We start from the raw sequence: 143,620 nt of genomic DNA on the forward strand, positions 1-143,620 counted from the left end.
CTAATTAGGGTGGAGAGATCGTAAGTTATCAAGTTGATGGTGTCAAAACAGGACTGTAAGGAAGGTTTTACAGATACAGAACAGTGTAGTGGGTCACATGCAGCGCGACATGAACAGAAGATCAGGGTTGAGGCCATTTTCATGGGTACAGAACTTGGCGATTCTGCATTGTTGTGCATGTTGAAGTCCGCCTTGGAGGACGCTCACCTGAAGATCAGAGGCTGCATGTCCCTGACCGCTGAAGTGTTCCCTGACTGGGAGGGAACATTCCTGTCTGGTTATTGTTGTGCAGTATCCATTCATTCGTTGTCATAGCATCTGCATGGTCTTGCCAATATACCATGCCTCAGGGCATCCTTGCCTACAGCGTAGGAGATTGGCCAAGTCATGAGTCTCTGCTGTTTACATGGTGGGTGGTGTTCCCACATATGATGGTAGTATCCGTATCGATGATCTGACATCTCTTGCAGATGTTGCCATGGCAAGGTTGTGTCGTGTTGTGTTCGATGTTGTCCTGAAGGCTGGGTAGTTTGCTGCAAACAATGGTTTGTTTAAAGGTTTGGCAGTTGTTTGAAGGCAAGAAGTGGAGGCGTAGGGTTGATCTTGGCAAGATGCTTGTTGTCGTCGATGACATGTTGAAGGTTGTGAAGAACATGGTGTACTCTCTCCACTCCAGGGAAGTACTCGATGATGACGGAAAAGCTATCATTTGTATGCTGTGTCTGTCTTCGGAGGAGGTTGTTGTGGTTTCTTGCTATGGCATGTCACTGGTGATTCATGAGTTGTGCACCATATCCTGTTCTTAGGAGGGCAGCCTCCAAAATGGTCAGGTGTCCGTTGTGTTCCTCCTCATCTGAGCAGATCCTGTGTATGCACAGGGTTTGTCTGTAGGGGATGGTTTTTTGAACACGTGTAGGGTGAAAGCTAGAGAAAGGCAGCATTGTGAGGTTATCCGTGGCTTGTGGTAGAATAAGGTACTGAGGTACCCGTCCTTGACAGAGAAGCACGCGTCCAAGAATGAGACTGATTCTGAAGAGTGGCCCACAGTAATGATGAGATATGATGATATAATGATGATGAGATAAAACTTGGTGATATCACTATGTCGCTGCTTCAGTGATTCCTCGCCATGAGTCCAAAGGAAGAAAATGTCAATGTATCTGGTGTATAGTGTTGGTCAGAAATCCTGCACAGCAAAGAAGTCTTGTTCAAACTTGTGCATGAGAATGTTGGTATATTGCGGTGCAAGTTTGGTCCCATGCGTCTGGAAGAACTGGTTGTCGAGATACACAACGCAGAATTGCCGAGCAGAAATGATACCCAAGTTCCTTACCCATGAAGGGACAAAAAAACCTGCAGATGCTGGAATCCAAGGTAGACAAATAGGAGGCTGGAAGTCCTGAAGAAGGGTAATATCCAAAACACTGACTTCTTCTTTCCTCCAGATGCTGCCTGGTTTGCTGAGTGTGTCTACCTCCATATCCATGAAGACGGCCTCAACCGGGATCTTGGGTTTATGTCGCACTACATGTGACACCCACCTCACTGTTCTGTATCTGTAAAATCTTCCTTACTGTTCTGTTTTGACACCATCACCTTGATAACTTGTTATGATCTCTCCACCTTAATTAGTTTGTACAGTTTTGAATTACATATTATTTTGGTTAGTCCCTCGACGTGCAATCCATATACCCATCGTGTTATTCCAGTCATTTTAGTTTGTCTTCAGCACTACCTTACTTTTAATATTTTGTAATTATCTCTCTGCCTTATTTAATCAGATTATTTGTCATCCCTTTGCTTGTTATTCAGCTGCTGACACTCTCCTCACACCATCTGACACTCTTGGTCACCTGTAGAGACCAGCTGTATGATCTTTTGATCTCTCTGCCTATAAATTCTGTGTCTGAGTGCTCTGTTCTCTCACTTCACCTGACCAAGAGCCTGTGCTTCGAAAGCTTGTGATAAACCTGTTGGGACTATGACCTGGTGTCTTTGCCCACAATCTGGCAAAATATGAAGCTCTAAAAGCTGGTGAGGACAGCTATGTGCAAAGTTTTGCATTAGCACATTAGAAAACATGCCTGAGAATTGAATAGCTTCAATCTATATCTAGTATCCAGTGTTATTTCTTCTGGGCCAACATTTTTTCAAATGTGGGAAGATTTCTGGCTGCTGGTTTGCCCTGGCCTTAAAATTACATAGTCCTTTCTCAAATAATACTTATTGTGTTAACTAGTTGAGTAGCGAATATTTCACATTTCTGCAATGATTTTGTACTTAAGTGCAATACTTAGATGAGAAGAATAAAACAGTTTTAAACAGTATAACAGATACTGCACTTCAAAAAGTCTTTTACTGGCTGTAAAGCACTTTGGGATATCCTGCAGAATCACAGAATAGTTACATCACAGGATTCAGTCATTTGGTTTATCATGTGCGTGAGAACTTTCCAGGAAAAACTCAGCTGGACCCACTCCCTTGCCCTTTCTGTATACGTCCACAGAATTTCTCTCTTCGGACAATGTTCAAATTCTCCATCATGTTCTCAGGCAGTACATTCCAGACTCTAACCCCACACTGCATGAAAAAAAGACTTTTGTTCATGTTGTCATTAATTCCTTTCCCATCCAGCTCAATTGGAGTTTCCCCTTGTTTCTCAACCATTCTGCCAATGGGGTCAGCTTCTTCTCATCTACTACTAACTGTTAGTCCATTCTCACACTTTCTAGAGTCAGAGTCAGAGAGATGTTCAGGATGGAAACAGACCCTTCAGTCCAACTAGGCCATACCGACTAGATATCCTAAATTAATCTAGTCCTATTTGCCAGCATTCGTCCTATATCTTTCTAAACATTCCTATTCATATACCTATCCAGATGCCTTTTAAATGTTCTAATTGTACCAGCCTCCACGCTTCCTCTGGCAGCTCATTCCATACATGCACCATCCTCAGCAAGAAAAAAAAAACTGACCCTTAGGTCCCTTTTAAATCTTTCCCTCTCACCTTAAACCTATGCCTTCTAGGTTTTGACTCCCCCATCCCAGGGAAAAAGACCCTTTTCTATTTATCTTATCCATGCTCATGACTTTTACAAACCTCTAAAAAGTCACCCCTCACCCTCCAATGCTCTAGGGAAAATAGCCCCAGTCTTTTAAGCCTCTCCCCATAACTCAAAACCTCCAGCCCTGGCCCTTTCAAGTTTCATAACATCCTTCCTATAGCAGGGAGGCCAGAATTGAACACAGTATTCCAAAAGTGGCCTAACCAATGTCCTATACAGCCATAACATGACCTCCCAACTCCTATATTCAATGCATTGACCAATAAAGGCAAGCATACCGAATGCCAACTTCGCTAGCCTATCCACCTGCGACTCCACTTTCAAGTAACTATGCATCTATACTCCAAGTTTTTTTTTTAAAAAAAAAACATTCCCCAGGATCTTACCATTAAGTGTATAAGTCCTACCCTGATTCGCCCTTTCAAAATGCAGCAACTTCATAAGATTCAACCTGACATTTTTTATACACCAATTTTCTGGTTTATCTTACTCTGTTTAGTTATCATGAGTGCTCTGGCTTTGTTTATCCTACTTTCCCACTCATAGGAATGTACCTCAATTGCACCCAAACCAAATCCTTTTTAAAGACAGTTCATTGTTCTGTTACAACACTGCCCATTAATACTTCATTCCAGTTGACCTGGAAGAGTAGCACTAGCAAAGTGCCCGGAGGGACATTGGTCCTAGACCTGTGATGTGCAATCTACACCTTACAGCTTGCCCAGGTCCAAACCTTCTCCACAGGCACCTCAATATCCCAGGAAAATGTGGTCAAAGACGCCATGCAAGTGAATGTCTACCAAGGCGGTGTTTTGCAATAAAAGAGGGGAAAATCCACCTCTAACTGTGAACAACTGCTCACGTTTGGCACAAAAATTCTGAACCTTTTCAAATTAGAAAGAGAATCAGCCAAGAAAGACAACAGAAAAATAATTTAATTTGCAAGGCTTCGAAAATTCAGGAAAGTTATCACAATTGTCAAAACATTATTTTAAACTCCAAAACTGAATCTGTGTTGTTGAGAAGGTATTTACTTTTATGACAACCAAGAACCCATTATTCTTGCATTGAGATCATGCCCAACACAGCTGCAAAGGAAATGACATCACAACAAAAACAGTGCTAGAATTTAAGAATTATTAGCTTCATCCACAGCTGCACACAGCAGTAGGGGAACCAGTACTTTCTCTTTTCGTTTTCATTCTCTGAAAAAATAAACAAGTCTAACTAAAATGTGTGTGATGGAGTAAATAGTCTAACTGACAAAAATGTCAGAATTAGAGACAGACATAAAATGTTGGATTCTAAAACTAAGCAGTTCATTACTGCGTGATGTACTCAATCTTAGTTCAATATTTTGCAAGAAAGGTGTCCATTACAGGACCATCTTGGCGTGGTAACCGCACAAAATAATTACGTGCGTGAATGAATAATGCTAAACGTCTAATGCACTCTTTGCTGTCAAATCTGAAATTGTTTACAAAGTCGGTTAGGTTTTGCGTACTCCTAGGAGATGAGGGTTACTTCAACTCCATGACTATGAAACATTGAACAGAGTGAACATATCAGCGTGTGCTAGAAATCATTCACCAGGCAAACCAAAATTAATCCAATATGCTACGTATCAACATTCTTTTTTAAAAAGTAATTGACATTCCATGACAAAACCTTGCAAGTACCAAGGGCAGAGACCAAATTTTTTTACAGTATTCCTGCATCTTCTGGTGTTCAAAGAAAAAGGCCAGTTTCAACCCTCATGACCATTTTACTTCACTGTAACCACCCTAACTTCCATTCACACCTAACTGCTCAGATCTTCTTTCCCCTTCTAATGGCAGCCAGTATAACTCATTAATTTCAATTTCCTGTTCAGAACTGTCTTGTCAGATTCCATAGCTCACTAGAATGATGAAAATTTGACACCATTGATTGACCAGAAAATTCTACTCTAAGCTTAGTGAAACTTAGAAATAAATTGGGTTATCCTGGATTCACAGGAGAATTTAACAAATGATGATATGACATGTCTACCTTCAGGAATCAAGCAAGGCATGAGCATATCGTCAAGAATTGGCTAACCTGAGATGAAAGCTGTCAGCGAATCATCACAATACTTTAAAATACTTCGTACAGACCTAGAAGTATAACAGGAATATTTTCTGCAAAAGCCCTGAACTAGGAATCTCTCATTTTACTTTTAGCCAAAAATATAAACTGTTGTCATTCCAGAGAGCTAGAGTAGCTTTGGTATTTTGTCACAGTGGTCATGTCCCTACCCCTGGGCCAGGGGGTCCAGGTTCAAGTTCCATATGCTCCAGAGATGTGCAATAACAGCTCTGAACAGTTTTGTTAGAAAGTATCTAGAGGCCTTAAACAGCATTCAGAACAACATAGATAGAACAACCAATAAACCAATGTGACAACTGCAATTTAAGCAAACACGCATCTAGTCTCAGAACATTAATCCCGAAAGATTTATAATAATATCAGTCAAAATTGAAAAGTCACTCACTCACTGCCTACACTAAATCAAGACTGACTAACAAGGGAGACTTTGACTGCAAACACAAATATTTCAATATAGGATACGAGATCTTCTTATCTCATTACAGGGAAGCAAATACACTAAGGAACTGGAGACTCAACATAGCAAATGGTGACAAAAATTGTTTGCAACACTGTAGATAGCATATGAAGAGCTATGTCGTGACAGGACACATGGCAAGCAAGGAGAAACACCACCTGACCACAGACATGGCCTATGTCAAAGATATACTATACTAGAAAATTAACTTCTTTAAGATGTGTCATCTCCCAAATCTAAACCTTAATATTCTTCAATTCCCCATATACACCACCCTTTCTTAACTGAACCGCCAGCTGCAGATGGCAATGGTGAGGAATAGTGCCGAATAACATAAGTCAAGCAGTTATTTTGGCAGCTTCATCAGCAGGTGGTGACAGTGAGGGAGGGTTCCAAGCAGGGCAGCTGAAGCTGTTAAACAAATCCTTTCTGGAAGAAACCACAGCTTTGGGAAAAGGTGGCCTCAGACAGAAAGATCAGATAAAGGATTTCCTCAACCGGTTATAAACCCCAGGCTTATTTCAATTAAACACTGTGCCTTTCCTGTTTAATTTCTATTTATGTTTGTAATGACACAACGCTCGTACACTAAAAAATGCCACTGCTTTATGATCTTCAAGCTCAAAAATTTCATTAGATGTACTCGGCATAGTTGGCAGGATTCCATAGTACAGGCAGCAAATGAGGGCAGATGCAGCTGAAAAGGCTCATGGTCAAGATAGAGTGGATTGTGGAGGAGCTGAAGATGGTAATCTCCACAAGGGAAGAATTTGCTCTAGTATCATTAGAGGCTCAAACATCGTGGTAGAAAATTGGACCTTCAGGCTAAATCCTGACACAATCTCTCCATGTGCATTGCCTTGAGGCTGCAGACGAAAGCAGCAGTGGATAAGCAGGAAGCTGAATAGATGTGGGGGAAGACAGATAAACACAGGTGATTCAGCAACTGAAAATTGGATTGAGATGCACAGCTCGTTATGACCTCAATGTGAGCAAGCAGGCAGCATTCACGATGGAATATCTGTGTAGGAAACCCCACTGGGAAGAAGTCTACAGTGGATCTTTGTGATACTGACAGGGGTTCTGATGACAGCAGTAGGTGTAGCTACAGTGGAGGTTTTATCGTTTTGGGCAAGCCAAAGGGAGGACCTAGTTCCTATATCCCTGGAGTTGAAGTTTTTCAAACACATCGTCGAAACATTGTTCAAATCAACCCAAAACTGACCGCCTATCAGATGCAGTGAGGCATGGGAGCTTCCAAACAGAACAAAGGAGGGTCAGAAATGATAAACCTCAAATTGTCATTCTTTGATGTGTGGTGTGATGGTACTGTGCATTCAACAGAAATGCGTTCAGTGCGGTTTCTCTTGCAGAGAAATGTTGCCACAGTGGTGCTGGAATGTCTGCTTTAGACAGTCTGATGGTAAACAGCTTGTGAATTGTCCCTTGGTGTTTTTTAAAAAAAGACACAAAAGAAGCATGAGTGGGCAGGGTCACGGCTCACACAGACCCAGGAAGGTTTTTAGTTTTGCTTTCAGTTAGTGAGAAGTTGTCTGCTAGCTGGCTGCTGGAGCTAATAGCTACAGCGCTGTCTTTCTACTGCCAGAGTAAAAAAACAGCACATGAAATTAAAACTGTTTTGCTATATTGCCTTGCCAAAGGATGGTAATAGGACGCTGCCTATATTGGAACTATTGATGATTAGTAGTTAAATCATATGTTATCCTGTTAAGTACTTCAAAAGAATCAAGGTTATGCCAATTCTACTTTTTGTATTTTAACTGTGTTGTAAGGATAAATTTTGTTTTGCTTAAAACCTGATGGTGGACCAATCGAATCACATTTGGAACACAAGTGCCTTGCACTTGCCTTTAAATAAACATAAGGGTTACGGTTTAGGCTATTTTCTTATAATACTTTTGTCTGTGGGAAGGGAAAGTTATTATTAAGAGTCCAGTCTGGCACAAAACAGTGGGATCAATTCATGTGGATAAAAAGGGAAACACTGGACTCTTAAGCCCAGGAAACAGGCCACTATCAGGAATGAGACTATTGGTACAGACAGCAATGCAGACGTCAGGCTGAATAAGCAAGTGGAACTGACTGATGCACAGCAAGTACAGGTCCAGTACTTGATGTTCTATCTATCTCCACAGAAAGCCTCATGGCCAACCCCACCCAAGGGATGTTCCAAAAGAAGTCATGGAATTGTGACTCAGCTGGACACTTCAAGTGAGACTGTCCTCAACAACAATGGCCATCAACATCAGGAACAGAGACGACATGCAGCGCCACAGCCTTCCTGTCTCACCAGATATTTAGCAGTTGGGCCTCCAACCGAGAGTTAGACACAGGGATATGGTTCCTTCATGAAGGGGCTCAATAAAACAATAACAATCTGCCCTACGGTGAACAAATTTTACGAGGTAGAAGCATCTTTGCTTAACTGACACCAGGAGAAGAGGTATCAACAATTGCTGTTTCTTTTGAGCATCTTGCTGAAAGGTGTAAGCTAATTAGTGTCTGTTCCCTTGTCCTAGTTTTTGCAGCACAATGGTGGGTCATCGCTTGCTTTTGGCTACATTGAGTTCTGAGCTCTCCCTTTTTGTTTTCAATCACACTTTACATAGCCTGGGGGTTTCTAGTGGCTCATGATTTAATTGATATTTCAGTGGAAGCAAAGAAGTTAAGAATGCCTGTGGTGTTGGGAGTCAAACGTGTTGCTAGAAATCCAGGCATTCTTCGAAAGCATGCAATATAACTGCTGTGAGCAGCACACTATGACAGCAGGTGATGGTGCTCAGGTGCATTTGCCCTTTCTCCACAGAATCACGGTGTGTCAGCCTACATGGGACCCTAGAACTATTCAAATAGCAGGCAATTGGCATGTTCTTTTACCTGCCCATGCCTTCAATATTCTTGAAGGCTCATGCCAATGGGCAACATCAGTGTTTGCTTGAGAGTCGTGTGTCACATGTAGTAATGCTTCCAGTTGGTACAACTTTGGCAGCCACCCATGTCACTGTTGGAGAAAATGGGAGGGTACTCGTGCTCTGATATAGATGGTGAGATTTATGTTTATTTTTAATATCATTTAGACTTTTGAATTAGTGACACATGGGTTTTCCAGTGTATCTGAAAGAATTAACAGTTAACTTGTAGGTATTTATACAAACATGATGATTTCAATTAAAACAATTTGAGGGATCAGCTTTGAAAACTTGTGTTTCTTTTACTTTAGGAGGGTTTATTACCAAACAAGATGAACAATTGTTTCAAGACTTCTGGTTAAAGAAACAATTCCAGAATGTTCTCAACTCAAGGCAAACTCCCTAAAGTTTGGAGCAAGTTTTTTTTATTTTCCTGTTTTGGGGAATCTCACAGGATGTCCCTGCATGAACATGCACGTATAAAGCAATGGTCATAAGAAGGGGAGAGGATAATACAATCACATTACCTTACAGCAAAGAGTTCAGTAATAATGTCAGACCAGAAATGTTTGAACAAAATGCTGAAGAAATTAGTTGAACCGGAGAATGTTTAATCTCATGTGTATGAAAGCTCCAGGAAAAAGCCATGAGATTTTCTGACAGGGTTGAAGTCACAGTTATATTATATCTAACAAGGGATTAGAAAAAGGGATTCTTCTCTTGTGCATATTGTGTACAAGGGGCGCTTTTGGGTATTGTACTGTGAATGTTTTTGGGTTTTTAAAAGAATGTTTTGGGATAAATGAGTTTATACAAACAACACAAGCTAAAGAAGGTAAGCAGATTTAATTTATGCTATTTTGTCTGCATTTGTGAAATAAACTGTTGGTTTATTGTTAAAACCAAACCAGTAATATTGTATGCCTAGGTTTCTGGGAAAGATCACTGTGACTAAAATTAAAATAAAAACAAATTATGATCTTTCAGACCAGATTTCAGATGGCTTCAGAATACAGGTTGCCAATTTCACTGAAAGACACTTCCCTCCAACCAGGAGGGCCACAGGTGTCCTTAAACATGGACAGTGGACCAACTGAAGGATCTCTACTGCTGTTTCAAAGATTGGTACTCACTATTTACCACCCCACCAATTTTCATAGCATCCATGAACCTACTGATGAATATAGGAGGGTTGAAATGCACGAAGTGTACTATAAACAGTAAGGCTCCCAACACGGATTCCTGTGGAACCCTACGAGACACAGGCTTCCGATCAGAAAAACATTCCCCCCACCCCACCAACCCTTACCACTCAAGCAATTCTATAACCATATTTTCCAAAATTCTCACATGCTGTTATCTTATCAAGAACCTTTAAGTCCAAATAGACTACATCGAATGCACTGTTCTCATCTAAACACCTGATCGAATTTTTTGAAAAGGTAATCAAGTTGGTCAGACATGACCTCCCCTTAACAAAACCATGCTGACTATTCTTGATTAATCCTGCCTCTCCAAGTGCAGATTAACCAGAGGGTGGAGAAGCTGTTGGGAATGACTCTGAAGGACAGAATTAGACTCACTGGTCTGTAGTTTCCTGGTTTCCCTCCTGCTCCCTCCTTGAATAATGGTGCCACAGCAGTTGTCCTCCAGTCATACGGTACTTCTCCTGTGGCCTGGGAGGAATAGAAACTTATTGCCAATGTAATAATTGGAGGGTCATGTCAATTGTCAGATATTCAATGGAAAAACTCAGAAGGGCGCTAAACCCTCTATTTAGGTGTGAAGGAAGCATTACTAATGTGTAAAATCGTTCTGCAGTCTTGATATGATGTCGATGCTGAGACAGTTACTGGAAATGGAGACGGAGACAGAGAGGTCCAGGAAGGAGAGGGAGGTGTCGGAGATGGTTCAGATGAATTTGAGGTTGGCGTGAAAGGTGCTAGTAAAGTTGATGAACTGTTCAAGCTCCTCATGGGAGTACAACTAGCCACCCACAAGTTAACAAGACACTGAAAGGATGGTATTCCAAACTGGTGCCAGAGGGCTTATTGGGTGCACAAGAGTGCCATTTAGCATCTGTAATGCCCCTGTAACCTTCATGCACGTGACAATTAAATGCTTTCAGTGACCTTCATTTCCATTTCCTCCTTATGTACCTGGACAATATGGCTCATCATTAGAAGTAACCTTGAAAGACCATGCAGTCTGTGAAATTAAACTGCGACAAGCAAGCAAAGCCTGCTCCTGCTCCACTGAACTCACCTCCACCTATCTTGACTCCGTTCTTTCCCCTGGTCCAGGTACTCCCCACCTATGCTCGGGACACTACCCACACCCTCCAGAACTTTCAATTCCCTGGCCCCCAACACCTCACCTTCACCATGGACATCCAGTCTCCCTACACCAGCATCCCCATGAGAAGGGCCTAAAAAGTTCTCGGCTTCTTCGTCTCTCATAGGCCCAACCAAGCCCTCTCCACCAACACACTCGTCCACTTGATGGAACTTGTCCTTGCCCTCAACAACTTTTCCTTTAATTCCTCCCACTTCCTACAAACTAAAATGATGGTTATAGGCACCCGCACGGGTCTGAGCTATGCCTGCCTCTTTGTAGGATACCTCTTCTGCTGTTACACTGGCAACATCCCTCACCCCTTCCTGCGGTACAGTGACTGTATCAGCGCTGCCTTGTACTCCCATGAGGAGCTTGAACAGTTCATCAACTTTACTAACACCTTTCACACTAACCTCAGATTCATCTGAACCATCTCCGACACCTCCCTCTCCTTCCTGGACCTCTCTGTCTCCGTCTCCATTTCCAGTAACCATCTCAGCATCGACATCTATTTCAAACCCACTGACTCCCATAGCTACATCGACTACAGCTCCTCTCACCCGCTCTCCTGCAAGAATTCAATCCCATACGCCCAATTCCTCTGCCTCCACTGCATCTGCTCCCAAGATGGAGCTTTCCACTCCCAGACATTCCAGATGTCCTGCTATTTCAAGGACCAGAACTTCTCCCCCGCTCCGGTGATTCATAATGCCCTCAACTGCATTGCTTGTTTCTTGCAGTTCTGCCCTCAAAAACCCTCCCCCCAACAAAAATAAGGACAGAATCCCCCTGGTCCTCATACCACCCCACCAACCTCCGCATCCAGTGCATCATTCTCCGCTATCTACAATCCAACCCCACAGCCAAAGAGATATTTCCCACCCCACCCCATCTGTCTTCCGTAGGGACCGCTCACTCAGACTCCCTTGTCCGCTCCGCAGTCCCCACCAACCCCACCACTTTTCCCTGCAACCATGGAAGGTATTACACTTGCCCTTACACCTCCCCACTCACCTCCGTCCAAGGCCCAAAATAATCTTTCCAAATCCAACAGGGATTCATCTGTACGTCCTCCAATCTGGTGTACTGTATCTGTTGCTCCCATTGTGGTCTCCTCTACAAATCGGTGACACCAAGCGCAGACTTGGTGACTGATTTGCAGAGCGTCTGCGCTCTATACATTATAAACTGACAGCAGCTTCTGGTTGCCAACCACTAACTCTCCCTCCCACTCCCTGTGTGATATGTCCATCCTAGGCCTCCTCCAGTGTCACATGACACCACAAGTAAACTGGAGGAACAACACCTCATATTCCGCCTCTCAAGCTTACAGCCCGATGGCCTTAACAAAATTTACCAGTTTCAAAACTGGTAATACCCCCAGCCTTATCCCATGTCAAACCCTCCCTCTCATCCCCACCTCCTTGATCTGGCACAACCTGTCCATCTTATTTCTCACCTATCCGCCCACACTTCCCATGACCTACCTACCCTCACCCAGCTCCAATACCCTCCCTCTATTTATTTGAGCTCCCTTTCCCCCTTCCCAGTCCTGATGAAGGGTGTAAACCCAAAACGTCAACTTTCCTGCTCCTCTGATGCTGCCTGACCTGTTGTGTTCCTATAGCTCCACACTATTGACTCTGACTCCAGCATCTGCAGTTCTTGCTATCTTCAAGTCAAATCAGAGACATGCCAACTTTTCCAGACAAAAGTATGGTTCTTTGGGCACTTTGTTAGCGAGGAAGGCACTGCTCCTTAATTTTTCACTCCTTACGTTTGATAGTCAGAACAATACAGTAGCAATCTCTGTCCAAGATGGGGAGGAAACTGTGTTGATCTAACTGGTTATTATCAGTGGTTTTTGCAAACTATGAACAGTTGACTGCACCACTTCATATTTTGCTGAGGTAATCCTGAAGCAGCATTTAGAAAGTGAAGTATAAGACATGATACCTCAGAGCATCACAGACAGTTGCACTCCAGCATATCAAGAGTGCTCTTGTAGCCTCAAGCAGAAGTTTGTCCAATCATTAGCCTTAGACTACCCAGATTTCCATCTCCCTTTCATACTGGAAACAGATGCAGGTCCCTTAAATCTGTTAACAGCCCTGCTTCAAGGCTAAGGGTAGAAAAAGAATGATTATTGCTTATATCAGTCAGAGCCTCAAAGATGAGCGAGAGGAACATGGACAATTACCTGAGTATGAAATTCAAATTGCTAGCTTTGAAGTGAGCTCTTTGAGAATTCTAAGACATTCCGATTTGTGTAGAATTTAAAGCGTTTCTAGACAACAACCCACTCAGCTATTTTCAAACACGTGCCAACCTCGCGCAATAGAGATCCCACGGGCCACTGAACCTGTGTAGTTTCGATTCCAGCTCCACTGCAGTTTATGCAAATGCAATGGAAACAGTGACGTTCTTGGTTGGAAGCTGACCACAGAAGACAGCCTGTCAGGCTACAGCGTGCTGTGGCTAAGATTTGGACTAGGATTCGAATGGAGCGTCTTGGTTGCATTTACAAGCAAGATCCAAACCAGATCCAGATAAGGACAGCCATTTGTGGTTTCACCTTTGCCATGTATTTTAATAATAGATCCCAGCAGACATCAACAGACTGTGCCATTCCCGGAAGGCTGAACGTACATCAACCCACCATCAGTGAATGAGGGAGTCTAATCAGGGATGGAAACTGTTGATGGGCTGGAAGTGGCCTGGGATGGTGGCTCATATAGATGATTAATGTCCAAACTGACAGAAATACTTTAGCCAAAGCAGGAAAACACATATCCCAGCACAGGACTGCTGGCCACAAAGTAACCTCTAGAAATCGTTGCAACGGATTTTACGATTTTACAAATGAGGAGTGGTTGGGAGACACTACACTTGTACTGTTTTGGGTTTAGCCACCGCCCAAATATATTAGTTCACTTACCTGGCTACCCCTTGGCACGCGCTGTCACCACTCCTGCCGCTGAATTAGAGGCTGATTATTACAGAACATTTTAGAAATGATCATAGGATGCTAGATTGGTGCTTCTTGCAGCTCTTGTTGGGGGGAGAAAAATAATATTCACTTATGCACTGCCTTTCATGGCCTCAGAACCTCACGTAATTTTACAACCACTGAAATACAAAAGTGTCCTTGTTTCAAAAGTAACATGGGAAACTCAGCAGGCAAGCTAGGTTATACAAACAGCAACGTAATAAATAAATGGATTATCTTCTGCTGGTGTAGATGGAGAGATAAGTGTTGGTCATGACATTGGAAAGATTCCCATCATTTTTTGAGCAATGTCATGGGATCTTTATTTTTAGCCATGGGTACATGGAGTCTCAACTAAAAAGACAACAGCCCAACAGTTCAGAACTTTCTCAGTTCTGTGCTTGTAGAGAGGGGATAGTCCATTAATCAGCCAAAGTGCAGCAGAATAGAAACTACTTAATCCTCCTTTTCAGAGACTTTACCACAAATAGTGTGTCTGTGTGTGGAGCAGGGAAGAAGGGAGTCATGGAGACAGCGCTGGAAATTACGAAACTCAGTTTTGCCCCAGGTTTCCTACTTAAAAGGCTAGCTTTATTTTGAAATTTTAAGTGAGAAAACCTGTAACAGAATTTTAAAAAAAAAGTTTATTCATTCACAGGAATTGGGTGTCACTGGCTAGATCAGCATTTATTGTCCATCTCTAATTGCCCAGAGGGCATTTAAGAATCAACCATGTTTGTGTGGGTCTGAAGGCATATGCAGGCCAGACCCAGTAAGGACAACAGTTTCCTTCTTGAAAGGACATTACTGAACCAGATGGGTTTTTTCTGACAGTTGGCAAATGGCTTCATGGTCATCAGACTCATAATTCCAGATTCTTTACTTAATTCAAATTCCACCATCTGTCATGATGGGATTCAAACCTGGCTCCCCAGAACTTTACCTGGGTCTCTAGATTAGTAGTCCAGTTAATACCTCTAGGCCATCATCTTCCCAATTATACAGCAAAGCAACTGATAGGGCAAGACTGCGGTTGCTGAGCTAGTGAGGATGTTGTTAGGGAGGGTGTATGAACGGTTGAGGAGAAAAGCAAGATTGCCAAGGCAGCAAAACAAAAAAAAACACTGGGTTACATCGATGGCATCCAACCAAAGCTGCTGCAAAGGACTTGCATCACTCCAAGACCCGAATACACCCAAGAGAAAAGGTTATTTTGGCCAAATTAAACGGACACAAAACTAAGTCAAGTAGAATGAACAGAACTGATCGATATGCTGCCACGAAGTGTCTGCCAAAATGTCACCCCAAACCTCAAAAACACTTAAGCAAGATACCAGATAACAACTAGAACAATTTTATATCTTTAACGGCAATTAAATTGCTGTACGCTGTGAAAGAAAAACTGCCTTAAAATTTGAAAGAGAGAAATTTCCTAATATTTGCGACCATGAGAACAGACAAAAAAATAAAATCATTGGGAAACATTTTGATTTAGTAATAATAATAACTAAATAAAATCAGATGTTTACTTGTTCATACAAATGCTCCTCATAGGAAAACTCTGTAACACGCACTAGTCATGTTATTTTAAAAATGCAGATTTATTGTTCTTTTCTTTTCATTCCCAACATTGTCCCAGAATCTGTTGTTATTCAGCAACAGATATACATCTTTGTTTTTGTCTGCTTTTTCAAAATTCTCATTTCTCTCTTGAACGAGACACAATTCCCTCACTATTCCCTCTTCAGAGCAAGACACTGGATCCCATTACTGGTTCCCCGCGCACAGGTTTCATGCAGCAAGTTGCAACTCAACGTCTTGCATTTATGTTCTGTGTCAAAGACAACAGAACACTCCAGTAGACTGGTCTCAAAAGATTAAGAAACCCATTTTTGTTTAAGCATGGCTTCCAGACAAACTTTTTTTATGTCCGATGCAATCTTTCGCGATAAATACGAGTGAATAAAATCTAACATGCATCAAATATATATGTTGCCTCAGTTTAAATGCAGATGACACAGTAAAGACAAAAAACAACAAAACTGACTAATTTTGAAGGACGTCTGGGATCTAAGCTCGTCAAACATCTCTCCAATTTGTATATTTTGCCTTTTTTGGTGACACCTTTTCTGATGTTTCTATTGTATTCTGCAGCACATTTGCTGTTATCTCTACACACACTGAAAATTATATATTTTTAATGAGAAGATTTTTTGATTGCTCTCACCTTGGTTTCATCATTGACCTTTTTAAGTTGATCATTCTTATTTAGACAAAGATTAACCAGACTGTTCAACTTCACTTGCATAAATAAGTCATTTGCCTGCATTTAGATCAGTCTACCAACTAGGCACGATCAGGCCTACAAATTGCTACAAGTCAAAAATCTAACCACAACCACCTTTGACTACAATTATTAAACTGAAGGATAAGTAGAGATGGGAAAAGAGATTGTCTGTCTTAGAAAAACAAATCTTATTTTGCTAAAATATTTCATTTCAGATAAGTCGAACATCATAACAATCTAATCACTGAAATATAAACTGGCTTTTAAAGTGAAGAAAAGGCACAACGAATTGCTTTGAAAATAGCTATTCTTTTCAGCACATTAATTTATGGCTGATAAGCACCATAGCAACAGATGCTTCATGACACAAAATTACCCAGAACCTCTTTGCATTGTACTTTCAGCATAGTTAAAGATTTACTTCTGTAAGCAAACATCAACATTTTGAAATCAAGCTAGACAACAAACTGTTTCAAAGTGCATGTTTTAATCAAACTATTTCTTCATTTTGTCCTAACTTTGTATCTGCACTTCAACAGCAACTAAATTTCTTACAATGTCACCACTTAAGTAGACTGAGAGATTCAGAAGATATGAATTTATGTATGTAGCCTGCCGTGCCAGTCCCCAATAATGAATCCCATCTAAAATATTTTAAATAACAAATCTGACCACAATGAACATCATGAAGTAAACAAAATGCGGCTGTTTATATAAAGACAAATGTTCTATTGTTAGAAGATGAGTTTATCTCCAAAGCAAAATACTGCTGTTTCCAATCCTCTCAAGGAGGTTCATATCCACTACTTTATAAAACGTTGAACTTCATCAATAAGACCAAATATTCAGAAAGTGGAATTTATAACTTTTTGCTTTCAATGATCAGATAAGTTACAGATTTTACTTCTCCCCCCAAAATTTCCCAAAGACAAATTCAGAGTTGCACTGGCCTTTTTGACAAAATTGTATGGCACATACACACATGATTTTCTGCCTTCATTATTGATTCTGATTAAAATCTGCACTTGCATGAAGACAATATTCTTTGCTGCGATCACTGAAAGGACAGATGTGATGGCAGCAGAAGGAACGCACCACTTCAGACAACATTTTCACAAATCTTTTTCAGGCAACCAAACTCCTAATCATAAATCACATTTCATAAAAACTAAATAAACAAAAATGTCTCAATTTCGTCCATCTTGAACTGAACAACTCAATGGGTCTACACAAAAGGAAAGAAATCTTAGAGCAGGGTATCCACTCAACTGGGATTGGGATAGGACAAGAATTCACCCTTCCCCAATTTGTGTAAAATCTCAAATCTTCAATAGCACTATTTAACCATATTTCAAAGTATATTTAGCTCTGTGGCCCTGATGATGATGATCCAAGCATTACTCAATAATGCCATGAACAAGAAAATAACTTTAATGAATAAAGGAAACTAGACAAGAGCTGTATGGTGCATTGGAAACTTCAGTGCTGGATCTCTCAAAGTTATTGTAACTACCACAAGCACATAAACAGCTTCCAGCTATATCTCACCATCTCACACTGCTCGTCCAACACCAAGGCAAGGTTGGAAGCAAAAGCTCCCAAACGTTCTAAGATTTCCAATTTCAGAAGATTGTGTAGAGACAGCTTGGAAGAACCTACTCATTCAGTCAGATTACAGCAAGACCCATTAACAGGAAAGTGTCTTTGAAATGAAACTTAGTGGCATAATTGGTTTGGAACACTACAGAGACATCCTGGCGGCTTGGAATAAAGTTTTGGAGATGGGATTAAAATCCAGCAACAAACCTTAATAAATTTGGGCAATTTCAACCTAGTACATAAATATCTGGAAGCACTGAATGAAACAAAAACAAAAGCCATTAGCATTAATGAGCTCTGCTACAGCCAAAAAAGAAAAGCAATGTGATTATTTTCCCACACAAAGTGTGCCAGAGATTTTTTTTTTTTAAGAAGACAACAAAAAAGACTGAATTCAACATTTTCCAATAGGACCATTACATGTGACTTTTGTTTTGCATTTAAAAATGGGGATCTAATGTGCAATTGCTCTCAATGAAGCTCACTATATTTCACAAAATTTGCCAAGTAATTCTAGTGCTCATAAGAGCATTGAAAGAGCGAGAGAGAGAGAGAGAGAGAGAGAGAGAGAGAGAGAGAGAGAGAGAGAGAGAGAGAGAGAGAGAGAGGCGAACGACAACGTGAGCATGGGGGGAGGGAGGGGGAGGAGCAAATGAGAGCATGAGCATAGGAGGGGAGAAGGGATCGAGAGCGCGCGTGTAGGGGTTTGGGAAGACAGCGAGGGGATTTGGAGGTCACTGGGGGGAGTGAGGGAGACGGAATCATAGAATTCAAAATGCAGTTTAAGTACCATCCATGTACAGGAAGGTATTTCCCAAGAGTTATGAATTGCATCGAACAACTTAGAACATTACAGTGCAGTACAGGCCCTTCGGCCCTCGATGTTGCGCCGACCTGTGAAACCAATCTGAAGCCCATCCAACCTAAACTATTCCATTATCATCCATATGTTTATCCAATGACCATTTAAATGCCCTTAAAGTTGGCAAGTCTACTACACTTGCAGGCAGGGCATTCCATGCCCTTACTACTCTCTGAGTAAAGAACCTACCTCTGACATCTGTCCTATATCTATCACCCCTCAATTTAAAGCTATGTCCCCTCGTGCTAGCCATCACCATCCGAGGAAAAAGGCTCCCGCTGTCCACCCTATCTAATCCTCTGATCATCTTGTATGTCTCTATTAAGTCACCTCTTAACCTTCTTCTCTCTAATGAAAACAGCCTCAAGTCCCTCAGCCTTTCCTCATAAGACTTTCCCTCCATACCAGGCAACATCCTGGTAAATCTCCTTTGCACCCTTTCCAATGCTTCCACATCCTTCCTATAATGCGGTGACCAGAACTGTACGCAATACTCCAAGTGCGGCCGCACCAGAGTTTTGTACAGTTGCAACATGACCTCATGGCTCCGAAACTCCATCCCTCTACTAATAAAACCTAACACACCGTACGCCTTCTTAACAATGCTATCAACCTGAGTGGCAACTTTCAGTGATGTATGCACATGGACACCGAGATCTCTCTGCTCATCCACATTACCAAGAATCTTACCATTAGCCCAGTACTCTGTATTCCTGTTACTCCTTCCAAAGTGAATCACCTCACACTTCATTGGAGAACAGTAGCTAATGGATAACCAAATGTGGCTGGCAATACATCAAATGCATATTGTCCATATCGGCCTCTATCTAGACAACCACAAATATCAAAATGTCCCCTCTTGTCAGGGATCCATCTTGACTTTGACAACCTTTTTTTTTCCTTTATTCATTCACCGGATGAGGGTGTCGCTGGCTTGGCAGAATTTACTGCCCATCCCTAATTGCCCAGAGGGTAGTTCAGAGTCAACCATATTGCTGTGGGTCTGGAGTCACATGTAGGCCAGGCCAGGTAAGGACGTTTCCTTCCCTAAAAGGACATGATTGAACCAGATGGGTTTTTCCAACAATCGACAATGGATTCATAGTCATCATTAGATTGTCAATTCCAGATATTTATTGAATTCAAATTCCACCATCTGCCATGGTGGGATTCGAATCCAGGTCCCCAGAACATTATCTGGGTCTTTGGATTAACAGTCCAGCGATAATACCACTAGGCCATTGCCTCGCCTTGTGTCACGGAGGCTATTATACCACTTGATGTAGGATAACTTGCAATTGGAATAGCTCATTGTGGAACTTTAATAATTCTACCACAGTACTGAGGAATTTGAATTCAAAGACATACTAGTATCAAGTAAGTGATAGTGATAGAATCCCTACAGGGTGGAAGCAGGCCATTCAGCCCATCGAGTCCACACCGACCCTCCGTAGGACATCCCACCCAGACCCACTGCCCTACCCTAACCCTGTAACCCTCCATTTCCTATGGCTAATTGGCCTAGCCTACACATCCCCGGACACTACGGGACAATTTAGCATGGTCAATCCACCTAAACTGCACCTCTTTGGACTGTGGGAGGAAACTGGAGCACCTGGCAGAAACCCATGCAGACATGGGGAGAACGTGCAAACTCCACACAGACAGTCACCAGAGGCTGGAATCAAACCTGGGTCCCTGGCGCAGCGAGGCAGTAGTGTTAGATAGAAAGGAGTAACACCTTAATCAATCAATCAATCAATCAATCAATCAATCAATCAATCTCATTATGGAATGTAGTACTAGCTGGACAGATTAAAGCTTTTCCTCCAAGTAGTAGTCTTCCCTAAAAGCAGAATGCTGTTCGTGCCACCATGCTGAGCAACACAGTTGACACAGAAATGGCTCATAGGTAATTCATGTTCAAGACATAACTGGCCACAGAAAAAGGCCAGTATATACTTCAATCACGATCAAGGGAACAGTCATAATACAATGTCACCAATCACTGCGATCCAGTGGCTCCACTGCTAGAAATAGAAAAACAACTGTTAGGATGGAGGAGAAAGGAAAGAAATAGAGAGATTAGGCAAATCTCTGTATGGATACCTACTCAGATCCCTACTCCCAAACTATTACCTCTAACATTCCTCCAAGGAGCTATCCTTAGTCACATCCCATCCCTTGTTGGCATGATTTGAAAATGGTTCATTTTCACGTGTGCACTGATAACACCCGGTTTTTTTTTTTGAGAATTACCTCTTTCAACTCCAATGATGTTACAACTATCAGATACTCTCATCCCTTGTCAAACATTGTACAAGTCTAGCTATTCCTGTAACCTGTTCAAACTGGGTGAGGGACTAGGATCAGCAAACTTTAATGCTAATGTTGTGTGTGCAGGCACAAGCAAATCTGGACAGTGAGTCGGCTGAACCCCATCATCAGAAATTGGGGCCATCTAGTCATCCCACTCTGTCAACCAACAGACACAATGAGCTATGGGCTTCAAAATTATACCAAAGTTCCCGATTCATTTCTTTAAAGGGAGTTTATTCAAAGCAACAATCACAATTCGCTTCATTTGTCTGGAAGCATGGAAAAAGACACAAAGATTTCATTCAATTACCATCTATCATTAATCTGCTGTTAAAGGCAGATCTGTAGTGTCAAAACAGAATTGGGTTTGACTGTGATATTATTGAACTGTGCAAATTCTGTGTTAATTTTAAAACTGACTTTAGATAAGAGTGAATGCAATGAGGAAACCTTGCAAGAAGCTAAACCCATTCTCATCAGTAAACAAAACACACAAATATGTATTACAGTTAAAACATTAATCAAATTTCATACTGACATCTTCCCTTCATGTTGGATGCCTAGTAACTAAAACAGGTTAAGGTAGAAACTTGGTTGTTTGAAGGAGGCGGCTTCGGCCCTCTCCATCTATGTTATATCTCTTTCCAAACCTTTGCGATATCCTGAGTGTCCCCAGTTTTAATTGCTTCATTATTGGTGATAATGCCTTCTATTGCCTACATATAGAACACAGCCCCTTTCTGTAGCTCTCTGCCATTCTAGCTTATTTTCCTTTGCCCAAGTCATTCCATAAAATTTACCTCTTTAACTGAGCTTTTCATTGTCTGACCTGGCATCACATGTGGCTCAGTGTGATGTGTTGTTAATAACATTTAATGATCCAGATGACGGTTCACAAGGCACAATTTCAAAATTTGCAGATATTGCAAAACTCCGGAGCATCATGAACTGTAGTGAGGATAGTGTGGAACTTCAAAAGGAAACAGACACATTGATGAAAAGATGGAACAAGTGGTGAAATGTAATGGAGAAAGTGTGAAGTGATTTCACTTTGGCCTTTAATTTGGACTATTGGAGCATGAACACCAAATGCATGACTTGAGCACACATCCCAGGCTGGCAAAACACTCCCCCGAGTTATCAGCTCTGCCATGCTCTGGATCAAATATGAAGTTGAAATTTCTATTCACCTGTTATGTGAACGTAACAGATTGTATGGATTTTTTACCAAGTAGTGCAGGCAGGTTCCTCCTGGTGTTGTGGCTGATATTTCTAATTCAAAGCTACAAAAATAGATTTAGAAAGCTTACAAAACAGCAGGAGACTGTTTAGGCCATCAAGTCTACAACAGCTCTCTATTGCCAGTTCCACCAACTTTCCTTGTAAGTCTGCAAATTTCTTCAGGTGCTCGTCCAATTCCTGATCAAATACCACAATTAAAATCACCGTCTCAGGCAGTGCATTCCAAGACCAAATCACACTGCATTTAAAAAAATATGTATTTTACTTGTCACCTTTGGAGCTGCCATAGCCTTAAACTGGTCTTCTCTGGTTACTGATCTCTCTACCTCAGAGCTGGTCTCTAGGCCATCAAAACTGGAAAGATCACAAAAAAAAAAAAAAACTTAACTTTTTGAAATATCTATGAAGGATCTTATTGGGAAAACGGTTGAAACCTTAGGCATGTTAATTACATCAAAATCTTCATAAATGGTCTATATACTGTTCTTTTGCATAATAAACTGGTATTCTTTTGTCAAAAGAATTTTGGTAGCTTTGCGTGAATATGTTCGGTGACCACAGTAACCAAACTGCAAAAGTTAGATGCACTTTAGGATCCGATTTGTCCACTACCACCATCAACTGATATCATTACACTCCTCTTTATTCCTTCTATCAGTCACTTTAAACCTATACCCTTTAGTCACTGACTTCTGTGCTCAATTACATAGCTCTTCTTGTTAATCCTATTCAGGCTCCTCACAGTTTTGTACATCTCAAACTAAATCTTCCCTCAGCTTTCTTTATCCAAGGACAAAAATCCCAGCCTATGCGACATTTCTTCATTGCTGCAATTTTCCAGTCATGACAAAGACTCATGTAAGTTATCACTGCACCCACTTTCATGCAATTATACCCCTTCTGTAATGAGACTACTGGAAGAGTACTCAAACTGTGGCCTAATGATTTATAAAGTTTCAATATTACATCCCTGTTCTTAGCTTATGGCACTTCATGAACGTCAGGTTATGAACCAAGTGCTGGACTGTGGGATCAATTTGATTGTGCTTTCTCAATCAGAGACTTGATGGGCTGAATGGCTTTGTTCTATGCTAAAAATATTCTATGAGATTTGCTGCTGCAATATAGCTTCTAGATTGTACATACTGCATATTAAACACTGATGGAAAATGAGCCTGGTGGGAGCTGCCAATCAAATGAACTGCCTTTCCCTTCATATTGTCAATCCTATTGGGGTTGCAGCCATCCGATCATCAACTGTTACATCACTTCACCTTTGTAGCAGCAATGTTCACTCTAAGTTGAGCAAACACACAATACCCTGAAAAGTATTGCAGAATACGTACAAAGTAAAATTAAAGAAAAACATGGCCAGAAATGTCAAGGTGCTGTCTTGTTCTTGCAGTCACTGTGGCAATATGGCCAATCCAGCTAAATGTCTGGTCTACATGTGGAGCTTGGAAAGTTACAGTGAATTGATTAATCTTTCTCTTCTTCGAGATGGTCACCAACTGGTACCATCATGGAGCAAATTTCACGCCAATCTACTGGATCAAGCTTAGCTTTTAATCAGGTTTCTGGAAGCTGGCATGGGAGGCTTTTTATTGGATGAGATACAAATGGAGTATAACAGATTGCCAGCAAATAATCCTATTCTTCACCAATGACAACAGGAAGGCCATTGATAACACAGCTGAAGATTAGGCCAAGGACAATGAGGTCCCAGACACACTACAGCAGCAATTTTCCATGACTAATTCTGCTTTAAGGAAACACAGAAACTTGCTTTTCATTTGCTGCGACTTCTATGAGTGCCACTGCAAAGTGTGTGTATGTGCAAAGAGAATGAAAGTCAAAGTCAATATAGGTTGAAAAAAGCAGCAGCTAGTCTCAAAAATTTGAGCTGCAGGAAATGAAAGTTCTTCATAATTTTAAACTTTATTTTGACAAAAAATATATTCCATTCCAAGTTGCCCTTTTGTCACCAGCAAAATAGAGGCACACTCTCCGATGCCCCAACAACTTTAAAACAACCTCAGGACATTTTGAAGTACTTTATATTTAGTGAGCCTTGCTGTAAAAACAGTCACTGTAGGAAATAAAGCAGCCAGGGAGGGGGGGGTAGGTTGAAAAATTAAATGAATATTTAGCAATTGACTTAACAAAAGGAAGAAGGTGCTGCACAGATCAAAGTGGAAGAGGAGGTAATCATATACTTGAAGAGTTTAAAAATTTAGGTGGTGGTTTAATTAGGCAAACTGTTTGCACGAAGGTGGCACTTGGACTGAACGAAATGCATCCATGGGCACTTCAGAATTAACAGTAGAAATTGCAAAAACACTGGCCAGAATTTTGCAATCTTCTTTAGATTCAGGGGTAGTGCCTGATGACTGCAGAAATGTTGCACCCCTGTCCAAATACAACACTTAACTGCACATTTAAGCTTAATAAGCTAAGTGTACCATCTCAAACTTCAGTGAATGTCACACAATTCTTCTGCAAACAAAGTGTCTAGAATTAACCACGTAAGCAAATAGCAGCTCTCATTCCTAATTATGTGGTGAACTTTGTACATAAATCAACATTAATTAAACTTAAAAGGGTGACAATTTTTCTACCTCTACAGATTCAGATTACGTCACACCTAACATCCATAGAACTGCACTGAAGTTGTAGACTTGCTCACCGAGCCGGTGGGTTTGGTTGCAAACGTTTCATCACCCTGCTAGGTAACATAGTCAGTGCGCTTCTGAAGTGTTGGTGTTCTGTCCCGCTTGTTATTTACATGCCTCGGTTTTCTGGGGTCGTTGGTATTACTTCTGGTTCAGTTTCTCAGTGATTTGTACATGGGGTCTAATTCAATGTGTTTGTCGATGGAGTTCGGTTGGAATAGCAGGCCTCTAGGAATTAATTCCCTAGTGTGTCTCTGTTTGGCTTGAGCAATTAATCGATGCACTGTCATAGAGGCATAGAGTTATACAGCACAGAAACAGACCCTTTGGTCCAACTTGTCCATACTGACTAGATATCCTAAATTAATCTAGTCCCATCTGCCAGATTTTGGCCACATCCCTCCAAATCCTTCCTATTCATGTACCCATCCAGATGCCTTTTAAATGTTGCAATTGTACCAACCTCCACCATTTCCTCGTCAGCTCATTCCATACATGCATCATCGTCCGCATGAAAAGGGTGCCCCTCAGGTCCCTTTTATGTTTCCCCTCTCACCTTAAACCAATGCCCTCTAGTTTTGGATTCCCCTACTGTGTTGATTATTCACATTCTCCATCTCCCTCATCTTCCGACGCTCTGGAAAATAGCCCCAGCCTGCACCCAAAGGTCTCTGTTTGACAACATTCCTGTGACCTTACCATTAACCGTACAAGTCCTGCCTTGATTTGCCTTATCTCATATTTATCTAAATTAAACTCCATCTGCCACTCATATTCCCATCTGATTAAAGTCTTGTGGTACTCTGAGATAACCTTCTTCATTGTCCACTATAACCACCAATTTTGGTGTCATCTGCAAACTCACTAACCATTCCTGCCATATTCACTTCCAAATCATTTACATAAAATGACAAAATGAATGGTGGTATAGGCTGGAGGGGCTAAATGGCCTACTTCTGTTCTTAAGAAAGTGGTAAATGATCATAATTGGCCCCTCTTTCAAAAGTTGGCACAGGAATGATATGCTGAATGTCTCCTCCTGTAGTGTAAAATGTCCCAGTCGAATTAGTGTCCCTTGTTGTCCGCGTGTAGTGAGACAAGTAAGAATTGGTCGTGTCTCTTGGTGGCTAGTTGGTGTTCGTGTATCCGGATTGTCAGATTTCTTCTGGTTTGGCCTATGCAATGGGTTGTTGTTATTGTTATTGTTGGTTATTATTATTATTAATAATAATAATAATGTTATTATTTATTATTATTATTATATCCCAGAAGCAGCAAAACCGGTGTAATATACAAATACCATGCAAGGAATGTGAGAAACACTGCATAGGCCAAACTGGAAGAAATCTGACAATCCGGATACACGAACACCAACTAGCCACCAAGAGACATGACCAATTCTCACTTGTCTCACTACACACGGGCAACAAGGGACACAAATTCAACTGGGACAACACATCCATTATAGCACAAGCCAAACAGAGACACGCCAGGGACTTCCTGGAGGCCTGGTATTCTAACTGGAACTCCATCAACAAACACACTGAGTTAGACCCAGTGTACAAATCACTGAGAAACAGAACCAGAAGTAATACCAATCACTGCAGCAAACCGAGGCATATAAATGACAAACAGGACAGAACACCAACTCTTCACCAGAGGTGCACTGATGATGTTACCTAGCAGGGTGACAAAATGTTTGCAATCAAACCAACAGGTTCGGCGGGCATGTCTACAACCTCATCCACAGCCTGAGCTACAAATCTTCTGGAAAAAAAACTTTAAAGAATGGCACAGTTAAGCAAGAATGTGAAGCAAGACCAGAACAGTCAACTACAGCTTGTTTTTTTGCCCTCCCTAGACAGGGTTTTCAAAAGTGAGATACTTTTCAGAGTAATCAGATGCAAGCAACATAAAAAGAACATCAAACACTAAGACAATCTTCAAAAACAATTTGAAGCATTAAACTCAGTTTCTCCTTACACAGATACTGCCAGCCCTGCTGAATTTCTCCAGCACTGTTTTTATTTCAGATCTCCTGCATCTGCAGTACTTTGCTTTCATCCAAACACTATTATCCTTTTGGAGGTTGGGTTGCGTCATTCTGCTTTGTAAACAAATAAACACATTCTAATAACTCATTAGTTTATCCAGTGCAAATCAAGTCGGTTCCACAAAAATGTACAGCTTCAACTAATTTATGAATGGACATTCTTTGTTAGGTTTGAAACAAGTATTATGATAGCTGCAGAAAAGTAAAACTGATTCTGAATTTTGAAGATATCAAAAGGCCAGAGACTGCTAACTAAATTCAGATGTTGAACTCCTACTATTAAATGAGATCAGCTTAGGTAAATGTGCCAAGTCAGATTCAACAAAAAAAAAAACCATTTGTAAAAGCAATTAAATCAGTCAAAAAAAATTAACTTAAGAATGCTTATCAAAATAAATAATTCCCATTTATAAGCTAACAAAATATTTCCAAAATTGGAGTGTTTTGTTTGATTGTGCATCCAAACATTATGCCACTAACCCATTTCCACAATTGCTGGAAAATTCTGCAAAGCAAATTGGGTAACTGGCTTCACGTATGATAATCAAGAATGACAGTCGAATGCAATGGTTGGAAAAATACCTGCACATTTGTTCTAGCCAACAAGTTACAGACGAGGATATAAACAATGAAGTTGGAGGCAAATCAATTCCAAACTATTACTTTTGTTTTTTAACTATTCGGATGTCAGTTTGATTTGTTAACTACTACTTTTATAGTTATCTTTCATAAAGGAAACACTTTCAACTACATTTTATAGCACAATATATAACAGTTAAACACAGAAACTTTATCCTTTAATTAATGGCAGCAATTAATAACAAAATATATTTCATATTGAATCTATTTGAAATTTGCAGAGCAAACAGCATCAAATTAATCTTAATACAGGTTAAGCAGATACTTTAACAGGGATTTGATTCACTGACAATTGCTTTTGAAAATAGCAAGCTCTTGGTTTTTTAATACTGCTTCAAATTATTGTTTTGCAAGATGAAAAATTTATAAAAGCATTTACTTTTAAGCTCCTCCTTCCAACTGTTTTGCCTGCACAGAGCGTTTGTAAAATTCCAAAGTTGCAGATTTCGATTAGAAGCACAGGAATGCAAACATGTATGGTATGGCATATCCGCATAAATATCAGATTTTCTCTTGTCTAGAGTGCTAAGGGGAAGAGTAGAGTTAATTCATTTGCTCTCTCCAAGCTGCATGTTAAGTAGTTCATGATTTATTATTGGCAAGGATAAAAGTGACTCATCTCATGTTTCTGGAATGTATGAGCTACTCAGCAAAGTATACAGGATAAATCACAATTTTGTTTAAAAGCAAGTATCTGGAATATTTGTTTATATGTTTACAACCAGTTTTACATTAGCCTTGGTTTAATTTCACTAAGTAGCCATTTCAGTTCAGCCAGAATTTACAACATATGAATCAACATCTGAAACTTAACAGATGTCATTGAGGGTTCCTTATTCATGATTTAAGAAAATGTTGTGACATTTACTTTGCATATATAAAGCATTTGTATCAAATATGTGCTGCTCCAGTGCACTGTGGCAAGCCAAATCAACATCCCAACAAAAACAAACTGCGCAGGTGCTGAAATTGGAAACAAAATAGGTATAGCAGAAAAATTCAGTAGGTCTGGTAGCATCCGTCAAGAGAAAGCAGTCGTTTCTTAGTAAGGTATGGACTAGTCACGGACAGTCAGCATAGCTTTGTTAAGAGAAGGTCATGCCTTACAAATCTGATTGAATTCTTTGAGAAATTGATGAGGAGGATCGATGAGGATAGTGCAGTGGATGTTGTATACATGGATTTTAGTCAGGTATGTGACAAGGTCTCACATAGCAGACTGATCAAAAAAGTAAAAGCCCATGGGATACAGGGTAATGTATTGAATTGGATCCAAAGTTGGCTTAGTAACAGGAAACAAAAGGGAACGGTTGATGGTTGCCCTTGCGAATACAAAGCTGTTTCAAGTGATGTACCACAGGGCTCTGTATTGCAACCCCTGCAGTTTGTTTTATACATTAATGATTTGGACTTGAACTTAGGGGCACAATTGGGAAATGGGCAGACAACACAAAAATGGGCCGTGTAGCAGAAAGTGCAGACAACAGCTGTAATCTCCAAAACGATATCGATTGCTTGGTGGAGCAAACAGGAAAGTAGCAGATGGAGTTCAACTCTGATAAGTGTGAGGTAATGCATTTAGGGAGGTCAAACAGTAAAAAGGAAATACACAATAAAATGGAATATACTGAGAAGGGTAGCTGAACTGAGAGATCGTGGAAGGCAAGTGGTCCCTAAAGGTAGCAGTACAGGTTGATAAGGTTTTAAAAGAAAGCATACAAAATGCTCTCCTTCAGTGACAGAAGTATATAGGAGGTGACAGAATGTTGAAACTGTATAAGACAAATCAGTGAGGCCACAACTGGTGTAACGTGTGCAGTTCTGGTCACCGCATAATAAGAAGGACAAATTGCTCGAGTGTGTGAAGAGGAAATTTACTTGAATGTTGCCAGGACTGGAGAACTGTATGAGGGAAGATTAGGGTTGTTTTCTTTCGAACAGAGAAGACTGAAGGGGTCACATGATTAAGGTATACAAAACTGAGAGGGGTGGAGATAGAGTAGACAGGAGGAAATGGTTTTCCCTTAGCAGAGAGTTCAGAAATCAGGGGTCATTGATTGAAGCTAGGTGGCAGAAGGATTAGAGGGACGTGAAGAAAAAGTAACTTTTTTTTTTAAAAATGCAGAGGGTGATGGGTGTCTGAAATCCACTGCTTGAGTCGGTGGTGGAGGCAGTCACCCGAAACACCTTTCAGAATGTACCTGGTTCTGCACCTTAAGCACTGCAAGCTGCAGGGCTATGGGCCACGTGCAGGAAGGTGGGATTAGAAAAGGACATTTAGATATCTTTGCGTCATCATGGACAAGATGAGTCAAATGGCCCCCTTCTTTGCTGTATCATTTCTACAGTTCTATTATTTCAGGTCCAATGACCCTTCTACAGAACATATCCATATCCCATTCTGCTGAGCTCCCCAGCTCAGTCACATTAGAACAAGGAGGTGCTGAACAGAGCACAGGCATCACTCTAATGAGAGAAGGGGCTGAGGGCACTTGTGGCACTGAAATAGTGTCCTGAACTCTGAACCAGAAGGCCTAGGTTCAAGTCCCACCTGCTCCAGAGCTGTGTCTTAATACAACTAAACAGACTGATTAAAAAGCAGACTGAGAACAGAGAAGAACTTAAGGAAGTTGTGACCTAAATTGCTTTACAATTTTTTCGGGGATAAAGTTTAAAGTTATAAATCTGACGCTTAGTGCATCCAATGATTCAATCCACAAACCTGCAAGTTGAAATGAATTTGGTATTTTTAAAAAATATTGATTTTTTAATATTCAATTTTTAATGGCTAGGCCAGCAGTAGTTGACCAGAGACTGCCGCATTTACGTGGGAAGTCCAGGACAGGCTATCGGTTATCACCGAGGAGCTTGATGCTCTCCACCCTCACAACATCAGTTCCATTGGTGTAGACGGGGGTGTGTTCTCCTCCTTTCTTTCTGAAGTCGATAATCAGTTCTTTAGTTTTGCCGACGTTGAGTCAGATTGTTTTCATTGCACCATGTCACCAAATCCTCTCCCTTCTGTATTTTGACTCGTCATTGTTAGATATCCATCTCACTGGGGTGGCGTTCGTTCAGAATTTGACAACACAGTTATAGGTGTACAGGGAGTACAGTGAGGGGCTGAGGACACACATTCTTGGGGGATGGGGGGGCCCTTCAGCATTGAGTGTTATTGTGGAGGAGGTGCAGTACTATCCTTACTAGATGCAGTGACTAGGTTGAATAGATTTTCTCATCACAGCTGTCTTGTGATTTCTAGATCTAAACCAAACAGACCACAAAGTTCAAAACAGTTTCTTTCATTTGGCAAATCTGAGCTAGGTCAGCAGATGGAATATTGCAATTGGCCTTACCACCTCTAGACAAGGTAATGGAAAGGCAGCTATATTCCACCCATCCTCCAACTGTGTTCCAATGAGCCCTCCTGGAAGATATAGGAGGTAGAAAGAAAATTAGGCTTGGCTACATTGTCACCCATAATCACCCGCTGACCCTTACCACTTAAGGTGTGCGCATGAATGAATGTTCTTCGTGAGATAGCCAATAAACAAAAAAAAAAAGAACTATCAGTTTGATATGACTGTCCTGACAGGTGTCTCACACTGTCCAAAGACAAATTTGTTCCATTCCTAATTCACAGGCCTTTGCATCCCTGCTGCCCTTCTTGGGCATCTCTCTCTCAAATTGCAAAGGCCCTACGTTAAAAACATTTTGAAACACACCTAGAAGCAGAATATTGCTAAAATGAGATCGGTTGAAAAAGCTTTTACTCAACAATTCATATTTCATTTCTCGGAGAAAAAAGGTACCAATAGATTGGCATGTCAACACAATGTTTTGCTTGTGCTTTGAGAGATGCAGAAAAAAGTCTGCATTGACAAGTGGACACATCAGTGATGTGGCACAATGCGCATGAGCTTAAAGTGGCACGAACACAACTGGTCTAATCATATAATATAGCACTGAAGAAAACAGGTCTTAAGAATATAGCTAAATTATTCTGAACATGCTGGGAAAAACTGAGCAGGTCTGGCAGCATCTGTGGAGAGAAAGCAGAGTTAGTGTTTTGACTCCAGTGACCCTTCTTCAGAAAGGTTGTTAATGTTATGGGGACATGGGTTCAAATCCCAAAATGACAGCGGGTTAAATCTGCATTAAATTAATACATCTTGAATTATGGAGGCCATGTAACCATTGTTAATTGTCATAAAAAAACCATCTGGATCACAAAATATCCTTCAGGAAAGGACATTCACCATCCTTGCCTAGTCTGACCTGTGACTCCAGACCCACCTCAATGTGGTCGATTCCTAACTGTTCTCCAAAATGGGCTAGAAGACCATTCAATTCAAGGGCAACTAGGGATCAGCAATAAATGTTGGCCTTGCTGGTGACACCCACATTAAATGGAAGAATAATATTCTTAAAATGTCACACAAGACTAATATAACCAAAGGTTTGTTTTCTTAAAGATAAAAATAAAAAATAAATTTTAAAGCTTAATAAGAGTACTAAAGGCACAAATAAACTATGGCAATCACATTTCAAAATCACCCAACTGAAAAGTATATACTTGAGAAAATAACCTAACTTTAACATGATATTAATTGATATGATTTACAGGTCACAAATCAGTAAACAAATATCTGGCTAGAGAGAAAAAGAAGTCAATTACACTTGAATGTTATTTCTTTAATAACCCAAGTATAGAGGCACTTGAAGATATACGTATTGCATTTCCTTTAGATTCAAATTTATTACACCGTACTCTACTACATGCATTTGCAATAGCAGTTATTTAGCAAACTAAGAGGACACTTTAGATCCATTTCCACATGAATTAAACTGAAAGCTACTGGAAGAAATAAAATCATCCAGTACAACAATCAGTGGATTGGAAACCAGTGGAAAATAATCTTGCTTACCTTTAATTTTTCACAATCTTTGCTCACCTGTAATAAAAGCAGTGAATTAGTAATTTTCAAAACACAATTTAAATATTTGTTCATACTGAAGAGTAGCCAGAGGTTTTCCAGGAAGTCACCGTGTGCCAAATATTCCAATTTCTTTTCCTGTATGAAGGGATTGTCAGGGTATTACCAAGGAGCTCTTGGAAAGGGCCTTTCATTTTTTTTTCAGTGTCAGTTTCAGTTGACAATAGCTGTCTAATAGTTTCCTAAGGGGAAACAACTCTGATAAAGCCACTATATCTGCAAAGTAGTATAGTAATGTGAGATAAATTGTGGAGCTGAAGGAACACAGCAGGCCAGGCAGCATCAGAGGAACAGGAAAGCTGATGTATCGGGTCGGGACCCTTTTTCAAAAAAAAAACACAGTAAATTTGGATTTTTTAAAAATTCATTCGCAGGATGAGGGCGTCACCCGCCAGACAGCATTTATTGCCCATCCCTAATTTCCCCAGAGGGCAGTTAATAGTCAACCACAGTGCTGCGGGTCTGGAGTCACATGTAGCCAGACCAGGGTAAGGATGGCCGTTTCCTTCCCCAAGGGAAATTAGTGAACCAGATGGGTTTTTCTGACATTCGGCAATGGATTCATGGTCAGTATTAGACTCCTAATTTAGTTTATTTTTAATTTGTTGAATTCAAATTCCACCATCTGCCTCGGTAGGATTTGAACTCAAGTCCGCAGAACATTCTGTGGATCTGGATTAACAATCCAGCAATAATACCACTAGGCCTTCGCCTTCCCAAGACCTGACCTCCAGACCAAGAGTACAGAAGATGTAAAATACAAATTTGGACACAAATTTCAAAACCTAGGTAAACCTCTGGTGCAGATTTATAAGTAGCATGGATCAAAAATAATTACAACTTGAAGCAATTTCAAAGCATATTCATAAAATCTCAGAATTAGTCCAGCACAGGAGGCAACCATTTGGCCAACTGTATCCTTTCCAGTTCTCCATAAAGCAATTTATCTCATGCCACTTTCTCCTTGTCGCACTGTGTCGCACTGCACACTTTTCCCTTTCATATAATAATCCAATTCCCTGGAATGCTTGGATTGAACTTGCCTTCACCACTCTCAAACAGCATCGATTGTCAAGAAAGTCCACCTGGATCACTAATGTCCTTTAGGGAAAGGAATCTGCCATCCTCACCTGATCTGGCCTACATGATTTCAGACCCGCAGCAACGTGGTTGCCTCTTATCTGCCCTCTGGCTAATTAGGGATAGTAATAAATGCCGACCTGTCAGAAATTGCTGGAAAAACTCAGCAAGTCTGGCAGCATCCGTCTTCTCTGTACAGAGTTAATGTTTTGGGTTCAATGAATCTTCTTCAGAATGCAACAGTTGATCAAACATCACCTCCCCTTCATTAATCCATGCTGACTGTCCTTGATCAATTTTGTGCTTTTCTAAATTACACAATTTGTATCTGCTGTCTTAAAATTATTTTTACAAAGAAAAACTTCCAAGCATTATTATTAGATCTCAAGCACACTTGCTCTATTGAAAAAGGAAGTCACAACTCACCTCCACAAGGACATCAAATCCTGGCCTAGCCAATGATACCAACATCCCACAAAGTGAATAAAAAAGGGACTACATAGCAACAGTAAGCTCAACAGTGCATTCAACTTCAATCAATTTTTTCTAGGGGCTAAAGGTGAATAATCTTAGCAGAATGCACAACTAATAAAAAGATTTGCAAGTGCAGTTGCGCTTCATGTCGATTGAAAGGTAATCAATGCACTGAAGAACAAAAAGAGGAAAGGCATTCACCAGTATCTACTCTCTATGTGGCTCTCCATGACAAACAGCAATACAGCTTAATGTGTGGCTATGCAAGTGGGAAGAAACTAATCCTCACTAATTTTTGTGGCAGTGAGAAATACCTATAATGCATTCTCATAACCAGAAAATGTCTAACTGCTGTCGATCTGACTGTCAGCCAGTTTACAAGTGTTGTCCATTATAAATGTTACACCTTTGGTCAGAACCAACTGTATGCTTGTAATTTACACAGAACAATTTATAATTCTCAAAAAAAATCATGACTAGTGCCAAGCGGTGATAACCAAAAGGAAATATTCACTATTTGTGCTCGCAGTAAATGTTAAATATAAAACAAGGTACACCCATTTTGTTGTTATACCAGGTCATAGCTAGACTAAATTGAGAATATGATACCCAGTTCTGGTGTTCTCATACACAGTCAGTGACAGAGGTTTCGGAATGGGTTCACAGTAGTTATAAAAGAATACATTCAATTTTATAATAGCCGTTTAGAAGATTAAACAGCTAAGCCTATTCACATTACAGGTGATCACATTTAGAGTGATTTGATAACATACACATATAAAATAGTTAAAAGGACTAGATTGTGCTTCTTTGAGTATTTTAAGAGAATGGAAAAGACCAGAGATCATGCTTTAAAGTTACAAAAAAAAAGGCAATGGGCTTGGTTAGATGTAGAGAAGAGAAGTTAACCTATAGTACAAGCTGCTGATTCATATAACCCTTGGGGGAGAAAAAGTATGACCAGTTGCAGGCTGGATGATGATCACTTTTTATTGAAGGCAGATTTAAATACAACTACAGGGTCAGTTCTTGGGCACTGATAAATCTCCAAAGACTTCACAGAGAATTTTGAGGTTGAGTGAGAGCAGGGGGTGTGGTTATTTACAAATCAGACAAGAGTATTCTAACCAAAATGCTCCAAGTATCAGAACTGTGTGGGATTCATGGACTAACTGGTCTGTCCTGGTTTGTTCTTTTCACCTATTTATAACATGCAGTGCAAAACCTGGTTAATGACCCAAATCTTAATAAAAAAAACTTCACTTCTAAGGATTGCTTACAAAAATGCATGTTTAAATTTGCATTGTACATGTCTACCTAAACTGTCTGAGATTTAAACCTATTCGATGCATAGAACAGCTCAGTTTAGGCACTAAAAGGGCAAGGAAAATAGGGGGTCCAGAGAGAAGGGGAAGAGCAAGAGACGAGAATGGGGGTTGGTGGGGGAGGGTCATCAGTAGAGACAGGTACAGCTATGTGCATAACGTCCCAAATCTAGAAGGGATACACAACATGCAGAGTGGAGATGTGAGGGAAGCATCTACTAAAAAGAAGAAGTGTTGAGAAGAGAAACAAGAGAAAGGGCACATTTACACAAGGGAGAGTACAAAATAGGTGTGAACATAAATGCACATTTGCCACGACAAGAGCATAAAGCCAAGATCTCAACAGCACACACAATGCACACATTGTATGAGTGTGGGCCACGCAAACGTTAACTGAGCTGTTGATTTAAAAAAAAAGTGGAGACTGGCAAAGTGGGTAGTACAAGCAAGTAGGAAGTCAGTAGCATAAGAGAGAGAGAGAGAGAGAGAGAGAGAGAGAGAGAGAGAGAGAGAGAGCAAACAATCAAAAAAGGTAATGCTGTTTAACATGGTAGAACTGCATATAAATCGAGATGTTCAGTTACACAACTGCATTATGCATCACGTCAAGAGTTAAGTCTGTTTGCTGTCAAGAGTGCAGAGTGGTTACAAACAGTACTGAGATACTGGTAGCTTGTATTTCTTTGACTGCTTTATTTCAAAACATGGATCATCATATGATTCATATAGACTTATCTGGTTTGGCTGTTTACAATGTTAGCATTTGAAAGCATTAAACAGTAATGAATTAGAATAAAAATAAAGAGGTCTGATATTGTCTCCAGTTAAAGGCAGAACCCATACATGCAATCTTGCAGTTTTCCCTGTTACATGGAAACACAAGAACTAGGAGCAGGAGTAGGCAATTCAGTCCCTTGAGCCTGCTCCACGATTTAATGTGACCATGGCTGATCTCACCTCAGCCTCAACTCGAGTTTCCTGCCCGCTCTCCACAATCCTTCAACCTATTATTAAAGACCTGCATGCGTCCTTCTCAAATTTACATAATTCTTAGGCATCCACGACACTCTGGGGTAGTAAATTCCACAGGTTCATGATTTCCGAACTAACTTAGAACATAGAACAGTACAGGCCCTTTGGCCGACGATGTTGTGCCTAACTTTTACCCTAAACCTAAGGTCTATCTAACCTCCACCGCTATCTTATACTATCATCCATATGCCTATCTAAAAGCCGCTTAAATGCCCCTAATGAGGCCGACTCCACTACCCTCTCCGGCAATGCATTCCACGCCCCTACCACTCTGAGTAAAGAACCTACCTCTGACATCTACCTCCTCTCACTTTAAAACTATGTCCCCTCGTAAAAGCTACCTCCACACTAGGAAAAAGTCTCTGGCTGTCTACTCTATCTATACCTCTGATCATTTTGTACACCTCTATCAAGTCACCTCTCATCCTTCGTCGTTCTAAAGAGAAAAGCCCTAGCTCTCTCAACCTTTCCTCGTAAGACCTTCCCTCCATTCCAGGCAACATCCTGGTAAATCTCCTCTGCACCTTTTCCAACGCTTCCACATCTTTCCTGTAATGAGGTGACCAGAACTGGACACGATACTCCAGATGTGGCCGAACCAGGCTTTTGTATAGCTGGAGCATAACTTCACGGTTCTTGAACTCAATCCCTCTATTAATGAAAGCTAACACACCATATGCCTTCTTAACAACTCTATCCACCTGGGTGGCAGCTTTCAGGGAACTGTGAACATGAACCCCAAGATCCCTCTGCTCTTCCACACTGCCAAGAATCTTTCCGTTAACCCTGTATTCTGCTTTCAAGTTTGTCCTTCCAAAATGAATCACCTCACACTTTTCAGGGTTAAACTCCATCTGCAACTTCTCAGCTCAGCTCTACATTCTATCAATGTCCCTTTGTAACCTAAAACAGCCGTCCGCACTGTCCACAACATGACCCACCTTCGTATCGTCCGCGAACTCGCTAATCCACCCTTCCACTTCTTCATCCAAATCATTTACAAAAAAATCACAAATAGAAGAGGATCCAGAACAGATCCTGGTGGTACACCACTCGTAACCGAACACCATGTTGAATATTTTCTGTCCATTACCACCCTTTGTCTAAGGGTCAGCCAATTCTGAATCCAATCTGCCACATTTCCCCCTCCCATGCCTCCTTACTTTCTGCATGAGCCTACCATGGGGAACCTTATCAAACGCCTTACTTAAATCCATGTATACCACATCCACTGCTCCACCTTCATCCACGTGTTTGGTCACCTCTTCAAAGAATTCAGTAAGGTTTGTGAGGCATGATCTACCCCTCACAATCCATGCTGACGATCACAAATCAAACTGTGCCTTTCCAAGTGATCATAAATCCTGTCTCTCAGAGCCCTTTCCAATAATTTGCCCACCACTGACATAACTTCTGGACTTTTCAGCTTTAGGATAAGGTGTACCAGTTTTCAGATATGGCGCATCAGATTTACAACAATGGACTTTTGTTCCAGATTGCCCCACAAGAGAAAGATCCTCCCTCCATATCTGCTATGTAAATCCCCTTCAACATAGAGTCATTCAGCACAGAAACTGGCCCTTCAGCCCAAATCATCCATACCGATCAGGTTTCCTAAACTGGACTAGCATCTTTTGTCTGCATTTGGCCCGTATTCCTCTAAACCTTTTGTATCCATGAACCTGTCCAAATGACTTTTAAATATTGTAATTATACCCATTTCTACCACTTCCTGTGGCAGCTCGTTCCATATATGCATAACCCTCCGCGTGAAAAAGTTGCCCCTCAGGTCCCTTTTAAATCTTTCCCCTCTCACCTTTCCCCTACCCTGGGGAAAAGACCTTGGCTATTCACCTTATCTTTGCCCCTCATGATTTTATACACCTCTATAAAAGGTCACCCATCAGCCTCCTACAATTCAGGGAAAAGAGTCCCAGCCTATCCTTCTAACTCAAACCTTCCAGTTTCAGCAACATCTTGTTAATGCTTTTTGTAACCTTTCCAGGTTAATAGCATCCTTCCTATAGTAGGGCAACCAGACCAGTACTCCAAATGAGGCTTAAATGTCTTGACATCCCAACTCCTGTACTTATTGCCATGACTGATGAACACAAGAAAGACAAAATGCCTTCTTCACCACTGTCTACTGGGGACACCACTTTCAAGTGTACCTACATCCCTAGGTCTCTCTGTTCAACAACAGTCCCCAGGGCCCTACCATGTCTAAGTTCTGCCCTGGTTTGTCTTACCAAAATGCAAGATCTTGCATTTATCTGCATGAAACTCCTCCTCGGCTCAGTGGCCCAGTTGATCAAGATTCCATTGTACCCTTAGATAACCTTCTTCACTATCCACTACACCACCAATTTTGCCGTCATCCACAAACTTACTAAATATGCTGCCTATATTCTCATCCAAATGATTCACTTAAATGATCAACAACTGCGGACCCAGCATTGATCTTTGCCACAAACCACTGGTCACAGACCTCCAGTCTCAACAACAACCCTCTATCACTATGCTCTCTTCTACCATTACGCCAATTTTGTACCCAACTGGCTAGCTCTCCCTGGATCCCACGTGATTTAACTTTACTAACTAGTCTTCCATGTGGAACTTTGTTGAAGGCCTTGCTAAAGTCCACATAGAATGTCTACTGCTTTGATTTGAGCTTATGGAAGAGGTGACTGAGAAGATAGATGAAGGCAAACTTGTGAGACACGGTTTCCCACACACAAAGCCATGCTGACTATCCCTAAATCAGTCCTTGCCTTTTCAAATGCATGCAGACCCTGTCTCTCAGAATCCCCTCCAACAACATACCCACCGCTGACGTTAGGCTCACAAGTCTGTAGTTCCTTGGCTTTCCCTTGCAGCCTTTAAATAATGGCACAATATTAGCCAACTTCCAATCTTCGAGCGAAAGCATCCCACTTGCCAAAACGTCCCTTTACCTTTGAGCAGCCTCCTCCAATCAACTTTTAAAGTTCCTGTCTAATACGGTCACAATTGCCCTTGTCCCAATTTAGAACTTTAACTTACAGATCAGGCCTATCCTTTTCCATTAATTTTTAAAACTAATAGAATTAAAAAGGTCACTGATCCCAAATTGCTCCCCCACTAACGCCTCAGTTACTTGTCCTTTTTTATTTCTCAAGAGGAGGTCAAGTTTTGCCATTTCTCCATTAGTCCCATCTACATATTGATGGAGAAAGATTTCCTGAACGCACTTAAATTGCTCTCCACTGAAGCCCTTAACACCACGGCAGAACCAGGAAGTTAAAATCCCCAAGTATTCTTACAGCTACCCACGATCTCCCTACATATATGCTCCTCAATTTCTTACGGACTACTGGACAGCCTATAGTACAATCCCATTAAAGTGATCACCCCTTTTTTTAATTCAATACAGTGCGGAGCTGGGAGGAACACAGCAGGTCAGGCAGCAGAGAAGCAGGAAAGTCGACGTTTCGTGTTTACACTCTTTAAACCCTGATGTGGGGTATAAACCAGAAACAGACTTTCCTGCTTCTCTGATGCTGCCCGATCTGTGTTTCTCCAGCTCCACACACTATTGACTCTGACTCTAGCATTTGCAGTTCTTGTTATCTGCTAACCCTTTTTTTAAAATATCTCAGTTCCATCCATAAAGCTTCAATGGACAATACCCCAGGAATAGCCTCTCTATGTAGTGCCGTGATGTTTTTCCTCTTCTAGAACACCACTCCCCCTCTCTTGCCTTCTTTTCTATCTGTATCCCAGAACATTGAACTGTCAGTCCGGTCCTTCCCTCAGTCACATTTCTGTAATATAGCTATGATATCCCACTCCCATGTTGCCATTGATGCAGAGTTCAATCGGCTTTACCTGCCTGGCCTCTTGCATTGAAATAAATGCAGTTTAATTCACCCGTCTTCCCTCATTCCCTGCCATGCTCTTGTCTGTCTGGTCTATTTAACTTGCTGTCTAACTTCTGCACTAGCCTCAACCTTCTCTTTTGACTCACTATTGTTTAGGATCCCATCTGCCTAGTTTAAAACCTCCCGAGTAGCTCTAGCATATCTTTCCGTCAGTTCAGCTGCAATCCATCCCTCTTGAATAGGTCACCAGTGCCCCAGAAGAGATTCAAATGATGCAAAAATCTGAATCCCTATCCCATGCACCAGCTCCTCAGCTATGCATTCATCTGCCCTATCCTCCTATTCCCACTCTCACTAGCACGTGCCACCTGGAGTAAGCCAGAGATTTCTACCTTTGAGGTCCTGCTTTTTAACCTCCTGCCTAACTCCAGACATTCACTCTGAAGGGACCTCATCTTTTTCTACCCATGTCATTGGTACCAATGTGTACAACAACCTCTGCGGCTCATGTTCTTACCTATATCAGTTACTAATTCTTTTAAACTCCAGAGTGTGCAAGCCTAAATTGCCTAGTCTCTCTTCAGAAGACAAACCCCTAATTACTGGAATCAATCTAGTGAATCTGCTCTGAACTGCCTCCAGTGCAACTACATCCCGCCTCAAATAGGAGGACCCAAAATCATATGCAATACTCTAGGCGGTTTGTACAGTTGCAGCAGCACTGCACTACTTTTATACTCTATTCCCCTGGTAGTAAATGCGAAAATTCCATGTACCTTCCTTATTACCTGCTATACCTGTGTACTAGTTTTCTATGATTCATGCATAAGGACACCCAAAATCCCTCAACACCAAAGCATTCTGAAGCTTCTCTCCATTTAGACAACAATTGCCTTGAGAGATAAGTAGAATTGACTCTTAAAAGAATGTTGTCAGTTGTTACATTTAAAATGCTGGTGATTGTCTCAGCTGCTGTGGTTGAATTTGGCATGACTGGCAAAATGTGAGCAGAGTTTTCAGAGTAGGTTGATGGGTATGGATTGTCCCAATGCCTCCATAAAGAAAGAAGCTCGCGTAAAAAGACTTATTTTTAAGTTTTGTAATCACAGAGTATTAAATCAGTTGGGAAAAAGCTAAAAAAGTTATCCAAAAACAGGCCAAGAAATATAAATATAAATTTTGTCAGGTCTGTAAAAATGTTTAAAGTCATATGAATGCCCAATTGGGAACTGTTTTCTCCACAGTTCAAAAGACAAGTTTACATCATCTGATCACAATGTTATTATAGGACTAAAAAATTTACTTCTGGAAATCTTTGAATTATAAATTTCAGGAGTTATTAAACACCCTCCTAACTACAATATCAAAACCTTATTAGGATTCAAGTTTCACACAAATAGTAGGAATACACTTTCATTGTGTCTGTTTGTATTGGTAGCATCCCCTAGGCGTCTGACAGCGTAGAAACTCTGGACAGTATACAGTGTTCTAACTTAATCTACAGAGTTAAACACTTTTAAATTTACTCAAGTTTCTTTCAAAAAAAAAGATCCTAATCTTCAATTCTAACACAAATGGGTTGTCAACGATAAAGCTGCATCACATATTTGTCCCTGCTTGTGAGCCATACTTAATGCCATCATTTCACTCATATCCTATCTTCATCACATACCACTGGGTCAGAGATATACAGCGTGGAGAACAGACCCTTCGGTCCAACCCATCCATTCCAACCAGATATCCTAAATTAATCTAGTTCCATTTGCTGGCATTTGGTCTAATTCCTTCTAATTCACATACAACATTTAAAAGGCATCTGAATGGGTGAAATGTTATCAAGTGGAGGCTGACTCGCAACCCCCTGATAACTAAAACCAAAACACCCAGAGAGGAGCATCTCGCCCTATAGTCTATTAAAAAAGGAGTGTGAAGAGTGGTGTAACCTGCTTCTCAGCAACTTCTGGTGGTTAAATAAAACAAGTCCCTGGCACTTGCTTTACAATTAGCGAATAACAGTTTATTTATCTAACATTGAACAAATTAGCTAATGTATTAACAAACCAAATAAACCCCTTCTAACTACTAACTATTCCTAAATAAAACAAGATTCTTATGGTAAGCTGTTCCAATAAATACAAGTCCTACTTGTATAAAGTATAAAATAAAAACAAACACAGACATTAGTCTCTCGTAATTACAGCCAGAGAATGCGTCTCCCGGAACCCTCAATGCCTTCTCCATCGAATGTTTTGTCAGGAATGACTTATCTGTGGAATTCTTCCATCAGGAATATCAACTAGTTGTGCCATAGGTACCTTTGGTTTAGATGGTGCTTTCTCTAAAACTTAGAGAACTGTGAGACCTAGCAATTCTTTCGAAAGCTGAGAGCTGTTAACTCTGGCAGACGGCAGTTCATTCTTGTGATTTTTGAACTGCCCTCTCCTTTTATACTCTTGATGACATCTCGATTTCTTGCAACAGGATTGTCCTATGTTGTCAAAACCATCAGATTTAAATTTAATTGGTTTTTGGTCCAAGTGCCTGATTCAAATTGATTGGCTAAAATCAAAAATTGTCGTCTTGATAACAAAAAACCCCACTGCCTAGCATGCTAACTGTACAGCTTTTTGATAAATGTTTCAATTTGAGGGCTCACCGTGCACCTGCAAACCCATAAACAAAATGTCTGTGGGCAGCAGCTTAAACCTCTATGCATAGAGAAAGTACATCATCTTTTAAAGGGACCACATACTGTTACTCCCCCCAGTATTTTACCAACACCAAATTCTAACTTCCTGCCTTCCAATCCATAAACACTCTACCCAACTTTGCAACACCTCCCCCCTTAAGAAAAACAATGAACCATCATTACGCTAAGATGGCTTCATTTTTTTCTTTTAAAACCATAACTCCATTATATTACTAGATCTATATCTCATTATTGTAGAGTTACACATCTACCACTTATTCTGCATTACATATATGTATAATCTGGTGGATATTGAGTTTTTGAAAAAATAAGTGATTAGCCTTTCAATTCTACAATCATCCTTCTGTAACAACACAGCTCCAACATAGTTTGTGCAATGGCGACTTTCAAAGGTTAAGAAAATTGATGTGGCTAAAACTGGTGCGATGGTTAACATTGCTTTTAAATTCTCAAATGCCTCCAGGCATTGTTCTGTCCACCAAAATTTCATGCTTTTTTTAAAACAAGTCAGTCAAAGGTGCCACCACACTAAAATTTGGTACAAATTTCTTGCAGAATCTGTTCAATCCTAAAAATCATAAACTTTGCCTTCTGTAGTCTCTCAAAGAGCTCCGGCAAATGCTCCACGTGATGCTTCCATGAATGGCTAAAGATCCCCAAGTCATTTATTTAGGCAGCACAACTGGTCAATCCTGTTACAACTCTGTTCGTAAGTCTTTGAAAAATGGCCAGTGTGTTTTTCATTCCCAAGAGCATGATTTTAAATTGATATAGCCCATTTGGGGTTACAAAAGCGTAAACTTTTTGCTCTTTCCGATAAAAGGAGTTCGCCAGTAACCGCAAACTAAGTCAACTTTGTGATGTAAGCGGCTTGTCCTACTTTCTCCACACAGTCCTCCAGCCTTGATTTAAAGTGCTTGATGCCTAAATTATCCGTGACCTCCTTAAATAATTTGGCAGTAAATTTGGACCCTTGGTCTGACTGAATCTCCCTGGGTTGTCCATAATGGGTAAAGAAAGCAAGCAACTCCTCCACAAACTTTTTTACCTTGACATTCTGTAATGGAATTGCCTCTGGAAACCTGGTAGACACATCCATTGTGGTTAGCAAATATGGATTCCCAGCTTTTGGTTTTAGGGAGGGAACCTACACAAATCAATCATAACCCAAGTGGAGGTTCTTCAAATGCAAGAATTGGCATCAAAGGCACTGGTTTTATTACTGCCTATGAGTTTCCTACTATCTGACATGTATGACAGGTATGGAAAAATTTAACCACATCTTTAATGTAATCCAAGCCAATAGAAGTGCTTCTGTATCTTAGCCAGAGTCTTCCTCACTCCTAGATGACCTCCTACAGGCAATTTGTGTACTCCCCGCAATACTTCCTTTTTGTATGCTACCAGCAACACAATCTAGTGAATTTCCACCCACTTCTCCTCATTTGCACTAACCTGCCAAGGTCTCCAATTCCGCCTTAAGAAAATAACATTCTGAATACATTCTGATTCCTTTTCCAAGTAGGTTTTATGCTGTAAATCCTTTATCTCCTTCGCTTTTTGTTCTAACTCCATTAAATCTTTCAGAACTAAGTACTTCTGCCTAATCCTTTACCCACTTTAGGTTTTTCTTTTACCATCTCATCAAACAGAGCATCAGCTAACTGGACCTCAACTGACCTGGTTCTTTCTTTATGTTTCTGAACTGTTGTCTATAAGCTTCTAGTACCAATTTGTACGCACTCAAAATAGCCTGTTTTCCTTCTTCATATTCTCTTGACACATCCTCCAATAGCACTGCAAACATCTCACTAGCTCTGTCTAGCAACTTGGTCACAATTAACATTACCCACACAGTCTCAGGCCAGTTCATCTGTTTTAGCCAATATCTCAAAAGGAAATGAAAAAGGTTTCTACATCATTTTAAAATCAAATTTTGGTAATGTCTTGACATATTTGTATATATCCCTGCCAAGCCTTTGGCTACGATGAGTTTGTTCATCGTCACTGTCCTCCTCACTAAGCCTACCTTCTACCTTCACCTCCATCCTTTTAAACTGACTTTCCTGTCTAATTACCAACTTTCGAAGTTCAAACTCACTCTCTTTTTCATGTTCAAGCTGCTTCATCTTTTCCAACTCAAACATTCTTTCTTTTTCTTTTGCCCTGGTTCTTCTTTCCTTCACTTATCTTCTAACTGCAGTTGTCTAATTTGCAATTTTTTTTGTAACTCCACTGCACTTAACTGTTTCTCCGATATACCTAAAATGCTTGGCTAATTCCATTACAATTTCAGCTTTCTTCTTATCCCTAGCTAAGCCCAATTCTAGTCTATCTGCTAATTCCCAAAGTGTCTCCTTCTTCGGTCTTTCTAAACTTTCTTGGCAAATTTGGGAGGCAACTTTGACCCCCAAAATCTCTTTAGTAATGTTAAGAACCATTTCCCTGTTTTTGATGTAGCCAACAAGCAACCAAAATCATACAGATTTTCCACTTCTCACTTACATTTTGTTTAAAGATCTAGGACACTAATCCCCAAATCTGTTTAAGTCTGCTTGGACCTTTTGAGGCATTGGCCTAGTGGTATTATCACTGGACTGTTAATCCAGAGACCCAGATAATGTTCTGGGGACTCTGGTTTGAATCCTGCCATGGCAGATGGTGGAATTTGAATTCAATAAATATCTGGAATTAAGAGTCCAATGATGACCATGAATTCATTGTCGATTGTTGGAAAAAAAACGCATCTGGTTCACGAATGTCCTTCAGAGAAGGAAACTGCCATTCTTACCTGGTCTGGCCTACATGTGACTCCAGATCCACAGCAATGTAGATGACTCTCAACTGCCCTCTGGGCAATTAGGGATGGGCAACAAACGCTGCCTAGCCAGTGATGCCCTCATCCCGTTAATGAATAAAAAAAAACGTTCAAATCTGTTCTAATCCCAGACTCGACCTGTCCCAACCTCTGCAAATCCCAGAACCAAGCCCCCAATCTATTATAAAATGGAAATTGATCACAACCCCCGCAATAACGAAACCGAAACACCCAGAGAGGAGCACCGCGCCCTATAGTCTATTAAAAAGGGAGTGTGAAGAGTAGCGTTGCCTACTTCTCAGCAACTTCTAGTCATTAAATAGAACAAGTCCTTGACACTCTTTACAATTAAGAAATTAAAATTGATTTATCTAACTCTAATATTGAGCAAATTAGCTAAAGTATTGACAAACCAATAAATCCCTTCTAACTACTGACTATTCCCAAATAAAACAAGATTCTATTGGTATGCTGTTCCAATAAATACAAGTCTCACATATAAGACAAAAAAAGAAAGAAAGACTTTATTCTCTCGAAGTTACAGCCAGGTTAAATGCCTTCTGGAATGCTCTTTGCCTTCTCCGTCGAATTCTTCTGTTAATAATTATTAACTAGTTGGGCCATAGGTACTTTTGATTTTGATGGTGCTTTCTCTAAAACTCAGGGAAAGACGGTGACAGCTAGCAATTTTCTCAAGAGCTGAGAGCAGTTAGGTCTGCCAGATGTTCAAAGTCAAAAATCATACGACACCAGGTCTTAGTCCAACAGGTTTGATTTTTGACTTTGTCCACCACAGTCCAACACTGGCACCTCCATATCTGGCAGATGGCAGTTAATTCTCCTACTTTTCAAACTGCCTGCTTCTTTTATACCCTTGATAACGTCTCAATTTCTTACAAAAGGATTGGTCGGATGTTGTCAAAACCATCCACTTTAAATTTAATCGGTTTTGGTCTTTAAGTGCCTGATTCAAATTGATTGGCTAAAGTAAAAAATTGTCGTCTTGATAACAAAACAAAACCACTGCCTAGCCTGCTAACTGCACAGCTTTTTGATACAAATGTTTCAATTCTAGGGTTCTCTGTGCACCTACAAACCCACAAGCTGCTCCCCACAGACATTTTGTTTAAATCTCTAAGCATAGAGAAAGTACATCTTTCAAAAGGGACCACGCACTGCTAATTCCCACAGCATTTTACAAACACCAAATTCTAACTTCCTGCCTTCCAATCTATAAATACTCTACCCAACTTTGCAACAAATTGTACCAGCCTCCAGCAATGCTTCTGGCAGCTCATTCCATACACACACCATCCTCTGCATAAAAAGTTGCCCCTCAGGTCCCTTTTAAACCGTTTCCCTCTCACCCTAAACCTAGGCCCTCTAGTTTTGGACTCCCCCACCCCAGGGGAAAGACCTTGTCTATTCACCGTATCCATGCCCCTCATGATTTTATAAACCTCTATAAAGGTCATCCCTCAGTCTCTGACACTCCAGGGAAAATAGTCCCAGCCTATTCAGTATCTCCCTATAGCTGAAACCCTCCAACGTGTGAAAGTGACCAGAATTGCACGCAATACTCCAAAAGTGGCCGAACCAATGTCCTGTACAGCTGTAACATGTCCTCCCAACTCCTATACTCAATGCAATGAATGATAAAGATAAGCATACTAAACGCTTTCTTCACTACCCTGTTCACCTGGGGACTCCACTTTCAGGGAATTATGAACCTGCACTCCAAGGTCTCTTTGTTCAGCAACACTCCCCAGGAGCTTACCATTAAGTGTACAAGTCCTACTCTCTCTTTTTACATTTACTCATAGGATGTGGGTGTCACTGGCTGAGTCAGCATGTATTGTCCTTCCTGGTTGTCTTGAAGAGGTGGTGGTGAGCTGGTTTCTTGAACTGCTGCAGTCCATGTGTTTTGGTAAACAGGCTCTGGTAGTCAGGAGAAGAGAGAGTTATTCGCTGCAAGATTCTTAGCCTACGACTTGCTCTTGGAGCCACCGTATTTTGATGGCTAGTCCGGCATAGCTACTGGTCAAAGGTAACCTCCCGGGTCCTTGACAGTGGGGATTCAGTAATGGTAATGACATCGAATGTCAAGGTGCGAGTCAGGTTGTCTTATTGGAGATGGTCACTGGTGCCACACAAATGCCAGGCAATGTTGCTGATGACTTATCAGCCCTAGCCTGAATATTATTCTGGTCTTGCTGATCTCCCATCACATTCCTTCCATCCATTCCATGCTATTCCCAAAGTCTTTCATTACTATCCTTCCCATCAATCCTATCTTGTACCTGCAGCAATGGTAACCATATTGTTGGTCTTCCCTCACCTTCAGATCTATTTTGCTTAGCACGGTAGAGCAGCATATCTTGAGATGCTCAGACAGTTACAAACCACCTACCTGCTACCTACCACTAATCACCGTCAGTTAAAAGTGCTTCATGTGCTTCAGTCCTGTACTTGCTTCAATGCATGTTAGGCGCCACCCACCTATCCAAGTAGTCCAGATGGACAAAAACTAATAATAATAATAATAGATAATATTTTATTTCCTGCATGATCAATGAGAACATTCTTTAAAAAAGGTTTAGAATGTAGAAACCAAAATCACTACAACTCATCCAGATGCCTTTAAGAAAAAGTTGTTCATGGCTCCAGTGTTAAAAAAATTACTGGATTCATACAGTAAATCCTCTGTATCCGTGATATTGAATCTATTTATAACTCTCAAATTTCATCATTAGTGGGGTTTCTCAGGATGGAATCCTTGCGGGTACGGAGGAATGATTACATATCCTTCTGCCATGATACGGTTTGAGAAATTTTCCTGCATGAAGTCATAGTTTATAAAGTCTACAGTACAGAAAAATGGTCCTTCACCCCATTGAATGTATGAATCCCTGTTAGTTCAGTTGATACAGACACAATACAGTCACTTAAAAATATGAAAATCCTACTTCTAATTTATCAATTTAGAGGAAGCCACTCTCAGTAGTCAGACTTTTGAACAGACCTCTCATATTAAATTTGACCTTTCTCTGCATCTTCCCTGTAGCTGTGACACTATTTTCTGCATTCAGTTCTGCTAACCGGATATACTTGTGTAAGGTGTGATTTGTCTGGATAGCATGCAAATAACATATTTCACTGCATCTCAGTACATGACAATAATAAATCAAAAAGTCAAAAATCAGTTCAAAATAATTGATCTCCACATTCTTCACAAGACAAGGTGGGAAGATATAATGAGGCCTGCAACATATTCACTCCAAATTAACATTTGGAACCTTGCCCGAAAAACGTATAAGCTGGTTAAGGTCAGAACCAGAGCTGGGGGCTAAATGGTGTCAGCTGCATTATCCACCAACACTAACTGTCAAACAAGCAGGTACACGATCGGTGTTATACTTTTGGCAACACCTTTCCTCATCTATTCAGTTCTATATTACTTTGTTTTTGTGCTTTTCCTTTCTTACACCCAATGCATTCTATACAGGTCAGAATTGATCCCAATGTTCCAGGAATGTGAACCTTTCCCATCCTCAAATACTTCCCTCTTGTACCTTTATGTACTTATATATTTACTTCTAGACCACCAAAAGTACTCCTGAATCTGCCATCCTGAAATCTATCTTGGAACCTTTGAAAACTACTTTGCAGAACCACAGTTCTACTTTCTCTACAATGGATTCTAACATTAACTACACAGCTTTGGCTGTTCCCTTGTCCTCTCTACAACTGTTTGTGCTTGGTATCTCACAGCAACAGAGCATTTGCATGGTAGTAAAAAGCATCTGACTTCTGTATTTTGCATTGCACAGTACCCGTCTTTGAAAACCACGTGTGACAGGAGTTTGCTCAAAGCTACTCTTCCAAATTATTCTTTGTTGCAGGTTATCAATGCTTGATATCAGTTCGTCAATTCAATAATTTCAGGGGATTCCTTCTTCGTCCCATCTCTTCTTCCTCCTTGAATGGAAGGATGGTCAACCAATTCCATTCCTATAATTCATACTGCATCTGGAGTGACCACTTCCAAGAATATACATTCCAAGGAGGTTTTCAGTCTCCGACTTGTGAATTATTAAATCAGAAACCCAAAAAAAGTGAAGTGAAAGCAGAGACACTATCCAGAGTCTGCTAGCTTTCTGCACATCACTTGTCTTCTGTTATTCCAGGCACATCTCTTGCTCATTGATTCAAGGTACAAGGTATTGACAATAGTAATAACAATAATTACATTCGTCTCTGGAGTGAAAATACAGACATGGAGACAGAACTTTGTATTGCATCGACTAGGCAAAATGTGGAACAAGTCATTCTATAGAATGGTGCAATTCAAATCTGGTGTTTAGACTTATATATTAGGAATAAGTGAAAGTCCTCAGGTTTACAGATAGCATTCATTGTCTATTAGACAATATTACTTCTTGTTCGAGATTTATGTCAAAATTTGAATGCCACACAAGCGTAAATACAAAGTTTGACACCATTCATCTTTCATGGAGAATAAGGCAACTAAAACTGGACAAATAGGTAACAAAACAAGCTGTTTATTTTGTTAATGTCTACAGGAACATTCAGTGCATAGCAAAATATCCACATCTTTTGTAACATTCGTGACCGTGGTTTGCATAATGTCAGGTACACAGACAGGCACAGCTTAGGGATAAGAAGAATGAAAGATTTGATAAACAGATAAGCAGACTGTATGCTTTGGTTAACTCCTATTGCACAAATTGGCAAATGTATAATCACAATGTTTAATGCCAAATTTAAAAGAGGATGTGATAGGAACTGATAATTTGGATTTCATTCTAGCTTGTGTTCATGCCACAAAGGCAGTTTTCCATATGCAGAAAGTTATTCAGTCTAAAACTAAAGATTTACTTATGGATTACAAAGAATCTAGCATGAATAGCAATTTAATAAAGACAAACTCAACACGTCAATTGATTTCTGATGAAGTGTCACCAGACTCAAAAATGTTAATTCTGCTTTCTTCCTACACATGTTGCCAGACTTGCTGAGCTTCACCAGCAATTTCTGTTTTTGTTTCAGATCTCTAGCATCCGCAGTTGTTTGTTTTATAATACATGAATCGTTCAGCAAAAATCAATAAGATGACCGAATCATACCTATTTGTAACAGCACGTAATAAGTCTTTAATGAAGGACTATATAATAGATGATCCTATTGGAGTTTCTTTTGGTCATATCTCAAGAAACAGGCTGTGCAAAACAAGAATTGGAGGACAGCACGACGGCTAGCACAAGTGTCTCCCAAAAATGCATTTAGTATAATGACCATTTCTAACAATTGGCAACTCATTTGTTACTTTGCTTCTGACAATACACAACAGTAACAGAACTTATTCCTCGCGTCCAATTAGAAGTACCCATTGTCTTTAACAGATTCAAGATATTGATTAACTAGAGTTTGAGGACAACCAGGACACTGGTCTAAGAAGTGGTCTCAGACAACAGATATCATCTTCCCTTAGAAATCCTGTGATTTACTTAAATTCAGTTAATAAAACCACAAGACAAATGTTCCCAATTTAATGCATTATGGTTTCATCTATTGATAGAACATACGAATATTAGATTTGGAGCACTGACACGGCACCAAACAATAACAGGCTATAAAGCATGTTTCGTTAATACGAATTGGCTATAATGTGATTGATGAATAGTAGACGCTGCTTGGATAACGTGAACTTTCTGCTGTACAGGTATACTGGATTTCCCGATCATGCCGTTTTCTATAGTGCAAGGTCACGCAAGAACACAACTATCGCATTACGGAATAACTACCTGTAAGAGCTCTCGATTCTGAAAAAGAGTTGTGTAGAAAGCTGTTATGCGCTCTAGAAGCCACTAGCCCTGAAACTAGAGTAATTGGCAGGAGAAATGGAGCATTATTTAATATGCATATAAACTCACTAAAGACATTTAGTGATTGCCCTGATTCACGGACTGGTCGAAGAGATAATGGCCTTCAAAAGTTGGCATCTTCTGTTGAACCACGTCACATTGGAGTAACCATTAAAAACAACAACTTTTTCCAAGAATCAGCACACAATTGCAATGGTGCTTCAGTTTAGAGCCACAAATGTCTTACAGTCATATAACACGGTCCAACCTGTCCATGTAGAACATAATTCCACACTAAGCTAATCCCACCAGCCTGCCCTTGGTCCATATTCTTCCAAACTTTTCCTATTCATGTACTCATAAGCATCCTTTAAACGTTGTAACTATGCCCGCATCCACCACTTCCTCAGGAAGTTCATTCCACACACGAACCACCCTCTATGTAAAAAAATTTGCCCCAGTCTTTTTTAAAATCGCTCTCCTCTCACTTTAGAAATATGCCCCCTAGTCTTGAAATCCCCCATCATCGGGAAAAACCACCTACCATTAACCCCATCTATACCCCTCATGATTTTATAAACCTGTATAAAAAAGGTCATCTCTCCACTGCCTACACTCCAGTGAAAAAGTGTCCCAGCCTGTCCACCCTTTCTTAATAACTCAAACCTTCTATACCCAGCAACATCCCGGTAAGTCTCTGCTGAACCCTCTCTAGCTTAATAATATCCTTCTTATAAACAGGGTGACCAAAACTGAACTACTCCAGAACAGGCCTCACCAATGTCCTATACAACTTCAACATGACATTTCATAAAGGAAAAGAAGTTGACAAAGGTTTTTGCTTTGGTTCTCAATTATTGGAATTACATGAGTAAAAACAGCCTACACTCATCATAGATAGTAGGAACTGCAGATGCTGGAGAATCCGAGACAACAAGGTGCAAGGCTGGATGAACACAGCAGGCCAAGCAGCATCATAGGAGCAGAGAGGCTGACGTTTCGGGCCTAGACCCTTCATCAGAAAAGGCGGAGGGGAAGGGGGTTTTGAAATAAATAGGGAGAGAGTGGGAGGCGGATAGAAGAGGGATGGAGGAGAGGATAGGTGGAGAAGAAACAAACAGGTCGAAGAGGCGGGGATGGGGCCAGGAAAGGTGAGTGTAGGTAGGGAGTTAGGAAGGGGATAGGTCAGTCCAGGGAGGACGGACAGGTCAAGGGGGCGGGATGAGGTTGGTCGGTAGGAGATGGAGGTGCGGCTTGAGGTGGGAGGAGGGGATAGGTGGGAGGAAGAACAGGTTAGGGAGGCAGGGACGAGCTGGACTGGTTTTGGGATGCGGTGGGGGGAGGGGAGATTTTGAAACTTGTGAAATCCACATTGATACCATTGGGCTGCAGGGTTCCCAAGCGGAATATGAGTTGCTGTTCCTGCAACCTTCGGGTGGCATCGTTGTGGCACTGCAGGAGGCCCAGGATGGACACTCATCATCACACACGATTAAATTGTCCTTGAGTAGACAGGTCAACTATTCTTGCTAAGTGACTGGGGAATTGTTTTGGTTAATACAAGACTACTTTCGAAGTATTTTTCTCTTCAACTTTCTATAACTAACAGTATGTTTTTCCTCAGGGACTAACATGCTTTCAGTAATACTCCTCCCCTTTCCCAAGGAGTTTTTATTTAATAAGAAGAATCTCAGCCAAACTAAGATGTCATTACTCATTATCTACCTGTACATTTCCCCAGGGATGACTCTATATAAAGCAGAAACAAAGTTAATAATCTTATAGTTTAAAAAAAACTATAAAATAACTTTTGTATTAAATTAGCATATACTATGGTTAAGTCAAAGAGGAATTTTTAAACAATTAATAAAAGGTCAATTATAGGTAGGAGGCAAATTATTGATCTACCACCTAACTGCCTAACCGCAAACATTTTTTAAAAAGTCATAATTCTTCACAAGTCAAGTGAAGTTAATGTTAAACTGCCACAAGATTGAGTGCTGAACTCAAACTATAATATTGATCTGCACAATACAGTAGGTCGTTGATTAAATGGTCTCCACCTTCCTCTATAACTCAACTGTCTTTCTGCCAGAATTCATCCATTTTATCAGAGTTATGCTGCTTTTACAGTATCTAATTTCAAAAGATCCTAATTTTCCTTAAGTTAGGAATGAGTAAAACTAATATTTCTGCACTTTCACAACATTTGCTCCCTTATAACCAATTTTGCTGCCCTCCACAGTCATTGTCTCAAGTTAGGAACTTTGATGTTGTATTTAGCCCAAGCTGTTTTTTTGTTTTCATATATAGTCTCTTAAACAAATTGCCTTCTTCCATCCCCATAATGTCATCAGTGTCCAGCCTTGCCTCAGTCCACTCACTGAAGCTCCAATTCATTTGCTTTATCATCTCCATACTCAACAACACTAATACATAGTGCTGGTCAACATTCCAAGTTCCACAAAACACCTTACCTAAAACTCTATTCTACCCTCCAACAAGTCCCACTCATCTATCTTCACTGTGCTTACTCACTTAGGTGGCACAAGGGGATGTAGCAACAAGTTAAAATCCTCCTTTTATGTCCTACATATCCTCACCCTCATTTGACTTAAATTTATTATTGTTACATGTATCGAAAGTGAGAAGTATTATTTTGCGTGCTATTCAGACAAAATCACTTTAAGTACATGCTTTGGATTAACAGTCCTTTAGGATTTTAGAATTAACAGTCCAGTGATAATACCACTAGGCCATTGCCTCCCCCTTGGCATGTCTCTGTATGGCTTGTGCTATTAGGGATGTGTTGTCCCAGTCAAACCCGGTGTCCTTCTTTGTCCATGTGTATGGAGACCAGTGAAAGTTGGTTGCGTCTCTTAGTGTCAGTTGTCAGCTTTCTTTCAGTTTGACAGCAAGGATAAAGAATACATGAATACCAATTAGCCACCAAGAGACACAACCAATTCTCACTGGTCTCAATACACATGGACAAAGAAGGACACAGATTCGACTGGGACAACACATCCCTAATAGCACAAGCCATACAGAGACATGCCAGGGAATTCCTGGCAGCCTGGCATTCCAACCAGAACTCCATCAACAGACACATTGAACTGGACCCGATACACAAACCACTGTAAAACAGAACCGGAAGTAATGCCAACTACCTCAGCAAACCGAAGCATATAAATAAGCAGGACAGAACATGGAACGCTTCACCGGAGACGCACTGATGATGTTAACTAGCAGGGGGACGAAATGTCTGCAATCAAACACACTGGCTCGGTGAGAAAGTCTACAACCTCATCCACAACCCAAGCTACAAATCTTCTCAAAAACTTTAAACCTCCACATCATTGCATAAGTACATCAGGGCAACAGAACAGAATACATAATATAGTGTTACAGCTGCAGAGAAAGATCAACTCTAATGTATGAGAGGTCCGTTCGTAAGTCTGATAACCGCATGGAAAAGGCTGTTCATAAATCTGTTGGTATGGGTTTTCAAACTTTCGTATCTTCTGCTTGAAGGAAGAGGATGGAAGTAGTATACAAGGTGACTAAGGTGTATACTACTTAGAAGTCCAGTCACCTCGACAACATTCCCTACTTTAGCACCAACACTGGTACTGCACCTTAAGCATCTAGGGCCAGTTTACTGGAATTTCCTATCCAAATTCCTTTGCCTCTCTAGAACTCCCTTGCCAAATTCCTCCCACTTTTCAACTTCTCCTTCAAAGCCTTCCTTAATATTAAATTCATCCTGAAATTCCCTCATTTTGTCCAATATTCGTTGTTGTTAGATTTAATTTTGAAGTGACTTGGGAGCAAGTCAAAAGCATTTTAGGTCATTGCTGCAGTCATAGCTGGTATTTAAATTAGTTTACGTTAAAAACAAAGTTAAAAAAAAAATTCTAATAATTTATGGGAAATTTGTGGAATCAGTAAACAATAGCTTTTCCAATAGATTTATAAAGAACTCCTCCCCAAACCGACAGTGATCAAATGCTACAAGATCCACTGCCCAAAATGCATTTTTTTTTCCAATCCTTTCGCCAAGATTTATCAGCACCCCAGACCATCTGGATTTCATTTGCCGTCATCCAAAACAATCTAAACTGAACACAGATCTAATACTATTATTTTCCTTTATCCTGTTTACACATTTATTTCCACCCGCTTCCCTTCCTTATAACAGACTAGGATCACAAAATAGTCCAGTCGCTGAACAATTGTTGCCTAATCTTCAGATTAGGAGTCTATGCGACAAAATCTTAATACAAACTGATATAATAAAAAAAAGTTATGAAACAGCAAATAAGAAGCTACATATTTAAGACAGAGATAAGGAGGAAATTCCTCCAAGTTTAGTGAATCTGTGCAATTCTTTACTGCAGAGAGCTGTTGAGGTTGGGTTAAGTATATTCAAGGCTAAGTTAGACATGTTCTTAAAATCAGTAATGAACTCAAGGGTTAAAAGAAATTCAGGAAAAGGCAGAAGGTGGACTTCACTATTCTCAGATCAGGAATGAAGGCAGTGAATGGCGGAGCAGATGCAATGGGCTGAAAAGCATTTTTCTGCTCCTAAGTCTTATGGTCTTAAGCTTTTTGACCCCACAGGAAACGGATAGCCTAGGTTAAATACAGAAGCTTGTCAGCTGATTTCTTCCAGCAATGATTCGAAAGGCAATAGGCTATAACATCTAAAAAGTATCAACAGACAACTACATTTTGGTTTCAGTTTGAGATCCAATGGAATTTAATGCTTTTCCCCTTGTGAATCCTGGTGGCAAAGAGCAATTGATCAGGTGAAAGCAAGTGAGGAGCCCACTTTCTTTCCACTAATGCTTGAATTGAGTCCATGGCAGGAAGGTCTATGGGCAATCTTTACACTCCAATAAGGCAGTCAACTAACAGCAAAGTGGTGTTATGGACCAGACCAAACCACTTCAAAAATATATCAAGGAGATAGTCTAGACCCTAACTGTTATCTTTTTTTTAAAGGCAAGTGTAAAGCACTGTGTTCCAGATGTGATTTGATTGGTCAAACTGCTAGGTTTTAAAGCAAACACATTTTATTCTTACAAAGTTAAAATATAAACAAAACAACAAAATTAGCATAACCTTAAATGTACTGAAATACTTAATAGAATCTTATTTAAGTACTAATTCATTAACTGTTCCAATATAGCAGCATCCTGTAGACACACCCTTGCCAAAGGCAAATTCAGCAAAACAGCTTTTTCTCACTTGTTATCTCCTCTAGTCCAGGAGAAAAGAATACCGATACAACCAATCTAGCAGCAGAGGAAGAACTCAAACTTTTAGCTACAGCACAGAGCTGTATCTGGCAGCTTCAACACTCGGCTCCAACTGAAAAGCCAAACTAAAACGGTGGGTTCGTGTGAGCCTGACTCCAACCACTCATGCTTCTTTGTCTAATTTGAAAAAAAATACTCAGGGAGCTCAAAGCTGTTTACCCACTGCTTGTGAAGCAGACATTCTGGTGCCACCAGCAACACTTCCCTGCAAGAGAAACAGCACAGAACAAATCCGAATGTAGGTAGGAGTCTTCACTGAGGGAGAGTTGGGAACGCAGGAATTTGTGGAATCAGTCTTCAGAGAGCAAGTGGAATTAGGGTTTAGTGTTGAGGGAGTAAAAGATTATCATCTCATCCGGAGCTCAGGATATCAAGCACAACTTTTATTAAGTATACGTTGGAAGGCAAACTAGAACCTGGTAGTTGCTTTAGCTACTGAAATATATTCCTGTCTACAATTAGTAGAATAGCAGAGTTTGTAAAATCAATAATAGTACCACTTCAGCCCAGAATGGGAATATATAGCCCGAGAACACTCATACCTAAAGACTAAGAATGTCTGCTGTCTCTCTACCTCCCACCCTCAATTTTTATTCCCACTCATTTGATTTTTTTTCCTGTTTCAATTTGAATTTGCCCTATTTCTTTCTTCGTCATTGCTTCAGCTCCTTCTCAATCCATAGACTTCACTGTTGTTTATGATAAGACTATTAATCCTGAGGTTGAGCAATTCCTAACTGTCTTTTGGCTCTCACTTGGGTAGTTATCCTAGCAAAACAAAACTAAACTAATCTAAAAGAGCACACCATTGAATGTACTCCTCCTCCAAAACCTGGTCCATTATGACTTTAATCAGATAAACTGAATATATCTGCTTTTTGTAGAGGTTATCAGTGATTAATTAATGGAAACAATATTTTGGGTGTCAACTTCAATGACATAAGGACACTGCATAAATACTGATGTCAACATTGGATCATAACCAACAGAAAAAGGCTTTCTTGTTGCAGGATAATTAGGTAGAGGATTTACAATATCAAGCGGCTTCAGGGTATATAGTGATTACTCCAAGATCAGCTTAAACAAGTGCTAACTACTTTTTCAGAAAACATATCAGATTTCTTATGGACTTCAGCCAGTACTCTGATTCTCCATGTTCAAACAAGCAAAGAAATGACATGAAAAACTGTACAGAGATTCTTAAAATAACTTACTTAGTGTTCCAGTTGCTGTCGAATCATAGACAATGGCGGAGGGGTAAGAGACATAGTTGAACTATGCGGTTAAAGTATTACTCAACTCCAACATTAATAAATCATGCTCACTGATACATTAAATACTTTAGTACAATTTTTCTCAGACATTGATAGCATAAGGTCCCCTTATAAACAGCATTTTTATTTGCTTAATTTGATCTGAGGAATTACAGAACTCCAGAGTCTTTTTGAAAAGCCTTCCAGGTTTTCCAATAAATTTTTTAGGGAGTTTCGATGGCCTCTTGAGAAGGCAAATGGAGCTGTTGCTCAATATTCTCAGCAATACAATGCATTAGACATTGTAGCAATCCCTCAGTCACAAAACAAAGTGTTAACCTAATTTCATATGCTCAGGTCCTGAAGTGAGGTATGAAAGGTCATTGATGTGAAACACTTAACTCCCCACACATAACAGATCTGAGCATTTGTGGCACTTTTTCAGATTTTGCACACAGTCTCCACACCATTTACTGCGTATTATAATATAAGATAAATGTCCAGTATCACAAGTCCAAACTTGAAACAAAAGGGTTGAGCGTGGTAAAATAGTGTGTAGTACATTCAAGATTGCTATTTCTCATTTTCACAGAACAACGCAAATGTAGTTTTGCACGGCCTATTGCTGCTTTGTTTGTTACCTACAGGGTATAAATTATGGGTGTAATGGAATACTCTCTACTTGAGGCTGTTCAAAAACTCCACTGCTCTTCATTAACACTTACCAACATCATTCAATCAATCCCTTGCTGGCTGGTAAAGCAATACCATGATTTCAAAATCCTCATTTTGTTTTCAAATCCTTCTAAGGCCTTGCCCTTCATAATACACGTACTCTCCTTTCACATCACAAGATGATACCCCAACCCTAAATTCTGGCCTCTGTTTCTGTGATATAGGACTCTATGTAGCCACTTTAAGATCATAAGAGAAGCAGACCATTCAGCCAGGGAGTCGTCTCCACCATTCAACTGATCTGATAATCTTCAGAACTACTTTCTAGCTTTGTCCTTGTAACCCTTGATTCCCTCACTGATTAAGAATTTCACTCAGCCTTGAATATACTTAATGACCCAGTCTCAACAGCCCCCTGGAGTAAATAAATTCCATGGATTCACTACCCTCATCTCAGTCTTAAATGTGTGATCCCCTATTCTAAGATTATACCATTTGGTCCTAGACTCTCCCAGAAGGGAAAAACCAACATCTCCACACCTACGCTGTCAAGTGTCCCCTAAGAATCTTGTATGTTTCAATAAGGTCTAAATTCTGAGGAGTTCACACTAACCTACTCAACCTCTTCTCCTAAATATAGTTCTTTCATACCTGGTATTAAAAACTTAGTGAACCATCTCTGGTCCATTTGCAATAGCCGCACATCTTTCTTTAGATAAGGGGCCCAAAATTGTTCAGTATTTGAGCTGTGGTCTGACTAGTGCCTTGTATACTTACTTCTGTCAAAGGGTCATGAATCTTTGATTAGAGTGTGGTAGATGCTGGGAGATTGAACAGTGCACTAAGGGGTTATAGGGAGCAGGCAGGATAGTGGAAAAGAGGCCGACATAAAGCCCGAGAGAATGTTTTGCCTCATGGGAGGGTCAAGGACCAGAGGGCAGAATTAAGGGGTGTCAATTTAAGACAGAGATAAGGGGGAATTGCTTCCCTCAGGAGGGCTGAAACTTTGGAAGTCCTTGCACAGTGAGCAGTAGAGGAAGAGTCCTTGTATATATTTAAGGCCGAGATGAGTAGATTCTTGATCAGTAGGGCAATCAAAGGTTATGGGTAAAGGGCAAGAAAGTGGACATGAGGAACGTGAGATCAGCCACTATCATATCAAACAAAGGAGCAGGCTTGAGGGGCTAAAATTGCCTATTCCTCCCAGTACATTATGTATTTTAAAAAAAACAAAATTGCTGGAGAAATTCAGCAAGTCAGGCAGCATCCACGGAAAGAAAGCAGACTTAGCTTTGAGTCCAGCAACCCTTCTTCATAACAGTCATGATGATGGGAGGAAAAAGATCATTGATGAAGATATTGGGCCTTGGACATTACCCTGAAGAACTCCTGCAGGGAGATCCTTTGGTTGAGTGAACTGATTTCTAAAATCTGTAACCATCCTGTGTCATGTCTGGCTCAAAACAACCACTGGAGTGTTTGACTCTGGTTTAGCTAGGGCATCTTGAGGCAATAATTTGGCAAATACTGCCTTGATATCAACAGATATCTCAGCTCACTTCCGGAATTCAGCTCTTTTGTCCATGTTTGGACAAGGGCTGAGTAGCCTTGTTGGAAGCTAAATTGACCAGTGAGCAATACAACTTGACAGCACTGTCAATGACCACTTCACTGACTGAAGTAACTCCAGAGGCCAGCATCCCATCACTTAGTCACCTTTTATTTACATGTAGAAAGTCACTGATGCTGATCCAACTCTCAGTGAGCAGGATGTCTACACTCCCTGTTCTTATGTCAGCCAGGACTCCCTGATTGTGTGGCTGTTAATCTGGTCCAATCAGGAAACTCATTGCGGTTTACTTCGCTGACCTCATTACAAATCACTACGCCCCTCCCTGCCCGAGTCAGAAGACATACACCATTTTTTTTTGTAGTTCCTCCTGGCGTGTTTTAGCAAGGGGTCAGGTTCCACCAATTCTCTGTTAGAGGCGGTGTAATATACAGTCACTCACCTCTTGCACCCGGAGTGTCTTCAAAGAAATTCATTCTCCTCTTCATGTGGCGAAGGTGGACGTGGCAACATCCGCTGTGTCCATCTCAGCTTCCGGGGTATCTTCAATGCTTGACAGACAGGGAGAGCCCTCAGGTTCAGGAACAGTTGGAAAGGCAGTCAAGGAGCTAGGCACGTTTTGTTCCTGCTTTTACATGGTCCACAGGCTTGCTCAGGACTGTCAAATTGACCCAAAAACTTTATAAGTCTCTGGACATGACCTCATGTCAACCATGCCTCTTACCCATGCAGAGCCATGGCCTGTTAGCTGTGGCCAACACTTCCAGAAGTCTATGTATTACAAAAGATGCTAGTTTTTTTCTACCATCGAGTTGTGTTTGACAGATGTAATCTATGCACATCCAGCCAGTTTCAGTGGGCGCCCACAATGACTAAGAACACAGAACCCTGCAAAGGACCTGCATAGTTGATGTGTAACCAAGGGCAGGGTTTACCTGCCATTCCTACCAAAATGGGGAAGCTGCTAACAGTATTTACTGCCCTTTTTGGCACTCTGGGGACTGGCCCACCAATGTGGCTATGTCTACACCCAATCCTGGCCACTAAACATAACATCTTCATTTTGGAAACCCCTGCATGACCTTTGAGGAGTTCAACCACTTGTGCAACAACCTTTGCTCAGGCCAATCACTCTTGCTCCCCAGAATATGCTGTTCTCTACAATGATCTGGGGCTCACCAGGTCCAAAAAGGTTTTAATTCTGTTGTGATGACCCTTTGGTTCCCCCCATCACCACCAGCTGTTTCAGTTTTGCCAGGACCAGATCTTTCGGAGTCCAAAGTCTGATAGTTACAGCTGACACTACAAGTGTGTCCAAAAAACTTAAAACCATTACAGACTCTTCCAAGGTTGGTATCACTGGTGGTGTATCTGCTAGTAGGAGCCAGCTCAATACATCCACATTCGCTACTTTACCTCTTGGGTGGTGCTCTAACTTGTTATTGTATACACTTAGCATTGGAGTCCACCACTGAAATTGGCCTGAAGCCATGGATGGCACTGCGTTGTCTTCTTTAAGTAGACCTAGCAGGGGTTTGTGGTCCATTACTATTATAAATTTACATCCATAAATATATTGCTGGAACTTTCTAACTCCAAAAATGACCTCTAAATGTTCCTCCCTACCTGGGTGTAATTATGTTCTGTATTAGCCAAAGTCCTGCATGCATACGCTATTGAGCGTTCCTCACCATTGCTCCACCTATGAGCTAATACTACCCTTGCGTACTATGGAGAGGCATTGCATGTCAATACCAGATCTCGCTTAGGGTCACAGTGTGCCAACATTCAAGGGGATGATAGCTGTTTCTTCACTTCTTTGAAAGTTATGGCTTGGCTATGCGACCATTTCCAATGCTGACCCTTTAGGAGCTGATGCAAAATTGCCAGGATGGAGGTCAAGTTACATATGAACTTTCTGTATTAGTTCATGAGCCCAAGGAAAGACTTAAGCTGCAGTACAAATGTGGGAGCCAGGGCACCTTCGATCGCCCTCACTTTATCTTCCAATGCGTGTGACCTGGTCTTGTCGACTCTGTAGCCCAAGTAGGTCACTTGGGGAGCCTGGGAGAAATGTCTAAGGACTATGTCCAAGTTCTAAGTGTTCCTTATTGGTCTTCCCTGTTATCAGCATGTCATCTAGATAAATGGTGATCTGGGTAAATCTTGTAAAATGTTCTCCATCGTCTACTCAAAAATTGCACAGGCTGACGACACTTCAAGTGGCAGTCTTGTTTTTGGTACAAACCAATATGGGTATTAATTGTAGCACACTTCTGGGAATCCTCATCGAACTGCAATTGCAAGTACACATGGCTCATGTGCAGCTTTGTGAAGGAGAGCCCTATTGCCAGCTTTGCATATAAATCCTCTATGCGAGCGACTGGGTATTTATCCAACCGCGAGAAGCAGTTCACCATTTGTTTAAAATCCCCACAAAGGCAAAAGGAACCACTGGGCCTCACAAACAGTAGAACCAGTGCTATCCATTCCCCAAACTGGACTGGTTTGATGATTCCTTCGCTTTCCAGCCTTCAGATTTCTGCCTCTATGTTTGCCCATAAGGCAAATGGCACTGAGCAGACCTTGCAGAATTGTGGAATTGCTTCCTGGTAAGTATGCAAGGTGGCCTTGGCTCCTTTGATATCCCACTCTCGTCACCACCAAAATAACTCTAGAGGCCAATATCCAGTTACCAAGTCACCCTTTACTTACAAATGCAAAGTCTTTGACAATGATCCAGCTCTCAAGAGTGAACATGCTCCCAATGCTCATTGTAGTGATCGTAATGAGGTCAGCAAGATGGAGTTCAGAGAATATAGTTCCTTGATTGGGTCGATACAGTGTGGAGCTGGAGGAACACAGGTCAGGCAGCATCAGAGGAGTAGGAGCGTTGACATTTTTGGGCCTAAACCTATAATTCTAATCATTTTGTATATACCGGGTGGGAGGGCATGAAAAATGGGAAATAGAAGAAGGAGGAAAAAAGTGACCAAGTAAACCTTACCTTTTTCAGATCTGCTGATACATGCCCAGATTTAAGGCATTACGTATGAAACATTTTAGTAATGCTTTTTCCTTTTACAGTTCAAATAAAGGAAACAGGGACAGGAATACAATTGAAATCTCGCTGAATAGGAGGCAAAGAGATGTGCACGAATAGGAGCCTTTCAAACAGTTTGATTGAAGGTGGGTTGATTTTGAAGTATGCTATACAAGCATGTTCCTTTCTGAAGTCAGGCCTTTGCTTCAAACGTGCTAGCTATGATGCCAACAGATCTTTAATGCAATGTTTACTATGGAACTTGTTCACCTTCAGCCCAAAAAGTAAGATCAATCAATGTAAAGCATATTATAAACTAATACACATGATCCAAAACCTCCAAATTCTCCACTGAACTAAAACCAGAAAGTAAAATGTAGACTGCTTTCAGTTTTGCAAACGTGGATTGCACAGTCAGTACCTTGCCTGTTGCAATCAACTGAAGAGAAAAAGCTTACTGGCATCATCCTCACAAATATTTGCATAGATCAGTGACATATTTCTATCCATTCTAAGAAACAAAGTCTCACTTTTACACTATGGATATCTTAAATGAAATTTTGTGGCACTAACACTAACTAAATGCAATAGATTCAAATCAAGACGGACAGCTCAAAACTGGGCAGAAGTTCTACTGCAAATAGTCACAAGAACTTTTTTTTTGGAAGGACTGTAATCACATGCTCTAGAGGAGTGTCCCTCGGCCTATCATTGCTATCAACCCTGGTTTCATAAGAATAATCAGGAGGACACCACGTCAGGACAACACCTGGTATACCTCTTGCACCAATTAGATGAAGCTAGAACTCAAGACCAGTGTATAAAAACAATTTTCTCTAAGGCCTCTTCTTCAGACTTTCCACAGAGTTACTTTGATTTTCAAGAAGCAAAATTGGAAGAGTTCATCAATATCCCCAGTAATAATCAGCCCTCTGTTATGCCTGGGTTGCAAATGCATTCCATTCTGGAATCTATTCATAAGTCAATTTGTACTGAAGTTTGAACACAATGCAGGATAATATAAAATAGCTATCTGCAAGTACATCAAACAGTCACATGTCAGGTCTTTAAGACTACACGCTTGTATGAAGATAACAAATGGAGCTGGAGGAACACAGCAGGCCAGGCAGCATCAGAGGAGCAGGAAAGTTGACGTTTTGGGTCGGGACCCTTCTTCACACCTGCATGGAATTGCATTTGTAAGCACAAGTGTTTACAAGTTGGACATTGATAAATCGGGAACCCTCTGTGGAAGGAAAGCATTGATTTCTTAGATGTAGTATTTGAAAACGGGCACAAAACAATAAGCATAAAATTGAATGAGCACAAAATATTTTTCAAGATAACTAATACATATATCTATAGACATGAACCCTATAGACATACCCTATGCACACCTTCCAACAGACTGGTAAGGTCAGTTAATGTGTTTCCATCACATATACACAGAAGGTGGAAGACTTAACCAGGCAGTCACCAAGTTTTTTTAAGGTGCATTTTAGAACATAGAACATAGAACAGTACAGCACAGTACAGGCCCTTCAGCCCACGATGTTGTGCCGACCTATTATCCTACTAAGATCAATCTACCCTGCATACCCTACATTTTACTATCCTCCAAGTGCCTATCCAAGGGTTGCTTAAAAGTCTCTAAAGTATCTGACTCCACTACCACTGCCGACAGTGCATTCCACACGCCCGCCACTTTCTGTGTAAAGAACCTACCTCTGACATCTCCCCTATACCTTCCTTCAATCACCTTAAAATAAATTACATTTCTGCCATGGGAAAAAGTCTCTGGCTATCCACTCTATCTATGCCTCTCATCATCTTGTAAACCTCTATGAAGTCACCGCTCATCTTTCTTCACTCCAATGAAAAAAGCCCAGCTCCCTCAACCTTTCCTCACAGGACCTGCCCTCCAGTCCAGGCAGCTTCCTGGTAAATCTCCTCTGCACCTTCTCTAAAGCTTCCACATCTTTCCTATAATGAGGTGATCAGATCTGAACACAATATTCCAAGTATGGTCTAACCAGGGTTTTTACAGAGCTGCAGCATAACCTCACGGCTCTTAAACTCAATTCCCCTGCCAATGAAAGCCAACACACCATACGCCTTCTTTACAACCCTATCAACTTGGGTAGCAGCTTTGAGGCATCTATGGGTGTGGACCCCAAGATCCCTCTTTCTCCAAACTGCTATGAATCCTGCCATTAACCCTGTATTCTGCATTCAAATTCGACTTTCCAAATGAATCACTTCTCTGGGTTGAATTCCATCTGCCACTTCTTTGCCCAGCTCAGCATCCTGTCAATGTCCCGTTGCAACCTACAACAGCCCTCTACATTGTCCACAACTCCACCAACTTTCGTGTCGTCAGCAAACTTACTAACCCACCCTTCCACTTCCTCATCCAAGTCATTTATAAAGATCACAAAGAGCAAAGGTCCCAGAACAGATCCCTGCGGATCACCACTGGTCATCGAGCTCCAGGCTGAGTACTTTCCACTTACTACCACGCTCTGTCTTCTATTGGACAGCCAAATTTCCCTGAATCCCATGCCCCCTTACTTTCTGAATGAGCCTACCACGTGGAACCTTATCAAATGCCTTGCTAAAATCCATATACACCACATTCACTGCTCTACCATCACCGATGTGTTTTGTCACATCCTCAAAGAATTCAATAAGGCTCGTGAAGCATGATCTGCCTCTCACAAAGCCACGCTGACTATTTCTAATCAAACTATGCTTTTCCAAATAATCATAAATATTATCTCTCAGAATCCTCTCCAATAATTTGCTCACCACAGAAGACAGACTGACCGGTCTGTAATTTCCAGGATTATACCTATTCCCTTTCTTGAACAAGGGAATGACATTTGTCATCCTCTTATCTTCTGATACTACTCCAGGGGACAATGAGGACGCAACAATCATTGCCAAAAGGGGCAGCAATCTCTTCCCTCGCTTCCCGTAGATTTTAAGATTTTAAAATTTAGATAATTGACAGGGTTTATTTCAGTAACATCTAATACATTTTCCTTCCCACCCCGCACCATTTAGTAGCTAATGACAATAAGCAAGTAATTTCACATTCATTTCAAGGAATCCATTACCCAGGAAAATTTGAATAAGGAGGTGTTAGTTAGCTAGATATATCTTTGTTGCCAGATATAAAACTGTTATCTCTTCTTTGCATTCCCCACCCTCCAAAGGCCTTTTAGCTTTTTTTCTTTCCTCTCTGCTTCTCTCTCCTGGATTCATTAGTGCACCTATCACAGCAACAATATGCCTCTCACCAATTCTGTCTATTCTATTCAAGGGGGTTACTCATCTACAACTGGTAACACCATGATTGAATTTTCTTATGTATTCTGAGGATTTTAGGGGCAAATTCACCTGCCTTCTCAGTGTATGTTGAGCGCTGGCCAGGACTGTATGCACAAAAAAAATGGTAGATTCAGCATGCTATGAACAGAACAAAGCCAGCTCAAAAATAACTGATCAGAGCAGTGTGTGCAGTCCTTGGTGTGAACCATGATACAAACGGAGTAGTAATCCAGCATGGTCAGTGCAAAAGAAGAGGCTGAAGAACTTTCGACCAATTTCAACCTGAAGTGTTGAATAGGTTATCCACCAAGGCTTCCTCCTGAGATTCCTACCATTATGTATGTTAGTCTTCAGTCAATTCAATGTACTCCATGTAATGTTATCATATTGGTGAAAACAGGCTACAGAAAATGTAACAGGCCCTGCTGTAGTACTGAATGCTGGTGTTCCAGAAGTGGTTGCGCATCTTACCAAGTTGCTACACCACAAGCATTGGGCAAACAAAATGTGAACATTTGCCTAGATAGATATGTTCTCAAAACGCAGGCCAAATCCAATCTGACCAATTACCACAGGTCAAATCCAAATCGACCAATTACCTCCAATTATCAGTTTTCTTTGAACAAACATAAATGATGGAATCTGTGACTGACAGTACCATCACAAAGCATCAATTCAGCAATAACCTCCACACCAGAAGGTCAGTTTGGATTCTGCCAGGACCACACAACTCTGGATCTCATCATAGCCTTGATCCAAACATGGTCTAAAGTACCTTATTACAGACATTGGGAATGAGTGATTTATTGACATAAAAGCAGCATTTGACTGTGTGGCACTGTATGCCAGTCTTATCAAAATTGATTTCAGTGGGAATCAGGAGAAAATTCTTCTCTGGGTGTAGTTATACCTTATGATCTCACCCTTAGGACATTGCTGTAGGAGTTCTCAGGGCAATGTCCTGGACCTAAACATCTTGAGCTGTTTCAATGACCTTCATTCCATCATAAAATGATTAGAATGAGGGCAGGAAGAGGAAGGGGACACAGAGACAGACACGATTCAAAACTGTTCTATTCCATTTGCAACATACTAAAGCAGTACATGTCCACTGGGTGAAAAGTAACATTCAGTCCACAAGTGGTCAGCAATGATTATTTCCAACAAAAGTATTTAATTATCCTTGGATTACAAATGCTTGAAGTAAAAAGTGGAAATGTGAAATAAACACAGCTTTCTTCAGATTCAAACAATACATGGTCATCATGGAATCCTATATCAACATCCAACACAGATTACATTTAACCAGAAACTTAACTAGGCTAAATCACACGTTGTGGCTACAAGAACAGGCCAAAAGGTCGGGAAATCAGCAGTGACTAATGCATCACCTCGTTCCCCCAACACCTGATCAAAGCAAAGGTAAAGTGAATGATGGAAAACTCTGTACTTTCCTGGATGAAGCTGCTTTAACAACACTCGAAGCTCAACAGTATCTTGAACACCAGATTAAACATTCATGCCCTCCACTTATGCACATTAGAAGCAATGCATACCATCTAAAAGATGCACTAGACCAAATCACTAAGCCTCCAACTGTACCCTCCAAACTGACAGCCTCCAAAACTTAGAAGGATACGAGCCAAATGCATAGAGGGAAATCACTACACCCACCCTCTTGACTGGAAATCGACTGCTTCTCCTTTAGTGGATCAAAGCTTGAAAGTCCGTTCCCAACTGCACTGCAGGTGTACTTACACCACATGGACTACTGTTAATGAAAATGGAACTCATCACCACCTTCAAGGAAGTTAGGAATGAGCAACAAATATCGAATGTCAATTAAGCTCATTTCTCCTAATTGAATAAAAAAAAATCCTCAGCAACACTCCAGCCTGTTGCTGTACTTAGACGATTAGAACTCATAACAATTGACAAGACACATTCTTTACCTAACTTAAATTGAAAACTGTCACAAACAGAGTAAATGTGATGGAGCAATCAGATGAGAAAATCTTCATGTTAAGGAGGATATGACTTTCAACCAAGTTAGGAACAGTAAGCAACTTTTAACCATAAGATTATTTTAATGTCTTTAATAGGAAAATATACTGAAGTAATGACTGCACGAAAAAAAAGACTAAAATTTTTCATAATTATCTATAAAAAAGACAATGTTAAATAAATGAATTCAGTTATTTTGACTGATGTTCACTTCCAAATTAAAAGGCAACGTCTAATAATAGTTATCATTTGGTTCCCAAATTGAGCTTTTAATAATGATGGGCAATAGTTTTCATTCACATTTGAAAAAAAGATCATTCCAGATTGGAAACCAGTTCACTTAAATCTCTAGTCATATCTAATAATTACTTGATACATGAAAGACTTACCAACGTTTAATTAAGAGGTTTTTACATCAAGATTTTAGAAGATTTATGACACAACCAATTTATTCCAGGTCTTTAAACTACAGTTGGATTTGGGAGAAACTGGACAATATCTCAACAGCTTTGAGGTTGGATAAAACATTACCTCTACACAATAAAAATATTAACAACGCATACGTCAAAACTTCTCTATAAATACTAACGATGACTTGGCTACCTTCAAATCTTTTAAAAGGTAGTTTCCCTATGTACTACTGCCAACTTGCCTCATGTACCATCATAGTTTTCTTCACTTAGGTTTTAGAAATAAATTTTACTCAAAGTCTGAATGACATAATGACCATAATATGAATTGCACTTCTTCCGCAAAGGGTCCTTAACAGCAAGATTATTAATGTGTTCATTACACAACACTGAATCCAAAATAGGCTGATATAGTTGGCTCCTCAACATAATATTCCAAAATCCCACCTCTTACCAATTCTAGGAATTAATTCAACAAAGCATTAGTGCTGACTTGGTTAACCTAGTCCATATTCCAGCTAAAGTATTCTGGACTTGTACTCCATAAACTTGCCCCATCCGTAGCCAAGCTGAACCAGCACAGCTACTACAGTGTGATCCACTTGACAATGTGGAAAATTGCCCAGGAATGTCCTGTACATAAAAATCAGGACAAATCCAACCTGGCTAATTACCATGCCAGTTCTGAGGAAGGGTCACTCGACCTTAAATGTTAACTGATTTCTTTCCACAGATGCTGCCAAACCTCCTAGGCTTTTCCAACAATTTCAACAGTATTAGAAAGGAGGAATCTTGCTCAAAGGCAGGATAACACAATCTCATGTGTTAATAATACAAGTACTACAATTTCTTGTAAGATGATCAAATCCACTTAATCCAACGATTAAATGAATATCTTACAAATTTGGGATGATGGAGGGGAGTAGAGTAAATGTGGGGCATTTGAATTTTTGAGTGGACTGCCAACTTGACATGTCAGTTTTACTATTGAACACTATTTTCAAAACCATTTACTACCTGAAAAGTAGTGTCAACTGTAAAGTTGACAATTTTAATATTAAAATGAATGATTTTAATGGATCATTATCATTTAGTTGCCTTATAATGCTCTTCAGTATTGGTAATATCTTGGTTATAAAATGCCTAAGTAAACTGAAAACAGAGGCACTCACGACAAATGAATAACTTAGCAAAGTTTTTTTTGCATTGCTGAAATGGGAAATCAGTTAATACTAATCGACAATATATTTGGCATGAGATTAGCAGCTATTATCAAAGCTACATTCTTGAAGATGGCTGCACTGTTTGCTTAGTGTTGGGGAAACTGGCTACCATAATTGGGTCAGACATGGGTCCTGGGAACTTGATGAATGCCAAGCTTGACACAGAGGCCAAGCTCCAAGAAAGAAAACATTTCAGAAGACTGCTCAACGTTGTTAATGTTTTCACATTAAAATAACTGATTGCAAAATGTAATTTTATATCTGCCATTCTGTAATGGAGCTAGTTTTGATATTTTATTAGCATCAATTGAAGTTAAGAACATGTGGGTGGGGGACAGTGCTCAGATGATTGCTTTAACAGGATGCAAGTCAGGCTTGGAGATACATGTATAGAATGAATCATGACAGTGGAATTGAAGATGGAGTCTCATTTCTTCCTTCAACTGACAATCAGCGTATACATTAGGTGCTCAAGATCACAGTACCCCCAAAAGTAGAGCTCAGCGCAACAAGTAGGTTTGCGAGCTAAGTTTGGGGTCATGAGCTCAGAAGTAACAATTGCTGCTACATAGCTCTACCCTACTTCCCCTCCATCTCACAGGTCTGCTGTCCCTTGTCCCTTGCTCACTCAATTTGCAGAAGGGTCACAACAATTTTAAAGCCTCAAATAAGACCAAGAAACTGTGAATACTAACCCTAACAGCTTTTCTTTTAAAAAAAAATCAATAACTGGTTATATCAACATGTTTACCAAGGAAATGTCCTTTACTTGTCTCCAAAAATGATTGTGCCAAATATGCAATCTTTTACTTAAACAATATGAATGGGTCATTACAAACTACCAAGCCATCTTATAACTTTGCATGCAGAGTTGGGACAAACAAACACAGTATGTATTAACCAAGTATGAAATAAATGTTACTTGATGCAGAAGCCTACACTGAAGCAAAAGCAGAAAAAAAAAAAATCATGAATTAATTCTATCCTAAATCACTAGGCAGGGAGCCTGGAATAAATTTTGCTTCTTCCCAATAGTTTAATAGGTTAATCCATAACACAGAAGGCCCTCTAGCCTACATAATACAACAAATTCCAACGACTTATTTGTTTCCCAGGTACTACAATCTGTCTTTTTGAGTTTGGTCATTCCATCCATAGGATCTTAGTGTACAAAAAGAGCTATGTTGTTCTGATATTTGAGGTAGAGATTCTAAAGAAGGTTGACTGAGGGGCTCCCGTGGCCTGTGTGCACCTAACAGTGGAAATAGATAAGCATGTTACTAAACACTGAAATTTTTCAAAATTGTGCACAAGGATTCGTAGAAGCTCTTTGTAGATTTCATTGTAAAGAGCTACTCAATCTACTTTTTATTGTTGTCTTTATTGAACAATATATAACAGTAGCGTGTATATTGTTCAACAGGTGGAAAAGCTTGGAGCCCTTATGGCATTCTAGCTGAGGTCTTCAAAACTGGAGGGCTTTTGATCACATCAAGATTCCATCCAGCATTCACCCTGCGGAATTGACAGGAAGAATCACACTCAGCCTTGAGGGGAGGAATGAACTAACTAACTGCAAGGAGATGGATAAGTCCGGTTAAACAAACAAACCAAGTCATTATTCAATTGTCTACAGCAGGGAAAATCTTGACAATTCTCCTGAAATGTCCACTGTTTTTGCTGAGGCAAACCAGCCAAAGACACACAACCAAGTCAAGTCTTATACTTTCCAAAAGGGGCCTCTGACTTGATATTTGTGACCAGACAAATCCATGAAAAATAATGAGAAAATCACAAACTCTTCAATACATTCTTTGACTTGACCAAAACATTTTATTCATTAAATCACGAGGCTTGGTGGATTTTTCTCCAGAGATTTAAATGTTCGAGACACTTCACCACAATCCTACAACTGTTTCATGATGAAAGAGTGGGAGATCGGAAACAGATCTTTTCAAAATCCAGATTGGTGTCAAAGCTATGCAATTGCTCTATCCTATTTACAATCTGACTGGTTATTCACCTCAGAGAGCAACTGCCTTCTGCTGCGAGCATTAAACAACACCTGAATGGTAAATTCTAACTTCAACTGTCATCATGCCAAAGCTAAACTGACTGCAAGCCATAAATGACCACAGACAACTGCAGCGTCCTCTTTGAGGAAAACTCTACAAACATCATTGTAATTTAGTTTGCAGGCATTTTGCAATGTATCTGGGATAGCTGTAAAGCATCTCTCTCACCAGACAGTTAACTCTTGAATGGCTAGCATTCCAGAGGACAAAGCAAGTGACACAAATACATTATGAAGCTCTCCTTGAAGCATGGAAGCACTGAGAAAAAAAAAAGACTCCGGAGGAACTTGCTGCCAGTCAGATTGGCAATAACTTGTCCAAAATGCATCACATTTTGAATTCAAACCTCTTAAATAGTGAGGCAGAGTGGCAACCTCTGGATTGAGAGGCAACCTACCCACATGCAAAAGATTCACTCTTCAGTTAGAAGACCCACGACAGGAAACTCACAATCCTGTGTAGGTGTTATTCTCAAGTGGAGAAGGAACCAATAATGACAAAATCACAACCAGAAAAAGATGGTGCAATTAAAGGAAGGATTTTTTTCTCTACCAAACAAAACTTGAATTGGACATTAGAAATGTGTTCAATCTCAAAAAATATACTGACGACTTTGGGAGGAAGGTTCAGTAAGATAATACAATGGCACAGTGAAACGTTTTGGCTTATATCTCCCTGATTTAGAAGGTAACGAGTGATCCAATTGAAACACTTGAAATGGTTTGAAAAAAAAAGCGTTAATCCACCACCCTCTAAAAGGGTTCCTACATTCTATGGTACCAGGAATCTGAAAACAGTCTCCCATAAACATCCACAAAGGTTGGGTTAAAAAAATTTCCACCACAGATTTTTGTGACAATGCAGATAAAGCAAGTGACTAGGAAAGCAAACTGAATGAAATGTTGCTGATTATTGCAAGAGGAATTGAAAATAAAACTAGAGATGTATTGTTACAGTTGTGCAAAAATGTTGATGAGACCACAACTTGAGTATGATGTACAAGTTTCTGTACTATTTAATTAAAAACGTTAATGCATTTGAAGCAGTTCAGAGAATGTTCATTCGATTGATATATGGGATCAGGGGTTAACTACAGAGGAAAGTTTGAACAGTATCTATGGGCTTGACAGTTATTGGAGAAAGGATGTCTCCCCTTGAGAAGGGAAACTAGAACTAGGAGACAAAGGATTCTCATGAGGGAGGTGATGGCTTAGTGGTATTATCACTAGACTATTAATCCAGAAATTCAACTAATATTCAAGGAACCCAGGTTAGAATTCCACCATGCCAGAAAGTAGAATTTAAGTTCAATAAAAAAAATCTCGTTCGGAATTTACTGATGACCATGAAACCATTGTCAATTGTCAGAAAAAACCCATCTGGCTTCCTAATGTCCTTAAGGAAGGAAGTCTGCTATCCTCATCTGATCTGACCTACACTCTATTCCAGACCATAGCAATGTGGTTGACTCTCAACTTCCCTCGGAAATGGCTGAGCAAGCGCAAGTATCAATTGCTTTGAAGTCTCAAGAAAGAAATGAAAAAAAGATGATCACTTGGCATTGACCTAGGAACCAGAAACAGACTTGTCGACTCTGCAAGTCCTCTTAAAATGGGAGAGCTGTCTCACGTATTAGTCAACTGCCTGACATAGTTATACTCAAGAATCAATGTCCCAGAGACCATCATCACGATCCCTGGATACGTTCTGTCCTACTAGCAGGGCAGATCCAGCAGAGGTTTCCGGCACAGTGGTATACACAGTCAAGAGGGAGTTGCCCTGGGGTACACAACAATGACTAGACCGCATGAAGTTTCATGGCTTCAGGCTAAACATGGGCAAGGAAACCTCCTGCTGACTACCACGTACCATCCTGCAGCTGATGAATCAGTACTCAGGATGGCAAGATGTAAAAGTACTCTGGGTGGGGGATTTCAACGTCCACCACCAAGACTAGCTTGGCACCAGCACCACTGATCGAGCTGGTCGGATTCTAAAAGGACATAGCTTCTAGACTGGATCTGCAGCAGGTAATGGGAGAACCCGCAAGAGGGAAAAACATACTTGGCTTCATCCTTACCAATTTGCTGGTTGCTGAGGCACTTGTCCATGACAGTATCATTAAGAGTGACCTTAGCACAGTCCTTTTGGAGATGAAGTTCCGCCTTCACACCGAGAATACCTTCCATCATGTTGTGTGGCACTATCACCATGCTAAACGGAACAGACTTCAAACAGATCTAACAATTCACCGGGCATCCATGAGGCACTGTGGGTCATCAACAGCAGGTGAATTATTCTCCAACACAATCTGCAACCTCATGGCCTGGCATATCCCCCACTCAACCATTACCATCAAACCAGGGGATCAACCCTGGTTCAATGGAGAGTGCAGGAGGGCACACCAGGAGCAGACCTAGGCATACCTAAAAGAGGTGTCAACCTCATGAAGCTGCCAAGCAGGACAATTTGCATGCCAAACAGCAGAAGCAGCAAGTGACAGACAGAGGTAAGCAATGTGACAACCAAAGATCGAAGGTCTGCAGTCCTGCCACCTCCAGTCATGAATTGTAGTGAACAATTAAATAACTCACTGGAGGAGGCAGCTCCACAAATACCCCCATCCTCAATGATGAAAGAGCCCAGAACATCAGTGCAAAAGATAAAGCTGAAGCATTCACAAAAATCCTCAGCCAGGTAATGGGAGAACCCACAAGAGGGAAAAACATACTTGGCTTCATCCTTACCAATCTGCTGGTTGCTGAGGCACCTGTCCATGACAGCATCATTAAGACTGACCTTAGCACAGTCCTTTTGGAGATGAAGTTGAATGGTCCATCTCAGCCTCCTCCAGGGTCCCCAGCATCAGAGAGCAGTCTTCAGCTAACTCTATTCACTTCACATGATATCAAGAAACGGTTGGAAGCACCTGACACTGGAAAGGCTTTGGGCCCCGACACCATTCCAGCAACGGAACTGAAGACTTGTGCTTCAGAACTTACTACTTCTCTAAACAAGCTCTTCCAGTACAATTACATCATTGGCATTTACCTGACAAAATATGGAAAATTGCCTAGGTATGTTGTGTACACAAAAAAAAAGCGGTCAAATCCAACCTGGCCAGTTGAGGAAGGTTCATCACACCTGAAACGTTAACTTGAACTTTTCTTCACAGATGCTGCCAGACCTGTTGAGCTTTTCCAGCAACTTCTGTTTTTGTTTCTGGCTAATTACTGCCCCAATCAGTATACTCTCGATCATCAGTAAATTGGTTGAAGGTGTCATCAACAAAGCCAAACAGAACCTGCTCAGCAATAACCTTCTCTGTGATGCCCAGTTTGGTTCTGCCAGCGCCACTAGCTCTGACCTCATTACAGCCTTGGTTCAATGAAACATGGACAGAAGAGTTGAATTCCAGAGAAAAGGTGACAGTGATAGCCCTTGACATCAAGGCTGTATTCGACCAAATGAGGAAGCAAGGAGCCCTGGTAAAACTGAATCAATGGGCATCAGGGGACAAATTCTCTACTGGTTGGAGTCATACCTGGCACATAGGAAGATAGTTGGCATTACTGGAGTTTAGTCATCTCAGGTCCAGGACACCTCTGCAGGATTTCCTGAGTGTAGTGTCTAAGGCCTAACCATCTTCAGCTGCTTCAATGACCTCCCATCCATCACAGGGTCAGAAGTGAGGATGTTGCCAATTATTGATCAATGTGCAGCACCATTCATAACTCGTCATACACTGAAGCAGTCCATGTTCAAAGGCAACAAGATCTGGACAATGTCCAGGCTTGGGCTGACAAGTGGCAAATAACATTTATACTGCAGACTTCTCCAATAAGAGACAATTGAACCACTGCTTATTAATTCAATGGTGTTACCATCATTGAATTTCCCCACACAGTCACCATCCTTGGTATTTCTATTGACCATATACTCAACTGGACTTGCCACATAAACATAGTGGCTACAAACAGCAGGTGAGAGACTAGGAATCCAGCAGTGAGTAATTCACTTCCGGACTCCCCAAAGCCTGTCCACTATCCTCAAGGCACAACTCAGGACTGTGATAGAATACTCTCCACTTGCCTGGTTGGGTGCAGCTCCAACAACACAAGAGGCTGACACCACATCTATTAGCATCCACTCCCTCCTTACCAACAATCAATAGCAGTAGTATCTACAAGATGCACTGCAGAAACTCACCAATGATCCTTAGACAGTACCTTCCAAACCCTCAACCAGTTGCCTATAGAAGGTCATGCGAACACCACCACCTCCAAGTCACTCATCATTGTGTCTTGGAAATAGATCATCATTCTTTCACTGTTGCTGGGTCAAAATCCTGGAATTCCCTTCCCAAGGGCCCTGTGGATCAACCTACGGCACCTGGACCAGTGTTTCAAAAAAAGTACCTCATGACTACCTTCAAGGGCAACAAGAACAGACAATTAAGCCAGCAAATGCCCACATCCCACAGGTGAGAATACAAAAAAAAAGCCTTTGTTTTAAGGCAGCAATAAAGGAGGATTTATTTTTTAAAATTCATACATGAGACATAGGTATCACCAGTTAGGTTAGCATTTATTGGCCATCCCCAAATGCCCAGAGGGCAGCTAAGAGTCAACCACATTGCTGTGGGTCTGGAGTCAGATGTACATTAGACCAGATAAGGATGGCAGTTTCCTTCCTTAAAAGGACATTAGTGAACCACATCTGGTTTTACAACAGTTGGCAATGGTTTCATGGTCACCATTCAGCTCTTATTTCCAGATTTTTATTGAATTCAAGTTCCACCATCTGCTACGGCTGGATTTGAACTCAGGTCCCCAGAATATTACTTGTGTTTCTGGATTAACAGTCCAATCTGATGATACCACTGAGCTGTAAACTCCCCTCTGATTTGCAAGGCTTTGGAACACTCGGGAGGGGGTGACAGACACAGGGAGGGACACTCTTCCCGGAGAGCGATGGAAGCAGAATCATTACATGTTTTTAAGTTAGAGGCAGATAAATGCTTGACTAACAATAGGGCCATGATTGTCACAAGTAGATAGCAATGGTGGAGTAGAGGTCACAAATCAGATGAGTCATGATCTTAGGAGAAGGCAGAGCTCAAGGCACTGAATGACCTGCTTTTAAATCATGTTTGTATGAGTGTTATGAATGTAGTATATCTAGGTTTCTAAAAAAGCACTCCATTATAAAAACAAAAAAGGTGTCAACAAAAAAAGGTTAATAGGCAAGATCAAAAACATAAGTTGCTGGAAGCATCTGTGAAGAAAAAAATAAAAATCAGTTAACCTTTCAGATCCAGTGACCCTTCCTGTTCCGAGGAAGGGTCACTGGACCCGAAACGTTAACTCTTGATTTTTTTCTTCAGATGCTGCTAGACCTGCTGAGCTTCCAGCAATTTCTGTTTTTGTTCCTCATTTACAGCATCCACAGTTCTTTAGGTTTTTAATAGGCAACATGTCGGCTTATGGCATTGGGATAAATATATTAGCATGGATAGAGGATTAGTTTATGGCAAATACTTGAATAAGTGATCTAGAGGGGATCTGAGGACAATCATTTCTACCACTAACTGGGTGAAAAATATGAACATGCTGCTTGAGAGTGTGGAGGAGGCAGGTATTCTCTCAACTTTTAAGAAGCATATGAATGAGCACTTAAAATACCAGGACACATTAGACTATGGTCCAAGTGCAGGTAAATTGGATTAGTGTAGCTTAGTGTTTGTTAGTCAGTACAGATGCGGTGAACCAAAAGGCCTGTTTCTATGCTGTACGACTCTAAATTATGATTTACTCAGTCACATAGTGAAGCTGAGGAATCAATAAGTATCTTAAATAAGTAGGTTCGTGGAGATGGCATTTTCAACTATTAGTCAAAAGTGTAGTTAAACTAAATTCTAAAGATCACAAAAGGAAACCTTTACAGTCCGATTTCACATTTACATTATTAGCTTTATCTGATCAGATAAAGCTAATAATGATATGAATCATACAAAAAAAAAGTATAACACCACAAATAATGCATATGAAAACTAAATGTTATTGACTGAGCTTTGTTTACTGCCTTCCATTCAATTATTATGATATGAAATTAGAGGTAAAGTCAGATATGAATTCAGATTAAAAATTTTTAAAACATTAATTCATATTGCTGCCCACATCATTCAAGTGTGGGAAGAGAGTGTCTTTTGACATACTTTCAAGTCTTGACTGAAAAAAATGCATTTGGTAATACCATTGAGAAGGTGAAAAATGCTACATATTTCAACCAGGGAGGAGGGACAAAGTAACTGACTTTGTAAAAAGGACCATGAATCCTAATTTCTCTCAGAGGGTCACGAGTCTGTGAAACTATCCTTAGGGCAGTAGAGGCAAAGCTAGATTCTTCACTAAAAAAAAAGGAGAATCTAGGGCTTTAGTGGGTGGACAGGAAAGTGGAGCTAAGACCATGAATCAGATTGGCCATTAGAATGAAAGAGCAGACTAGTGGGACCAAATGGTCTATTCTTGCTCATGAATTTGTATGGTTATTTTTAAAAATAACCAAATCTGCAAAACTGCATGAGCCAAACTCACAATACATAAAAATCACAAGTTTGTAAGTTAAATCAAAGCAAATTTAGGGGGTAGTTTACATTACTGGAAGAAAAACTGTAAATGCTAAACGGTATGTTAAATTTTCTTTATATGTTGGCATACCATAAAATGACTAAAAATCTGGCCACTCTTCTCAAAATGCATTACCACGAATTAGATTCAAGTTTAAATGTTTCTGGACCTTTCAATAGCTTAACGTTGCAATAGGAGGCAAACTCCTTTTGTGGCAAGATGTTAGCCAACAAAAATTTTATTACATCTTTATAGTGTATACAAGACTAAAAATACACTGTCAATTTTTTCTTCACATCACTGCAGCAGGTCAGATCTGACCCACATGACCATTATATCTATCATTGATAAGGTAAGGAGGCAAACTCTGAAACCTTCAGGGGTGTGTGGCTTATAGTGGGATGGGTCTGGGTGGGATGCTCCAAGGGTTGGTGTGGACTTGTTGAGCCGAAGGGCCTGTTTCCACACTGTAGGGATTCTATGATTCAACTGGGTTGGAACAGGGATAAAGCTGGTATTAATCTGATTCAACACCATCAGAAAACAAGAAACAAAGAAACGAGAAACAGACCATATTTACCATTCACTACAAAAATCTTGGGCATCAACTGCACTTGCATGGCCATTCTTGATTTCCTGACAGATATGCTTTTTTAAGATTTAAATTGATTCAAATGATGGAAACTCCACAGCCCTCTGGGAAGAGAATTCCCAACATTTCATAACTCTTTGACGGAAAACATTTCTCACCTTATTCCTAAGTTATCCACCCCATATCCTGAGACTGTATCCCACATATCAGATTCCCTGACCAGCATAAACATTTCAACATCTACCCCATCTAGTTTCTTCAGATTTCCTCATTTTTCAGGGCCTCCAAAGGCCTAATATCACCAAACTACCAAGCCAAGGACTAATTTAGTTAACATTTTTGTATACTCACTGGAGTTTAGAAGAATGAGAGGTGATCTCATTGAAACATAGTATTAAGCGGCTTGACAGGGTAAATGCTGACAGGATGGTTCACCCTTGGGTGAGTCTGAGAGACATTTGGTCCTAGTCTCAGAATAAAGGGGAGATGAGAAAAAAAATTCCTCTCTAGGACAGAGTATCTTTGGAACTCCTTGCCACAGAGAGCAATGAAGGAAGAGTCCTCAAATACATTTAAGGCTGAGGCAGTAGGGGAAATCAGTCATTATGGGAAAAGGGCAGGAAAGCAGACATGAGGAATGCTGGTTCAGCCATGATCTTATTGAATAGCAGAGCAGCCTTGAGGGGCTGAATGGCCAACTCCTGTTTCTATTTCTTATGGTCTCCAATACAAGTACACATTTTCTCAGTGGGCTGTTGTGACAGTGTTAACGTCCCTATCTCTGGGTCATGCCTGAATTTAATTCCCATCTGCCCCAGGTGTGTCATAATATGTCTGAACAAGTTGACTAATTACTTCTTTCAAAATATGGAGAAAAGGAAGAATCATACTGGAGAGTAAAAAGAGATAGCAGGCAGCACTTTATGTTGGCAAATGGGGTCCATCAGTTTATTTAAAAATTAATTTCATCTGCTTCAGTAACTGCTTCTTTCAAACTTACGTAAAGGGTTTTACGAACACAAGACAAGGTCCTTCCAGATGCGCTAGTCAGTAGCCATAAATAATAGAATCAATCAATTCAAATAATAAATTTCATTTCTCCCACAAATAAATGTGAATGTCGAGATACAATGGATTATAACTAAACAAGTAGGCATACATTGACAAAAGCAGCAACTTAAATATGGGAAAGGATCACTCGACCCAAAATGTTAACTCTGATTTCTCTCCACAGATGCTGTCAGACCTGCTGAACTTTCTAGAAATGTCTATTTTGTTTGATTTACAGCATCCGCTGTTCTTTTAGTTTTTACTTAAATATGAACATTATTCCTCTTTGCCAATGGCATCATCTTCAGAACTTGTTGCCCACTTTGCTGCAGTTGACTGAATGGATGAAACTACTTTTTTCAAAAGTAGTTATTAGTCAACTTGTTCAAACATATTATGACACACGTGGGGAAGATGGGAATTAAAGTCAGGCATGACCCAGAGATAGGGACGTTAACACTGTCACAACAGCCCATTAAGAAAATGCATACTTGTATTGGAGACCATAAGAAATAGAAACAGGAGTTGGTCATTCAGTCCCTCGAGCCTGCTCTGCCATTCAATAAGGTCATGGCTGAATGGGAAGACGTTGGTGGTTTGATCTTGGCATAATAGTCATCATAAATCTTCAGAATGCCGATATCTTGAGATCTGATCTGTTGACCATATTTCACTATGTCATCATTTCATTGGCAGTTCTTAGATATCAACATTTGACCATGCATCGATGTCTTTCCCCAAAGAGGTATTAATTGCTCAAAACCAGCTCAGCTGGGAGAGACATGTTTTGTATCTGCTACAAATCTTTTGAAGCAACTACTTGATGTGGAACTCAAATCACAGTAGGAGACTCCCAGAAGAACAGAACTGACCTTTCAAGGACGTCCCAAAAGAGCTCAAAACATATTCACTCTGACTCACAATTTGGAGACTGACCAAAATGGAAACAGTTCATTCAAGCTGGCACTGAATACAAGATTTCAAAATTGAAAACGCAGAGACAAAAGTCAAAGCACTGGAGGGAGTGCGAAAACCCCAATCAACTCATCTATTCAAACCCCCATCAGAGAAAAAAAAAAATCACTACTTGATACACTTGTGGCAGCCTGCACATCACACACTGGAGTTATCACTCATTTCAAAATCTAACAAACAACAGTTAATCCTGGGGGAATTGACTAAGAACAACTTAAAAATTTACCACCAGCATACAATTTAGATCTAAGTGCAGATCTGGCATTCAGGCCATATGATTTGAATCCATTTTAGTCCACAACTGTCCTCATTTTCAAGTATGTATTCTTCAGGGAGGCCTTCAAAATCTTGTATCACTGTTCAGTTTCTCAACAGGTGACTATTACTTCTGGTCAGACATGACCACAAAAGAAAATTCCCTCTTGTGTAGAGTTTCTTCAGGTGAGCTGTCACCAAATCATTGTTCCCTTCAACAGTTGTCTTTTATAATTATAGTTGAAGTTCGACATAATGCCTTAGTTAGTTAAAGGGTTGAAATTTTGATGCATGCATTTCTGTTATGACGTTCCTAGGCTCAATAAGGTGGATACACGGAGCAGTTGCAAGCAGCAAAATGGACTCCGATGGTTTTTCCTGTCCAAGGCATTTTCTGGGTGATTTTATAAATTCACAGTGGAATCAGTCTTCACAAATTGAATAAACCATCTAAGCTTTGATGATACAACTATTGGATTAGCAGTTTCTCTTGCCTTAGGTGATGAAAACAGCATCATGAGCGGAATATTCTGCCAATAACAAGCAGAGCCAGCTTGAGCAGACCAGTTCTGTCGCAAAGAAGAAATGTCAAACAAGTTTCTGGTTATATTCGGTACTATAAGACTATTGTGTTGCATTTATACAAATTGCTGTCCATCTAACTTCAGGTGAAAACTTGCTTTAACAAGAAACAATGCTGCACTGACTTAGCTGTGGACCACAGCCTCCAGTTTCCCATTACTTTAACTGTGTCACATGCTGATGCTTACCTGTCTCAGCATCTTTCCTACCCTCACTGTTTTTACGCTTACATTAGAAGAAGGCGGGTAGCAAAGGAAAGAGTAGGCCCGTTCAAGGACAAAGGAGGGAAGTTATGTGTGCAGCCACAGGAAGTGGGAGAGATTCTTAATGAGTACTTTGTATCCATATTCGCAGAGGGGAAGGACATCACTGATGTGGAGGTCAGGAATGAGTGTGAGAATACTCTAGATAAGGTCAATACATTGAAGGAGGAAGTTTTGGATATTCTAAATTGTATTAAGATAGGTCCCATCTGGCCCTGGGGACTTGTCAATCTCAGGTGGCATGAGAGGCAAGGGACAAAATAGCTGGGGCATTAGCAGATAACTTCATATCCTCTAACCACCGGCAAGGTTCCAGAGGACTGGAGATTAGCCAATGTTGTTCCCTTGTTTAAGGAAGCAGGGATAATCCAGAAATTATAGGCCAGTGAGCCTGATGTCTGTGGTGGGGAAGCCCTTGGAGTAGATATTGAGGGACGTGATATATGCACATTTGGAAGAAAGTGAACTAGTTAGCGACAGGCAGCATGGCTTTGTAGGAGGAAGGTTATGTCTCACCAACCTGGCTGAATTTTTTTGAAGAGGTGGCAAAGATAGTTGATGAGGGAAGGGCTGTGGATGTAGTTTATATGGACTTTGGCAAGGTGTTTGATAAAGTCCCACACGGCAGATTTTGGTAGAAAAACTAAAATCACATGTGCGGGCTGGCTAGATGGACACAAAACTGGCTTGGTCATAGAAGACAGAGGGTAGCGGCAGAAGGGCATTCTTCAGAATGGAGACCAGTAACTACTGGTGTTCCACAGGGATCAGTCTTGGATCCTCTGTTGTTTGTAGTACATACAAATGATCTGGAAGAAATTGTGGGCAGTCTGATTAGTAAATTTGCAGATGACATGAAGATTAGTAGAGTTACTGATAGTGCTGACAATTGTGAAAGGATACAACAGGATATAGATAGATTGGTGACTTGGACACAGAAATGGCAGTTTAATCCAGACAAATGCAAGGGGATGCATTTTAGAGGATCAAAATTAGGTGTGATTAAAACTGTAAATGGTGGAACCCTTAGGAATATTAACATACAGATGGATCTGGGCATGCAGATCCATAGTTCCCTAAAAGTGGCAACACAGGTGGCGCAGGTCATTATGAAGGCATATAACTTGTCTTCATCAGTTGGCACATGGAGTACAAGAGTTGGCAAACCATGTTGCAGCTATATAAAACCCTTGTTAGGCCGCATTTACTATATTGTGTGCAGTTTTGGTCACTACACTACCAGGAAGTGGAAACTTTGGACAAAATGCACCAGGATGTGGCCCTGTCAAGGGCATTGGACATGAGGAAAGGTTAAATAAGACTAGGGTTGTTTTCACTGGAAAGATGGTAGCTGAGAGGAGACCCGAAAGAGGCATAGATAGGGTGGATAGTTAGGGGCTTTTACCCAGGGTTCAAGTTTCAATTACAAGGCGGCATAGGTTCAAGGTGAGAGGGGGAAATTTTAAGGGAGATGTGCAAGGGAAGTTTTTCCACACAGCGTCGTGGGAGTCTAGACTGCACTGCCAGCAGAGGTCGTGGAAGCAGGCATGTTGGCAACATGAAGGGGGGGAATAGGGGGATATGAACCAAATAAGGACAGAAGGTTTGAGACAAAAAAATTGCAGATGCTGGAATCCAAGGTAGACAAACAGGAGGCTGGAAGTAAACAGCAAGCCAGGCAGCATCTGAAGGAAAGGAGAAGTAAATGTTTTGGGTATTACCCTTCAAGACTTGAAAGGCAGAAGGTTTGTTTTTTTTTTTTAAAAAGTTTTAGTTTGGGCATGATGATTAGCACAGGCTTGGAGGTCCAAAGGGTCTGTTCCTGTGCTGTACTTCTCTTTTGTTCTTGGAGCTCAAAAAAAGCTGGAGGGTCAGCACTCCATATTTTGATTAGATTAAATCTGGAAGACTGAAAATTATCTAAGTTCAACAATTTCAGACCATCGAATAAAAGCTAAATACTACAGATGCTGGAAATCTGAAACAAATACAGAGAATGCTGAAGAAACTCAGCAGGATTGGTAGCGTCAGTAGAGAGGAAAACAAACTAATTTTCCAACACCTTTCAATCTGGTATGACCCCTCAGAATGGAAAACATTAACTTCACTTCTTGCCACATCTGCTGCCAGACCTGCTGAGTTTCGCCAGCATTCTGTGTTAATTTCAGACCATGACCCCTTTGCACTGCAGCTCCTGATGATCCGGTCTTGCTCATTTATATTTAGCTTAAACCGCATAACATTATTTGATGGAAATATTCATTAGGGTCATTGAATTTGTTGTTACCACAGCAAAAACAACGTTATATAGAATACGTCATAGTTACCAAGAGTAAGACAAAATAAAAGCCTTCTCTTTTTCTTCAGTGGTAAAGTACATGGCATTTTAAAATTGTTTCACCAATTTTATGAACAAGGTAAATTGGACAATTTTGCACTTTTAGTATCAGCCACCTCTTTTGTAGGTGCAGCTGACAAAATGTGTACATGCCCCTCTGTTCTAATTGAACAATGCTCCGTCAATCCATTTAACCTCTTCTATTCCCACACCACCCATTCCTCAGCGAATTCCTTTAATTTAGCATTTGTACCAATGTGTGCCCCAATACAAGACTGAATTAAACTGCTCAAAACTAACGAACACACTGCAGCACCTTAAAGCTAGAAAGAAAAAAAAACACAAGAACTTCAATTTATAAAAACACTTTCATACCCTCAGTATATCCCAAAGGGATAAATTGCAGAACTATCAATCTAGGAATAAAACATTATTCCCGTGAACCATCAAATTCACCTAATTTTGGAGACAAAGTGAAGCAATATAAACTACACATACAATGGAAAGTTTCTACAAAGCTCTCACATCAGGTTTATGTTAAATCTAGAAGCAAGTTAAAATAGTGTGCTTTAAGTTAGATTATTTGATATAAACAATGATATCTGAAATTAGATTCAATTACAATTAGCGCTCAGAAGGCAGCTTTTTGCAGACCTGATGCTAAAAATACACCCATAGCTCATAACATTTAAAAGTAGAATGGAACTCCTGGTGAGGGATGATAACCAAAATACCATACTGTATTAACTGTCACTATACCAAGTGACAATCCTTGAAGTGTGATTGTGAACAGCGACTGTGCAGTGCATCTTGCAATGTGACAGGAGGCAGGTCTGGTACTTTCATCAGCAACTTGAAGATTTATAGAGACATACAGCACAGAAACAGATCCTTTGGTCCAACCAGTCCATGCCGAACATGATCCCAAACTAAACTACTCCCGGCCCATGTACCATCAAGCCTTTCCTACTCGTATATCCATCCAAATGCCTTTTAAACGTTGTAATTGTACCCACAACCACCACTTCCTCAGGAAGTTCATTCCACACACGAACCACCCTGTGTAAAAAATTTGCCCCTTGTGTCTTTTTTAAAACCTCTCTCCTCTCACCTTAAAAATGTGTCCCCTCGTCTTGAAATACCCCATCTTAGGGAAAAGACAACTCCCATTAACTCTGTCTTTATCCCTCATTGTACAAACTTCTATCAAGTCACCTCTCAACCTCCTACGCTCAAGTGAGAAAAGTCCCAGCCTATCCAGCCTTTCCTTATAGCTCAAACCTTCCATACCAGACAACATCCTGGTAAATCTCTTCTGAACCCTCTCCAACTTGATAATATCCTTCATATAACTGGGTGACCAGAACGGGACACAGTATTTCAGAAAAGGCCTCACCAATATCCTATACAACCTCAACATAATGTCCCAACTCCTACACTCGAAGGACTGAGCAATGAATGCAAGCACGCCAAATGCCTATTTAACCACCCTGTCTATATGTGACACAAACTTTAAAGAATTATGTACCTGCACCCCCCCAAGTCCCTATGATTTACAACACTATCCAAGGTCCTACCATTAATTGTATAAGCCCTACCTTTGTTTGTAGTACCAAAATGCCTTACCTCACATTTATCCAGATTGAACTCCATCTCCATTTATCAGCCCACTGACCCATTTGATCAAGATCCCTTTGTAATCTTACAGCACAGTACAGGCCCTTCGGCCCACAATGTTGTGCCGAACTTTTACCCTAAACCTAAGGTCTATCTAACCTCCACCACTACCTTATACTATCATCCATATGCCTATCTAATAGCTGCTTAAATGCCCCTAATGAGGCCGACTCCACTACCTTCTTCGGCAATGCATTCCACGCCCCTACCACTCTGAGTAAAGAACCTACCTCTGACATCTACCTCCTCTCACTTTAAAACTATGTCCCCTCGTAAAAGCTACCTCCACCCTAGGAAAAAGTCTCTGGCTGTCTACTCTATCTATACCTCTGATCATTTTGTACACCTCTATCAAGTCACCTCTCATCCTTCGTCGTTCCAAAGAGAAAAGCCCTAGCTCTCTCAACCTTTCCTCGTAAGACCTTCCCTCCATTCCAGGCAACATCCTGGTAAATCTCCTCTGCACCTTTTCCAACGCTTCCACATCTTTCCTGTAATGAGGTGACCAGAACTGGACACAATACTCCAGATGTGGCCGAACCAGGCTTTTGTATAGCTGGAGCATAACTTCACGGTTCTTGAACTCAATCCCTCTATTAATGAAAGCTAACACACCCTACGTCTTCTTAACAACTCTATCCACCTGGGTGGCAGCTTTCAGGGAACTGTGAACATGAACCCCAAGATCCCTCTGCTCTTCCACACTGCCAAGAATCTTTCCGTTAACCCTGTATTCTGCTTTCAAGTTTGTCCTTCCAAAATGAATCACCTCACACTTTTCAGGGTTAAACTCCATCTGCAACTTCTCAGCTCAGCTCTACATTCTATCAATGTCCCTTTGTAACCTAAAACAGCCGTCCGCACTGTCCACAATGTGATCACCTTCGTATCGTCCGCGAACTTGCTAATCCACCCTTCCACTCCTTCATCCAAATCACAAATAGAAGAGGACCCAGAACAGATCCTTGTGGTACACCACACGTAACTGAGCACCATGTTGAATATTTTCCGTCCACTAAGGGTCAGCCAATTCTGAATCCAATCTGCCACATTTCCCCCTATCCCATGCCTCCTTACCTTCTGCATGAGCCTACCATGGGGAACCTTATCAAACGCCTTACTTAAATCCATGTATGCTACATCCACTGCTCCACCTTCATCCACGTGTTTGGTCACCTCTTCAAAGAATTCAATAAGGTTTGTGAGGCATGATCTACCCCTCACAAATCCATGCTGACTATCACGAATCAAACTGCGCCTTTCCAAGTGATCATAAATCCTGTCTCTCAGAGCCCTTTCCAATAATTTGCCTACCACTGACGTAAGACTAACTGGCCTGTAATTTCCAGGGTTATCCCCGTTCCCTTTTTTGAACAAAGGAATGACGTTTGCTTCTTTCCCATCTTCCGGCACTATACCCGTGGACAGTGAGGACGAAAAGATCATCGCCAAAGGCCCTGCGATCTCGTCCCTCGCTTCCCATAGAATCCTTGGATAAATCCCATCAGGCCCGGGGGACTTATCTATCTTCAACTTCCTCAGAATTCCTAGCACATCTTCTTTACTAACGTCAACCTCCTCTAGCCTACCTGCCTGTTTCACAACGTCCTCCTCTACAACTAGGTCCCTCAGTTGTGAATACTGAGGAAAAAAGTATTCATTTAGGACCTCTATCTCTTTAGGCTCTGTGCACAAATTCCCTTTACAATCCTTGATCGGCCCTACCCTTTCTCTGGTAATTCTCTTGTTCTGCACATACGTGTAAAAAGCCTTGGAGTTTTCCTTGATCCTATCTGCCAAGGTTTTCTCATGCCCCCATCTAGCTCTCCTAAGCCCTTTCTTCAGCTCCTTCCTGGCTAACTTGTATCAACAATATATTCACTCAAGTCACCGGGAGCTTTTATTGCCCCCATACAAACACCTTTCCGCCACCGCCACCCCCCACCCCCACAAGAGGTTAACGTTGATGGTGGAAAAAGAAACATACAGTTAAACCATCATTGGGAATGCATGCAATTTTAGTTGCAAAGATCATGAAGCAATAGTTATGCACCTCCCATGGGCTTTTTACAGTAGGGCAACTATAAAACATGACTTCTTCCAAAGTGATCACAAGTAATAGCTGGATTGTCATAAGGCAAAATAGCATCTACTGTTTCATCACATGGTGTCCACAGAGCATACCAACAGACAGCAGCTTTAGAAATTCAACTCTTTTTCTCCACACAGTTGGAGACAGAGGGCGGTGGAAGCCTATGACCAGCGGTGTTCTGCACGGAACAGTGCTGGGACCACTGTTATTTGTCATTTATGTAAACAATTTGGATGAGAATTTAGGAGGCATGATTAGTAAGTTTGCGGATGATACCAAAATTGGTGGTACAGTCAACAGTGAAGAAGGTTATCTAACAGTATGGAGGGATCTTTATCAATTAGGCCAATAGGTCGAGAAGTGGCAGATGGAGCTTAATTTGGATAAATGTGACGTATTGCATTTAGGTAAAGCAAAAAAAAAAAAAAGGACAGGCCTTATACAGTTAATGGTAAGAACCTGTTGTTGAACAGAGAGACCTAGAGGTTCAGGTACATGCGTCACAGTTAGACAGGGTGGTTAAGAAGGTGTTTAGAATTAGAATTAGAATCCCTACAGTGTGGAAACAGGCCCTTCGGCCCAACAAGTCCACACTGAACCTCAGAGCATCCCACCCAGATCCATTCCCTTATGACCCACCTAATATACACCCTCTACCTCCCTGAACACTACGGGCAATTTAGCATGGCCAATCCGCCTAACCTGCACATCTTTGGACCGTGGGAGGAAACCGGAGCACCCGGAGGAAACCCACGCAGACACGGGGAGAATGTGCAAACTCCACACAGACAGTCGCCCGAGGCTGGAATCGAACCCAGGTCCCTGGCGCTGTGAGGCAGCAGTGCTAACCACTGTGCCACCGTGTCGCCCATCTTCACTGCTCAGACCACCGAGTACAGTAGTTGGGATATCATGTTGAGATTGTTTAGGACGTTGGTGGGGCCACTTTTGGAGTACTGCACGCAGTTCTGGTTGCCTTGCTATAGGAAGGCTATTATTAAATTGGAGAGGATGCAGAAAACATTTACTAGTATGTTGCTGGGACTGGAGGTTCTGAATTTTGAGGAGAAGCTGGGAAGGCTGGGACTTTTTCACTGGAGGGTAGAAAGTTGAAGGAAGACCTTATAGAAGTTTTGTGGTTGGTCGGCTTGCCGAGCTGGTTCATTGTTCTGCAGGCATTTCATTACCTTGCTGGGTAACATCATCATCAGCGCAGCCTCCGATGAAGCGCTGTTGTTTTCCCGCCCGTTATTTAAACTCTGGTGTCCATTGAGCTGGATTACTTCACTTCTGGTTTTCCTTCACAATGGAGTGTGTACGGGGTCTAGCTCTACATGTTTATTGACCGCTCTCAGTGGAGAACCAGGCTCTAGGAATTCCCTTGCTTGTCTCTGCTCCGCTTGTCCCAGGATCCTACAAATCCCACGAGCTACAAATCTAATCTAAAACCTTATAATGGTTTAAAAATCATGAGGGGCATAGATAAGGTGAATAGCCAAGGTCTTTTCCCTTGGTGGGGGGGGGGGGGGGGGTCCAAAAAAACTAGAGAGGGCATAGATTTAAGGTGAAGGGAAAGATTTAAAAAGGGATCCGACAGGCACTTTTTCCACACAGACAGCTGTTTGTATATGGAATGAACTGCCAGAGGAAGTGGTAGGCACAGGTACAGTTTCACTTTTAAAAATGAAATTTCAACAGGTACATGAATAGGAATGGTTCAGAGGGATATGGGCCAAATGCAGGCAAGTGGGAAACTTTGTCAGCATGGACGAGTTGGGCCAAAACGTATGTTTCCATGCTGTATGAGTCTATGACTCTATTTTAAGTCTAAACAAGCAGGGCATTAATAAATTAGATTACAAGTGTTCAACATCAAAGGTATCTCACATTACATATTTTGGACAGAATACTTCTCCTTTAGCAGGACTGATGTTCGATCCCAGTTTGCTTTATAGTTACTTTAAATCAACTTGTTCACACATGTTGTGACACACCTCCAAGGCAGGTGGGACTTGAACCCAGAAATTTTTTGGCTTGGAGTTAGGTACATTGTGCCACAAGACTCCAATCCAGTTCGCTTTACAAAGCGAATGAGAAACTCAAATAGGTTCACACATCAACATAAATTGCAGTCTTGTAATTAATTGTTCCAGTGGATTACATAATCAGAGCTTTATGTATTGCCATATTTTGCAGCATCATAGGAGAAACAATGAAATAAATATTGCAATTTTTTCCCCAAAGTTTTGAAGGCATATTTCCCCCCTCCCGTGCCAGTATTTTGTTCATCAGACAGATCCAAGACCTGATCATTCACACTTGTACTGCTAATACAGAATGCACAAATGATTTAAATAAACTAAAAGATTTCTGTTTCAATCATATAACATACTTACTGTACAAAATTGTTCTTGAATTATACACTTGTTCAGACAAATCTTTAACATCACTACAGCATTTTATTAGGCAACATTAATTCTGTACTTCAATCTATGTATATTTGTGATGAAAGTTGCAAACAAAACATCTGACTAACCAGTTTTTGCTGCAATTTTGGTCAGCCAAAAAAGCAAGGCCACTCCAATCCACACTATACAGACAGAAGTCAATGCTTCAAAAACCAATAACTGAGTGATTAAGTGTGATAATTGAAACAAGCTGATGTGTCCTGGGAGAATTCTCTCAAAGATCTTATGTCTCTCAATACACTCCAGTTCAAAAGCAAAACCCACCTTAGCACAGTAAAAATAATGCTAAATCTACTGTTTGCTAATAAAGTAATACCTCAAGTCCACGCAGAGTTCCCACAGGGTCATTTAACGTATCATAACACAAGTTGGAAAACAAAACGTGTTATTGTTTACTAGAATCCAGCTGCTATACTAAAAGTCTGACGGAAAGTCCAATCACAAAGCAGTTCTTAGTAAAGAATCTTCTGTGATTAAGTAAGGTTTTGTGAATCTCAGTCAACACTTTTGGTATTGATATTCATCTGCCAAAGCAGAAGGGAAGCTGAACAACAGCCACAATCCGTGCAACCCACGCACATACTCCACTGAAATCCTCATCGCCGCAATCTGGAAGCACCAAAACGACCATCAAAAAAAAAACCACACACACACACCCGACGAGAACCTGATTAAAAACTGTTTTAAACTCGCTGCTGCATCAGATTTGCTGGAGAGTAAGCAAACCACATAGCTGTGGGAGAACAAGCAGCCACCACGCCGGGGCTGGGGTTCAAAGCGGCCATAAAGGCTATTTACACCACAATCACTGGGGTGGAGATGAGGAAAGAGAAAACACACTTGATTCCTTTTAAACTGTTCGGGGAGGGAGAAACCTTTCCAGCAGCATTTTTGAACGCGCCGGTCCATTTGTAAAGAACGTAGTCTCGATTATAAACAACAAACTGATATTCCCCTCTTTATACGGATAGTGAAACGTTTAAGTAAAGGGAAGAACAGGAGAAGCTGCAGCAATATTACCAATACCTCTTTGCTAAGTCCTTCTTCACCGCGCAATACATCCGAAGAAGCATTCCGTTGGCTTTAAATTGCCTCCGGCAGACAAGCCCCCTCCCCGAGAGAGTTCGGGCAAGTTGATTCGAACAGAAAGAGGCGGGGATGGACGGACACGACGCCCAGACCAAGCCGAGCTAGGCCAGGCCCTTACTGCGCCTGCGCCTAGCCGGAGGCGGGCTCCGCCGCACGAGGCTGAATATTCGGGGCCGTTTAAAAATAAACGGCCAACGGTTTCCTCCCCCCACCCCCCGCCCTGACGGGGAAGAGGCTCACGTACACCGATACCAGCACTTGTAAGTACATTTAAACGCGAGGAGTTCATGGGTGTGGTGTACAATTCCTTGAAAATATATAAACGCTCTCCATCTAAAACACTCTTTTACCTCCCCCCATCCGCCTTAAGTATTATTCCTCTCGCTGCAATGTGTTAGAATAAAAACACGCTGCACAAACGTGGCATATATACAAAAAAAATCAACCACTGAGGACCACCGCATGATTCATTCAGAAACCCTTTTGCCGTAGACCCCCGCCCCCGGGGGCCCATAAAAAGGGTTTGGGTGACTGATGGAACAGACTTAAAATATTTTTTTAAAGAAAGTCTCATAAGTTAAAATCTGACCCGGCACATTGCAGCGCCGGTGAGTTAAATTTCCCGACGTCTTGCCTGAATAATCATTACCTGAGGGAGAGAAGCAGCGATCTGATGACCACCCAGCTGTGGTTTAACAGCAAAGCTTATTCACATAAATCTTTAGTCCTTCGACACATTTTGGCATTAAATAAAAATTGTGAAAATGTCCGCAAGGAAATCAAATTAGTGCTTCCAGAGTTTTTAATTTTCCAACTGTTCTGATCCCTACCTTTATCCTGAGAAGCTGTACCAGAAAGAAGTAGGCGTGGACCCGCCTGTGTGGAGGTTTGTTTTTGTATGGTGTGATCTGTTTTTAACTGTACGTGCAATAACTGATAAAACCTCCCAGCATTGACCAGTTTCAATTGGTGCAGGGATTTTACTACTTTTAACAGCAGTCATCATGTGGTCAACAGCTGGAAGACTGCAGTATTACAAGACGTGAAATACATACAGTGTGGGTTATGCAGAAACCCATTTGTCTTTTTCTTTTCAGTTTGTGCAGTGTTATCTGTCTTTTAGGATGGGGCGGGGAGATCAAATGCAGTGTGCGATGTTTTTTTCAGCTCTTCCCCCGCAGCTCCAGTGAAACGAAGGATATTATGATAAATTGAATACTTACAGAGTAGTCTTTATAGTTCAAAAGTGCTGGAACTTTCTCTGTGTTGCTATGAACATACTTGCCAGCACTGTTGACCCTTAATGTGGACTGGGTGGAGACCGCACAATGGGAGAATTTAGTGAACTCTGCAGTGAATTGGATGTTGGGGGGGGAGGGGAGGCGTTAACTCCAGCTGTAAAACACAAAGAGAACCAGAAACGTCTATGCCAGGGTGAAAGTAAAACCCCAATTAATTAAAAAGAGACAGGAAATTAGCTGGGATAAAGTTGGGAATTGTTTGAGGGAAAAAAGTTCTGATTTATCGAGTTGATTTTGGCGTGGAGCCTCTGCTGTAAAATTTGACTACATCCTCCTAGAAGATAGAAACAAACGAACATCGCATACATCGTTTAGATTTTCATTACTGTATTGCTTAATTCTGAAGCACATCCCTGAAGTAGAAAAAGTATTCATTGCTCGCAGTCGTTGGTACTATTCTTTCTCAGCAGTCATTTCCTTCCTGTATTCCTTAACAATATGATCAGCAATGATATATTTGCATAGGAAAATATTTTCACATACTTATGCTTCTTGTTTACTTGAACTCACAAAAGCCTTGAGTATCTGTGCAATTATAGAAGAGGACTATTTGGTACATTATATTTAACATTCAATGGAATTTCACTGTATGGTACTTTGTCATTATATCGTCAGGACCCCAAATGATATAAATACCACTAAGTAGTGAACTTTATGCTAAATGTATAAATTCTGTATATTAAGTAGTCACCAACATGTGCCAACTTTAATCTTTCATTCAGTATTCTAAAAGACATTTTTGTGCTACAACAAGAATGGTTAGTTAAGTGATACTTTATTCTGCACTTGAAATTGTGCAAACAAGAGAGAGGTTTCCAGAAGAAGATTCAACTGCTAACTGAAGTATAATATATATTTTGCTCTGGTATTTTATTTGGACTTTTTAGGTGGTGGCTCAAGTTCTTGGCATAAACTGAGAGTTCCATCTTGTGCCAATGACTCTTTGCAGGTATTGGAATAGTGATAAATTTGGAGAGGACTGCATGAAACTGATTAAGCCCTAGAAGGGGGTTATATTGAATACGTTAATTGTTTTGCTCAAACTAAAACTAAGGTGATAGAAATGTATCTATCTGTAATATGCAAAAAGTTTTAATAATATTAATACTCTTTCAATAAATTATGAATAAACTACTGTATATATTTCTTTAGTAACATCAAGCTGTAAAAAAAACTGACCATAGTACGCATATTATGATACACACATATATTTACAATAGCTTTCTTAGAGAACATTAGGAGATTATTCTTTACAGCCAGTAAGTGGAATCAATGGAAGGAAAAAAATCCAGGACTAATTTAATGCCAGTTAGGTGCTGTAGTGAAGGAGCTTTAGGGACTGAGAAATGTACTTTAGCTTGTGGCCTTTACAAAGTTTGTTTATCTAGTTATTAATAATAATGATTACATACCCATTTTAAATGTATAACAAAAAAAGTACATTGAAACTTAATGGTCCACAACCACTGCATTGATTGAAGAAACATCCTCAATGAACCACATGATGAAATTCAAATAGAGGAGTCATAGAGTCATACAGCACGGAAACAGACCCTTCAGTCCAACCAGTCCATGCCAAACATAATCCCAAACTAAACTGATCCCACCTGCCTGCTCCTGGCCAATATCCCTCCAAACCTTTCCTACTCATGTACTTATCCAAATGTCTTTTAAATGTTGTAATTGTACCCACGTCCATCGCTTCCTCAGGAATTCGTTCCACACACGAACCACCCTTTGTAAAAGAAATTTGCCCCTCATGTCTCTTTAAATCTCTCTCCTCTCACCTTAAACGTGTGCCCCCTAATCTTGAAATCCTCCATGCTAGGGAAAAGACAACTACCATCAACTCTATCTACACTTCTCATTCTTTTATAAACTTCTTTCAGGTCACCTTTCAACCTCCTACACTCCAGTGAAAAAAGTCCCAGCTATGCAGCCTTTCTTTATACCTCAAACCTTCCATACCTGGCAAAATCCTGGTAAATCTGTTCTGACCCCTGGACCAGAACTGGACACACTGTGCCAGAAGAGGTCTCACAAATGCCCTGCGTGACCTCAGCCTTCACATCTTTGGACACATGAGGCCTGCTAAATTCTGTGTTATTAAAAATATTCATTTCATGTTGTCTATTGTTTTGATTTGTTTGATCTGTAACGTTGACTCAAATATCTATTATGCTTCTAATGATCTGTTTACCTCTGCCAAATTCAGAAGGCGTGCAGGATTGTTGGTTTGCTGGATGTTTTTGTTAAAATAATTATGTTTCTCCCTTGCTTTTCATAGCCCTATTCTTGCTACAATCTCGTAGTCTCATCTTTGAGAGTTTCTTATTTTCTGGCTTCTATCTGCCCACTCTGCCTTAATCCACAAACATAAAATGATGACCAAGAAAAGAGCAACCAAAGAGCATCAAGGCTGTCCAAAGTATTCCTTAATCTCCAATCTCTGCAGCTATGTCATTTCCCATAAGAAACAAATAAAAGAAAAGAAACAAGGTCATTAAGAAAAAAAAGCTCTGGAAACCTTTCCTCTGGTCCTTTGGACATTTAACAACAGTATAGAGGAATGCAATGACCACACACATGTTAACTATTAATCCAGTTTCTTTTTATTTAATGTGATCTCTGCCCAGCAAAGAACCATTCCATCTCTCCCTTGAATGCATACAGAGTCAACACTCCTCATCTGGTAGTGTATTCAGAGGCTTTCAATTCTGCTGAATATTTAGTCTATTCCTACTTTTTCTTTGTTTAAAATCATGTCCCATGATTGTCCCCAACTATAGTAGTATTGTATAGACTTGTAATTTTAACACCCTTTATCAGGTCATCTTTCAACCTATTTTGCTCTTAGTTAAGAGCCTTCATCTATTAATTTATCTAGATGAGTGAAGTTTTAAGCTGGGATTTACTTGTGCAGTTGCCCAACTTGGAGCAGATCAAACCCAACACAGAGGAGATCAAACTTTTGTAGGGAGTGCAAGGCCAGCATGGCCAAGGCACCTAAGAAGGACTGCAATGTTGAACTTTTAACTTTTGTTTCTTTATTTTTCTACTAAGAGGAACGTTAATGTTGAATTTTTAACTATATTTACATATTTTCAACATTGTACCTAAGATTTTGTAGCTAGGTACTTTTGTACCTAAGATGGCACTGGGAAAGGTGATATTATATAATTTTCACTATACTCCTGTATCCCTGTACTTGAGTACACGTGACAATAAAATCTAATTGTAATCTTTTGTAAAACCTCAATATATACCTAAACTTGACAGGGCTACTCTAGAACAGTCTAACCAGTGATCTATGCCATATCAGAGATAGTATGAACTGCCGATGCTGGAGTCAGAGATAAAACAGTGTTGAACTGGAGGAACACGGCAGGTCAGGCAGCATCAGAGGAGTAGGGCCTGCTGTGTTCCTCCAGCTCTCCACTGTGTTATCTATGTCGTATCAAATTTGTTATTTAATTTGTATTGAATAATGCTATTAATATAATGCAATACTGTGTTAACTTCAGGTATGGCTTCTCTGCTCACTTCAGTTATCTAACTACCATAACATAAAGACCTTTATTTCTTCTGACCCCATTCAAATAATTTGTGCATGAGTTGGTTTAACTAACATACACAATATGTGTCTAAATTAACTGCTATTTGCTAATATGAGCTCGACTCCCCAAACACGCCTCAATCATTTTGGATTCAACTACACTCTAAGAAACTATTTTTTTTGGACCTACAAATTGTAATGGAAGTTGGATTGCTATAACTGGGGGAAAAAAACAGGCAAATCTTGAAACTTGAAAGTCAAATGCTGAATATTATTGAGCTTTGCAATGTAACGTTTTTTGAAGTATAAGAGGCAGGGTTTGAGACCAACAGTCTTTTGAGGTGAGGACAACAGCCTTTGGTTGAGCTGCAGTATGTGCCAGAAAGAAATTTCTGGAGCCTACAAACAGAAAGCATCTACTGCCCCCCCTTTCTTTCTCTCCATGTACAAAAATGACAGATTTTCTTTTAGAAACACTTAACAAGAAGAATTCTGAAACAAATAACACCAATGCCTACTCGATTAACCATCAAATTGAGGAATAACTGTCACCCAACACAGAGCATACAATTGTGTCATCATTTCTAAGACCAAAAGAGTAGTGAGAAAATAAGTTTGCACCTGTGATTTGTACTTTGGATTTTCTGAATTTTGTTTACTCTTTCTATGTTATTTTTCCAATCATAGTGTATCTGTGTATTTGAATGCTTGTATATTTGGGAGTTTGACGGAGTATTGCAACGTGGTAGACTAGAAATCCTTTGTCATCTGTGCTCTTTTTAAAGCTAACTATATTATGGTTATTTTCTGTTACCGATTTTGCCTGGACTAGCAGTTGAACAAATTGGTTATTTTCACAGAATCGTTGGAATGTTTTGCATTCACATATTTTTGTAGAGGCTTGGGGAACAGTGGGGCACGATTATTGGCAAACTCTTCCCAGTCAGGTCACGGCATCTAACCCTTGCACAGTGTTTGGTGTCATGTGTAAACTTGCCATACTTCCAGTGCTGTTGTCCAGGTCATTAAGAAAAACTAGTAATAAGTGTAATGGACCTAGGACTAATTCTGAGAGACAACATTAGTAGCAAGCCACCAAACTGATTCAAAGCTGTTACCTATAACTTCTTAGTCGCTAGATCTAATCTGAGTGCAGCTCGGGTGGTCAATGTCTACCAGAATTCCCTCAACTACTACCCTTGTGACACCCTGGAAAAAAAACTCAACCAAATTTGTTCACCATGGCCTTTTCTTGTAGAAGCCTTGTTGTGCAGTTCTTCTGTCACTGTGGATGTTTGTCACAGTGAGAAGTTTTAAAGTGATTTGTCAGAAGAGTACCTAAGGTAATAAACACAAATTATAAGCAAATTACCTCATTATTATAATACTACAACATTAAAATATTCAACATTACAACAATAACTGTACATGGAACAAGCACTTTACGATGTCCTGAAGTTATTAAAAGCACTATAGAAGTTCAACCTTTTTTATGAAAGAAGTTCTGAAGAAGGGTCACTGGACCTGAAACATTAACTCTGCTTTCTCTCCACAGATTATCCCAGACCTGTTGAGTTTTCCAGCAATTTCTGTTTTTAATTTTTTTTTTCTTTTATACTCTGAATATAGTTTTAGGACAGTTCAGCATTTTAATTATCATGTTTGATATTTTTTAACCGCCATTTTTGTATATTTCTGAGTGTTCCACTAATGAGTATATTAGATTATATGGCATTGTGTACACATTGCATCCTTCCTTAAAAAGCAGTCAATAAATGATATAACTTTGTTTCCTGACTCCTGTATTAGACTATTACTCTTAACATATAGTCACACGTTTTTTTTCTGAAAACATTTAAAAGAAATAAATAAGGCCAAGGTCCACCTGATCAACCATCAAACTGAAGAACAACTGTCACACAACAGACAACATGTAATGTATGCATTGGTAACTTCATCGACTGTCGTATCCCTTGAGAGAAAACTAACAAGGTAACAGAATTATTCTGCAACTTTGAGACTGATGCTGTCAATGATTATGCCTTGTAAATGTTTGGCATCGCCCAAGAATTTGTGTGCCATAGTTTCAGTGGGTGGAATCTCGTAGGGATCTGAGTCATGTGCTATGGCAAGATTTGTGGCAGAATTAGATGGGAAGTCCAGTGAGGCCCATCTCGACATCAGGAGCACCTTGCTCTAACTCTTTTCACAAGTGATCGGGCAAGATTGTCATTTGGCAGTAGCAAGTTGCCAATTGATGGTGATTAAAGTTTGTTAGACCTGTCATTGATAGCCCAACTTGCTTTATTAATATTCAGCTTTCTATTTTACTAAACTCACCAAACAAGCTAGACATCAAGAAACATAATGTGGAAACTAGTATGGGTACCTGGCAAATTCAGCTTGCTGCTTGATCTGAACGATCTCCATCATGGATACCAGGCACCAACATCTCAGGGTACACTGGCACTACCCACGCGCATTCCCAGGTCCGTGGTCATTAGCATCTGATATGTGCCAGCCTCTAAGATCCCTCATGGTGCTTCTCTAATGCACTTATAGGAAGCTTTTGCACTTCAAAGTTGCTCCTCGAGCTGCAATGGCAACAATCATTGTAATATAGCAGAAAGGAAATGCACCCAACTCATGGAGTGAACTTGACCTAAATGCTCACAGCATCCCTGCCTGGCACTGCTCTGCCTTTATCTTGCTGCCTTAACGGACAGGCATGGCTCATGTTCATTCTGTCTTTCCTTGCTGTTTAGTGCAAACACAAAACCAGGAAACTTGACGTAGTTGTCAACATGCTTCAGTTAAATCGAGGGGCATATCCTTTATCTGGGGACCAGGCAGAATAAGTCAAGGCAGACTCCATTATCAATCTAGGGGCTTGGAAACAGTCAGTCAGCCACTTGGCCTGGTCAGAATCAGGATCTCCCCACCATAAGAGTTGAGAGCTGAATAGCAGGCAGTCCACCACCTGTCTTGACTCTATCTGCTTGACTGGGGTTTCTTCTGGAATAAGAGTGAAGCACGTATTGAGGAAGCTGAAAGTCAGTGGCAGAGCTGGTGCAACTATTTCTGGTGCGGGTGGGAATGTGCCCAAAGTGAGTAGGCAGTGTAAAGGATGTGCAGGTCAGTGTTGGGGTTGATGAGCGCAAGTGAAGGAAAATGCTGCAGGCAGAAACTGCTGAGAACAATACAGCATGAGCCATGGTGGGAGGTAGGTACAGTAGCAAAGTAGAGTAGATATGAGGTAACAGAAAGACAATCGTAGCACTTATGCTGGAAGAGTGGAGGTCATTGACTTTCTTCTTCCAGACGGTCGAGACAATTTTAACCTGGGTGACAATCATGCATCAGGTAGGCATGGTCTGGTGTTGTGGGAATGAGGAAGTCCCACATCTGCAGTATCTCCAGATCCTTGCCCACACAACAGGGTGCCAATATCCTCCTGTCTGCCCTGACCAGGGCAAATACCAGGAGCTAAGTAGGGCAGCTCTGGACAATGTTTCTTTTTAGAACTGAAGACTTCAATCATTCTCTAATATACGACACACATATTCAAGGCTTCTTGTTCACTGCTGCAGCCTGGCCAGCTCCAGATCACTGTCCTTGTGAGGTCAGTCTGCAGTCACCATTGGGATCTTTCTCAACCAGCTTCATGCCTTTGAGAGCTTGTAGCACCTTCCGAGCTGCAGATTTGTAACTGTGGCTGAAATGGCTAGGCTTCATACTGTTCCACTGGCAGCCACCATAAATCTTGGTCATGGCACCAACTCCAACACTGCCCCCAATGACGCACTGTGTACGCAGTCCGGTTGTAGAACCATTTCTCATCATACGGATCTAGTTTATTGTGTTTGCCTAGCTTCACGGTGTCAACCCATTTGCGTATGTCTAAGTTGCCAGATTTCTTAAGAAGAACACCCAGAGCTTTGAGAAACCCCTGCTGATTCACATCTTTCACTGTGACGCCAGGCATTGTGCTTCCACATTGTTGGGATCTAAGGCAGAAAGGCAAAAAGACAGCATTAGTCTAGTTGTACAATGAGTGTTTATAAGCGGTGTGGGCACAATGAATGCTGGTGATATCCAGGACATTTGCTGACTCACAAGGTTTTCAAGGAACAGCATGTGGTAAAATGGGGCTGGAATCAGACATGAGGGATGCCCTAGGTGCTGGGCAGGTCATTATGTGATGAGTTTGATAAGATATGGTGAGAAAATATGCTAGGCTTGCAGTAGGAATCCCTCCAAAACCTCAAATTCAAACTTACCACCAAAAGTAACATTCAATCCAATGTCTTCCTTGTTCCATGGGTTGGTATATTTCTGTCAAGAAAGGGAAAATAAAAATACTTCCTTTCTGTCCCCAACTCTCAACCCATGCACGAGTCACCAATTGCATTACTGTCTCCATTTAAGACTGAACCAAATGATTCACAATCACCATGTTATATTTGACCCTCAGATAAATTTAACAGCCCGATTATTTGCAAAATACTTAATTTCAGCTCCGCAGTATTATTTGACTCTGCTACTGAAACCCTGTTCCATGTTCTGTTACCTTTATACTTGACTATTCCAACAACTTCCTGGCTGCCCTCCCATGTTCTACCTTTTGTAAAGTTGAAGTAATGAAAATTCATGGCATGTGATTTTACATGCATCAAGTCCTGTGCAATTGATAACCCTGTGTTTGCTCCTTGTTTCTAAAAGACATAACCTTGTTCTCAAAATCCTCCACTGCTTTGCTCCTCTTCATCTCTATAATCTCTTAGTCCTACAAACTCCAAGATACCTGTATTCCCCCTATTCTGGACTCCTGATTATCCCCAGTTTTAATCACTTCACCATTGGTCTTCACGTATCAAAGTCCTAAGCTCTGAAATTGCCTCCCTAAACCTCACTTTAGCTCTACCTCTCCCTTTTAAGGCAATCCTTCAAACTAAGTGTTTGTGTCATCTGCCCAGATTTGTCCTTGTGTGGTTTGGGATTTTTTTTTTCTTTGATACATCTTTGAAGCACTTTAGGATGTTTTTATTTGCCACGTTGAAGGCACTACATGAATACAGGGTTATTTTGTCATGACAGGTTGGCAAGTTCAGAAATTAATTTAAAATAAGATTTGAGCACCCTCTTCAGGCAGTTTAGCACACATCAGTACAATTTATTTTAAGGATTTGAGAGTCAGTTCCTTACAATTGTTTCACTTTTAAACTTAACTGCATTGAATCAGCTATTTTTTTTAGATGCCCCCTTTTAATTTCTTCCCGTCCTAAATTTAACTACACTTTTGTTGATCATATTAGTAAAGGCATGATAGACTGCATTTTTCTTATGTTGTAAAGTTCTCCATTTGTAAACTCCTGCTGTTGATATCTGCCCTTTTGTAGATATTTCTAAATAAGTCCTTTTGTTATGTGTGATGAGTTTTGCAGTTAGATGAGTTGATAAATGCACCACGCCCCAATGTGAAACTGGGCCACTTAAATTTGTAAATCCTGGGAAACGACTGTAACTGGTGGAGACAAAAACCAGCAACATGGACCCTAGTGCAATCTCTTAACATTCAGAAGGGTCCCGACCCGAAACGTCAACTCTCCTGCTCCAATGATGCTGCCTGCCCTGCTCTGTTCCTCCATCTCCACACTGTGTTGTCTCTGACTCCAGCATCTGCAGTTCTTGCTATCTCCAAGACTAACACAGCTTAGATCTAGGACCGAGAGGGAAATTTTCGAGAGGGTGGCCAATTATGTGGCCACCTCTGGGAAGCGTGACAATTGAATTACATTTCAACATTGAAAAATTAGCTTCCCTGCCATCAGATGTGGGAGCTGCTGATGGGGGTAGGAGACAGAAAGGAAGCTTCAAGATAGTATAAGGCTTCCACTGGACAACCAGCAGTTACAGCCATGGCCCAAAAGCTATGCCTGAGGCTTGATGGGGGCGGGTGGTGAGAGGTCGGATGAATGTGTGAGTTTCCAATATTGCCACTCCCATTTTCCTGGTCTGCTACTTGGAGGCCAACTCCATCCTGATTTGGCTTCAATAAATTGCCCACATGCCACCAAAATAAAATTCCTCTTATGGACAGAATAAAGAAAAATACACTTATTTATAGACAGCCCTTAACTACACTTTCTTGTGTGTTTGAAAATGGTCAGGAGGTGTGAACATGCCAACAAATCAGGCGGTGGGGGCTATCATCCAGAGTCTGCAATGCCCTGGTATTGTGGGGCCATTGATCTACTATATCTAGCATATTTACACAATATGCTTGAAACTAGGGAGGTGAGCTGGGAGAAGTTTTAAATAGGTTGAAAGGAATGGGGTAAGTTCAAAGCCCATGGCGTTAACAGGAAGATTACAAAGAAGGGAATGTGTATTTTTCAGATTCACTAAGAATTGGAGACTGAGCCTGAGTCTTGCTGAATGAGGTAAAGTCACCACAGTCTTACCAGACCATAGAAAGAGAAAGCTGACTGGTGGTGGTTTAACCTGAGGGTCAACATGCCTCAGAAGAGGGGAAAGGTCGTGAAGGAGAGTCCTTCATTGGCAATTTCAGCTGTTGCTGGAAATGAACCTACATGGTTGGCGTGACTTTGAATCACAAACCAGCCATTGAGCTAACCGATGCCCACCATGAGTCCCAGGAGGCTCCAGCATGGCAAGTACTTATCCCTATGGAGAGAAGGAACAGAGGATGAGCTAGGTACCATGGTTAATCTGCCAAGTTGGCAATGATTGCACAAAAAAAACTCACCAAGGTTTACAGAGGAAAAACCTTTCATGAAACCTGGCAGATATGACACTTAGTTAATTTTTGTTAAGATTCAGCCCTTGGTCTTTCAATTGACTTCCTTTGCTCTTTCAACCTTAACCTACCTGAAATTCTGATACATGTCCTTCCCTTTATTTTTGGGTGCAGAGTTTTCCGTTTCCAGGGACACTTTCTGTCTAAACTTCTCTCTTCACTTTTAAGGTCTATAAACCTCTCCTTTTAGTCACACTATTTGTTAGGTTGTGCTTTGACTGTCTTGTATCTGCATTTTTCTCATGTATTAAGATTTACTATTTAAGAGATGTTATCTAAAATCAAAGATTAAGTCTTTTAAAATACATAAGGCTTGTATACACATGTCTAAGTAAGTGATGTACACACTGCACCATGATGAAAGCATTCTTCATCATTCAGGCATCTTTTTCAAACCTTCAGAATTGGCCCCATTTTATTTAACCTGGCAACAGTACTGACAATATTTTGGCATTAGTCTAAGCAATTAGTGACTCTGTTTTGCTTTGTCTCTGAGAATTCAGATAATATTAGGAACCAGAAAACAAATTACATCCTACCTACAATTATTACAGCCATGATATCCAAAAAAAGTGCTCATTCCCATTTTCTACTTATCCCATTCCTCCCATTGTCCGGTGTTATCTGTTGAACCATCTAGTTTCAAACAGCATTTTCTAACTAAGGATGACTTTGTATTGTAGTTCCCAAAAACAGGAGTGTTGATAAAAATTGCAAAGAAAATTGGGCGGCACGCTGGCTCAGTGGTTAGCACTGCTGCCTCACAGCACCAGGGACCCAGGTTCAGTTCCACGCTCGGATGACTGTCTCTGTGGAGTTTGCACATTCTCCCCATGTCTGCGTGGGTTTCGCCGGTTTCCCCTCTCAGCCCAAAGATGTGCAGGTTAGGCAGACTGGCTATGCTAAATTGCCCTTAGTACTCAGGGATGTGTAGTTGAGGTGGGTTATAAGGGGTTGGGTCAGGGTGGGATGTTCCAAGGGTTGGTGTGGACTTGTTGGGCTGAAGGGCCTGTTTCAACACTGGAGGGATTCTATGATTCTATGAAAATCTGGAGTAAGAACCAATCCAGCCTTGAACCTGCCTAAATTTGGTTTTAACAGACTGGACAAGTTGCAAGCACTTGTGGGAACTCGTCCATCATTTAGGTATTATAATAATGCTGTTTGCCTTTAGTTTAGTACTCAATCTATTTTTAACCATTCACAGATGGCCATTGTTACTAAATGTTGGGAAACTTACAGTTGAGAGGAGGTGAGAAACGTCAAATTAATTAGCTAAATTGCTTTATAGCACTGCTTATGCGCAGGAGGAACGGGAGTATTTTCTCCAGGCCAAACAATTACCCAATAAATCATATTCTCCTGCATTTGTCTGTTTCCCCAAACATCATTAAAACAAACCCACCACCCATACATGACCGCATTCAAAACTTCACCTTTTTAATCAGGATAGCCTCAATCACCATCAGAATCCTGCCATCCACCATTATCAGGACTCCTTTGTACATCTCTTCCAGTCTTTTAGTACTCCTATCTGCTGTTGTACAACAGCCATGTGACACATGTTTGCCTTCTAAAACTCTTCTACCCTGTCAATCAGGGTGTTTGGTAAGAAAGAAAGACAAAAGGAGCCCTGAAATTAAATCCTGAAGAATGTTCAGGAAACCTGTTCTGCTGTGTTTTCTGAACAGACATTAGCAGCCACAAGAATCATTCCACTCAGAGAAATTGACTCCTGGCTAAAATCCAGGTCAATAAGTATGGTGAAATATGGGATATGACTGCTTTACCATTCCTGTAGTAATTTCCAACTTAAATACAATACTTCTTCCACAGATGCTTAGACAGAAATCATAAACTCACTATGTGGTGCAAATGCAAGTTCAAACATCATGTTCTACTGCTTTGTTACATAGCATGTTGGAACACCAACATGCTGAGTCACCAGCTGTCTGAAACAGATGGAAAAGAGTTATGAATTATATTATTACATTGCACATACTGTGTTACAATCCCTGTTGTACTAGAGACTGACAACTTCTAAAGGAAAGAATCCCACGAAGCCAATGAAAAGAAAACCAATAGACAAGATCATCAGTGGGAAGATTTAACTTTTAAAATCTTTTATTGTTACACACCTCAAGTACTAGTTAACCGGTGAAGGATATTTCAAACAAGGTAACTTTCAACTTAAATCGTGCAACAAAAATATGTCTCAGATAGCTAAGATCACTTGAATTACTTCATGCCTAAATTGGACATGCATGTAATTTCAGACTTTACAACTCAGCCTCAATTATGTGGGAATTCTCACTTTCCATCCAGTTGTTTCAGCCTCTCGCTGCATTCAGTTGCATCTATCCAAATTCCCCTAACATGGTGACCACAGCCTAGGCAATTATTTGCAAATCATCTCTCACTTGGGTCATGATGGTCCTGATGGAACAGAACCCTCAGAGACTTTCTTCTAACCCTCTTAAGTAGTCTGTGGGCTCTACCAGCACTGAGGAAGACTTTCCACATCAAGCAGATGTTCACCTGCACATCTGCTAATGTGGTATACTGTATCCGCTGTTCCCGTTGTGGCCTCCTCTACATCGGGGAAACCAAGTGGAGGCTTGGGGACCGCTTTGCGGAACACCTACGCTCAGTTCGCACTAAACAACTCCACCTCCCAGTCGCGAATCATTTCAACTCCCCCTCCCGTTCCTCAGACGACATGTCCATCCTGGGCCTCTTGCAGTGCCACAACGATGCCACCCGAAGGTTGCAGGAACAGCACCTCATATTTTGCTTGGGAACCCTGCAGCCCAATGGTATCAATGTGGACTTCACAAGCTTCAAAATCTCCCCTCCTGCAACCGCATCCCAAAACCAGCCCAGCTTGTCCCCGCCTCCCTAACCTGTCCTTCCTCCCACCTATCCCCTCCTCCCACCTCAAGCCCCACCCCCATCTCCTACCTACCAGCCTCATCCCGCCCCCTTGACCTGCCATCTTCCCTGGACTGACCTATCCCCTCCCTAACTCCCCACCTACACTCACCTTTACTGGCTCCATCCCCGCCTCTTTGACCCGTCTGTCTCCTCTCCACCTATCTTCTCCTCTATCCATCTTCTATCCGCCTCCCCCTCTCTCCCTGTTTATTTCAGAACCCCCTTCCCCTCCCCCATTTCTGAAGAAGGGTCTAGGCCTGAAACGTCAGCTTTCCTGCTCCTCTGATGATGCTTGGCCTGCTGTGTTCATCCAGCTCTACACCTTGTTATCTCAGATTCTTCAGCATCTGCAGTTCCTACTATCAGTGAGGTAGCATCAATGGGTTTTGTTTAAGACCATAAGACACAGGAGCAGAAATTAGGCCATTCAACCCATCGGGTCTACTCTGCCATTCAATCATGGCTGATAAGTTCCTCAACCCCATTCTCCCGCTTTCTTACTGTAACCCTTGATAATCAAGAACCTATCTATCTCAGTCTTAAATGTACTCAATGACCTGGCCTCCACAGCCTTCTGTGGCAGTGAATTCCATAGATTCACCACTCTCTGGCTGAAGAAGTTTCACCTTATCTCCGTCCTAAAAGGTCTTCCCTTTACTCTAAGCCCACGGGTCCTAGACTCTCCTACCCATGGAAGCATCTTCCCAATGTCCACTCTGTCCAGGCCATTCAGTATTCTGTAAGTTTCAATTAGATCCCCCTCATCCTTCTAAACTCCAACGACTATAGATTCAGAGTCCTCAAACGTTCCTCATATGTTAAGCTTTCCATTCCTGGGACCATTCTTGTGAACCTCCTCTCAACCTGCTCCAGGGCCAGTACATCCTTCCTGAGATATGGGGCCCAAAACTGCACACAATACTCCAAATGTGGCCTGACCAGAGCCTTCTAAAACCTCAGTAGTACATCCCTGCAATGAGACCTGTGTGTCATGGTGAAACAGTTGCTGAAGGTTGGCATGCAGGTGCAGCAGGTATTGAGGAAAACTAATGGTATGTTCTCCTTCATAGCAAGAGGATTTGAGTATCGGAGTAAGGATTTTTGCTACAGTTATAAGGGCCTTGATGAGGCCACAACTTGAGTACTGTGTGCAGTTTTGGTTTCCTAGTCTGAGGAAAGACATTCTTGCTATTGAGGGAGTCCAGCGAAGGTTCACCAGACTGATTCTGGGGATGGCAGGACTGACATATGAGGAAAGGTTGGATTGACTGGGCTTGCATTCACTGGAATTTAGAAGAATGAGGGGGGACCGCATAGAAACATACAAAATCCTGATGTGACTCGACAGCCTAGATGCGGGAAGAATGTTCCTAATGTTGGGGAAGTCCATAACTAGGGGTCACAGTCTAAGAATAAGTGGTAAGCCATTTAGGACTGAGATGAAGAAGAATTTCTTCACTCAGAGTTGTGAACCTGTGGAATTCTATCCCACAGGAAGCTGTCAGGGCTAGTTCATGAGATATATTCAAGAGGGAGTGGATGTGGCCCTTGCATCTAAAGGGATCAAGGAGTGTGGGGAGAGGGTGTGAATGGTATAGTGAGATTGCATGATCAGCCATGATTGCATTGAATGGCGGTGCGAGCTCAAACAGCCAAATAGCCTACTCCTGCACGTATTTTCTATGTTTCTATAACAGATTTCCCTCACTTGCTATCTCCTCCAGTCCAGGAGAAAGGAACACTGACAGAATGAATCTAGAGCCGTGAAGGAAATCAAGCTTCTTGCAGCAGCAGAGAGCAGCTTCAACTCCAAAAACGTCAACTTCAACAACTGAAAGCAAAACTAAAAACCCTGGGTCTGTGTGAGTCTGACTGCACCCACTCATGCTACTTCTGGTGAAATTTTGGAAAAAAACTCAAAGCTATTTACACTGCTTTCAATGGAGCAGATATGTCGGTACCTGGTTGGTAATGCCCTCTTTAAGAAAAATAGGACAGAACAAATACCTCTTAGAGTCACATATCATTGCACCACCCTCCTTAAAGAATTATCAGTATACAATGATGGTTTCATTTTCAAAACCTTTAGTTTCATGCCGGTAGTACTCTACATTTTATCTAATATATGTATTCCACTAAACCCGAGCATGCAAACATTTAATATTATAGTCCATCTCAGTCCATTTCTTCCGCCACCATACACCTCCACCTTCCTTCATTAAAGTTGTGACAATGCATCACCAACCACGTTCTCTCGTCCTGCTACATGTACAACCTTCAAGTGGAATGGCTTTAACAATAAACTCCATCTAAACAGTCTGATATTTTTATCTTTACATTTTTCCAAAAACGTTGAGGGGTATGACCAGTATATGCAATTGTCTCCAATACATTACTGGCAATATAAATGTTGCAACAACAACACCAAAGTCAAGGTCTTTTTTTCAATGGTTGAGTATTTCTTTTGATGTATATTCAACTTTCTGGAGAAATATCCAATAGGTCTTTCTATCCTCTCGTCATCTTCTTGTAAGGGTACAACACTGACACCCACATCACTTGCATTGGTAGGACCTTGAATGGCTTTGCATAATTAGCTGTTGCTAACACCAGAGCCAGTGGATAACTTTCAGGTGTCAAATGCCTTCTGATACTTCTCTATCCACTGAAATTTTGGGCATTTCTTCATAAGGTCTGTCTGTGGAGCAACCACACTGAAAAATCTGATTCAGTTTTTGATGAAAACCACTCAGTCCCACGAACTGTAGTACTTCTCTGTTTGTCGATGGTATGGGGGAGGAGATGGGCGATTGGTATTATTGCTAGACTATCAAACTAGAGACCCACATGATGTTCTGTGGACCTGGTTTGAACTCTGCCATGGTAGATGGAATTTGAATGTTTAAAAAATCTGGAATTAAGAGTCTAAAAGTCACCATGAATCCATTGTGCATTGTCGGAAAAACATAACTGGTTCACGAATGTCCTTTCGGGAAGGAAACTTCCATCTTTACCTGGTCTGGCCTACATGTGACTCCAGATCCACAGCAATGTGGTTGACTCTTAACTGCCTCTGGCAATGAGGGATGGGCAATAAATGTTGGCCTACCCAGTGACATGCTTATCTCCTGAATGAATTAAAAAAAAGACACTCCCCAAGAACTTTTGTTTTCATATTCTCTGAGGCTTTCTGTCCATGTCTAATGATATGGCCTCGGAACATGACATGAGCTTTTGTGAGAAAGTAAGAGATAACACAGTGTAGAGCTGGAGTAACACGGCAGGCCAGGCAGCATCAGAGGAGCAGGAATCCTTTTAGCCATGATTTTGCATAATAGAATTGCCCCTGGAAGTCTCATAGATACATTCATTATGATCAACAAATACTCATTCCTACTTTATGTTTTAGTTAGGGGTCCTATGCAATCAATCAACACTCTTGTTAAAAAGTTCCTCAAATGTTGGAATGGATAATAAGGATGCTGGTTTTATCACTGCCTGACGTTTTCCTATTACCTGATGCGTGTGACATGTCCGGCAAAATTCAACTACATCCTTATGCAGTCCATGCCAATAAAAATGCTTTTATATTTTGTCTTGAGTTTTCCTTACTCCCAAATGACCTCCTGCTGGTAACTCATGTGCTACCTGCAATACCTCTTTTCTATAACCTATTTGTAATGTAACTTGATGAACCTCCTGCCCATTTTTCATTTGCCTGAATATGTGATGGTCTCCATTTCAGCATCAAAACTTTGTTCTTAAGATAGTAACATTCTAGGATACACTCAGATTCTTCTTCTACGTATACTTTATGACATAACTGCACTATTTTTTCATCTTTCTATTGTAATTCAGTTAATTTCTCCAAACTAAAAATATCCACTTTGTCCTCCACCTGTTCTTTCCCCTCTCACTTTGAAAAATGCCCCCTAGTTTTGAACTGCCCCACCATAGGGAAAAGACCATTGCTATTCCCCTTATCTTTGCCCCTCATGACCTTACAAACCTCTATAAGGTCACCCTCAACCTCCTATGCTCCAGTGAAAAAAGTCCCAGCCTATTCAGCCTATTTTTATAACTCAAACCCTCCATTCCTGGCTACATCCTGGTAAATCATTTCTGAGTCCTTTCCAGTTTAATAATGCTATTCCAATAACTGGGTGACCAGAACTGCACACAGTACTCCAGAAACAGTCTCACCAATGTCCTGTACAACCTCAACATGACAACCCAACTCCTATTCTCAGGAATAGGAGAAACCCTGAGAAAGGGTTACCGGATCCGAACGTTAACTCTGTTTTTTTCCCTTCACATGCTGCCAGACCTGCTGAGCTTCTTTAGCAACTTTGTTTTTGTTCCTGATTTACGGTATCCACAGTCCTTTCGGTTCCTATTCTCAAAGGTCTGAGCAATTAAGGCAAGCATGCTAAATGCCTTATTAACCACACTGTCTACCTGTGACACAAATTTCAAAGAATTATGTACCTGATTTCCACGGTCTCTCTGTTCTACAACACTATCCAGGGCCGTACCATTAATTGTATAAGTCCTGCGGTTTAAGCCAATAAATTCATCATTAGTTTGTATACATATTAAGTAGATTAAGCTGATAAGTTAGCTATGTATTGAAGTGCATGTCTCCTTGTAATCGTTTTGATCAGACCTTAAAGAACCTGTTAGCTACTTTCAGCCTAATGATACATGGGGTTCTCACATGGTGTAAGATGGGCTGTATGCCACTTATGTATTTTCTACATGCTTACTTATCCAATTATATCTTGATTCACATGTCACAATCCAAGTCAAATGCAAGCCAGGAGGTCAAATGAAACAAATGCCCTGGACTTTCAGTTGCTGTTGCTAATTTTTTTCAGCGCAGTTTACCTGAAGCTGTACATAGTGTCCATCCATACTCCCTTCATTTGCTAGTTATTTTTAAAGTTGGGTGTAGTCACGTAAGTCACTAAAGGCTAAAAGGACTATTGGGAAGACTAATACAAAAGTAAAATACTGCACATGCTGAAAATTTGAAAATAAACAGAAAATAAGGAAACACTCAGCAGATTTAGCAGCAGTTGTGCAGAGAGAAATTGAGGTTTTTTTTGTTTGTGACCTCGCATCAGAACTTGGTAAAATTAGAAATATAATAAGGAAATAGATCATAAGATATTGCAGCAGAATTAGGCCATTTGGCCCATTGAGTATGCTGAACCATTCAATCATGGTTATGTTTCTCAAAACCACTTTCCTGTCTTCTCCCCGAAACCTTTGATCCCCTTATTAATCAAGAACGAGGAATGAAAAAGGTGAGGTGGTAAAAAAGAAGAAGGAGAGATAAAACAAAGGATTTTATGGTGCAAAGCCAAAGTGAGAGATAATGAGATTAGTAAAGAACCAAAAAAAGTGGATGGAGTGGTAGTACAAATGGCAGATTCCTGAATAGCTGTTGACTAGAAGTATTGTAAAGAAATAAGATAAATGAGCACCTCCCCCAACACACCACTACCACTGAAAGTAACAAATTAAAATGGGGACAAATTTACAACCTAAAATTGTTGAACTGAATGTTGGGTTCATTTTCCAGTTCTGATGAAAGGACTAGATTTAAAAACATCAGCTTGATTTCTTTCTCCGCAGATGTTGCCAGATCTGATGGGTATTTACAGCATGTTATGTTTCTATTTTAGGCTAGGAGACTATTAGACTGTATCTGGCTTTTATGGAGATGAGGTTGGAAAGTTCAAGTAGTCAAGTGTGTGAAAGAAATGGCCGGAACATTCAATGACATTTCTCAATGTAATTTGTCTGAAATAAACCAAATCCGTACAAAAGATCAAGGGATTTCAATCACAGATTATTTTATGTGCAAATTGAGCTATAACTTTATTACCTCTCCCTTGGCCTTTGCACCAAAGAACCCTTTGCCATTTAATCTCAGCTGCCTTCCATCAATCACAGATTACCCCTTTATACCACCTCACCTTTTCCAGTAATCATTAATTATAATACATTACAGTGCAATTTAGCCCTATAAACAAATCTGTCCATGCTCATAAATCCAAACGATCACTATTGTAAATTTCCACAAACAGTACCCATTTGTGTGACTTTGAGGAGTTACTTAAACTAATTTTTTTTTAAAGATTAGGGACACTAATAGACAAATTTTAAAAGCTTTTAAATAAAATGACTTTAATTGTTTTGTTGTACTATAATCAGTCTTTTTTTTGTAGATTATTCTATATTTAGAATCAGGTTGTTCACAGATGGTAGAATCCCTACAGTGTGGAAACAGGCCATTTGGCCCAACAGGTCCACACCGCCCCTCCGAAGGACATCCCACCCAGACCCATTCCCCTAACCCTGCATTTCCCATGTCTAACAGATCTAACCTAAACATCCCTGGGCACTATAGCATTGCCAATTCACCTACCCTGCACATCTTTGGACTGTAGGAGGAAACCGGAGCACCCGGAGGAAACCTGCGCAGACACGGGAAGAATGTGCAAACTCCACACAGACAGTCGCCCAAGGCTGGAATTGAACCCGGGTCCCTCGCGCTATGAGGCAGCAGTGCTAACCACTGAGTCACTGTGCTGCCCCTGACTAGGCTAGACACACTAATTAAAAATGCTTCCATTGTTATGAACCCATGAGTGAACCATAATCAAATAATCAAATTTCCTGAATGATCCCAACTTTTTTTTTATTGACTCATATGATGTGTGCGAGGCTAGGTGGCCAGCATTCATTGCCATCCCTAGTTGCCTTCGAAGGTGGTGTTGAACTGCTTGAACTGCTGCAATCCATCTGGTGAAGGTAGACTCACATTGCTGTTAGGGAGGAAGGTCCATCCTGTTGCACTGGCAACACTGAAGGAACAGCGATATTTTTCCAAGTCAGGATGGTGAGCAGCTTGGAGAGGAACTTGCAGCTGGCTATGTTCCCATGATTATGTTATCAATAGATTCCACTTCTTGTAATTTTTACTTTAACATGAATTAGAATCAACATAAATTATAGCTGCATTGTATGTGGAACATTGCGAATTTATACATCACCTCTGAGTCATCTCAAGTCTGTTGACACTATACACATTGTTCCATCATAATCCAACCCCTTTACACATCCATCTGTACTCTTGAAAGCAAATGTTAAAACGTCCATCATTTTATTCCTCAAAATTTGTTTCCCTGCGCTGACAGAGGGATACTCCTGTCCTCCTAGGTTATTGCAAAGAATGTTTACTCAACCAAAGATCTAAGGAGTACTGACAAAAGATTTAAACTGTGCAAACTTTTACCTCTCTTAAAAAATAACACAAACACTTCAAATTCTGGCAAAAAAGAATAAAAACCGCAGAATGTTGTCGTAAAAGTATTTCTGCCAATGAGCAGTTAAATAAAAAAATCACAGATTTCCCAAATGTTGATCTCCACCAGAGACACTTCATGCACAAGCCTCTGGTAATGAGTGTCTACCTGAATCCAAACTAGGTAATTTTACTATTCTGGACAGAGTACTGTGGCTTTATCTGTTCTGATCCCAGCTGATGTTATTACTGCACAACTCGGATGCCAGACTCAAATCTGCTGGATAGATTATATTTTGTTGTTTTTAATGAGGGAGTCTTTCACTGAAACACAAGTATGAAATGTTGAAGATTTGATTTTTTTACAATCAAACACAAGTTTATTGAAGCAAGAAGGTAAAGTCGGTTAAACCAGGCTAAATTTAAAGATTTTGAAACATATGGTAATATATAATCCCATTAGTTCCAAATCTTTTATCAAAATTAACTTCTTTATCTTTAAAATTATCTTAATCTTTTCTGTCTTTCTCTACGAAATTCTGGTTCTATGCTCTTTTGTTCTAACAGAATCACTGTCAGGGCTAACTTATCTGCTTCCAATTTAATATTTCCCTCTGGCTCTCCCAATTCAATGCCCAGATTGTTGGCCATGCATTTTAGAACTTAATTCTCTGCTTTAGACCTAAATTCTCTCTTCAACTATCTAACCACATGTTTCATTTCATCAGCGAACAATGCCTTTAAACTGTTCCAATTTATTCCAAACACCACTCAGACTCAACCAGTCTGGTTTAAAATCTAAACAAAGTCTGGTTATTAATTGTCAATAAGTATTCATGGGTACATTTACTATGACAATGCCTTTATCAATCAGATGGATAAATTGGTAAATTACGTGAGCCTTGGATGACCAGGGATGTTATGACCTTGGTCAAAAAGAGAAAGGAAGCATATGTAAGGTCTAGGAAGATGGGAACTTACAAAGCCCTCGAAGTATCTAAGGAAGGTAGGAAAGAACTTAAACAAGGAATTAGAAAGGCTAAAAGGGGTCATGAAAAGTCGTTAGCAAACAGGATTAAGGAGAATCCCAAAGCTTTTTATACATATACAAAGCAAGAGGTAGCCCAGGGAAAGGGTTGGCACACTCAAGACAAAGGAAGGAATCTATGTGCAGAGCCAGAAGAGGCAGGTGAGGTCCTAAATGAATACTTTGTGTTGATATTTAGCAAAGGGAAGGGAGTGTCGAGTTTCTAAGTCAAGTTGCTATTAAAAAGGAAGTAGTGTTGTGCGTCTTAAAAAGTATTAAGGTAGATAAGTCCCCAGGTCCTGATGGGATGTACCCTAGAATATTCAGGGAGGCAAGGGAACAAATTGCTGGAGCATTGACAGACATCTTTGCATCCTCTTTAGCCACAGGTGAGGTCCCAGAGGACTGGAGAATAGCTGATGTTGTCCCATTGTTTAAAAAGGGTAGCAGGGATAATCCAGGAGATTACAGGCCTTGTGTGATGGATGGCAGTTGCAGGAAGGGAGATAAACTGAAGATACAGTCAGGTAGATAGGTGACCTCCAGGAAAGGTAGGAGAGGGAGGCAGGTTGTGCAGGAGTCTCCTGTAGTTAGTATGCAGTTTTGGAGAACGTAGGGGGTGATGGACTCTCAGGGAAATGTAGCTCTAACAGCCAGGTTTCTGGTACCGAGACTAGAATGGTAAGGTTATACTTCATAAAGCCACTTAGTTGCACCCCTGCTGTGAGCACTTGCAGACCGGTTTCTCCAAGGTCAGCTGTGAATTTTATTGTTTGTTAATTTTTCTTAGACGAACTCCGATGTCCAGAGATACTTGAAATCAAACAGCAGAACAGTCAGTGTGCAGATTTAGTGCTGGGTCAGACAGCACTTTAATGTAACGAGGGATGCGTCAGGTTCCAAGCAGTCGATTATGATAGAGGGCTCTCTAGTCAAAGGCACAGACAGATATTTCTGCAGCCAACAGCGAGACATCAGAATGGTGTGTTGCCTCCCTGGTGCATGGATCAAGGATATCTCGGAGAGGGTGCCGATAATTTTCGAAGGGGAGAGGGACCAACAGGAGGTTATTGTACATTGTGGAACTAATGACGTAAGAAGAGAAAAGGATGAGATTCTGAGGAGAGAATATAGGAAGTTAGACAGGAATTTGAAAAGGAGGTCATCGAGGTTAGTAATATCTGGATTACTCCTGGTGCCTTGAGCTAATGAGGGTATGAATAGGAGGATAGAGCAGATGAATGTGTGGCTGAGGAGCTGGTGCAGGGGAGAAGGATTCACTTTTTGGATCACTGGAATCTTTTTTGGGGCAGAATTGATCTGTATAAGAAAGACAGATTGCACATGAATTGGAAGAGGACTAATATAATGGTGGGGAGATTTGCTAGAGCTGCTTGGGAGGATTTAAACTTGTAAGAGGGGTGGTGAGACCCAGGGAGATAGCGAGGAACGAGATCCGCCTAAGACTAGTACAGTTGGGAAAAGGAGCAAATCAAAAGTCAAGGCAGGCAGAGAATGAGGTAGGACTGAAAAATTAAACTGCATTTATTTCAACGCAAGAGGCCTAACAGGTAAGGCAGATGAACTCGAGGCATGGTTGGGAACATGGGACTTGGATGTCATAGCAACTACAGAGGCATGGCTTAGGGATGGACAGGACTGGCAGCTTAATGTTCCAGGGTACAAATACCACAGGAAGGATAGAAAGGGGGGCAGGAGAGGAGGTGAAGTGGCATTTTTGATTAGAGATAACATTACAGCTGTACTTAGGGAGGATATTCCTGGGAATACGTACAGGGAAGTTATTTGGGTGGAACTGAGAAATAAGAAAGAGATGATCACCTTATTGGGATTGTACTATAGAGCCCCACTTCCCTACAAACAGTCAGTGGGAAATTGAGAAACAAATTTGTTAGGAGATCTCAGTTATCAATAAGCAAAATAGGGTGGTTATGGTAGGAAATTTTAAACTTTCCAAACATAGACTTGGACTGCTATAGTGTTAAGGGCTTGGATGGAGAGGAATTTGTTACATACAAGAAAATTTTCTGATTAAGTATGTGGATGTACCTACGAGAGAAGGTGCAAAATTTGAACTAGTCTTGGGAAATAGAGCAGGGCAGGTGACTCAGGTGTCAGAGGGGGAGCCCTTTGGGGCCAGTGACCATAATTTTGTTTGTTTTAAAATAGTGATGGAAAAGGATAGACCAGATCTAAAAGTTAAAGTTCTAAATTGGAGGAAGGCCAATTTTGACGATATTAGGCAAGAACTTTGAAAAGTTGGGTTTTTTTTATTTTATTCATTCGCGGGATGAAGGTGTCACTGGCCAGGCAGCATTTATTGTCCACCCCTAATTGCTCAGAGTGTAGTTAAGAGTCAACCATATTGCTGTGGGTCTGGAGTCACATGTAGGCCAGAGCAGATAAGGATGGCTGTTTCCTTCCCTAAAGGACATTGGTGAACCAGATGGGTTTTTCCAACAATCAACAATGGATTCACGGTCATCATTAGACTCTTAATTCCAGATATTTATTGAATTCAAATTCCACGATCTGCCATGGCAGGATTCAAACCTCAGAACATTATCTGGGTCTCTGGATTAACAATCCAGCAATAATACCATTAGGCTATTGTCTCCCCAGGTGGTGGGGATGGATGTTTGCAGGCAACGGGACGGCTGGAAAATGAGAAGCCTTCAAAAATGAGATAACGAGAGTCCAGAGACAGTAATTTCCTGTTAGAGTGAAGGGGCAGCCTGGTAGGTGTAGGGAATGTTGGATGACGAGAGAAATTGAGGTCTTTGTCACGGAAAAGAAGGAAACATATGTCAGGTATAGACAGCAGAGATCGACTGAATCCATAAAGGAGTAGAAAGGCAGTAGGAGTATACTTAAGAGGAGGATCAGGAGAGCAAAAAGGGGACATGAAATTGCTTTGGCAAAAAGATTTAAGGAGAATCCAAAGGGATTCTATCAATACATTAGGGACAAAAGACTAATTGGCTAGAGGATAGAACCCCTTTAAAGATCAGCAAGGCCACCTCTGTGTGGAACCACAGGAGATGGGGGACATACTGAACGAGTATTTTGCATTAGTGTTTACTGTGGAGAAGGATACGGAAGATATAGAACATAGGGAAATAAATCATGACATCTTGGAAAATGTCTGTGTTACAGAGCAGGAGGTGCTGGATGACTTAAAATGCATGAAGATGGATAAATCCCTGGGAGTTGATCAGGTGTACCCTAGAAATCTGTGGGAAGCTAGGGAAGTAATTGCTGGGCCCCTTGCTGAGATATTTGTATCATCAATAGCCACAAGTGTGGTGCTGAAAGACTGGAGGTTGGCTAACATGGTGTCACTATTTAAGAAAGGTGGTAAGGAATAGCCAGGGAACTGTAGATCAGTGAGCCTGACAGCGGTGGGAGGCAAGTTGTTGGATGGAATCCTGAGGGACAGGATTTATGTGGATTTGGAGAGGCAAGGACCGATTAGGGATAGTCAGCATGACTTTGTGTGTGGGAAATTGTGTCTCACTAACTTGATTGAGTTTTTTTTGAAGAAGTAACAAAGAGGATCGATGAGGGCAGAGTGGTGGATGTGATCTATATGGACTTCAGTAAGATGTTCAACAAGGTTACTCATGGTAAACTGGTTAGCAAAGTTAAATCACACACAATACAGGGAGAACTAGCCATTTGGATACAGAACTCGCTTGAAGGTAGAAGACAGATAGTGGTGTTGGAGGGTTACTTTTCAGACTGGAGGCCTGTGACCAGCAGTATGCCACAAGGATTGGTGTTTGGTCCACTGCTTTTCGTGATTAATATACTTGATTTGGATGTGAACGTAGGAGGTATGGCTAGTAAATTTGCAGATGACACCAAAATTGGAGGTGTAGTGGACAGCGAAGAAGGTTACCTCAGAGTACAATGGGATCCTGATCACCTGGGCCAGTGGGCTGAGGAGTGGCAGATGGAGTTTAAGTTAGATAAATGTGAAGTGCTGCGTTTTGGAAAGGCAAATCAGGGCAGGACTTATACACTTAATGGTAAAGTCCTGTGGAGTGTTGCTGAACAAAGAGTCCTTAGAATGCAAGTTCATAGTTCCTTGAAAGTACAGTTGCAGTTAGATAGGATAATGAAGGAGTTTGGTAGGCTTGCCTTTTATTGGACAGTGTATTGAGTATAGGAGTTGAAAGGTCATGTTGCGGCTGTACAGGACATTGGTTAGGCTGCTTTTGGAATAGTGCGTGCAATTCTGATCTCCTTGCTATAGGTGAAACTTGAAAAGATTTACAAGGATATTGCCAGGGCTGGAGGGTTTGTGCTCTATGGAGAGGCTGAATAGGCTGGGACTATTTTCCCTGGAGTATCGGAAGCTGAGGGGTGACCTTTTATAGAGGTTTATAAAATCATGAGTGGCATGGATAGGCTAAATAGACAAGGTATTTTTCCCAGGGTGGGGGAGTCCAAAACTAGAGGACATAGGTTTAAGGTGAGAGAGGAAAGATTTAAAAGGGACTTAAAGGGCAATTTTTTCACGCAGAGGGTGTTGTGTGTATGAATGAGCTGCCAGAGGAAGTGGTGGAGGCTAGTACAATTACAACATTTAAAAAGCATCTGGATGGGTAGTTGAATAGGAAGTGTTAGAGGGATATGGGCCAAATGCTGCAAATGGGACTACATTTATTTAGGATGTCTAGTTGGCATGGATGAGTTGGACTGAAGGGTCTGTTTCTGTGCATTACATCTCTATGGCTCTAAGTATCAGTACGATCCTTACTTTCTAATTTCTTACTCAAATAACGGGGTTGCAAGCATTTCCTTTTGGTGAATTTGAGCACATTGATTCTGTCTGTCTGTCCCCAATACACACAGACACAGGCTAACACACTGATTTTACTCACTGAACTCTAAAGGGAAAAAAACATAGTTTTTTTTCCCGGTTGCTATGACTACTTTTAAGTTGTTGAATTGAACATGCTTCTCACCTCTAGCCTCTCCATTTGTCACTGTGTTTTAAAAGCTCAACTGAATAAACACAACAGCAATTATCTCTCCAGGTGGTTTTTCAATTCATTTAGCCTAAGCGACGTGATTTCTTTGAAATGCTGTTTTGACCCACTACTAAAAGAAAATTTTAAAGTAAACAATTTGCAGAGCTTAAAACCAAAGATCCATTTACAAAAGTTCCCAAATGATGATAATGTATTACAATGCTTCATTGCAGTGGGCCTGCCTGGTGTGGTCACGACAGTTGTGAATATTGAATGAAAACAAGATTCTGTTTATCTCTGATGCCCTTCATCATTTAAAAAAAACTTGATACCCCAACAAGAGGCAATGCCTAAAATTGGAAGGAGGACACAGGAGAAAGGGAATAGAATATTTTCCTTTTTCTAGTATTTATAATCTACAGCATATTGGAAAGCACGGGAGTGCAATAAATTGATTAGGTCTACACAGGCACAATGGACAAATTGACTGGCATTTGCTCCATATTTAACACCTGATGCAATGAAAGGATTTTTGAAAGTGTTTTAGCCTTTTTCAAAGAATGTCTATCGACAACATTGCCCCCTGCAAGACCTTCTGACTATACATGCACAAAATACCCTCAATACACATATCCAGTACCTGTAGTGCAATGACACCACTCCATCCTGTTCGCTCATGTTTATTGTGCTCATTGCCTGAGTATTTCGTAAAGCGTGTATACACATAACTTGAGATAACAAGGTGTAGAGCTGGATGAACACAGCAGGCCGAGCAGCATCAGAGGAGCAGGAAAGCTGACGTTTCGGGTCTAGACTCTTCTTCAGAAATGAAGAATCTCTGATGCTGCTTGGCCTGCTGCGTTCATCCAGCTGTACACCTTGTTATTTCAGATTCTCCAGCATTGGCAGTTCCTACTATCTCTATGCACATAACTTTCTGAGGTTATCAGGAAACATAACCAGTGTGCAATGAGAACTTTTTGGGGGATGTCAGGAGATACAACGTTTTTCAAAATCATGTTGACATTCAGTAATATAATTGTTGAGATGTTTTCCGACCAATAAGCACTGGCCTATCTAGCTTGCCTATGTCCTATGAATGAATAAAAAAAATCACGAATCAATTTTGTGAACGATCAACGCAAATAGGCTTATCTATTAAAAGATTGTTCATACATGATTACTCGTATTATTTATTATTGAATTAAAGTTGTATTTTTAATGCACCAATTAAACTCTTCCTTGAAGGTGACTGTCTCTAACGAAGGCTGGCCTTAGAGTTGCTTTTTTTAATCTATGTACGTGATTCTGTTTGCTGGAGATAGATTATTTATTCTGTGATGGGCAGTGTACTAATCTTTTTAGGATGTCTTTATGTGATTTGGTCATTTGCTGTTGTAGTTTTAAAACTTTTGAAAGTTTCTGCTCATATTTAATTGAAATAAAGTTTGAGAATAAATTGTGTAATTTTTAATTTGAGTAAATTTTATAACAGAGAGGATAAGTGAATGCAAGGTGGAGAAATATAAAAAGTGTAATAAAAATGATAGAACTCATTACACCTCTCTTTTAGTTCTTGTTTTGCATTCTTTAAACTTCAGAAAGTTTGAGAGAGGAAGCAACAGACTCTCGTTCCTATGCTGGGGTCAGAGATAACACAGTGTGGAGCTGGAGGAGCACAACAGGCCAGGCAGCATCAGAGGAACAGGAAGAAGGGTCCCGATCCGAAACATCAAGTTTCCTGCTCCTCTGCTGCTGCCTGGCCTGCTGTGTTTGTCCAGCTCCACACTATGTTATCTCATTCCTAAAGTAATTGTGTTTTTTTAAAAAACATGTTAAGTTTTGAATCAAACAGGAAGTCTGTCATTATCTAGAATTTATATTCTGATGTCTGACACTTATAATAGAAATTAATAGTTGAAAAATGGAAAATTTCTTACTTACTTACTGTGAGAGACAGCATAAAAAAAAGTATGTTGATTGGTTTTTCTTATCTTAATTTGAATTCTCCAAACAATAATGAACTTTGAGGGCAAACAATTGAAAACAGCAGCAATGAATGTGAGTTGGAGGGAGGGAATGTGGGATTTATCGCCTTTCATCCTGGAAAAGTGTTTGGCTTCAAGATAGGACGCAAGAACATATGGAAGGTTAATTGATGTTAATGAAAGCAGAATAAAAGGAAGTGAAGGATACTCGAATGGAATTAATAGTTCAATACAGAGAAGGTGCTGGTTTAATAGAAAATGAGGAGATGCCAGAAAGGGCAGAGGGTATTGGGAAATCAATGAGATAAAGGGTTGGAGTGAATCCTGCAGATGAAGGATGGTTTGGAGAAAGGATTAGAAAGGGAATTGCAGGGCAAATCCATTCTGCAGTTCTGTGTGGCTTGTTCCATTCTATGTCATTACAGCCTCCATTCCCAATCCTAAAGGGAAGCAAAAAAGAAGAGAGAAGTAAGAAGGTATAGAAAGGAAGGCAGAATCTGAAGAAAAAAAGCCAAGAGAAATAGCTACTGAAAAGTGAAAGAGAGATCATACTCTCTAATTTATCATGGGCAATGCCAAGGGAGTTCTATTCAAGGGAGCAAACGGAGTAACATCAAGTATTATCGTGGATGGTGTCAAGTTTCTTGTTGTTGGAGCTGCACTCATCCAGGAAAGTGGAGTATATTCCATCACACTTCTGGCTTGTTCCTTGTAAATTGTGCACAGTCTTTGGACACTGCACACAAACATATCAACAATAACAAACATATATAGCCTGTCTAGTCTATCCAGTTTCATCCACACTTGTGATATCATGTGATTTACAATATATGTATATTCTTCATGGCACCTAAATCTATGTAATCTACTGGAAGGGACAAAGAAAATGTTAGCATATGCCAATTTTGGAAGAAAATCTCAACGATTTCTGTCCTACCTATCTAGGTGATCAACAGCTGGTCCAGGACAGAACTATACCTTGAATTCCACGAAGTACCCAGCCTTTGTAAAACGTGAAGTTTGTCTCAAACAGAAACCGATACAGAACCATCCTGAAGGAATTCAGTGAATTGCAATTCACTATATAAGACAGCAATCTGTTTCAGATGTCCACTTTCTCTGAGAAAGGAATCATCTTCTGACATCCAACTTGGTCCTGGTCTTGAACAACTTAAAATTATGGCCTCTATTCTCCTTTACCTCTTAATTGAAACAAATGGTCACCTGGAACACTATTCCCCTTTATTACCTTCTACAATCTATGTTTCTCGAAGGTTTAGACTCCCAACCCCTTTCGTGTATATTGATCATTGTGAAATTATGATGCATTGTACTGCAAATTAGTGAACTGGTGCTCCTCTAAACTTTTTGTTAAACCTCAATATTACCCAGAATTTGAGGAAACCTTAAATGTACACCGTTTTCAAAATGAGGCCTTAGTCTTGGACAAGGGTGCAATAATTTGCCTCTTTTTGTAAGCAATTATCTTATTACTCATACACCGAGCGATCCATGTCATAGAACAACCTAACCTCCTTTGTTCACCTACTTTATGGCTTTCCCTGAGGATATCTGATATTGAATATTTGCCCTGCTTGCATGCATATCACAGAATCAGGGAAATATAGAAGGAGGCCATTCAGCCCATCCAATCTGCACTGGCTCTTTACATATCTTCACTGCATTTATCCAAACTGGACATTATTTTCCAAACATGAATGCAATTTTCCAACATTCTGTGATCCACTTTAGGGGAGGCAGTGGTCTAGTGCTATTATCACTGGACTGTTAACACAGAGAGCTGGATAATGTTCTGGTGGACCTGGGTTCAAATACTGCCATGGTAGTTGTTGGGTTTTTTTTTTCATTCAGGTATGGCATGTGGGTGTTGCTGGCTTGCCCAGCATTTACTAGCCTGTCCCTAGTTGCCCCTTGAGAATGGGGTGGTGAGCTGCCTTCTTGAACTGCTGTAGTCCACCTTCTATGGGTTGACCCACAATGCTATTAAGGAGGGAATTCCAGGATTTTGACCCAGTGACAGTGAAGGAACAGCAATGTATTTCCAAGTCAGAATAGTGAGTGGCTTGGAGTGGAATGTGAAGGCAGTAAGGTTCCCATGTATCTGCTGCCCTTGTCCTTCTAGATGGAAGTGGTTGTTGGTTTGGAAGGAGCTGTCTGAGAACCTTTGGTGAATTTTTGCAGTTCATCTTGTAGATAGTACACACGCTGCTACTGAGCATTGATGGTGGAGGGAGTGGATGCTTGTGGATGTGGTGCCAATCAAGCGGGCTATTTTGTCTTGGGTGGTGTCAAGCTTCTTGAGTGTTGTTGGAACTACAACCATCCAGGCAAATGGGGAGTATTCAATCACACTCCTGACTTGTGCCTTTTAGATAATGGACAGACTTTGGGGAGTCAGAAGGTGAATTACTCGCCGCAGTATTCTTAGCCTCTGACCTGCTCTTATGGCCACTGTGTTTGTGTGGTGAGTTCAGTTAAGTGTCTTATCAATGGTAATCCTCAGGATGTTGGTAATAGGGGATTCAGTGATGGTAATACCATTGAATGTCAAGGGGCAGTGGTTAGATTGTCTCTTATTGGTGATGGTCATAGCCTGGCAATTGTATGGCACAAATGTTACTTAACACTTGTCAGCCCAAGTTGGACTTGCTTTGATTTATTATAGTCACACTAAGGACAGTGAAAAGCTTTGTTTTGAAAGCAGTACAGGCAGATAGTAGCAAACAAAGACATAAACAGGGCGAAGCATACAAGATTACGGCTGCACAGGAGGTGCGCAAAACAAAATCAACATTAACAAGATTGACATTATTTGAAGTCAGAAGGTCTATTCAGCTGTCTTAGAAACAGCAGGGAAGAAACTGTTCTTGAACCTTTTGGTGCATGTGTCCAAGCTTCTGTATCTTCTGCCTGATGGAAGAGGTTGGAAGAAAGCATTACCGGAGTGAGAGGAGTCTTTGACGATGTTGGCAGCCTTTCCACGGCAATGAGAAATGTAAGTGGAGCCAATGGATATTGCCCAGATCTTGTTGTATTTGAACGTGGACTGCTTCAGTATCTGAGGAGTTGCGAATGATGCTGAACATGGTGCAATCTTTGGCAAACATCCCATGGAGGGACGGTCTTTGATGAGGCAGCTGAAAATGTTTGGGCGTAGCACACTACCCTGAGGAACTCCTGCAGAGATATCCTGGAGCTGAGTTGACTGACCTCCAACAACCACAACCATCTTCTTATGTGCAGGTGTGACTCCAACCAGTGGTGAGTTTGGCCCTGATACCGATTGATTTCAGTTTTTTTCAGGGCTCCTTGGTGCCACACTTGGTCAAAGGCAGGACTGCTTTGAGAGAAATGGAACATCAAGGGAGATGGTTAGACTTTTGTTTTGCTGGAGATGGTCATTGTCTGACCCTTGTGGTGGGATGAATGTTGCTTGCCACTTATCAGACCATTTCTGAATATTGCCCAGATTTAATGCATGTGAGCAGAGACTGTTTAATTCTCTGAAGAATTGCAAATGGAATTCAACAATGTGGAATCATCAGTGAACATTCAATAATTAAGCAAGTACTAGCAGAACATTTGGAAAATTATAATCTAATCATGGCTTCATGAAAGGGAAATTGTATCTGACAATTTATTAGAATTTCTCGAGGAAGTGGCAACCAGTGTGGATAGAGGGCAACCAGTAGTTGTGTTATATTTGAACTTCAGAAGGCGTTTGACAAGGTACCGCACAAAAGGTTAAACCATAAGTGTTAAATTGATGCTTCTTTTGGAAGCAGGAATTATGTACCTGGTAGACAAACGATAAATCAGAACCGGAACACCTTATTGACAATGCTGACAGCTCCCACACCAGGTCCTGGACTGGCCCCAAGCTCTGCCCCCGGGACACTTGACCAACTCTCTTAAAGAGATAGCACCTCCAACTGCATACATAACAACCCTCCCCCATTAGTTTGAAACTCCAATTTAGTAAACATGCGACAATTATCAAGATTATACAGGCATGTGGCCAATATATATGCATAGTCAGAAATATTTACAAAACTATGGTAAACATGGAAAATGACTACTTCCCTCTTATGTAAGACATTCTGTCCATAGGCTACAGCAACATAATTAGTCTCTCAGGAGATGGCGGTTCCTAGATGACCGACTCCTAATCTCAGGAGTCTCTTTTAGTGTAGTCTCCCAGGCTTTGGAAGCTCCCATTGTTCCGCAGATACGTGTCTCTCTGGTTGTTGTTGCTCTGTGATGCTACTGTTGTCTCCCCCCTGCATATTGACCAATCCTGACATGGCTCAGTCAACACTCCTGCTTCCAAAAAGACTGGCTTGGTATTCTGAAGAATTCGCCCCTACTGCTGGTGAGGTGCAGCGACCAGATGGTCCATGTTTTTCCTCCAGACCAGCTCATCCTGCATGTGCACTGTATATGACAATGGTTCTGTTTAAGCCACCACCACCGCTGGGATCCATTTTCCGCAGATGTATAATTCCAGGCCAACATGGTCTTACCTCTTTGAATTGCCCTTGGCCTTGAGGTTCCTGCCCTTCTGGGCATCTATCCTTTTGGATTTCACTTTCCTACCTCTCTGGTTTCTTTCAGCTGCAGTAAGTCAAAATGGTTCTCAGCTGGCGGTTGAACATTAAGGATGGTGGTGAGCACTGGGCGTCACCTGTGGTGTACATGCTCAGGATCCTGTTGATTCACCTTCCTAGCAACCCCCCACCCCCTTTGAAGCCTTTAAGGCCAACTTAAAGGTTTATACAAATCTCTCTGCCTGGTTGTTTGTCGCAGAGTAATACGGAGCTGATCTCACATGTCGGATTCAGTGATTTTCCAGGTACTACACAAACTCTTACACCACAAACTGTGGGACATTGTCATTCATAATTTGTTTGGGGTTCCCAAAACTGGCAGATATTTCATCCAGTTGGTCTATCTTCTGCTGATACCCACTTCACAACCCCTACCTCGGGCCATTTGGAGTGGGCATCCTCGAGCACTAGTAGCATCTGTGCCTCTATTAATCCCGCAAAATGGATGTGAATCTGCTGCTATGGTGATTGAGGCCATTCTCATGGGTGAAGGGATGATAACGGTGGCATCTTTCTTACGAATGTGCATGATTTACATGATCCTGCTTTCTCCTCAATCTGGCAGTCCACATTCAGCCAACAAAAGTAATTCCTGGCTATCTTCTTCATTAACACCACACCAGGGTGTCCCTGGTGCACTTGTTACAGCACCTTTCCTCTTAACAGAGGAGGGATAATAACTCTCATTCCACACATTACATACCCATGTGATACGGACAACTCTCACCTCCTTGACAGGTAAAGGCATAATTCTGGACGGTTTCCAAGAATGGTCCTCCCTCTCAGGTGTAAGTCCAACACTTGGCTCAACCAGGTTGTTCCGAGCAGCATTCCACACCTGATGTGCAGGCACCGGCATCTTATCATTCGGGAAAAAGTACATTATTTTCAGGTTCCAATCGGGATTGATTAAATCTGTCAACTTCTTAATATCAGATCATTGTAACTTTATGCAGTATAAACAGGAATTGAATGTTAGATGCCCTGAAAAGGGGACATTTGGAAGAAATAAAAGAGATTTTGAGAAAGGCACACAAGTTACATGTTAAGAATTGACAGAGAATCAAGACATAGTAAAAACATTAAGGGACATTCTTGGTGGGATGATGTCCAGATATGGGAAGTAATATACACACGGCTGCTTGGGTTCATATTATTTCACATCTTGCTGTTATATTTATTTTGTATACTTAAGTCTATTTTGTTTCTTTACCATGTTTCACTGTTGGTGTCAGTGACAAATGCAGCATTTGAAAAGGGAATTAGTCCTGTTAAGATATGACAATTTTTAAAGCTGCAATGCTTGAAGCATGATGCATGTTTATTACTCTATGTTTGTTTTGTGCATGTTTATTATTCTGTTTTTGGTTTGTGATTTATTTACTGATCATTAATCTGCAACTCATTTATTGATTATTGAATTGCATATATCTGTACCACATAATGAAATGGTCCATTTTTAGATAGTGCATGGTGTAGCAAATTAGCTTGGATATGAAAATATGGTGGAAAGTGGCCAATTTCTAGTGTTTGTTCATCATATTAAAATAATGAACAAAGAGGCCTGGCTGTGACATTATACACTTCAGAACTTCAATAACTTCATGGATTCAAAGAATCAGCAATAACTCTTTCTGGAATAAATTGTTTCCCTAGATGAAAGGGACAAGGAGAAATTCTTATAAAGGAATTAAAAGCAAGATGCTAATTAACCATCCCCAGGAAGAAGGAGTTGAAGGATCATAAACAAGCTGTTTCCTGAGAGAGAGGAGCTAACGCTGCTTGATAATCTGCTGCCTCATTACAAATGGTCAATCAAGACCTGCATGCAGAAGGAATGTTCTGAAATAAAGGGGTAAATTGCAGGACAGGCAGTTTCAAATAGACAGCTAGCACCAAATGTGACAACGACAGGGGAGCTACTTCTAATAAGAAGGCAAGCTACAGACTTGAGGTCTCCAGAAGGCTAATTACTGTTAGGGATGAAATAATCTAAAGGATCATTGATAATGTCAATCACAAACTTGAAGAGAAAATTGTATACAAGAACATTTCAGTAGCAGAACTTTGAAGAACAGCACTGCACAAAGACCAAACCCTGTACATCCAGAGAGAGACACTGTTGATCACAGTTGAGGCCGTTTTCATGGGTACAGAACTTGGCTATCAGTTTCTGCTCGGCGATTCTGCATTATTGTGTATCTTGAAGGCCTTGTGTTCATGTTGCATTACATGTAACCCCACCATACTGTTCTGTATTTGTAAAATCTTCCTTATTGTCCTGTTTTGACACCATCACCTTGATAACTTGTTATGATCTCTCTACCTTAATTAGTTTGTACAGTTTTGGATTACATATTACTTTGGTTGGACCCTTGGCATGTAACTCTTATAGCCATCATGTTATTCCAGTCATTTTAGTTTGTCTCTAGCACGACCTAATTTTTAAAAAATTATCTCTTTGCCTCAATTAATTGGATTATAGATCATCCCCTTTCACTTATTATTCAGCTGTTTACACTTTACGCGCACTGTCTGACACTTTTGATCACCTGCAGAAACTTATTATACAGCCAATGGACACTCCTCTGTCACCACTTGTATGATCTTTGGATTTCTCTGCCCATTGGTCTGTCTGCCTATAAATTATGTGCCTGTATGCTGTTCTTCACTTCATCTGATGAAGGAGCAGTGCTTAGAAAGCTTGTGATTTCAGATAAACCTGCTGGACTGTAGCCTGGTGTCATGTGACTTCTGACCTTATCCACCCCAGTCCAACACTGGCACCTCCAAACTAGACTTCATCAATCCAATGCTGTTAGTGCTGCAACTGCTGCTTTGCCAATACTACTGTCTTAAGTCCTGTGCCTTGCCACCATCTGTGCTGGACCCACCTACATCAAAATCGCCATGCTCCAGCGCAATCACAAAGCTATGGCTTCAGTCTTTCCAAACTTTACAGATGAAGATCTAAAATATTGATAATCTCCCTTACCCCTGCATTGAGGGCAGTTATCCGTGGCAGACATGATTTTGTGGATGCATGAGATCATCTAATATTTTGTCTTGGTCTCCTTTATTTACATAAGAGTGGATCTAGTGATTATTAATGGGCTATTTGACCACAGGGCTACCAGAACAAGTCCATTCCATATCGTTCAATACCCATCTACTTAGATTTATTTCTGCTGCAATAAATCTATGATTTTCAGGAGCTCCCCAGATTATTTCCTGGATAAATGTGTATCCTTTTTCATTCACAATATGCAGGTGTCACTGGCTAGGGCAGCATTTATTGCTCATCACTAATTGCCAGAGGACATTTAAAAGTTGACCACATTGCTGTGGATCTGCAGTTACCAGGTAAGGATAGTAGACTCCCCCCCACCGAAGAAGATCAGTGAACCAGGTGGGTTTTTCTGACAATCAACACCAGTTCCTTGGTCATCATCAGACTCTTAATTCCAGATTTTGAACTCATCTGCCCTAATGGGATTTGAACCCAGGTCCCCAAAACATTTCTTGGGTCCCTGCATTAATAGTCTAACAATAACACCACCAGGCCAAGAGATAGTAAGTACTGCCGATGCTGGAATCAGAGATAACACAGTGTGGAGCTGGAGGAACACAGCAGGCCAGGCAGCATCGGAGGATCAGGAAAGCTGACATTTCGGGTCAGGACTCTTCTTCAGAAATCTGCTCCTCTGATGCTGCCCGGCCTGCTGTGTTCCTCCAGTTCCACATTGTGTTACCACTAGGCCAAGTTTGTGGGGTCAGCAGCAGTGTTCTTCAGTTAATTTGAGGGGAAAATAATTGTGGTCCTGAACAGTAACTAGTGATCTGCGCTTGAAATTTCAGTTGTATGAATATCCGTTAAGAAAAGCATCGGGTTTGATTTTGATTATTTCCAAGGGAAAATAGCCTGCTTTCATTCACAGAAAGATGCTAGAATGAGGAATAGCCACACACATATGGTAACTGGCATTTGCAGGACTGTGCTTCAACATAATTACTATTCTTTGAAATGCAATGGAGAAACAAGGGAAAATGAAAAACTTTGAGTCTGTTTGGCTCAGCATAAGACCATTCACAGTCCATTTGCCTGTAGAACAATCAAAACAGCCTGCTGAACCCTTTTCTGGCTGGCTACTAGAATTTTAAGGGGGAGTGGAAGTTTGGGAAAATTTGACCACTGTATTTTTACTCCTTTTGCAATTTATAACATAATTTAGGCAAGTGTGCTAATTCTGTCAACCTTTGGAACTGTTTTTTATTTAGAGTCAAATATCTCATAGGGGATTTGTAAATGGTGCTTCAAGTCCTTTCTGTACTAATTATTATGAGTAAATTTTTCTTGCTGATCAGTTCCTGCTGCATCCAAGGCCAAGATGAAATAAAGCATGGTCTTTATAGAATTTGAAAGTATTTCAATAAAACCTCAACCTGAGCAAAATACTGCTTCCTATTAATGCTGGAATTTGGCATGCTAATTGCAGGTCAGTGTGGTTCCTTCCATTTTACTTCAGTTTTTTAGCTTAATTACTGTTTAGTCACTCTACTGAATTAGCAAGCACATACACCAATCTGTAATTTTACTTCCCCCAAAAGTTGTAATTACTAATGTGAAATCCACCCAACTTCAGGAAGCGTAAGAAAATTTGGGACCCTATGCTGTGAACTTAGTGGTAAATTTAAAACTGGCAGCCACACGGACTTCAATGAGACCATTGGTTAATGTCTGACATTGACATTGGAATGGCATTTTGTTGGTCCCAATATAAGAGTTAAAATTGGTATAAACCTAATGAACAGTATGATAACATAGTTATAGAGTGTGTGTGATTCTGACCATTCCTTGCTCAATCCCTACTCAATCGCTGCTAGTAAGTAGATTTTAAAATGTGTTGCTGGGTGAAATAGGTCATACACAATTTGGTAGTGTCAATAAATGTGGAGCTGGAAAAGCACAGCAGGTCAGGCAACATCCGAGGAGCAGGGAAGTCGACGTTTCGGGCCAAAACCCTTCGTCAGGACTGGGGAGGGGGAGAGAAGTCCAGAAATAAATAGCATGGGTGTGGGGCTGGCAGTGGGGGTGGGAAAGGTAGGTGCGATGGAGATAAGTGGATGCAGGTAGGGGGTTATTGTGGTTGGCCAGTGGGAAGGGTCAAGCAGATAGGTGAGTAGGAAGATGGACAGGTTGGGGGTGGAGAGATTCGGAAGCTGGTGATGCAGGTAGGGGGTTACTGTGTTTGGCCAGTGGGAAGGGTGGAGCGGATAGGTGAGTAGGAAGATGGACAGGTTGGGGGTGGAGAGATTCTGAGGCTGGTGATGCAGGTAGGGGGTTTTGTGTTTGGTCAGTGGAAATGATGGCGCATATGGGTAAGTCGCAAGATGGACAAGTTGGGAGCTTACAGCCCAGTAGCCTGGATGTTAACTTCACCAGCTTCATCTCTCCACCCCCAAACTGTCCGTCTTCCTACTCGCCTGTCTGCTCCACCCTTCCCACTGACCAACCACAATAACCCCCTACCTGCATCCACCTATCTCCATCACACCCACCCTCTCCCTAGCCCCACTCCCTGCATTTATTTCTGGTCTCCCCTCCCCCTACCCAGTCCTGACACAGGGTTTTGGCCCAAAACGTTGACTTTCCAGCTCCACATTTATTGAGTGTAGCTTCCAGCATCTGCAGTCCTTACTGTCTCCAATACACAATTTGACACTCTGGCTTCTTTAAGAATTTAGGTATTCCTGTATTTATTCAGGTATGTCAAATACCAGCACTTACTGTCTTGGCACAAATGTTTAGCTTCACTTTTAGAAATCAAGTGGTATTTTTACAGCACTTGCAGTGCTAAATTTGTAAAATCAGCTGAGCTCATCTAGCAGTATTAGATTGCCAAAGTTGAAACCTAAACCAACAATATACAAATATAGAGGACATTGCCTTCTATGATATCATTTCACATGTGCAGCGAAATTGGGCAGAAAATTGTATCAGTGGACAAATTATGTGAATTGTGAGCTGACAATATTTATAGAAGCAAGAAAAATTCAATAAATTAACATGACTATAAAATAATTCTTCAGCAGGGACTGATGTGACCTTTGTCTCCACCTATAGGGTTCTCTTCAGGTGAATGTCAAGCATTAGCAGTTAGATATTTTCCTAATCAACACATGTATGGAGCAGAGGGTGCTTGAATATGGATCTCCTGGCTCACAGGTACAGACACTACCACACCACAAGAGCCTGCAAGATTTTTTAATCAGCCTAATCAGAGGTTAACAGGGTTTTTTTAAAAATCTGATGCAACAATGTTTATATTATCTCCTGTAAGATAAGAAACTGGGCATAGGTATCATGGCATTGAACCCAGCAAATGTTTATTACAGCTTTGATTATATGCGGACATTACACTTTTTAATTACATGTAGAAACCTAGATTCTGGATTAATGTTAAGTTAATAAGTTATAGCAGAGCAGCATGTTTTTAAAGTTATGTGTTGATAACTTCTGACCCTGAGACATTAAATGACAAGGATGCCCTGGATTTCAGTGAAAGTGAGAGTACGTGCATTAAGAAGCATAAGAAAACTTCTTGTAGGTAAGCAGTGACAGTTAGCAAAGCAACAAGCTGGAGCTCGCAAAAAATTTTAATGGGCTCAAAAGAGGAAGCATATGTAGTGATTGTAACAAGGTCAGCCAGGTGGATCTATTAGAATATGAGCTCCCTGATTGGGGCTGTTAATCTGGTCCAAACAGGGAGCCTTGGATGACAGATATAAACAGGAATGTCAGACATCCTGTTCGCTCTGAGAGCTGGCTCCAAGGGAGCTGGATCAGTGTCAAGGACTCTCCATGCGTAAATAAAGAGAATTGGGATATCGGCCTCTATGGAATTATTTTAGCGTATAACCTTATTCTTGTTACAATGTGTGCCAAAGAAGGAAACACTTACACAGATGATGGGAGTCATTGACCATTTCAAAAACAAACAGGAAAGTTTAATAGGAGTTCTGGGCAAACAAATTAAATAGAAATTGTTTAGATACTTAAGAATTTGCAGGGTCTTTTTTTAACTCTGGCTTACCCATTTCTTGTCTGAAAAACAAATGATCAACAGAGGAAAAATGGGTGGGCACCTTGGAAATTCCTTTGGTGCCCAAAGTCTCCCTGAGTCAACTTTCATGCAAACCATTAATTTAGGGCAACCAATATTCCTGCCCAAATTAAGTGGAAGACAGTTTAAATATGGAACTTGGTATCCTATTGCTGTAAGAGTAGTTGCAATTTAATTTAGATGGCAAGTGCAGTCCAAAAAGGCAAATGCTGGAGGATGCTGTACATTGATACCCTTCTGGGCCCCACCGATATAAAGTAGCTCACTATCATCCTGCCAATGATCACCTCCCCTATCCCCACACAGGCCTGACTTGCACATCTCCCCTGTGCAGAAGCTGGTCGGGTTTTAGCTGTCTGTGAGTGAGAAGCAGTAAAAAATAATCAGTATAATGTATGAAATTTTGTGGTTAAATTCTTTCTGAACCTGTATCAAGTATTCCAAGCCATTCAATATGAATATGTATTCTGTGAATTTTCTTTAAACATATGTTTAATATGCAGTTCTATTTACCTGTTCAAAATGCATATTAAAATTATTTTGCCAAATCAAATTTGAATTTAGAGCTCCAGACTCATAGCACTGTGGTTGACTCTTAGCTGCCCTCTGAAATGTCCTAGCAGATCACTCCATTTAAGGGCAAATGCAAAGATTAAACATTGGCACTGCCAGAAGCTCCACTAACCTCATTACTATTTGTGCATCAAGGTGTCGGGATCATTTCCTTATGCCAAGCAAAGGAGCACCTGAACTCTGAACCATGTAGCTTCAAAGTTTCTCTTAGTCTCCAAACCAGACCATTTTAAGGGACAATGCCTAATCATCTCTAGTTCTGCACTCGTATGGAGCAAAAGCAAATTCCCAGGACATTCAATTTTCTCTAATATTGCATTTTCTCTCGATAGAAAAATAATGATGCACCGGCACTGACAGAGAATTGTAATGAAGGAAGGACTATCACTATAGAAACCTCCTGAGTACACATAAACAGGAAGCTCTCCAAATAATAGATAGACAGAAGACACTGTGGGAAATGACAAGGTTCCACATGATGTGGCGTCAAAGAGTTGGTCAATGCAAGGCTTCTTGTTAGTGATATCAGCTTTGTGTGTTTTGTTAAAGTATCGAAGTTGTTTTTTTCAAGGGCAAATGTCACTGATTGCACAGTTAAACAAACTCTTCCCTGGCTTGCATTATGTCATGTGCCTTGTGGGATTTGGATAAGGGTACTGAATATATAGTAGCTAAATTTGTTGATGATAGCAAGATAGTTTGAAAAGTATATTATCAAGAAAAGGTAAAATGTCAGCATAGAGATATGGACTAGTTAAGAAAGTGAGCAAAAATTTGGCAGATGGAGTCTCCCATGGGTAAATGCAAACTTGTCTATTTTAGCAGGAAGAATAGAAAAGCCATTTAAATGGAGATAGATTACAGTCCTTGATGGGACTGAGTGAATGATTGTGGGGTCAGTGTGAGTGATTGAGGGATATAATGGAGAGTCAGGAGGGTCAGTGTTATACTTAGCCAAAAGTAAAAGCAGGTTTTAATACCTCTAACTTTTTCTAGTTGACCACTATGGTCAGTAAGTCAGAACCCTCTAATGCCTCTGACTCTAGCTCAGAGTTGGAGACTTTTTCTGAAGGTTCCAGATACTGGGTAATTGCCTAATGAATGTTTAAATGTCCTGGGCAGCCACCATGTTGTTAGTGCTTTGTGACTTCCAAGACATCCTGATGTACAACTTTTCGAGGTATGTCTGGTCTTTGTCTAACCAAAGACAGGAAGATCTGGGCCAATATGTGATAGCTACTCTGTCTCACCTGGAAGGACTGTTTAGGGCCCTGGATGGAGGTGAAAGAGGTGGTTTGTGGGCAGGTGTTGCATCTTTTATGGTTACAGGAGGAGGTACCAGGGGGTTGGAGTGATTGGTGGGGAGTGTGGCGCAAACTAAGGAGTGGTGAAGGGAATGGTCCTTGCAGAAGGCAGAGAGGGGTGGGGAGTGGAAGATGCTCTGGATGGTGGGTCTAATTGGAATTGGCAGAAGTGTTTGAGGGTGATACGTTGGATATGGAGGCTGGTGGGGTGGAAAGCGAGGACAAGGGGTACCCTATCTTTATGTTTGGGGGGTTTTAGAGCTGAGGAGCGAGGAATGGAGGAGGCACGATGGAGGGCTGTCTGGATGACAGAGGGAGGAAAGAACGTTGTTTGAAATAGGAGGACATACGGCATACTTGGGAGTAGAATGTATCCTCATCAGAGCAGATGCGATGGAGATGGAGGAATTGAAAAAACAGGGTGGAGTTTTTGCAGGGTATAGGATGGGAGGAGTAGTAGTCAGGTAGCTATGGGAGACTGTTGGTTTATAGTAAACGTTGGTCCGTAAACTGTCACCGGAAATGGAAATGGAGAAGTCAAGAAAAGGGAGGGAGGCATCTGAGATAGACCAAGTTAATTTGAGGGCAGGGTGGAAGTTGTTAGCCAAGTCGATGAACTGCTCCAGTTCAGCCCGGGTGCAGGATGCAGCACCGATGCAATCATCAATTTAACAGCGGAAGAGTTGGGGAACACTACTGATGTATGTACTGAATAGGGATTGTTTGACGTGACCGACAAAGAGGCAGGCATAGCTGGGGCCCTTGCTAGTGCCCATGGCCACTCCCTGGATTTGGAGAAAGTGGTAAGAATTTAAGGAAAAGTTATTAAGGGCAAGGACTAATTTGGCGAGGCAGAGGAAGGTGTTGGTGAGGGGGTGGGGGGTGGAGGGTTGGAACAGGATGTGTCTGTTGGAGAGGGAAAACCGAGGGCCTACAGGCCGTCCTTTTGGGGTATGGACATGTATAGGCATTGCACGTCCATAGTAAAGATGAAGTGTTAGGGGCCAGGGAACTGGAAGTTTCTGAGGAGGTGGATGGTGTGGTTTGTGTCTCAGATGTAGGTGGGGAGAGCCTGGACAAGAGAGGGGTCTTAGGTTCTTGGATAAGGCACTGGAAATTTTAGTCCATGAAGTCCAGAGGAATAGAAAACTTACGGCTGGAATCTGTTGCTTGGCAGTCCTCAGTTAAGAAGGCAGATATTCTGCTATGTTGTGGTGTGCCATATCAGACTCACACCTGCACCATATGCCAAAACACACTGAATATGCAGTAAGAATGGAGCCATGTTCCAAAGGCTCAGGGGAGTAGTCTTTAGTGAAGCCCATGGAACCATCTGCTGGTGGCAGTGTTGTTGTGGGGGGGGACTTCAGTGTCCTGAAGCCCAATGACAGGGGTGATGGAGTGTAGGTGTGTGTGCCCCTCTCCAGCAGTCCCTGAGGATGCTGGGCCTGGCTGTCTGTGGCAGTACCCAGTACCAAACTGTCCACAGAGACAGACAGATGGTCACAGGATTCACTGCACTGCTATTGTTTCTTGAGGGCCATTAAGTCCTATATACCTGTCTGTCACTCCTGTTCCTCCCTGCGTATATAGACAAAGTCCCTGACACTACAGAGTCCTCTCGTGCCTGGGACTCCGGGAGTCCTCTGAGTGCCAACGGCCTGTGCCATTTCTCCCTTGGCCAGTTGTGAAGCTGTTGTAGTGAGGTACTCACCAGATTGTGGTCCAACACTTTTGAAGCCTAACGTTTGCACCAAGGTGTGGTATCTGGGTGGGTGGGAGATGCAGGAGGCAGTCTCTGTTCTCCTCCTAAGTGGATCAAGGAGGTGCCTCCTGGGGGAGCCTGCTGTTTCACTGCAGAGATGGGGGACATCCCACTGGTAGCTGCCAGACAAGAGAGAAGGTGTCACAGCCAGGGGTTCAAAGTGGTGTGACAGCAGAACTCATGGGAGAATTGCAGTGGAATGAAGAATGAGACTGACTCAGACAGTGGGACGTGGATATCTCAGCATTTCCATAAAAGTGACCTTGGCCTTTTCCTGCTAAAGCCAGGATTCTCTCCTCCAAGGAGTAGAGGAGTGTGATGTTGGGCCCCCCTTCAGCCATCTGGGCCCTTCCTGCCCTATTTGTGGACTGTCTTCACCTGAAATGAGAGAAAGGGAGGGATGGAGTGCAGTGACAGTGAATGGTGCAGTTGTTCATGCTGGTGTAGGGTGGGGAGGGTTTCTAGGCATTCAGTAGGCAGCACAGATGCTGTGCAGGGTTTGTGTTGTGGGTAAAGGGGAAATGAGAATGGCTAAGAGAAAGTATTGCGGGCGATAGTGAGGGTGGCAGAGCTTGAGCCTTGCTGGGAGGTGGGTGCAGCAGCAAAGATAGAGTGAGCATGAAGTGGCAGAGGGAAGAGTCTGGGGCCCCACCCTGGTGGAGCCCAAAGTGAAATGTGCAGCAAAAGGTGTTGATGGAAGAACCTCAGTTGAGTTAATTGGTGAAAGCATCTTGTTGTATTAGTTGCCTGTAAAAAAAAGTTTTGATCAATGTTGATTTTAATTTGTTCTCACTGTGAAATTAATTTTTTGAAAAGAAGTTATAAGTCTGTATTGGGATTGCAACAAACGTCTGGAGGCAAAGTGATACTGATGCTTGTTAGCATGTTATAAACAATGGATGCTAAGGAAAGAAAAAGACCTATTGGGAACCAAAAAGATAACTGCTGAGTGGAGGCAGAAGAAGTGGGCATAGTTCTTATTGAATACTTTGTGTTTACCTGCTGAAAAGTGTGGGACATTTCAGATGTTATAGTTCAGCATTTTGAATGTGCAATATTGGAAATGGTTGACATAGCATGAGGGGCAATATCAAGGGATTCCCATCTTCAAAAGTGAATACATTACCAAAGCTGAGAAGAATTTTATCCCAGACTGCTAAGAGAAGCAATGGAGAAAATAATGGAGGGTTTGAGTGTCATTTTCAAACCTTCAGTAGCTACAATTGCATTAGTCTGGAATATTGCTAATAACATATAGTGTTTAAAAGGGGGATGAAGTGACAGACCAAGCTATTACAGGTAAATCATTTAACTTCAGTGGTGGTCAAATTATTGGAGAAAATTCTAAGAAATAAAACAAATTGTGTAATCTAGAAAGGCACAAATTGGTCAAGGATAGTCAGCATGGATTTGTGAAGGGAAGATCATGTCTGGATTAATTATATTTGCTTGACATGAGTTATTCCTGATCTCCTGGTCAATAATTATCTCTCAATCAACAACTCAAAACTATCTGGTTGATATCACATCGTTGTTTGTTACAGCTTCATAGATATCATAGAATCCTACAGTGTGGAAAGAGGCCATTCAGTCCACACTGACTATCCCATCCTATTCCCAGAGGCCCACATTTACCAAAGCCAACCCATCCAGCTTACACATCCCCAGACAATTTAGCTTGGCTAATCCACCTAGCCCTGCTTATCTTTGGACTGTAGGAGGAAACCAGAGCACCTGGCAGAAACCCACACAGAGGAAAACATACAAATTCCAAACAGACAGTCGCCCAAGTCTGAAATTGAACGTGGGTCACTGGTGTTGCGAGGCAGCAGTGCTAACCACTGAGCCAACATGCTGCCTTTGTTGTGCAATTTTTAGTTGCTGTGTTTTCTATCTTAAAAGAGTGACTACGATTTAATAAAAAGTTCATTGGCTGTAAAGTACTTGAAGGCAATCAGTAGTCACAAAAAGGGCCACAAAAATGCAAATTTTTCTTTTGTGTTTCTCTGTGAAATTCTCTAATTGCAGCAAGACTTTGGATTTGGAATGATCTGCCTGTGGTATAATGTTGTGCTGCTGGGTGCAAACCTAGTCTAAGGACAGAAGGGTAGAATAAAAGCAGCTTATCTAACACAAAAGTTATAGAATGAAACTACAGTTTGCAGTGGATGAGTCATCTCTCCAAGGACACAATAATTTATTTACTCATTCCATGACTTCAGCTACATGAACAGGATGTTGATTTTTTGTTCAACTATTTTGGAACTGATATTTGCAGTTGAGAGAATTTCTTGGCCTAAACTTTGAAAAAGTGAACTAGGTAAGAAATAAAAGCATTTTGCTGCAGGTAAGTTAGAAATATTGAACTAGTTTTGAGTTTTGACTAAATATTTTTGGTCAAAAACCTAGATTTTACTTAATTGCTGCTTTAGCAGTTTCAGTAAAAAAGTTACTAAGCATGAAATAAATCATACACTTTGTATTTAAACAGTTTGCATTTATGTAGTGCCTTCAAAGATATCATGGATATTCTAAATTCCATCAAGGAACTTAAAAAAGTGTTCCACTAACTGCAAATGTTCAAATAATCTACATTTCAGTTTACTTTTTGGGTGCTATCGGTTGACATAGGAAGGTTAGCTAACAAACTTAGATATCTCTGCTTTGCTTTAAATTTTGTCATGGGATCTTTTACTTCTAATTAGAACCATGGGGTCACAGATGGATCAGTTTAACATGTTATCTGAAGGATGGCACCACTGACAATGCAGCGCACTCAGCACAGTAGTTACGTTTTTATTTAGATTAAGTGCACAAGTCCTGGAATGTGACAAGAGCCCATAATCTTCTGATTTCGAGAGTAAGTGGAGTAGTTCATTGACCCATTCTGACACTTAATGCACGAGATTAGTATTCTCAAAAGCATTATGTTACATTGGTGGTGAAATGCAATCCATTACAAGAGGTCAATATTTTACTGGGTAAAATGTAAAGGGAGATTTGGTACTGCACAGAAAATGAAAGAGTACTAGTAAAATTCCGGGTTTTTGTTGCAACAGGTGTGGAAGGTTGAACAAGTTGATCACTTTGATCATTGTCAGAACCCTTTGTATGGAGACAGAGGTAGTGTTCATACCTCAGGGCCAGGAGACCTAGGTTCAAGTCCCATTTGTTCCAGAGGTGTGTCATAACAACCCTGAACAGGTTGATTCAAAAATAATATCTAGAACTCTCACTTTTTTGAAAATAAAACAAAATCACCACTGAACACTGCTTTCTGTGCCATCACTCACTGGGTCTACCCACAGCGGTAGTATCCCTGCTCCTTCTCCAGAAGGCCTGGCTTCAAGTTCCACACATCTGGAAGTGTCTCAACAAGTTGATTAAAAAATATTTATGAAGGAGATCTTGTGGCACAGTTTTCGTGCCTTTACCTCTGGGATAGAGGGTCTGGATTCAAGTCTCTGCTGCCTTGGATGTGTGTTGTAACATGTCTGAACAGGTGATTAAAACTATTTTTCTGCCTCCAACATATGTCAGGTAGGCACAATTATAATCACATAGGCACAGAGAAAATCAGGCTGGACCATGTTGGCAACCCATTATTTCAAAGCCAATATTCAGTACCTAAACTTACAATCGGAGAACAGCTGCCAGTGAGAATTGTTAGAGCGTCATTAGGATAGAAGGATAAAAGAGAGATATTTTCACACTGGAATTTCACTTGATTATACATTAGTCTACCAGCAGATGTCGCTCTATGCATTTTTCTTCACAATTTCTACTTTTTGAAAGGCAGAGCGAACAGAAACAAAGTTGCTGGAAAAGCTCAGCAGGTCTGGCAGCATCTGTGAAGGAAAAAAGCAGAGTTAATGTTTTGGGTCCGGTGACCCATCCTCAGAACTGATAGTGGCTGGGAAAACATCAGTTTATATGCAGAAAATAGGGAGGTGGGTGGGGTAGGGAGTAAACGACAGGATAGAGCCTTAAGAGAGAGAAAGGCAGTTGGACAATGGAGTTGATAATGATCAGGCTGGGAGGGTGAATAGTTGTTAATGGGAACTATTCGTGACTAACAATAGGTAGTGTAATTGCAGACTATGTGATAACATGGCCTGGTGTGTGGGATAGGGGGCTGGGACATGGGAGAGTTTAGGATCTAAAATTATTGAACTTGATATTCGGTCCGGAGGGCTGCAGAGTCCCCAAGCAGAAAATGAGGTGTTATTCTTCCAAGACAACAAGGTGCAGGGCTGGATGAACACAGCAGGCCAAGCAGCATCATAGGAGCAGAGAGGCTGACGTTTCGGGCCTAGACCCTTCATCAGAAAAGGCGGAGGGGAAGGGGGTTTTGAAATAAATAGGGAGAGAGTGGGAGGCGGATAGAAGAGGGATAGAGGAGAGGATAGGTGGAGAGGAAACAAACAGGTCGAAGAGGCGGGGATGGAGCCAGTAAAGGTGAGTGTAGGTAGGGAGTTAGGAAGGGGATAGGTCAGTCCAGGGAGGACGGACAGGTCAAGGGGGCGGGATGAGGTTGGTCGGTAGGAGATGGAGGTGCGGCTTGAGGTGGGAGGAAGAACAGGTTAGGGAGGCAGGGACGAGCTGGACTGGTTTTGGGATGTGGTGGGGGGAGGGGAGATTTTGAAACTTGTGAAATCCACATTGATACCATTGGGCTGCAGGGTTCCCAAGCGGAATATGAGTTGCTGTTCCTGCAACCTTCGGGTGGCATCGTTGTGGCACTGCAGGAGGCCCAGGATGGACATGTCGTCTGAGGAATGGGAGGGGGAGTTGAAATGGTTCGCGACTGGGAGGTGCAGTTGTTTGTTGCGAACCGAGCGTAGGTGTTCTGCAAAGCGGTCCCCGAGTCTCCGCTTGGTTTCCCCGATGTAGAGGAAGCCACACCGGGTACAGCGGATGCAGTATACCACATTGGCAGATGTGCAGGTGAACATCTGCTTGATGTGGAAAGTCTTCTTGGGGCCTGGGATGGGGGTGAGGGAGGAGGTATGGGGGCAGGTGTAGCACTTCCTGCGGTTGCAGGGAAAAGTGCCGGGTGTGGTGGAGCTGGAGGGGAGTGTGGAGCGGACAAGGGAGTCACGGAGAGAGTTGTCCCTCCGGAAAGCAGATAAAGGTGGGGAGGGAAAGATGTCTTTGGTGGTGGGGTCGGATTGCAGATGGCGGAAGTGTCGGAGGATGATGCGTTGGATCCGGAGGTTGGTGGGGTGGTACGTGAGGACGAGGGGGATTCTTTTTTGGTTTTTATTGCGTGGACGGGGTGTGAGGGATGAGGTGCGGGAGATGTGGGAGACACGGTTGAGGGCGTTCTCGACCACCGAGGAGGGGAAGTTACGGTCCTTGAAAAACGAGGACAACTGAGATGTACGGGAGTGGAATGCCTCATCCTGGGAGCAGATGCGGCGGAGGCGAAGGAATTGGGAATAGGGGATAGCATTTTTGCAGGAAGGTGGGTGGGAGGAGGAGTATTCTAGGTAGCTGTGGGAGTCGGTGGGCTTGAAATGAATATCGGTTTCTAGGTGGTTGCCCGATATGGAGACAGAGAGGTCCAGGAAGGGGAGAGAGGTGTTAGAGATGGTCCAGGTAAA

At 41.1% G+C, this 143,620-nt stretch overlaps 2 long non-coding RNA genes and 1 pseudogene across 4 annotated transcripts; 1 reads left to right on the forward strand and 2 right to left on the reverse strand.

Annotated features, from left to right (window-relative positions):
* Nucleotides 1-27,859: 27,859 nt before the first annotated feature.
* Nucleotides 27,860-92,859, reverse strand: LOC125485596. 2 transcript variants are annotated; one of them, XR_007264308.1, is made up of 3 exons: nucleotides 92,617-92,859; nucleotides 32,507-32,533; nucleotides 27,860-31,620 (listed from the first exon to the last, which is right to left on the reverse strand). It is a non-coding gene; the product is annotated as an uncharacterized LOC125485596 (long non-coding RNA). The 2 variants fall into 2 exon arrangements; XR_007264309.1 differs by having other exon boundaries at nucleotides 27,860-31,005; nucleotides 92,617-92,858.
* LOC125485597 lies at nucleotides 92,810-109,609 on the forward strand. 2 transcript variants are annotated; one of them, XR_007264310.1, is made up of 3 exons: nucleotides 92,810-92,939; nucleotides 99,399-99,528; nucleotides 108,988-109,609. It is a non-coding gene; the product is annotated as an uncharacterized LOC125485597 (long non-coding RNA). The 2 variants fall into 2 exon arrangements; XR_007264311.1 differs by lacking the exon at nucleotides 99,399-99,528.
* LOC109910751 lies at nucleotides 101,143-101,521 on the reverse strand (annotated as a pseudogene).
* Nucleotides 109,610-143,620: the final 34,011 nt, after the last annotated feature.

Source organism: Rhincodon typus, chromosome 20, assembly GCF_021869965.1.
Source record: "Rhincodon typus isolate 14 chromosome 20, sRhiTyp1.1, whole genome shotgun sequence".
In the NCBI taxonomy this organism is placed as follows: Eukaryota; Metazoa; Chordata; class Chondrichthyes; order Orectolobiformes; family Rhincodontidae; genus Rhincodon; species Rhincodon typus.